Source organism: Melospiza melodia, chromosome Z (assembly GCF_035770615.1).
Source record: "Melospiza melodia melodia isolate bMelMel2 chromosome Z, bMelMel2.pri, whole genome shotgun sequence".
NCBI classification, from domain to species: domain Eukaryota; kingdom Metazoa; phylum Chordata; class Aves; order Passeriformes; family Passerellidae; genus Melospiza; species Melospiza melodia.
This window is the reverse complement of record NC_086226.1, coordinates 53,739,615-53,883,793: the sequence shown is the minus strand read 5'-3', so window position 1 is coordinate 53,883,793 and position 144,179 is coordinate 53,739,615. Positions and strand designations below refer to the sequence as shown.

The 144,179-nt window shown below is 38.8% G+C and overlaps 1 protein-coding gene across 4 annotated transcripts; it reads left to right on the top strand.

Annotated features, from left to right (window-relative positions):
* The first annotated feature begins 42,797 nt into the window (after nt 1-42,797).
* Nucleotides 42,798-124,174, top strand: LOC134432122 (transducin-like enhancer protein 1). Of its 4 annotated transcripts, none has more exons than XM_063180561.1 (20): nt 42,799-43,115; nt 43,700-43,800; nt 45,267-45,330; nt 45,425-45,469; nt 63,852-63,914; nt 64,724-64,828; nt 83,670-83,874; nt 84,620-84,636; nt 92,560-92,676; nt 95,716-95,769; nt 97,372-97,524; nt 98,405-98,549; nt 99,247-99,437; nt 100,868-100,944; nt 108,414-108,663; nt 110,327-110,574; nt 112,262-112,409; nt 112,817-112,967; nt 113,387-113,463; nt 113,631-124,174. In XM_063180561.1, exons 1-20 carry the CDS (start codon nt 43,092-43,094, stop codon nt 113,736-113,738), a joined length of 2,343 nt encoding a protein of 780 aa, XP_063036631.1. In that variant the 5' UTR covers nt 42,799-43,091; the 3' UTR covers nt 113,739-124,174. The 4 variants fall into 4 exon arrangements, with proteins under 4 accessions (XP_063036633.1, XP_063036631.1, XP_063036634.1 ...); XM_063180562.1 differs by having other exon boundaries at nt 42,801-43,115; nt 64,724-64,798; XM_063180563.1 differs by lacking the exon at nt 92,560-92,676 and having other exon boundaries at nt 42,798-43,115.
* The last annotated feature ends 20,005 nt before the right edge of the window (nt 124,175-144,179 follow it).

Sequence of the window (144,179 nt, the reverse complement as noted above, 5' to 3'; positions counted from 1 at the left end):
GCACTTTCATCAGCACAGTGGGGTGGTCTAGATCCATAGTAAATGGCCAGTTCAAGAAATTCTGCAGACTTTCTCTAACTTCCTAAACCAGGCTACTTAGCACTGGTGTATATCAATGAATCCATTGCTGGTAATGAATTTCCTGTTTCAAAAAATATTGGACTGCTGAAGCAAGCACGGTAAAAGCCTAAGTGACCGTCTTGCTGGGTTTTTTTCCCTGTGGTTTGCTTGGAAAACACATCTCCAATTGTTTTACCATAAGCCAAGTTGGTTGAATGAGTTGCCACTAGACAATTTTTAAATGGCTGAGAAGGTTTTAAGTCCCAGCTATTTCAAAATATTGCTTTGCAAAGTTGCAAAAAATTAACGTGAAGAAAAAAAGTTTGCTTGTATAGAAAAGGTATTTATTCAACATTATAAATGCTAAATGCTGAATCATTTTTTGATGCAGAATTAAAAATATATTTGGGGAAATTGCAGTCTTGGCAAAGTTACGTACATTCATTTGAAACAAAGGATCATTTAAAAGCAAAATAAAGGAATCTGTGGTGCACATAGTCATTGAGAGTCTTTGGCTGTAAATTCTCCTCCCTTTTCTCTGTGGAAGCACATGTCTTTGCCTGCTGTTCATCAGCCTTGATTTTGATGGGGTGATTTTTAGTCAGCTGTCTCTATCATTTTGGCACAGACAAAAATCCTTTAAAAAATGTTACACTTCATCAAAGTGTATCATGAGACTTCACGGTCATTATCTCAATGGTTGCTCTGATGTGCTACAATTGGCAGGGCCACAGACGGTGGGGGGTGTATTAGAAGAAAGCCAGTGTTTCATGTGGAAAGCTGGCAAGCCTCTCCAAGCTTCTGTCAACAACTCAGCGGTCTGATCCGATGCACTGAGTGCTGATTATGCTCTTGTTTCTGTAGGAAGTAAACAAGAAAATGAATTCCACAGCACAACACAGCCTCTTTGTATCTTTAAAATGGCGTGGCTGGAAACCAGCCAGCCTCGTTGAAAGTTTGGCCATTTGTGTCATCAGGGCCCTGGTACTGATGGAAGCTTTGATTACAGCTTGGATCCAGCACGGAGACCTTTCATGGACAACCACTCAGCAAATAAAAGCATTGATAGGTTGTTGGGTCAATTTAGCCATAAGGGCGTAGAGCAAAGTCCTTTTGAAAAGACTAATGGATTAGCTACACAACCAGTCCCACTGTAGGGCCTTATTTCTCAAGTAACTTCATGACTGCTTTCCAGCTTGGCAGGGACTCTCTTCCTCTAACGCTAGCTCCAGTGTGTTCTTGTTATCAATAGTGCAGCTCAAAGGATTAGACACAAAGAGCTTTACAATTTAATGAAAACAGCTGTTGAAACAACAATTAAGGCAAACAATAGTTTGCATGAAAAACTATTAATTATGCAAAGTTATGCAGAAAGTAGAATACTCTTTTATTCATAACCACCTAATGTGACTGGCAGAAAGTTAGACACCTTCTCCACTGTTGATTTAAATGTTTCTGCAAGTGGTGCTGTTTATAACAATATTCACCATTTTTTGCTTTGTTAGCATTTCAGCAGCTAATGGTTCAGAGCCTATGAATTCTCTGTGGTATGGCTGCAACAGGAACAAGTAAAACAGTAATCTAACAGCTAATATTTCATGTCGAAGCAGCACTGATCTCTGAAGTTTACAGCACTACTTTGCTAGGAACAGTGCCTCACAAAAGCAGTATGCCAAATTGCTATTTCCATGTATTTCTCCCTTTTCTACCCTGATCCCGTTTACACAGTCTCTTCCATCATGTGCCTTTGTAGTGATGCCTTAAAGGCAGGCACTTGGTCAGATCACTCACCACAGGTTGCTTCAGCAGTATCCACTTGACACCCCCTTCCCACCATCAATGAACTGCTAGTCCCCTGCCTCCTTGTCTTCCTTCTCACTGACTCTCAGAAATTCGTTGCTGCTCTATTTGCAGTCTCCATCCTTGACTAGTGGCGCTGAGAATTGACTTACAGTCTTTTGAATACAGTATGCTCCACATCTTGCCTCCTTCCAGCACCTTGAGCCACCGTACCAAGAAGTCCCATTTAAAATGTAATTAGCTTTGCAGATATAAAAACTGTCTTATGCCTCCAACTGCTGTTTATTTCAGCTGCCAGTTAATTGGCATGTTCTAACACCCTTATTAAGCCAACTTGAAAATATTGCTTCAGAATGCCTTGGGAATATAACTAATTTCATGCTAGAACCTAATAAGTAGGATCTAACACTCTTTCATATCTTCAGTAATCCATTAGGTGACTGCAACTTCTTTCAGTGACTGAAAGCTTTATTAGTCATAGGGTCTCTACTCCAAACACATCACTGGAATTTAGTACAGTATCAGCACTAAAATGCAATTTCTGACTTTCTGACTAAATAGACTTTCAGTGATGTCCCAGAATGTAGTTTCAGATATTCACTTTAAAAGCTTTCTGCTAGACAGGATTATAATTCTATTCAAACATTTATTTTTGTTTCCTTGAGCAGTTTTAATTTAACAACAAATAAGTAGCAGTGACATATAAAATAAAAAAATGAAATAAATGAAATAAATGAAATGAAATGAAATGAAATGAAATAAAATAAAATAAAATAAAATAAAATAAAATAAAATAAAATAAAATAAAATAAAATAAAATAAAATAAAATAAAATAAAATAAAATAAAATAAAATAAAAACTCCATACTGGATCAGCTCCTCAAATGATGCACAAAGAGTTGTGCCACATTATTTTAGAATCTCACACAGTATTTCAATCAATGTCTTGAAATGCTACTTCCTTCTAAAATCCAGAGCACTTGCTTCCCTCCTCCATCTGCTAAATATCTTCCTTTTTCCCTTTTTTCTTTCAGTTGCATAAAAAAAGGATTTTTTTACCCATACTGGCTGATGCTTAAAAGTGGGATCTTCTGTTATCAGTATGTCTCTAGCAGTCTGTGAAAGTTCATTAGCACATTTGCTGGCAATAATCCAGTTAATGTATATTTGTTCAAAATCTCAAAAATAATTTTATTATTAGGCAATGCAAGCTCATTTTACATTGTAAAGTTAGACAGAAAACAAATGTCCTATACAGCATGATGCAATTTGTATTTTTCACAAGAGACTTCTAAACAGCATCTGAAATTTGAAAACAATTACACCAGTTATCCAGACGTGATTTTTCAATCATTTTGGCTTTTTTTTTTTTTTTTAATTTTAAAAAATTTCTTCAGCAGCTCTTATTCAGTGGTACATCTCATAGCTGTCATGCTGGCACAGCATTCCCTTTTCTTCATTAGTCATTCAGCTCATGAAGCTTAATTGGACAAGGCTAGAGCGAATTTGACAAACATCACAGCAGCAGAAAAAGCAATCACTCTTTCAAGATGAAAATTTGTTTGATGTCTTACTGTGTAACTCATTTACTCTCCTTGGGCATCATGTGACCTGAATGTTAATCAGCCATTGATTGGCTTCTCTCCGTGGACAGTCACATGGCAGGAATATTAATGGACTGGGACTGGTGGCGGCACTGGTAGGCAACCTTTGGATTGGCTGCCAGGTTAAGATAGGGAGATAAGTGGGTGCTTGATGAACACTTGACAGAACTTCACAGAAAATTAAGGCCCTAAAATAGCATGAGAAAGTCTTGTCAAATCAAGCATGATTATCATTGAATGCTTAAGGAATTCATCATCTGCATGAAATTGATACACTTCAGTACCAGCAGGCCCTGCAGTCAGCAGGGACTCATCAGACTTTTATTTATATGTGTTCACCAAATCACATTAATTCTGAGAGCTAAAACATGCTAAGGATGAAGGTTATTTTCTGTTCAATCTAATTTATCTCTGACAATAATCATCACTAATAATATGTCAAATTAGATTGCAGTCATTTTATGCATGCATGCTGATTTGGAAAATAGTGTTAAACCATCCCATAGTAATTAACAATTGCTAAAGGTGTGCAGGGCCTAAAGTCATCAGCCTATCTAGATAGAAAATTACATTTTATACAAGGGATTTGTAGATATGTATCCTTATCTGACTCTGAATATAAATTACAACCTGTAAAAGTAGATGTAATTTTTTTATTAAGAAATTAGGGCTAATAATCTTTGAATGAAGTATGTCCCTGTCTCCAAACTATTTGGGGCCAAATTCTGCTACTCTAGAAATGGAAAGGAGTTATATCATTGCTTTATTAGAATGAATGATTCCTTGTTCTTCATATTTTGCTTTTTTTTTTTCCTCCTTTTTCCATGGGTTAACTTTCTAAACATTTACTAACAGCTTCTAGCTTTTAGTACAGATTTAGCCAGGTTTTGCAAGTAATTATACACAAGTCTATTCACTGTACAAGCGCTAATGGCAGCAGTTGTACTGTAATTACATGTATTATAACAATGCACATTCCACAACATCTGCCAGTGTTATTAATTTAATACATTCTGATCTTGATGTGATACTGGTGGGTGGGGGTTGTTGTTGGAGGTGTTCTTGGGTTTTGCTCCCATTTTTTTCTTTTAGATGAAAGCAAGATCAGAAATTGTGCATATTAACCCACCCAGAATCCCCTATTCTTAAGGAATCATTAAAACAAAAATTGCTTCTGCTGAAATGCTGTTAATGGTTCTTTTTTTCACAGTAGGTATTTCATGGTACTGATTGCTTTAATAGTACTTTTACAGTCTCTTGACTTATTAAGTATCAGTGTATTGAAAAATACTTCATTTAAAACTGTCTGCTTGGTAATGAAGTTTTAAGGAAGCACTTATATCCTTTTTGGCTGTTTTTTGCACACACACACAGAGAGACGGGCATAAAAGCATGCTTTGGCTTACAGAATCACATTTTAAAAATCAGAGGAAAATAATCTGTTGTTTCTTATTTTCCCTGCTCTAATCTCTCGTGATCCTGGTACTGCCTCTCTCTCTCTTTGGAGACCCTCTTTATTGATTAAATGAATCTGCTCGAAAGGCTGGTTCCCAGGCTCTTTGATCTAATCCGATCTGATCTTATCCGATCACTTCAGCAGGACATTGGGGAATTAACAATAAGCAGCTTTACCACAAGTGTTTAATAACTCAACACAATCTCCTTATGGCTCCGAGCTGCTCATGTTCTCATCCAGTCAACGGCTTGCGGTGTAACAGATTGGACATCCCTCTGAACCTGAGGAATTTTCATGCACTGTGAAACTAATCGCTTCAAGTTCCTTCATAAATCACACAAAGCAGATTTCAGCATCTTAACAAATTGAAAAAAAAAAAAAATAGGAAAAAAGGAATGGGGGGAGGAATTCATCCACTGAGCTAAGGACTTGGAAGGGGCACGAGGAGGGGAGGAGGTATAATCTAAATTCTGTCATCTTATTTAATGTGTTTCTCATCTGCTTAACTTTCACAAGCATAAAATAATTCAGGCAGACTAAAGCTTTACAACCCTTCAAGCCTACACTGACCTTATTTTTTTCCACTGTATGATGGAAAACATGTGGTTGCTGCAGCAGTTGCATTATTTTGTCCCTGTAAAAATCACTGAGTTTGCCGTTGGCATGAAATTAGGCAGGTAGCAACGTAGCACAGACTGGCACGGTATTTTAACCTCCCATTGCAGGTGGCTACTAACAGTGAATAGATGAGCAGATGGGATGCCTAGATGGTGGCAGGTTACTATTTTGAAATTCAAGAGCAGTAGCATATCCAAAATGGATCCAGTGTGAGATTTGTTTAGCCCTTATACCTTTTCATATCACAGTCCTCCAGACAAATAGAGTTTTATTTGTACTTTCCTTGTACCAGAAGGAGAATCACAGCCATTAACATTTGGGCTGTCTAACTCTGAAAAGAATCAGAGAATAAGCTGAGTCAGAAGGGACTCAGAAGAATCATTGACAGCAAGCAACAGCTCCTTGCCCTGCATAGCACCATCCTCAAGAGTCACACCATGCACCTGGGAGCACTGACCAAACTCTGACTCTGTCAGCCTGATGCTGTGACCACTTCCCTGGGAAGTCATTCCGTGCCCAAACAACCTCTGAGTGAAGAACCTTTTTCTAACACCCAGTCCAAACCTGCTTCAGTTCCTCCTTCAGGACTCCCCTTAGGTCCTGTCACTGGTCACCACAGAGGAGAGGTCAGTGCCTGCCCTTCCTCTTCCCCTCTTGAAGATGGAACCATGATGAGACTTCCTCTCAATCTCTTTTTCTCCAGGCTAAACAGATCAAGTGAGGCTTCTCCTGAAGAAGACGCTTTATGGTCTTGGTTGCACTCATTTGGATGCTCTCCAACAGTTCAATGTCTTTCTTACATTGTGGCCCCCAAACCAGCCCCAGCACGGGAGGTGAGGCCGCCCCAGCTCAGAGCAGAGCAGGACAATCCCCTCCCTTGCCCAGCTGTGATGCTGTGCCTGATGCACCCCAGGACAGGGTTGGCCCTCCTGGCTGTCAGGGCACTGCTGACCCATGTTCAACTTGCCAGGAGCCCCAGGTCCCTTTCCATGGCCCTGCTTACAGCACCTCATTCCCAGTCTGTCCATACATCCAGGGCTGCCCCATCCCAGGTGCAGAATCCAGCACTTTCCCCTGCTGAGCTTCTTATGGCTGGTGATTGCCCAGACCCCCAGTTTGTGGAGATCTCTCTGCAGGGCCTCTCCCTGCCCTGGAGGAGTCAACAGCTCCTCCCAGTTTTGTATGGTCTGTGGACTTGCTCACTATTTCTTCCAGTCCTGTTCTGATGGCTGTGACTGATGACTGTGTTGTCTCTTAGCATTTTCAGTATTTCAAAGAAAAATCTTCTCTAAAGAAGAATCCAAAGAAAAGCTAAAAAAAAAATCTAAAGAAAAAATCTAATGAAAAGCTTTACCGGGCACTGAAGTGAGACTGACTGGCCTGTCATTTCTGGGGCCCTCCTTTTTGCCCTTGAAAATTGGGACAGCATTCCCCAGCTTCCATTCAGCCGGGACCTCTCCAGTTTCCCAGGACTGTTCAAAAATTATTGAGAGGTTTTGTGATGACACCAGCAACCTCTTTGAGGATGCTTGCATGAATTCCATCATGCCCCACAGATGCGTAGGAATTCAGCTGAAGCAGTGAAAAGTTCACTAGTCAGAGATCAGAACCAGGCCTTTTAGACCCATGAAGAAGGCCTTCAAAAATCTGGCAGTATTGCAGTACAGCCTACTCATATTGCCAATGCCTTTGGGATTCCATTGAGCAAGTTTAGCACTTATCCAATATTTCAAAATTGAATTCATTAAGTCTTTTTACACAGTTGTGAAGAGTCCTCCCTAGTAAATAAAAAGTATTATCAACACAAACATAAATATCAAATTAGATTCACCTGAAACATATATAAACCTGATTTCAACAGTTTTATTACAGTTTTAAGGAGACACAGAAGGTGTTTGATAATTGAACTCAATTATTTCTGCCAACATATTTACTGGATAATATCAAAACCTGGCTCAGTAATACAGGTTCTAAATAGCACCAACAATAAATGTAGCCATTAATTTCATAGTTTCTCTGGAAAGCAGTAATTTACTGTCAGAAAGTTCCTTGCTGTATTTCTTAACACTTCAGGGTATTCTACAGTATGGCTATAAATGAGGATGGATGTCTAACCAGAGTATCTCATATTGCTCAGATCTTAGACCAATTAGAAATTCCAACATTACTGAGGATGCAGTTCATTTTCATCTAACATATTTGAAATTCAATTTTTAAATTCAAATATAGTTATGATCTTCAAATACAATTCAATTATTCTCTTACCTTATAAAGTACCTTACTTATAGAGAACACTCAAAGTATCTCCATAAAGGATTTAAGGTCAATTGCAAATTCTTTTATCTATGGTTCAATCGAGAAACACTGAGTAAGGCTTGAAGGCTACATATGTCCAGCTGAATTCATCGGAATCTTTAAAATTATGGCAATAAATGGAAAAATATTTGATAATAAAAATCTTTGATGTATCTTTCTCTGATACACATGAAATCACTTTCCCCCTATGAACAATGCTTCTTGTCTGGTTAATGCTGTGGGACTACCATGTAAGGGGCCTTTAATTTTTCTTTCTTGGTCAGTAGTAATCACCAGCCACCAGAGACTTCTTTACTCTGTATTTATTCAACTTTCATATTAAGCAGTGATGATGGCAAAGTCATGGACAATTTTGGTGAGAGTCATTATGTGTTGATCATTTCAAAACCAACCACAATAATTCAAAAACATTGTAAGCTTTTCATGGATGAATTCTGGAAACCAGTCCAAGGAAGAAATGAAATCCAATGTACCTTCTTAAATTAATTTAGATAGAAAACTTTTCCTAACAATTAAGCAATATTTCTAGAATTTATGTACTATGCAGGTGCTCCAATAGGGAGGTTAATTCTGTTGCTATTGTGCTTGAAGTTCACTGGGATTTAATGTTGACTTATACTATTTACTCCTAAAAATTTTCCAGAAATGTTGTTTCATTTGACAACTGCATGGCTCAAAATTCAGCAATTAACAGGGCTGACTTGTGTATGTGACCATATGAAAAATTATTTTCATTGTCCTTCTTCATCCAAATAACCACAAAAAGGCCACTAAATTTGGAAAATAATTCTGGAAAATATTGTTGCATGACTGTTGCATGCCAATTTGAGGCTTTCATGACACTGGCTTAACATTTTCCAACAAAAGTTTTTTCAGAAAAAAACTTGTTTGATTGAGGCATTATTGTGTCACGGGAAGCACAAAAGTTAATTTTTATGAACTTCTGATGTAATAGTCAGCATGCCTTTGCAAAGCTATTTCTTCACTTGCCACCACGGCCGTTGTGGTTCTTTAAAGCCTAAAGTCCAACAAGATTGGGTAGCATGCCTGTGGTACCATTTTCCCCTAAGGTGCTGGATTGTGGTTCTGTAGAGAGCTTGGTTTGTGAGCCTTGTAGTATAGTGAAACCAGAGCCTGGGAGCCTAAGAAAGGCCAGCAGCTCAGCAGGAACTGGAGACCTCAAGAATGGAAGCTTGAACTGTTGTTCACATGACTTTCGTGCTTCTTTGATGAAATGAACAACAAATCTCTTCTGCATTCACATTATCTACACAAAACATTTTGACTAATTCAGGAATAGTATAACTTCATAGGTTATTTTCCCATCTATGTTTTGGTTTTAGGGCTTTTTTTATTTTTTAAAAAATTAACCCATCTATTTTACATTCCAGAAATGGAACTCTGTGTAGCCGTTTTGGGGGTTTGCTTTTATTTTTCAAAAATTCCAGGGAGAGAGAGATGCTGATTTTCAACACTGTGTTTGTAGCTGTTTGATGCAGCATGACTCCATGGATATGTCACTTTAATGTCTTTCAGAATCATAGCAATCAGATCTTGTTTGGTATTCCCATGAAGGACAGTAATGGGAATGGATGCTTGCCTGTAGCTGGTTTCCCTCTTGGCTTACTACAAATGAGATGAAGGAAGATCCAGAATTTTGCCTTAGTGTGAAAGCCAAATGTTACTTGGAGCATTACACTCCAAAATTATACCAAGTTTAAAGACATCAGTCAATGGGTAAATCTGCGTACTTAGCTGCACAGGCTGACATAAAGATAAAAAACACACTGTACTCAAGCTGATTTATCAGAGAATGTGGAGAAAAGATAAATGTTTAGACCTTTATCATGTTCATTGCACACTCTCTCTGTACCTAAAAGAAATATGCCAGGATAAAGACCATGACTGACAGCCAGTACTCTGAAACAAAGTAACTTTAAAGCCTATTAGTCATTATAGAAATCCTCTTTGTACAAAGTAGTTTAAAAGTAAAAAAGAAAACTAAAGGTCTTCACAATTTTTATCGTTATCTGTTCCTACTTCCAAGACCAAGTGCTTTGATTGCACTAACAAAACAAACTTTATATGGCAATATTAAAAACAAACAGAACCCTAACAAAACTAAATACTGTATTTTTGATATGTAAGGCTAAGAGAAAACCACAGATAGCAGATATCAGTCATGGCTTTTTAATGATCTGTTGAAGTCAATTAAGTTACCTAAGAATGAAAAATTTAGGAGAAATAAGGGCAGAAGTGCTAGGTATTTATCCAGTTGTACTGTCTTTACCCAGAAATTTTCTGACCTTCACCTACGGCTGCACATCAGTGTATTGGGATGGATAGGGCAAATAATGAACTGCAAAGCATGAAGCAGTGACATAGAGCAATATCATATCTGGAACTGAATTGTTGCAGTGATGTCACTTCCTTGCAGCGCAGCTTGTCAATAAGCAGGTTATCTTGCAAGATACCACATTCTGTTGTGTTGGCACAATGCATCTTTGATGGCACATCTGCTCCTTGCATAGTTCACTATCTCTCCATATGAAAGTAATAGGGTATAAAACACAATATTTCATGTTCTATATCAATAAAAATATATTTTTTATAATGCAAAGTATCATGAAATCAGGCTTTCTTCAAAATAGAACTCCAGTCTTCTTTGTCAATTGCTTTAGTTTTAAAAATACAGCACTGGCATTGTAAGATATTTCCTCCTTTCAAGGTCACTAAATAGGCACTTGCAAAGAGCACACATTATAATTATGCAACGAGTACCTAAAACCTAAATTCAAAGAAGCAGGTCTGTTCATATAAGAAATGGTAGTGAATTGGACTTAGGACTTAGCACTGTATTTAAGAATAGTATTTGAGAATTCTATGAATTGTGCCACTACTTTTGAAATCTTTTTCTCTAGTCCAGGCTTGGACACCCAGAGTACTGTGTTATGTTTGTTTATACTTTCCTTTTTATTAACTTTATTCCACTGCAGACAGCAATGAGCTCCAATGTTCTCAACCGAGGCATTTATCTGGTCAGTAAGTCCAAACTTCTTTAGTCTTTATATGACAGACATTGGGTGTTAGTCTAATGCCTGTTATCTAAGAAAATTCTTTGGGAGTTGTAGGCCAGATCTTTTTAAAGGTGTCTAGATACCTAAAAATGTGATAGAAAGAATCATATCCTACAAGGAAATGTAGTGATGGAATTACTCTGTCCAACGGGTCTACAGATGTTAGCTTTCTATGCTTGCCATATAGACACAAAGGCAACTCAATGTTGTCATTCCTTTCACTATAAGGCTTTTTTTTTTGGCAATAATTCAGATGACTTATCTGTTAAAAGTTGCAACTTCACTCCATTGTCCCTTGGAGGTTCCCATATAAGACTCCAACATTTGCACCAAAAGCCATCGAGGGTGAACTGCCCTTGGTGCTTGCTTGCATCACTTGATGTAAAAGAAAATGTACAAATAGCTGTTTATGTATCCCACTGTGCTTACACATTCTCAAATTCTGAGTCTTCTCACACCGAGTACAAATTGTTGCTACTCTGCATCGTCCCAGGTTAGAGTACTCTCAAAGTTCAGAAATTATTACAACAGCATGTAAACATATTCTTGACATCAAATACTGCAAAAAAGCCTTCATTCCTAGCAGGCTGCTGCTATTCATATGTAAAATGAATATGTTATTCCTACTGTGTTATTTAAAAAAATCTTCCCAAATGAAAGCCACAAATTGGAAAAGAAGACTTTAAAATAAAAGTGGATACATTTTGTGTGTTTTTGAAATATCGCCAGACAAAATCATTAACTGTGGATCTGGTTGCACAAAGCCTGCAAAATTCAACCGCAAAGCCACCACACCAAGGCTGTTGTGCCAAACAAAACACAGCAAAATAGTTATGGTCAATAAAATCTCTAAATCAAATAAATGCTCTCCATGTTTAGAACACTTCCTGATTCCAGGGAAAATATATATGAGTTTTCAGAGAGGTGGGCAAGTATTATGGTGTCAATTTCTTAGTTAAAAAAAAAGTAAAAATTCAAGATTGAAAACCAGAAAGGTCAGGTAATTCTTTATCCATCTTTGTAGATTTTAGTGGGTAAAAATCAAGGTTTTTTACATCACTCAAGGTACTCATGGAATTACGGTTTACTCTTGTAGGCCCAGAATCTTCTTTTTTTCTGAGGAAACTTGGAGGCAAAGATATAGGAATTATAAGTAGCTTTACTAAATAATTTTTTATCCAAATACATACATTTGTGTGTGTAATGTTTAGGGAGAAGGCACCAGGCTCACACTTGAGAAAGGAATCAGGTAATCTTCATGTGCCATGACTTATAACAGAAGTACACGTTTTCAAAAGACAAGCATTTGCTGTTTCTCCAATAAAAACACGTCACTGAGAGTGCAAGAAAACTATTTTGCAGGTACAACTGTGTTGGGCTGACCCTGGCAAGTAGACAAGCACTCACACTTGCTCACTGCTCCCTGCCCAGCAGGCCAAGAGACAGTACAAAGACCAAAACCAAGAAAACTCATGGGTTGAAGAAGGAAAAACAGTTTAATAAATCAAGGAAAGACAAAAAAACAAGTGATGCAAAAGTAATCAATCACCACCTCCCACAAGCAGACTGATGCACAGCCACTGTCTGAGTATCAGGTATTCTAGAAAACATAAGACCCCCAAACAACACTTTCTTCTGCTACACCAGCTTTATTGCTGAGCAAGACAATATATGGTATGGAATGCCCCTTTGGTCAGTTTGGGTCAGCTGGTCTGACTGTCTGACTGTGAGCATTTCTAATATCTTGCTTGACCTCAGCCTACTCATTGTGGAGTTAGAGAAAGAAAAAAATAATTAGAAAGCCCTTACATTGTACAAGGACTACTTTGTAATAAACAAAAGAATGGTGTGTTTTCAACAGTGTTTTTGTCCTAGATCCAAAATACAGCATCATAATGCTTGTCAACATGAAAGTTGACTCCATCCCAGCCAGACCCATACAAACTGAAGCAGTTACGTGGCATACTGTGAATGCATTCAAATAATTTCTCTCTATAATCCAGTTGGATTACTTTTATCAGCAATTGTTACTACGTGTCATGCAATATGTCACACTCAAAAGGACTCAAGTTTTCTTCAGTGCAGTGATACTAGGAAAGAACTTCTTAGAAAAACTGCTTTGCAATAGATAAGCCTTTTAGCAGTTTGGTTCAAGGATTGCTGCCAGTACCCAAACTGTAATGATGAAAGGACTGTATTACATTAAACACTGCATCTGTCTTTCCTTGGTCAGATTCAGGAGGACAATCAGACTGTAACATATTCCTCATTGGAAAGGAAACTGATCTCACGATTCACCTCCTTGTAAAATTCCTGTTCCTGGCGGTCAGAATGTTGATCTTCCTACCTAAGGAAGACTTCAAAATGGTTAACAGATTTGTTGAAAGTGACTGGTAACAGAAAGTCTACAATTAAGATGATCTTCAGAAAGTTGTTTGCTATTCTACCCCAGTAATCAAGGTTGTCATGTAAAATCAAGTTCTTGATTATCCTTGTATAATGTTATGCATCATCACAGGTACAAAAACAAACTGATGATAAAAGGTTTTGTTAAGCAAAATTAATTTTATTGGATAATTTATGCCTCTGGCCCCACCTTCCTCCACAACCCTAACACACAAAATCTGCCTTTTTCTATACTGACTTAATAATTTAGAAAGCACAGATTTTGGGGGTGATTATATTTTCATCTTGGGAAAGAAAAATTAAAGACTAACTGTACTTTAAAAATTATTGTGCATGATTCTATAACCAGGCCTTTTAAATTTCTCCTCAAAGGAGCATTCTCAAAGGAGAACTAAATAAGCTTTCATAGGCAGGAATTTGAAGGACTGGACTTTACTAGGTGAATAGTTTTCACATGCGTGGTACAAAGATCTATTAGCATTTTTAAAAAATCTTCAAAGAGTTAGTGACCAAACCAGACTTTTACAAGCATCTATTAAATAAAGACTACTACCCTGTTTTAAGGATGAAACTGCTGACAAGCAGGGAGATCAAGCTCTTTTACTCAAGCTAAATTTAATCATACAGCAGTGATCCATTTACCATCTTCAGGTAGATTATTATGAAAAAGGCTGGTATAGCATTCTTGAGTATGAAAACCTGAAAAATTGTAATAGCCAATCTTAGAATATCTATCTTACTTTTCAAGGAAAGTGAAAATGCTTATGAAGAACAGTAAAATTTCTGTGTGGTGCTGGGAAGATAATTCCCACAAGAATTTTAAAGTTTTGACTTCTTTTTGCCTTCAACTTGGAATAAAACCCAGAAATTATATAAACATTTATGAACTGAAAATCTGAAGAAAAAAAAAAAGATGAGGATCTGATCTGCCAAAATATTCAAATTGGGCTCTATTCCTCTGATTATCCATCCGTATGCTATGTGTATTGTCTTTACAATGGTTTCTATTGAATAGCCATTTTGACCTGAAACAAGGACATTTTTGATGAAATCTGTGGTCAAGTTTCTATGAAAAATCTTCAGATTCAAAATGAAAATGACACAGTGAGGAGGAAGAAGCCTCTATTTTAGTGCCAATCCAATTTTATTAATCAGAGATTTGCAACGAACATTACATTAATGGCTCAATAAAGGCCACTATATTCAACCTGCACCTGCTTGCAAGAAACTATTTTGTGTGAGCACATATTATTTAAATTCTTCAGAGGCTAGAAAAATTCTTATAGTTTTAAGCATATCTTGAACCTGAAACCCCCCCCAAACAAAACCTGGTCTTTTCCAAGAATTTCTGTATCTATGAACTTAGTCCTACTCATAGTTTGCACCAGATACACAGAGCCTTTACACAACCTAGTGCAGCCTATTTTAAAAATAATTTCAAAAAAGCTTTGTTTTAAAATAGTTTTGTAAGCATATGATGTACAGTTAAGTGATGAAGTAAATGAGAGAACCTTTCAGGAAGATTCATTAGAAAAACTGAGGAGCTCAACTTTCTTGAACAACTGGTCCAAAACATTACAAATTGCAATCTTCTGTAACTAGCTACTAATTCTATAAACAACTCTATTTTAGATCATCCATGTCAAATGCTGATTTGCTATAATCTGCAGAACACCAAGCTAAGGATTTATTGTGCAGTTACCCTTCTGAGAAAAAAAAAATCAGAAAACAATGAGTACTAATGTTTTTCCTATAACCCTAAATACATATTCTGTCCCCTTAAGCTTGTACTTATGTCTATTGAAATTGTATCAGAGGGGAAAAACGTGCTTTGGAAAAGTTATTTCATTTGCTGCTTTGCAACAATCAGGAGAGGTACAAGAAATATTAGTAATTAATTTTTTCTCCACTATATTCATGCATTTAGTGGCTCAGAAACTTCTAGACAGTAGAACTGCAGCAGAAACTCCTGGATCTGTTGTATATCCCTTTTGTATGTGAAGGGAAATAATTGAAATTACTTTCAGCAGAAGGATTGCTTGCACATTTTTCTGCAAACTTCCACGACTCTGTATGAGATGGTATTGTGATCAAATTCATCATAACTTCAGCATCTCTTGGCACCATATTCTAAACTTTAAATGACTGCAATGTTTTTTTGATTCCTGAATGAAGGGAATTATGTGTAAATCAGCTCTCTAAGGAATCCATAGCTATTGCAGAAGTTCTTTTGTCCCATTATTCCAGTGCAATAACTTCCCTGCTGTTACTTTAAACATTGTAAATAATTTTTGTTCTTTTACAGTAATTGGAAACTTATGCAATTTTGTGGCTTAATATTGCATATGTAAATATAGGCTAATTGAAATTTCCAACTAATAAATGTTCCTAATATAATATTCATAAACCTAGGATATTTCATACAAATATTTGGCTGCATATGAGACATCTGAATTAAATTTTGCTTTGAATTTAAAAAAACCCCTCATTTTATTGAATTAGGCTTAAAATATCATACTAGACATTGGAAAAGTGAATGAATTCACACAGAAAGATTAAGACAACTATAATATCAGAAGATGCATAACCATTTAGCTATTCTTCAGTCTTATTAACAATTTATACCGTAAAATTTGCCTCTGGATAAGAAACTGCAATGATTGGTGGTGGCAAAACAGAATCATGTTTTTCATGTCAATGTTTCTAATTTTGTCTCTGTATCATGCCTATCTCTTGCATTCAAAGTTATATTCTCAGCTTGCTCATGGTATGTTGCTGCTGACAGCTTCCAAAAGGTAGCAGGTATGGCATGGGACCAGTAAATTCGCTAGTCAAAATCAGAATTATTTAAAATTAGGAACATAACCCCATGAAACTGTAAATCCACTGCACTTTTTTATATACTGGGTGCTTAGGAAGAAACACTGTTTAGTGGGAGCCATCAGGCAGCTTTACCAATAAGCAGAACAAGCCACTAACACTCCTAGCACGGATGTGTCCTGTTGCTTGAGACAGCCTTTCCACCACTGTGCACAGGCAGCCGTAACTGCAGGGGTCTTCCCCACACCGACAGCCCCAGGTGCAGAAACTCAGCCAGAGTTTCTGCAAAATTACCAGCTGAAATACCTGGGTCAATAAGACATTAACCAAATAACTGAAATGTTGAATGGGGTGGAGGAACTAAAATAAGTATAAAGTGGAGTAATATTTTTGTCAATAATGTTAACTCTAAAGCAAAATGACAACTGTGGCACAGCTTTATGGATGTTTCCCTATGGTTTCTCATGTCAAAGTAGCCTGCTAATGTGTTGACTGGTGATACAGATCCTACAATATTTATGTAATTATGAAAAATTTCTAGAGAGACCTGCTAGTGATCTTGAAAGCTCACTTGTGAACTAAGAGCATATGGTTTTATAAAATCTCTCTGTATTCTCTGAATGGGTCACAGTATTTGATGAGTAAGTAATTTAGTGAACCAGCCTTTGATATCTCACTGGGAGGTGCAACATAGCTGTCTGTAAGTTTTGCAATGGCACAATACTTCTGGTCATATACCCATTGGTGTTTCTTCCCCATAGCAATCAAAAAAGTGGTGAAGAATGATTTCTCTTTTCTCTGAGACACTTTCTATGACTGAATTATCTCAATTGGATGTGTTGCTGGCTCTCAGACCATAGAAAAAATTAGACTTACATTTGTACAGACATAAGGGTTGTGTCTGTGTACACAAACCTTTTTCACATCTTTCTTCCCAAATAGCTTGACATTTTTTTCCTCCTTAATGCACATGGCTTTGAGATGTCAGCTATCTGCCAAAAGCTGAAGACTTGCCCAAGCTGACTTTGGCTAGCAAATTAGTCAGCATGTGTTGCTACTATGTATGCTATTGGCTTAATTAGGTTTAATTAACAAGTGCTTATGTCTGTTGTAGGGGACTATGACTATCTAGTAAAGGCTTATTTATTGGCAACATATGGTATTTTGGTGAATGATTGTCAGAATAACTATAATGAAGCATTTAAAAGAACTTGTTTAGTTCAGACTTGGAACACTAAAAATGTTTTTCAGATGTCCACACCAATCTTATTTCTTTGAAAATGGGCCTGGTACTTCTTTCAGTGTGTTGTGACCTAAAGAGATGGGAGGTGGGATGAAACTGTCATAATATTAGATTACTTCAGCAAAATCTTGCATGTGAAACAATAGAGGTACTGGAAGCATAATAACATTATTGAAAAATTACATCATTTTTAAAACTTACTAAAATTCCTTCTTTGTATCCTAGCACAGTTATGTATGCCCTAGACTTTACAGTGATAACCAAAGAAACAGGACCTCCATTTCAAAAGACACAGAAATTTAGCATTAACTTTAAGTAACTTGTAAGGCAGCACACAATTAGAAATGTATACTCATGGACTCTATACAAGCACACACATTAAAAACAGTTAAAAATATTTGCCACAAAAATTTATCTAAGAGAAAAATAGACAAATCCAACATAATAAAAGATGCTGGTCTAAGCAAACATGGACTTTGCAATATCATGCTTTTTAATAGGATTGGCCAGTAAAAGCACAAATTCAGAACAATAGTTTGCCATTAAAGTTAATCTTTTGATCCAGGGTCAATGCTGACAGTATTTCTGTCTGGATTTTAGCTAGGAGCTCATTGGCAGTTTATCCACCTCTGAATAAAAATCTTTATTCTTTCATGGAATTATCTAGAATTTTGCTGGAAACAAAGCTCTTTCCTTTTATTACTTCTTTGAATTCTTGTTTTCAGGACTGTACTTGCAAACCAACAATAGAAAAAAGAGCCACACCAGTCTTGGCGCCGCTTTGGCATAAAGTGGCATGCAAACTGAATTTACAGGTTTCTGAGAGAAACCTGTAAAGGTTTACAGGTTTCTGAAGAAACCTGAGAGGTTGCCTTGCAAATGGAAATTTCCAAGACAAAATTTTCCTTCTGGATTAGTGTGCTCAGCATCAATTCCATCTCTTATGTTACTGAGGGAACTCTACACCATTCCCTTCCTCACCCCTCAGATAAAGAATGATAGATCTCTTGTTGGTAGGCAATTTTCATATCTCCTTTTCCCCTGGAGGAGTCAGGACCAGGAGGTTATTCTATACCACCTCATGTTATTGCCAGGGGTGGGGAAAAGGGAATCTCTTCCAGGCAGAAGGGTTCCTCTGGTAAAGTAAATGGGGCAAAGGGAGCACAGGAGGACCCCACTTCCAAGCAATCATTTTCAAATCCCTCCCGTGTCCTGTAGATTTCATTATTGATTGTGTACCTGTTACTGCTCCCTTTCTCATCTCATCGCTGTTTCCAGTAAATTAGTATTATCTCAAGCCATGATCTTTACCTTTTGTGTCACCAGTTCTCCTCTTCAGCATGCCACAGGGAGAAGGGGAAAAGGGGTGGGAGAGTGTCGCAGACATTTCTTCACAGAAATCCTTTCTTTCGGATTTCTGTGTCTTCTGGAGGCCAGAGGCCTCAGAAGACAAGGTAAACAATTATTATCAGCTGCTGTGGAATGTAACAGGGGTTTTCTTGATTGGCTCATTTTCTATGTTTATAATTAAGGGCCAATCACCAGTGCAAGCTAGGGGACTGAGTCCTTGGGCAAAACTTTGTTATGGATTCTTTCTATCTAATTCTTAGCCTAGCCTAGCTGCTCTGCAAACCTCTCTCCATATTCTATTTAGTATCGTCATAATGTATTATATATGATATATTAATAAATCAAGCCTTCTGATTCAAGAAACAAGATTCACTGTCTCTCTCTCACTCACCAGCGACCCACTCAGGGCACAGGAATAGGAGAGAGAGTGAAGGGGAGAAAGATTAAGGGGGAGAGAGATGTAGGAACATTAGTAAACCACTACAGAGACAAATAAGATGTACCAGTTGCATGGGACTGTGTAGTTCAGGGCTGTTGTAATACAACAAATACTGAGCCAATCTAAAGTTGAAGTGTGGAAAAAGACAGTCATGGGATCAGAAGTCCTTCATGATCACTTTTGTTGGAAGTGTTTTATCAGTATAAAATTTATAAAGGAATGTCACAAAACCTCTTAATCATTGATATTTAACAGAGACTGGTGAAACCAGGTGGCATTTCAGCTTCTTGTTCTGAGAAACATTATAAAATACTTAGAGTGTGTAAAAGCTCACAAAATTAAGTTTTATACTGCTGGAAATATGCTTTCAAGGGGAAAAAGGAGGAACAATTTTTGACTGATTGAAAAGCTATTGCTTAAATGCAGATCATAGGACAAAGCTGATTTAAAACCATCCACAGTCCTTCAGTACCTGAATGATTTACATGAAGTTTGCATACTAAGGGTAAATGCAGCCCTAGTACAACCCCACAGAAATTTGATTACAGGATATACTTCCTTGTTTTAACAACTGCTTGGCTCATACTGCAGTCATGAAAAATATAAACAAGCACAGTAAGAAAGCTGAACAATGTTTTTTTTTGGAGGAGAGTATTTCCACCATTGCCTTTGTTGTTGGACCTCCACATTTAGTGCTAGTGAAATCCTGGAAGATCTGAGGCACCAGTTTCTACCCAGAAAATGGTGACGTTACACAGGATTCCTCATCAAAGTTTTATGAGTATGCTTACAACAAAATGCATTCTCAAAAGTTTGCTAATAATATAGTAGACAGGTAGAGCTCACCAGCTCTGATACAACAGTTTATTTGTTGTCCAGAGTCTATGTGAATAAGAAAAGTCTTGTGAAATATATTCTTATTTGTGTAAGGGTAAGATGCATCTTCAAAGAAACACTGCCGTGGTTATGAAATAGTATTTCATCAGAAGATGCAGAAATACTTATAGAGTGTGAAATGTAGGTAGGATCTCTTTAAATCTGCCCCAAGAATGACAAGGTAGAATGAAACATATATAAGAATTATACTTGAAAGCAGCATTATAGCAACATTATAGTGGAAATTCTGTTTGTCCAAAAAAGTAAAGAAGCTCCAAGTCAAGCTTCTCACTGAAAGCCTGATGGTGTCCCTCATTGCTTCTGAAGTACATGACTGTCTTAATTATTTATAATTGCCTAATATACACACTGAGTGAAGTCTCATAACTTAATGACTGACAAGGAAAAAAGGTGTTCCTTCCTGCCCTACAACCTGCAAGCATAGTGTCATACAGACCTTTTGCATACGCTGAAGTAAAGAAGGGAAAAATAAAGTATCCTCACATGAGAACAGATTTGAAATTCTGATGGCTGGTGCTCAACTGAAACAGTGCTATGCTGGAAAAACAGGGAATGAAATTCTACTCTTTCCCTCTTTCCTCTATTCCTCTAATGCACTTAAGAGACTCTGGCTTTCCCAGCTGTCTAAAGAAAAGGCTAATGTCCTTAGCTGTGGATGTACATGCTCCTTGCAAGTGATACGGCCTCTCAATCCAAAAGCAAAGCAGTGGACTTAGACACAAATTAAGACATCAAACGATCCTGAAATTTCCCTACAACCAAGCTCAGGCTGCTCTGTTTTCTCTCTAGGGCTGTCCATAGGCATCACTCTTCACTTGTGTTGTACCCGTAGCTGGAATGCATAACACAAAACTGCAAATTCACCAAGTTTATGGTATAAGCCCAAGGGTTGTCAGAAGTCCCAAACCCCCATATGACCTGTGGCCTCAGCTCAGGGCCTGGCCACATCCCTAAACAATTTAACAAGGTATCACACTGCAGTATGAGTAAGGATTCAATTTCACTTGAAATGGTGGAAAATGTAGCTGAAAAACGTTGCAACAATTTTTAAAATCAGAAGGCCCTTTAAATTATCTTCTTTCCTACATTCTTCAAAATCCCTGTAACTGTGGCCTTCATCTTAGCACCAAGCATTACATTGCACAGAGCCAAGATTAGCCTTGTCATAGTGAAAAATAACCATCTGGCAGTCCTGGTGCAGTGTAACAGTGTTCTACTCAGAAAAGAAACAGTGCATTTTAACTATGGACAGCTAGTCTCATATCTAATACCATTACTGTGCTTAAAAGTAACTTTCATTGTTGTTATTTTCCCTAGGAGGATCAATGACATTTTTCCATGAGAAAGTTGGCGGTGACAAGATTGAAGAGGTGTGTGCAATGGCATTTAATTTTTGTCCCTCTATTCAAAAGACTCCTTGCCTGCAGAAAATAATTTAAAAATCTATATATTTTCTAGTATCCACCAGAAATTCATTCCCAGGTGTCAGCTTTCTGATTCAGAGCAGTATTTCCATTTGCCACTCCTCTTCTGAACAAGTCATACACTTAGAAAAGCACTGTTGCTGACATGACCCTGATAGGCTGACATACAAACAGAAATCAAAATTATGATGTTCAGTGTCCCACTCATTGCCAGAATGCCCTTATAATGACACTACTCAGACTGGGTGTTTACTATGGGAAGGAAACAAAAAGGTTTGCTCTGTATGTGAGAGTACCCTCACATTTTCCCTAGCATAAAGTGACTTCCAAAAGCTGTTTTAAACAGGACAAAAATTAGGAAACTACTTTCCTTCTATGCAGTATGACAAATCAAAATTACACAAGAGGAAAATCTCCTTAACATTCTTGAACTAGTTCTTGTAGGCCAAACAATGCAAAAGCATATGTGTGCAGATGAAAAGTAATTCTAGAAAGAGCAATGTATTAGATTATTCATCAGAGAGTATACTATTCATCAGATGTTTGACTGCATAGACCTTTAATTTCCCATACAGTGTCTGCTGCAGTAAAAGTTGGTGTTAAAAAGCAATGACATTTAGAACAGCAGAGCTTTAGGCTTCATGCAGTAGCTGACCAACTAATGTAAAACCACCAAAAGACAAAGTCAGAATAGACATAAGAATAACTCAGAATGTCTTTTTCTCTCCTACTTCTTTCCCATTTTAAATTAATTGCACTCCTCCATAAAGTCTAATAAAAATTATCTTGTAATTACATTGTAACTACACACTTTATGTTTTGCCAGTGGATTTCACAATAATGGTTGATCTGGATGTCAACAATGTTGTCAATTCAAGTAGAGCTTACCCAGCATTTCTTCATTATGTGCATTGCTGAATTGTCCATGACAGCAGGACGTGGAATTTTGGCATGCATTTGGTTTGTGCAGTTCATGGAAAGAACTTAGGGCAAGCCTACTGCTCCCTTTTCTTCCTCTACATTGCATCTTTAACACTGATCAGGTTTTATTTATTTGTCAAAAGAGAAAAAATATTCCAGGAAGGATGAATGTAAAGTCTAATTTCAGATTGTGAGTCTCTGTGAACCTTGGTTTTTCTTTGTGGTGTTGTGTTTACTGCAAAGGGATCCCAAACCTCACCTCAGTTCAGTACAAAAAGGAGACATTAATGACTTTCTGTGAAAAGCACACAGAAGCACAATCATGTGAGCATAGATTTTGCAGTATAAAACGGCAATCATCCATGTAAGAATGTATTATTTTTACAGCATTAAACAATTTCTATTTTTAGCAAACAAGAGAAGCCAATGGTGAAGAATGTTGTAATGCCTGCAAAATTTTCACAACCTCATTAATTAAATATGAAAATATAAATTAATATAAGCAATCTCAAACTCATGAAAAATTGGTTCCATGCAATAGAAATAGGCAAACAGGATGCGTTAGTAATTATTTCCAAATGGAATGAAAAACGGAAGGGTAATGTTTAAAAGAGAAGTATTTTAAAAGTTTTGATTAGGAAAAATATCTTAGGTAAATACAAGGTTCATAATGAAACTTTTAACTATTTTTTTTTTTTGGTTACAAATTGAATGATCTCCCAGTCTTTCTTTTCCTTTAAGTAAATTGAACTTTGTTTGAGTATCAATCAAAACTCTACTGTAATATAACATAACGAAATCCTAAGCTGTAAAAGTGATTCTCAGAACTTAAAGGTCCACATGGGCAGTTTATTTAACTATTAAATATGGAATTCTCAAGACAGACAATTTAATCTTATTATTCATGTAATGTTTTTTTCACTATGTGGCACATATGGAAGCAGGGTACTGACTCAGTGATCCAGGCAGTCCTTTTCTGTACTCATGTATAACCTTTTTCATTTCCCTGAGCACTATCAAAGTTTCTTATTCCTGCTCCTCTCCTCTCCTCTCCTCTCCTCTCCTCTCCTCTCCTCTCCTCTCCTCTCCTCTCCTCTCCTCTCCTCTCCTCTCCTCTCCTCTCCTCTCCTCTCCTCTCCTCTCCTCTCCTCTCCTCTCCTCTCCTCTCCTCTCCTCTCCTCTCCTCTCCTCTCCTCTCCTCTCCTCTCCTCTCCTCTCCTCTCCTCTCCTCTCCTCTCCTCTCCTCTCCTCTCCTCTCCTCTCCTCTCCTCTCCTCTCCTCTCCTCTCCTCTCCTCTCCTCTCCTCTCCTCTCCTCTCCTCTCTCTCTCCTCTCCTCTCCTCTCCTCTCCTCTCCTCTCCTCTCCTCTCCTCTCCTCTCCTCTCCTCTCCTCTCCTCTCCTCTCCTCTCCTCTCCTCTCCTCTCCTCTCCTCTCCTCTCCTCTCCTCTCCTCTCCTCTCCTCTCCTCTCCTCTCCTCTCCTCTCCTCTCCTCTCCTCTCCTCTCCTCTCCTCTCCTCTCCTCTCCTCTCCTCTCCTCTCCTCTCCTCTCCTCTCCTCTCCTCCCTTTGTCCTCTGGGATGGATCTTACAAAAAACAGAAACTGAGATATTATTACTAATAAAAAGCTTCGAGCAGTAAGGAAGTTAGTTCTTTTTGCATGAAGGCAGGTGTTTTTAAAAACAGTGTTTACTCATAGAAGCGGATTACTGGAAATGAGAGACAGGTAATTGTTTCTCTCAGTGGTAAACATGAATTACTACTTTGTTTCCAAAGGAGTTTCACACACCCTCTAAAATCTGAATGGCATGTAAGGTGAAATGCAAGATTGAAAAGATAGAAAAGCTCTTTGTTGATTTTAAGCTTAGTTGAGAAGACAAAGAGACAACAGAGCCATGGGTTGACATCAGATATGCATGATGCAGGAACATTAGTCATGTAAACAAGGCAACCTGAAAGGATTAATAAGATAAATTATATCCTAGTTATCACCATCTGAAAATCTGAAAGAAAATACTCTATTTAAACATCAAATCACACGTTCCACAAACAAAGGATAAAAGTTGACAATCTAGATAATAAACCATATTCTTATAGGTATGCTACTGGTTAAAAAGGAATGCAGTCCATTCTCCAGGTTTTCCAGTAGCAATCATTTGCCTGTTTGCCTACTTGTGGACATTTCTCTTTAATTGAGATATAATTATTTTCCTTGCACTAACAAACAGTTTGGGCCAGAATTTTCAGGTACATAACCTCCAAATAAGCAATTTTGCCTAGCCACAAGGCTTGTTCTCCAGACCCTTCACCAGCTCCACCGCCCTTTCACGGACGTGCTCCATCCACTCAATCAATGTCTCTTGTCATGAGGGGCCCAGAACTGAGCACTGGACTCAAGGTGTGCCTCACCAGTGCCACACACAGGGAGATGAACCCTTACCTAGTCCTGATGGCCGCACTAGGCTGGATGCAAGCTAGGAACCTCATATCATTGGCCTCAGTCCATAGATCTATTCTGGCCTAGACCTTTCCTTTCTCCAGCAGATCAACACTCTCTGCCTCACCTGGAGTCATCTGCAAACTGAATGAGAGGCCACTTCATCACCTTGGTCAGTAGTTGCAATCTGACAGATCTAGCATGAGAAACCTAGGCTGTTTCTCTGCCAGCTATGTGCCTGACTGTATACTGCTCCTAAATATTCTCCAGCACTCTGAGAAAAGTATGAACTATTTTTTATTTAGATGATGGATGTGACATTTTCCTGTTGTATTTCTACTTTTTGAGACCTGCCTACACAGTCTGCAGTTTCTTTTTAGAACTTACCTGCCTCTCTGCATAAACCCTTCTAACTCTTCCTAATAGGTGTTTCCACCTAACAGGCAAGGCCTACAGGAACATGGCTCACCTTGCCTATTCTGCTGCCAGCTATCTGTGGATTTTGGGAATGATTTTAATTTTTATAAGGCCCTATTTTTATGACCTTCTTTCTGGACAGCTGCTGCTTTGAAATTTTCAGAGATCTGTCCCCCAGGGGACTGGGATTGGGAGGCATGCTTGTGACCAAAGAGAAGAACTGGGCACTTGGCTTTGTTGGATGGCTCTGGCCCATCGATCCAGCCTGTGCAGATCCTCTGCAGAGCCTTCTGACCCTCTGACAGACCAACACTCTCCTTCCATTTGGTGTCATCTGCAAATTGACTGAGGGTGCCCTTGATCCCCTTGTTCAGGTCATCAGTAAAGATATTAAACAGAACTGGCTTCAGCCCTGAGCTCTGGGGAGCCCCACTAGCGACTGGCTGTCAGCTGGATGTAACTCCATTCACAACACTGGATGTAACTCCATGCACAACACTGGATGTGACTCCATCTACAACACTCTGGGCCCAGTGTGGGCCATCCCGTCGGTTTTCATCCAGCAAAGAGTGCGCTCATCCAAGACATGGGCTGCCTGTTCTCCAGCAGAATCCTCTGGATCACAGAATCGAAGGCTTTACTGAAGTCCAGGTAGACCACAGCTGCAGCCTTTCCCTCATTTATTAGGCAGGAATATGGTGTGCTACAAAAGAAGCATGGTGTGCTTTCTCAGAAATACCTTACTTGTTCTCTTGTTGCTTTTTAATACTTCCTTCTTCTCATAATAGAAGAAAATAAAAAAGAGAGAGAGAGACCTTTTTTTTTTTTCAAGTTTACAGCATGTGAATCTTTTCAACTGGAAACCTTGAACAATGGCATAAAAATCTTCAAGAATGTAAGGAAGACAGAGAAGTAACCTGTGTTTCTAATCACAGTATTTATTTCCAGAAGATTTAGCCCATGAAACGATGTAGATTTTTCAAAAGTTAATGTCCTTCTTGGGCTACTGCATAGCAGACATTGCAACTTTTCTGTGCTACTAAGTCATTCCCAGGTAGCTCCTCATATCAATGTGCATCAATGGTTCTCACATGCAATGATAACTCAAGGGAATATAAAAATTTCAGAGAAGTTAACCAGACCACTTTAATACAAAAAATATTGTCCTTTAGGAAAAGAGGTATTTTTAAAAACAATTTTTCAATTGTAAGTGCTTGCAATTTCAGATATGCACAAATGCATAATGTGCATATCTGCTGGTGGGTATCATGGGGGCAGGTTATTAAGAAGCAATGACATTACAAAGACGCAGAACTTCAATTTCTCTTTTCAATTTGGATGAACTTGCACTTCTTTGACAAACCTCTGTGTTGTGTTCTGGTGGGGTTTTATGTCTGGTTTTGGTTTGATTGGTTGGTTGAGGTTTTGTTCAGTTTTTTGTTTGAGTTTTTTCTTTATTTTTTTAAATAAAAACAGTGAAAGTAGTTGATTTCTGAAAGACAAGGAAGTAAATTAAGGTAGCAGCAATAATATAGCAGGAAACACAATCAAGATTGTTGAATACTGAAAGCTGTGACTATTTGTTGACCAATCTACTAATTCCAGTCAAGACTACTATGAAAAGTCTCAGTCCTAAGGAAATATCATGTGTGATTGACAGAGGGAGTTTTTTTTGCCCCTCAAAAAGAATCAGACTTTCTTGGGAGCAGACTAGGTTTTTGCTTTTCCTCAGTATACTACATTTCAGACATTAGAAGCTAGATGAAGAAGGACACCTGGTAGAGCTTCAAAAGAGTGTCTTGGTAGATATTGTCAAAGTGAAAGATAATTTAGTCTGACTTCTACCACATAACAGCAACTCACTTGGTTTTTTTTTTCCTTATTTAAGAAAGGCTTATTAATTCTCACTAAGATACATCACAGGTCTAAGAAAACTGAGTCAAGATTTATAAAATGGCTAATACGAAAAAAAATCACAGAAATTACTTTTGTAAATAATGTAGGACCTGAACTACAGCATAAAGAGAAGTATATTAAATGAGTTTTATTATTTCAAAAATACATATAAAAATATGGAAATGCCTGACTTTCTGCTTATGAGAAAGCTGAACATACATTTGATTTAAAATGTAAGTTGATTGATTTTTTCATACTTTCCACAGTTTTTATCACTTAAGTATAGATGAAACAGAGCTTTTTAGTATTACATAAACCAAACCACACAATCTGTATAGAAATGTCTGACTTCCAGCAAAAGATTGTTTTAAAGTTGTTTTTGGCCAAAGGTTAGGAGAAACTCTACCAGAAAGACATGCCTTATGACCACACATTATCAATGTAGCATGTGCTGGCTAGCATGAAATCCATCTCTCTGTGGATGTGGCTCCTTTCTTTTAGAGTTACTGCAGCTCTATTAGATTTAGATGTTTAAGAACACTAAGCTGTGATTTCTGTTGCTTAGAGTTCTTTCTTCTCATGTTGGCTTAGTTGCTAAATCTTTGGGTACTCCAGATGCCTCTTACTACTTTTTTCAGTTGCACCTCTTTTCTGTCATGAATTTTTAACTAAAACCTTAATATTTGACAAAAAAAGAAATAAAGTATCTTTGTGGTTACATCTGGCTACACACCCCAAATTTTTCATGAAGAAGATGAAATTGGGGCAGTACAGAGGAACCTGCACAGAACTGTTCCGTGTCAAAAGCACTGTTTTGCAGTTACAGGTGAAAGTATCTGATAATAGCATCCCCCTTGGCACAAGGAGAGGGGACCTACTTGCAGTGCTCCTTTACAAGGAATGTCAGCACCACTCTCTTCTGAAAAAGTAAGCTTCTCCTCTTGGTGTACCTATTTCCTATCCCTATATTTTGTGGAAAGCGAAGACAGTGTTCCCAATGGCTGGTGTTGGTCCTCTCTCATGCTGGCGCTTTATCTTGTTGTGTTAGTGCCATTTCAGCAGTTTGCATTGATCAATAAAGTATGGTTGCTATTCCTGTATTTCAGCACTTGTAAATGCCAAATAAAAAATTTTACTGCATGAAAAATTCAATGTTTTGACAGTTGCTTTTTTCCAGTGGAGGTCTGAGTGTGCTCTTTGAAAGTTATATTAATATATCATTAGCACCCAATTATATTTTTTCAGTTCTTCAAGGTTGTTTTGTGGTTATTACAGCAAGTTCCCCATTGCAATGGGTTGGACTACTTCACCCTTACTCCAGAAGGGAAGTCAGTGTACTGCAAAACTACAAGAAATTACAGAACATTTTTTCCTTGCAGAAGTGCTTCAAGGACCAGTTTCCACCAAAATACCCAGCACATGGTTGATAACAAACTCTAAATGAGATAGCATGGACACTGGAAGTGACCTAGCTGTGACCACTAATTGAAAAGCAGGTTTATGTATCTTTACTGTATTTTGGCATGCTTCCAGTCTCATCTTAAATCTTTTCCACAATCAATATGTGGGCATAGACCCACATACTTTGAAGAAGAATCTTAAATTGTGGAGAATAGTTTGGTCAAGTGAATGTTTGTTTCTGCCCCTTAAAAGCACATCTTTGATGACATGAAAGAAAAATATAAATATGTCCCAACAAAGATCACAAAACAATCAGGTAATTGAAGCTAAAACCTGGGCAATTAGCAAACTGCTCCAAAGCAATTATTTAAAAAGTACTTTTAAAGAAGTATTCAGGGTTTTTTAGCCAAAATTTTTATTGCATTCTAGTTAAAAGAGGTACAGCGCTAGAATAAAATTTTATGAGGTTCCTTTTAGGGGGAAAAAAAAAAGCAAAGGGGACAAACCCCAACCTTCTTATTGTAAGTGCTTCCCTCTGATAACCTTCAACACCTATGGAATCTTGATACTCAATTTGCAACCTGCAGACTTATTTTTGAACTAAAAGGAGAGGTCTTTTAGCAGGAAGCTGTAGCTGGATTTTTAAGTTGTTACTCAACTGGAAAGAATCACTAGATGCATAACCAGCCTGAGTGAAAGAACTCCCTACCATGTCCTTCAGATACCCGTGGATAAAATGTTGGGTTTACAAATAGCAGAGAAACACCTGAGCCCAACCTACCTGCAACAAAATAAAAACTCCACTTGACTAAGCCCTTTTTCTTGAAATACTTCTAACACATGAATATTCAGCTGATTTATGTAAAAGATTCGTTATAAGTGGCAACAAACAACAAACACTTTGATCCAGACTGATTAAAGCAAAATTTTGAATTTGAATATTTTTAATATAACAAAAAAATGTTATTTGACTAATTTATTATTTGCTTTACAGAAACATTCTGACTTCCCTTTAAAGTAAATGGGATAGACATCAAGCTAGACTTTTATTTTTTCCAATCTGGAATTACAAGACTGCATGAAACAGGGTTTCATATTTGTGGTTGTTTTCACCCTGAAACCTGAGGGTGTTACTTGGTATGTTAAAAAAAGAAGCCAACCAGTGATTATTTTGTGGGACCAAACCAACACCATTGTACACGCAAAGTGGTGTAGGAATGTCTGAATTTATTGGCTACAATGTTCTTTCATAAAACCTGAGGGCTACATCACAGCGGAAGTTTTTGGATTGCCCCAGTAAACCACTGACTCTTTCATTTTGCTGTATATCTGCTGAAGAGCAAGATGTAATTTCTGAGTGTGTCCTGACAGGATTTTCTGCATACTTGCATGACACATCTTTTCCCCCTCTCACCAGTAAGTAGGCAGCAGGGATAATTCAAATGGGAAAAGAGAGAATGGTGTGTGGAAAAGAATATAATATATTCTAAAAACAGTAATGGAGAGCTTTATTTTTATTTTATTAAAATATAAAATACAGACATATCGCAATTCTATATGAGCACCAACACTCCAAAAATCTTAGTCTGGTATATACAAAATCTTCACGGTACAAAAATCTCAGTCTGGTACTGAGTACAGCTTTTTTCTTGGTGACCAGACCCAGTGTAAACAAAGGAAGAGAAAAGGTGGAACAACAGAGTCTTATATTTAAAAACATGGGTGTCAAAACCCATCTGACTGAATCATATAGCCCCAGAAATGGACAGAGTGACTTGTAACAAAAAAATCCATAAAATGTCTAAAGCACAACTTTGAGTCAGTTAATATGGTGTCACTTTTACCACTGATTTTGCATTTAATAAAATCAAAATGTTTAATAAAAAGAAGCAATATATGTTGCCTTATTTTTGTATAAAACTTTGGAAAAAAAAAAGAAGCAAGAACTCAATATGCAAGAATATTCCACCATTTCCTTATGTTAAGTTAAGGTCTTTTGGACTCTTAATTACAGAACCATCTCCAGGAGCTTTTTTCCTCTCAAGGTACCAACAGATATATATGATTAATTTAAATTATTGTCCATGTATTATTTTGTCGTAAAAGCTATATTAATATGTCTGTTTTCCCACATAAACACGTTTTCAAACAGATGATCTAAATGAAGGTGATATGCCTTCCAGCAGGCTGTTTGCATTTATCAATGTCATGCCAATACTTTCAGTGCATTTTAACACTATTTTTCAGGTGCCAATTCTGTTTGCCATTTATACTAAGGAACAGAAGACCTAAAATGCTGAAAACAGAAGACAACAGGATTTCCTAGCATCTGATGCTCTTAAAAGAATCTTTTTAACCAGAATGTTAACATGCATTTTGAATAATCATTTGGAATGGGAAAAGAAAGGGGGGACAAAAAAGTGAGGTTACTTTGGTTTGACTTCATGGCATGAACTAAAAATTTAACACCTCTGGATCTGATCAGGTTTTCTTCCCAACCCTTCAGGTTCACTGAATGCCCTCCCTGGGAATTAAACAGATCAGTATTTCTTATCTCATGTATATGTCTATGTATACATGGATGTAATTACATGTATATATATATATATATATGTGCATATATATGTATGTAAATGTATATATATATACATATAAACATAAAAAACTTCCTTATTTACTGAAGAACAGTAAATTGTTTTTTCAAAACAATCAAGAAGCAAAATTACACCCTGTATCATATCATATTTTATGTCTTAGCCATAATTTTGTACATACCACACAGTGGCCTAAACAGTACCTGTGAGTTGACCTTCTTGCTCAGCTAATGCAAGATAAAGCTGGGAATAGTATTTAAACATTTTTCTATTATTTAATATGTTCAGGATATTTATAAAATATACTTTTCCAGAAAATTTGGGAAAGCATTAATATTCACTTTTTCATTCAAGTGATATATCTTATTCCTATGTGAGCAGCTAATTGTCACATACTAGATGGAAGATGGAGTTCAATCAGAGGCTTAGGGTAGTACATTCTGCCCTCTATAAAGCAAAAATCTTCCTGGATTGGCTCAGATGCTAGTAGCCCAGTTTCCTGTAATAATCTCTCACTCAGTGAGAAAATATCTAACTAGGCCCAAGACATCATGAAATAGTTTCTCAAATGTTTTCAATGGAAAAAAAATTCAACAAAGCAAATATCTAAAGCAGCATCTCAATTAAACTCTATTTTCCACTCTCTCATGCTTTTAAAATACTTGCTACGCCAATAAATCTTTGTTTTTACTGGAGATTTACTGTAGATATCTTGCAATGATATAAAAAGTTCAGGGCATTATCAATGTAATCAACTCATTGATTTGAATTGATTTCTATTTTTTAAAGTTCTGTTACATTCCTATTAGAAAGCTCTGTTAAATGAAAAATCCAAACAAATGATTGATAAACCAAACCAAACCAAAAAGCCCAAACCACCTGCCCAAAATCCTTCCAAAAACAACAAACCAAAACTCCCCCAAAAACTCCACCCAAACAAAAGCAAGTGACAAAAGGATACCTTGAGAAAGAACTCAAGAGCTGCTCATAAATATTTTTAGTACTGTATTCCAGATAAAGCATATTCTAGTACTCCTTTGTGCAAGTAAGTAAACTAACCCCAGATGTTCTTCATAGACAAAACAAGAAGATATTAATGCAGAGCAGCAAAAGCATGAAAGACCTTGAGATAAGAGTGGACAAAGAGAGACAAGTATTCCCTATGGTAAAATTCTGCACCCAGCAATACTTCTGCAATTGCCCAGGTTCCTTGAAAGGAAAGCTGTGCTGGACAATTACATCAACACAGGTAATTCTGGACAGTTGCTTTTTCCTCTGAGAGAAAGGAAAATTCTCAGTATATCTTAGGGCACTCAGTGTATTTTACTAAACATGTCAGACACCTAGGATGAAATCCTACTTCTCCTGAAGTGAATGGGACCTGTTAAATGCACAGAGCCCTGCAGTTAGCCTGTACCTCATTCATTGAAAGTCTTTCATGCTTTATGACTCAGGGATGGGGACACACATCAGCTTGACTTATGCTATTAAACAAGGTAGGGTAATGTGTGAGGCAGAGGTTAGGGCTAGGGTTAGGGTTGGGTTTAAGGTGATGAGGTTTATGGCTGTGCTGCAGCTGGCAGCCCACATTCAAGGGAAACCATTAGAAGACAACCATCCCGGTGCAATATTCCATAAATGACCTGTTGCACTCCTAGGACCTTCTGTGAAATGTCCGACACCCTGGGATAGAAATAAATTGGGACATGTAAACATGCTTCTCTCTAGCCCCTATTGTTTTCAAACACAAAATACACCAGACTTTGTTGAGCAATTTGCTTGTGGGGAGTTTCACTCAATTGAGAATTCAGAAGTTGTCTTGCGGTTTGGTTGACTAGTTCAAAGAGAAACAACCAATACTCAAAATTTATTTAAAGACATGTGGGACCTTGTCTGCACCATCTGACCAGTTCAGCAGGAGTCCTATGAGAACCACTTAAAGAAAAATCCTTTAGAGCACAGTCTCTTCATTTCCTATTGCATCTCAGACTAAGACTGACCCAAAGTTCAGCAATCTGTGATTTTTTTTCCTCCCTACATTTATTTGCTTTCTTTTTCCTCCCAGTGAAATTGATGGAGAGGAGAGGAGAGGAGAGGAGAGAGAGGAGAGGAGAGGAGAGGAGAGGAGAGGAGAGGAGAGGAGAGGAGAGGAGAGGAGAGGAGAAGGAGAGGAGAGGAGAGGAGAGGAGAGGAGAGGAGAGGAGAGGAGAGGAGAGGAGAGGAGAGGAGAGGAGAGGAGAGGAGAGGAGAGGAGAGGAGAGGAGAGGAGAGGAGAGGAGAGGAGAGGAGAGGAGAGGAGAGGAGAGGAGAGGATTTCACTTACAGATGTAAAAAGAATTGATAAAAGTTCTCCTGTATTGTCCCACCTTCAGAGGACTAATAATGTATCAAGTGAAACATCTTATTCAAAACCAGAATATGGACAATATAAAATACTTACTTCAGTGTATAATAATGCTAAATGCTGCATGTGCACCTCTATTCCTGTATCCCTTGTGCTGCTTACTCTCTGCTTTTTGGGCTTACATGGGTAAGATTTGCAAACTATTTTATTGCAAAATTAATGAAGATATAATGGTTTCATTTATGAGATTCAGTCTGTTCCCACAGTACAATCTCCTGCCAGTTTTAGGGCATAGACATTCTCCTGAGCTATGCTCATGTTGCATTGAGATTTTCTTCTTCATGGATGCTACTTAACTCGGACAGCTGAGCACCTGAGCATGCATAAGCACATTAACAGACAGTAAAACTACAGCAGAAAATGTGAGAGGCTGGGTAGAAAATGTCTTACTACCAACTACTGAATTTATAATAGTAAATTATGAATATGTGCATACTTTTCATTGCTTTTGAACTCAGGCGGATAGATGGAAAATCCTTCTTTTTCAAAAGACACACACACAAACCCATCCAAACAAACAAACAAACAAACAAGCCAACAGAGACCCGAAACAATGAAACACAACCCCTCCTTGCCCCACCATTCCCTCCACACCCAAGCAATGTTCAATACCTCACCTATACTGTACTCATCGCTCTCTTGTTTTCAAAAAGGTATCCTATCAGTGACTGGCTGCTCTCTCCGCAACAAGCAGTATTAACTCTTCATCATGCTTTCTTACTGATAAATATTCATATATTTGCACTGCTAACCATGATTATTCTACTGTCTGTGTAATCATGATGTGGTTTTCTGCAACAGAAGGCATATCAATATTTTACAGGCAGTCATTGTAAGTGGAATTTAATGGGATGTGTCTATTTTTCCTTACCTTCATACAAACTCCTTATTGGGTGATGCCAATGATTATGAGCATACCAGTGTATCAGAACAGATGAATAGTTGCAAGACATGCCTTTTTGATTGGATGCTTCATGTAGACATGCACTTGATGATATATATTAGTGACAATTCTATGTGTATGTCAAATGGTGGAATTTATCATTTTGCATTTTGGAAAATGGATATACTCTATTAATAATCACTGTTGTCATTACATGTTAGCCCCTCAGGATATAAACTGAGACTCCTGCACTGAATGTAGTGGAAGGGCAGTGTAAGTGGAAAAATTGAGAGGTGGATAGTGCTGAATGACTCAGACAGTTAATTATTTCCTTTTTATACTGTGAGCAACTGTTACAGTTCACAATTTTGCCTGAAGTTCAATGGCATTTTACTGAGGAAAACTTCCATATTTGTTAAGAACTACATCACGCTGGTACTGATATGTTCCCTCCTGATTTAATTCCTCTCCACAGTTCTCCTCCCTATCACTACCATCACAACCCTTGTGCAGCAAGGATACTTCTTTCACATAATTTCTCCACTTTTCATGGAGTCCTAAAAAATACTTTTGTTAATTCCATTCTGACAAGAATATGGGAGCCTAGAGCTTTTGAGGGATGGGAGAAGTTGGAAACAGACTTAATGCCTTTTTGCCACCAGTACTGGAAAAGCATTTCCACAGACATTGCAGCTGTAGCACGCCAGCCCATTACAGCATCTGCATTATGAAGAGACAGCAGGACAGGACAATCTGCTCTCATCTAGACTCTACCAGACTGAAATCTGAGGTCTGGACTAGAAGGTTGGTACAAGAGCAGCTCATACAGCATTTATAACCTCAGTGGGCAAGAACCTCTTCTGAAGGACATAGAGGCAGAGGTATAATAGGAAACAGCTGCCAAACTCCAGCCAGCTTTCAGGTGAATCTGCTTCCTATTGGCTGACAGAGACCCATGATTCCACACAATATTTCTGTACTACATCTGTTCTTAAAGATTCCTAAAGGCTGCTGTTTTTATAGGTGGAGAACAGACACTAGGGTAGTACTAGGTAGGAGGATAGTACCTTCATGTACCTTAGCAGTGGCAAGCTGGTTGCTGTTCCTAATCCTGAAATCCCAGGGCACTTGGAGCCATCTCCCCCTCTCAGACAATCCCTTTCTTGTACAATGGAAGTTCCATCAGCCATTTCCACAAATGTTTTGAAAGCATCATTTCCACAAGACTATTTGCCTCAACGCTATTTCCCCTGTGGTTTTAAGTCTAAGAGTCTTTGGTGATCTGTAGACTCTTACCAATGTTATTGACAGCTTAGGGGGGAAAACCTCCTATTAATCCTGTCAAAAGACTATGTATATGGAACCAAAACAGGATGGAAAAGTTTTAATAATTTGCCAGGCAAGGAAAAATAATAGAGCAAGGAAAAACTGAAGTGCAATGGTTAACTGTACTTCTGATGGCAACCTTCCCTTTTAGGTAGCTCCTGAAAAGGGTGATAAAACTTCCACACTTGCATGGCTCATTGGTAAAAACACATGTGTTTTGCATACGTACGTCACACCCAACCTACTATTCTGTATGCATGGCCATGATCTGGTGAAGTCTGACAAAAAGACGTCTTTATTCAAGCAGGTATTGTCATGGAGTTCAAAGGGACTACTTCCAGGAGTAAAACGTTGTCGTGTGTGTGATGACAGGATCAGGGAGCTGGTATGATCATGCACTCTCATTTACTGTACAAAATAGACACAAACTGCTCCTTCAGTTGTCACCTCCTGCAATGGAGGCCTCATTCTGCTACGGACTGAAGTGTGGTACGCTGGCAAGTGGTCTTTATTAGAAAGGTCATTGACACTGTCAAGCAGCCTTTGAAAGGTGGCATTGCACCTAGAAGGTTATCAGGCCAGAGTCATGAAGTCTACAACAATTTCTCTGTCAATATTGTAAACAGGTAATACATCTGACCTCTTTTCGTACTTAACAAAACACAGATGATTAAAGTTCTTTTGCTCCTCTTTCACCATTCTGTCATCCACGTATACACTTTCCCCAAGCTTTGTCTTGAAGTACCCTGCAGAAGTAGTGAAGTTGAGAAAGAGCTACTTTAATTATAAGTACCACAGTAATGAATTCAAGTACACTCATTTATCATAAAGGGCTTCCCCATCTGTCTCTAAAGTATACTCAAAAATGCTGTGTATTTGATAACATGAATGTTGAGAATTTAACACATTTTAGTTTTAAGCACTCCATTTTGGCTAGCTTTTTGTAAGATTGTACAACTGACTTTTGACTAAAGGAGCAGATTGGGGGTGGAGGGGGGAGTGTGTGTGCATGTGTGTGTGTGCGTGTGTGTGTGCGTGTGTGTGTATGTGTGCGTGTGTGTGTGCGTGTATGTGTGCGTGTGTGTGTGCATGTGTGTGTATGTGTGCGTGTGTGTGTGTATGTGTGCGTGTGTGTGTGCATGTGTGTGTGTGCGTGTGTGGTCTCTTCCTAATTTATTTGCACTTCAACCCACTGGGATCAAGCTGCAATCCCTGTAGGCAAAAGAAGATTAGGGAAAGCGACTGACTGTTTTTTCCCAGACACAGAAGGGAAAGCGACTTCTCAAGTACCGCAAGTTTTCTGGCCACTGTACAAATTGTTCCTTAGTATGGAGAGTTTCCAAAAGACCTAATTAGCAACTCGCTACAAACATTTCTTTGCATTAGCTAATGATCCGGCTACACTTGTAAGCAAACAGTACCAACATATCTAATCAATGCAGAAAACCAACAGAATGCCTATTAAACATCTGGATGTAATTTTCTAGTTAGACTTAGAACAAAATGAAAACATATGCAGGTTTCTTTGATCTATGCCTCAACAAAGAAACTGTCGATAAAAAAAAACACACTGGCCAGTCAATGTGTCATTTTCATAAAGCCCGGTCATTTCTTTTCAAATGTTCCCAGTTTAATTTTTTTGGTTTCCTGCAATCTCTAATTTTACCATATTGTGTGAAGCCAAAAGGGATTCTTTGGATCTGATTCTATTTGAGGTTTTACTGCTGCATGATCTGCTACTGACTTGGGTTTTTTTTAAATTCAGCTCAGGGATTTTTTATGGGTGAAGGAATGGGGGAAGTGAATACAGTCATAATGGTAAAGTGACCTAGTGCAACTTTTTGAACATTTTTGCCTACAAGGAAAGCTACTAATTAAAAAGAAATCAAATTACTAAGAGGGTATGCAATGGCTATTAGCCAAAAGACAGCAAATAATTAGAAATGTAATTGCTTTACCCTGTTCACATCATTTGCACTTCACAAATAAATGAATATTTAAAAAGCGATACTGTTTTTCATGTCCTTATAATAATTACTATTCTTTCAACTGTGTAGACAGTCACTACTGTACCACATGTACTGTATGATTCAGGGTTTTTTTCTATTTCACCTGCACCACATTAAAAAACAAACAAACCAAACCCTAAAACAAACAAACCAAACAGAACAACCCCCATCCACATTAATACATGCATGTTTCTCTTTCAGTTGAAAATCCAGTGATCTATCTAAAACTTTGAAAGCGTAAACTCTACTGAATTCTAGAATTGCTTCCTCTATTGGCTTGCTCTTCCAACATAGAGAGTAGAAGAGTGGGACAAATCACACTAAATTGTTTACTGCCCACCTGCAGCTAACACCTAGTGATTAACATCATCAACATCTTTGTTTTATGTGCCAGTTTGCACAAAGTTAAAAAATATTGCTCATAAAAAGTACTGTGAACACTGAGGAAAAAAAATAATACAGTGCATTAAACAGAACATTATGGTTTCACTAAAGTATGGATGCTACCTCTGAAAACCTTCCAGTACATTTAACCTACATTTTGGACCCAAGTGTGCTTTTTTTTCACCCAAAGCTCCAACTGCTTCAGTGTGAATTTTCAGTAGCCAGTTTAGGATTAGGCCCTTTGCTTTATGAGGTAGGAAGATGACACTAAAAGTTTTACAGTAAAAAACAACTGACTTCAAGCAACAGAGTAAAATGGGTGACTGGACAGGCTGGTTGGGAGGGTTAATACTGAAGGAGATATTTTTATTTTTGAAACATGAGACAGACATTTAAAACAAGTATTTTTAATCCAGTTGGACAATTGTGTAGAGTATATAACGCATTGTGGCAGAAGGATCTGGTATGAAATGCTACCTACTTGAATACAACATGCCTAGCTATATTTTGCTGTCTTTCTATGGTGTAAATAGTGAATATTGCTATGGAATGAGAATGTTCAGTTTCCTGGAATTCATCCAGATTTATGCCCATCCAACAAAAATAATATTTTTATGCATTAATGAGCCAGTGATGATGCATTATAATTAGTTAAACATCAGATCATGTTGGTTGTTATTCCTGCTATGTAACATCAGTAGCTCTCATTTGAAAAAACCCAGCACATTTGATTCTACTTCTGCTTGTACAGCTCTTCTATCTCAAATACAATGAGTAAGATTCAAAATGCCCTTAAGTGTCTGATTCCAGAATCAAAGTAGGTTAAAAGCGCTTACTAATAAGAACCAGGAAAACAGAGCTTTTCTCTCTCTGTTAAAACATGCCTTGGACGTTTTAATGTTGACAAATACAGGTAAGGAGACATTTCAAGTTTTCATGTAGGTGAGCAATTAAGAAAAAACCAAACCCTTTTGTTTATGTTCCAAAACACAGTGTTGTTTTAATGTCATATCTGTCAATATCTCATTAACAACTTGTGCCAGCAGGTTAAGCAAAGTACAACAAAAGTTAGGTAAGTGTTACATTATTATAGACTCCATAGCTACTAGGTACACACACAAAGTATATAATCATGGTTTGCATTTTTATGGCACCTTTCATCTGAAGATCTAAGTACTTTAATAAGCATTAAGTAATTAAGCTTTCCATTGCCATGAACAGAGCAGCGAGTTGGCTAGTCCAAGACAACAAGGGAAGAGCTGGGAACAGAATGCAAGATTTTAAGGTTTGCTTATGCAGGTGGAACACCAGACAAGTTTACATTCCCATCCTGGGAACCACGATCTATCAAAGCTCACTATCGAGGGTATTTTGTGCCATCTCTTAGAAACCAGTAAAAGCCCACGTTTATTTATATGTTCACCAGGATGCACGCACGTATGCACCATGAACATAAACAGAAACACACACGTGTTCCTATACACCTATATGTACCTATAGGTGTATATGTACACCTGCAGGTACAGACCCCATTACACGCAGACATATATAAACATATATACACACATACGGATGTGCACAGAGACACAGATGTATCATTGCTCATTGACAAAACTCTGCAGTCCGGGAATGAAGTCCAAACTTTTCACGGCAGAAGACTGAGGAGGTTTCACTCCCTTTTGTGTTGGATGTTTTAAAGTAAAAATACAGAATATTTTAGGAATAATAATGGGAAATTATCACTCTGAATGAGTAAAGCTTTGATATTCAAAAACATTAAATTTTCTATCAAATATAAAACAAAGACTGCTCTTTCTTTAGGATACAAGATGAAGCACAATACAATTCTAAGGAAGTAATTCGTATCTAGTAAAGACTAGTGGGCAATTATAAGAAAATGCAGACTGCAACAATACCCCTACCATGTTTAAATGATGCGGTTCAACGTTCTAAGACCTCTTTTTAGGCAGCACAGAAGTATTTACCAACAGCAAAATTGTGTGTTAAGACAGTGTTTTAAGTCCAAAGGTATTTCACATTTCATTGTGGAATTTTGCTATGAATAAGGTGCTTGCTAATAGAGGATATGTTTTGAAGTGTACTTCCCACTGCCAGCTATGTCACCATTTGTCATCTCTTCAGCAAGCACACACAGTCTGTGGAATTTGTTTGACCCTCATCTATCTCAAGTGGGCCTATAAACCAAAGTTATTGACAGCTTTCCTCTATCAAGCCCCTCTTAAAAAGAAGCCAGTTTTACCCAAAGGACAACTTCCGTCTTATCAGAGGGTCATTCCAACCAGCACAGCAATTGGCGTGCCCCGAGCCGCACAAGCACGTGGGAGGGCTTATCCCTCCGCACCTCGGCGTTTCCGCGGCGCGCTGTCAGCAGGTGCCACGGCCCCGCCGCCGTCGTCCGGCGGGCGAGGCGGGACCGTGCGCCCGACCCGCCCGCCGCGCTGTGAGCGCGCGTCGCCGTGCGGGGTGCCCTGTGCGGGGTGCCCTGTGCCCTGCGCAGTGTTCCCTGTGCCCTGTGCGGTGCGGTGTGCCCTGTGCGGTGTGAGGTGTGCGGTGTGGTGTGCGGTGCGGTGTGCCCTGTGCGGGGTGCGGTGTGCCCTGTGAGGTGTGCGGTGTGGTGTGCACGGTGCCCTGTGTGGTGCGCGGTACCCTGTGCGATGCGCGGTGTGGTGTGCGGTGTGCACGGTGCCCTGTGCGGTATGCGGTGCGGTGTGCGGTGCGGGGCCGCTGCCTGTGCCGGACGGGGCTGTGCGGTGTGCCCTGTGCGGTGTGCGGTGTGTGCGGTGCCGCTGCCTGTGCCGGACGGGGCTGTGCGGTGTGCGGTGTGTGCGGTGCGCGGTGTGTGAGGGGCCGCTGCCTGTGCCGGACGGGGCTGTGCGGTGTGCCCTGTGCGGTGTGCGGTGTGTGCGGTGCCGCTGCCTGTGCCGGACGGGGCTGTGCGGTGTGCCCTGTGCGGTGTGCGGTGTGTGCGGTGCCGCTGCCTGTGCCGGACGGGGCTGTGCGGTGTGCCCTGTGCGGTGTGCGGTGTGTGCGGTGCCGCTGCCTGTGCCGGACGGGGCTGTGCGGTGTGCGGTGTGTGCGGTGTGCGGTGTGTGCGGTGCCGCTGCCTGTGCCGGACGGGGCTGTGCGGTGTGCGGTGTGTGCGGTGCGCGGTGTGTGAGGGGCCGCTGCCGGACGGGGCCGCCCGGCGGCTCCGGCGGAGACAGAGAGGTCGCGCGCAGGCGCCCCGCGCGCCCGCCGCCGCAGCCCCGCCCGCCCGCCCGCGCGGACCCCACGTTACTTTGATTGACAGCTCGGCCTCCCGCTCTCCTTCCCGCCGACCTTCCCCGCCCCCCCGCGGCGCCGCGGGCTCCGCGCGCTCCCATTGGCCGACTGCGAGCGCTCGCGCCGCTCCGCCACACAAACGCTCCCCACCCAAAGGCGAGGGGCGGCGCGACTCCAGCGCGTGCCATTGGCTCGCGGGGCCGCGGCGCGTCACGGGCCCACGTTGGCGGCGGGGCCGGCGATTGGGCGGCGCCCCCCCCGCGCGGCGGCGTGGGCGGGGCCGCGCGGCTGGTTAGCCGGCGGAGTGTGAAACCGCGTGCTAATGTAAGCGGCGCGGGCGAGCGCGGCGTGTCCAGCTCGGCCGCAGCCGCGCTCAGGTCCCGCCGAGCGCCGCCCGCCAGGCCGCCGCCTCGGCTCCCCCTTGCCCTTGGCCGGTGCGGAGGGGACGGGGCAGAGGAAACCGGTGGTGTTCCCTTGCGCTCGGATTCGGATTTTTCAGCTGGGGGGAACTTTATATCCCGGGTCGACGAGGAGCGGCGGGCCACGGCGGAGGAGAGCGAGGATGAGGATGATGCTGCTGATGTCGCCGCGATGTATCGCGCTTGGAGGGCTCTGGTGAGACGCGCAGCTCCCAGATCCGCGCCCGCCTGTAAGAGGCTGTAGTGGTGCTGTTGCACGAAGGAGCTTCCCGTCTGATTTAAACCTCACACGGACGCTTTCATCTCTATTTTATTTTTTTAAAATCTTCCCCAACGGGGCTGGTTGCCTGGACGCTAAGGCCAGCGAGCATCTTGAGGGGTTTGCTTTCCTTTTGTCCTGGGGACTTCTCTGCAACTAACGGAAGAGTCTGTGCTGCGTGTGTGGTACCCTTTCCTCTGCCCTCCAGCGTTTCGTGCATGTGCTATTGGAGCTGCTCCGATCGGCGACGGCTGTGCAAGAGCCCCCGCCCGCCTCCTTCCTCCTCCTTCTGCCTTCCTCCCTTGTTCATCGCTCTGTGTCTTGCCGGTGGTTTGGCCCCTGCGCCGACGCCTGCGAGCAACGCGTCCCTGCTGGAGACTTTCTGTCGCCCCCCTCGGCTTGCGACGGTGCGGCCGCGGACACTGCGATCCGCTCCCTCCGGCTGGATTTTCCCCTTTTGACAAGGGGCAGAAGAGGAGAGAGGAGTCTCCTCCGCCTGGGATTTCCGGCCTTACAACCGCATCGACCACTTGCGAGTCCGTGAAGGGGATTATTCGCCGCCTCTGAGGGGCGGCTGTGGCCTCCCGGCTGCGCCCCGTCGGGTCCCGTCCCGCCGCGCCCGGGCCTTGCGGGCGCCGCCCGCCGGTCGAAGCGCAGCCGAAAGAGCGCGGGGCGCTGGTGACCGTCCCAAGCGCGGCCCGTACGCCTTTCCCGGCCACCTTCAGCCCTCCTTGGAACAACAGCAACAAAGGACGCCGCGGCTGGGGAATGTCCCCGCGGCGGGGGCACTGAGCCGCGCCTCGCCCCGCTGCTGCCCGCGGCGGCGGAGGGAAGGCGGTCGGCGGGTGTCGACGCTCCTGTCCCCTGGGCGCCCCGGGTGTGAAGCCGGCGCAGGGCGGGGAGTCAAGCCGCGAGAGCCGCGCTGCGAGGGAGACCCGCCGCGGCCGGAGCCATGTTCCCCCAGAGCCGGCACCCCGTAAGTACGGCTCGGGCCGCCGCTCCGCGGGCGCGGTGCGCGGGGCGAGGGCAGGGCGCTGCGGAGCGCACCTCCGCTCGCTTGCTCGGCTGGAGCTGGGGGGCAGGGGGGGAGGGAGAGGAAGGCGCCCTCACAAGTTAATTCTCTCCCGGATCGAGCGGCTCGTCCTGCCTGCCGGAGCGGCCCCCAGTACTTTTGTTGCGTGGGCAACTTACTCGCCTTGGGCAGGACGGCGGGGGGTCGCCGCCGGGCCGGGCAGCATCCGCCGAGCACAGAATGGGGCTGGCTGTGCCGCCGCGGCGGGGGTCGGCGGGAGGAGCCGGCACTTCCCTCTTTCGTGTAGACGGCGGCGGCAGGAGCGGGTGGGTCGGAGCCGGAGCGCGGTTAACCTCGGCCCCACCGCAGATGAGGGACGGGAAGGTGGGTAACAAGTGCGCAGCGCCCCGGGGCGGGAACGGGCCGGGCCGGGCGCTCTCTCCATCCCTCCGGCCCGGCCGCGATGGACAGCGTCCCCTCCTCTTGCCCGCGGCGCGGCCGCGCAGTGTCTGAACGTGCATCTTTCTCCCGTGCCGCCGCCGCGCCAGACCCCGCACCAGGCTGCGGGCCAGCCTTTCAAATTCACCATCCCGGAGTCGCTGGACCGCATCAAAGAAGAGTTCCAGTTCCTCCAGGCGCAGTACCACAGGTGAGCGCCGGCGGGCCGCCCCGGGAGCAGGCGCTGCGGGGCCCGGAGCAGGCGGGCGGGGGCTGCAGCGAACGGGCGCGCCCAGGCGGTGGCGTGCGGCTCGCGGAGAGCCCCGCCGAGGGACCGGGGGGAGCGCGGGCAGCCCCGGCGCGGCTTCCGGGTGCGCCAGCCCGGGGACGCAGGCCTGCCCCGGGCACCTGAACTGCCCGAACCGGAGCGTTCGGCGCCTCTGCGCGTTCGAACAAGTGCAGTGTGTCTTGGGAACCCACATGTATGTGTGTATGGGTCACTTCAGTGTGTCCCGGGAAAAACTGCGCCAGTTCTGTGGCACAGCCCGTTAAGGAGGTTACTTCTCATGTTTGCTCATTTGTGTGTGGTGTTAATGCAAAACTTAATAAAATTCCAGCGTCCTGTGGTTAAGAGCCAGGGAGGACGGTGAAAACACACAAGTACTCAGAGTAGTAACACAAAGTTTACCATAATCCATGGAAGTTGTGGGATGCACTCCTCGTTGCTGCTCTGCCCTTCAGAAGTTCTTTGTGGGTGTGTGCTTGCTGCTGAGGTCCTTTCAGAGATTTAGGGTACAAGTTCTTTTTGATTCTGGTCATCTGGTGTCGAGGATCATTAACCTTGACTGATTTTGTACTAATGTGCACCTGAAACATTTGGAGTGAAGTAAAAGCTTTACGGGTTTTCTAGTCAGAAATTGCTTGGTTCTAGTTATGCTTCCTCTTCCTTTACCTATGATACTGTAGTCTTAACTTGTTTAAGAAATACAATGTAAACTCTAAACATGTGGCTTTGTAGTTGTGAGTGAAAAGTACTGCTTGCACGCTAACTGTTCCATAGGATGCTTGCAAGTATCATTAAAAAAATCGGTTTGATAGAAAAGGAAACATTGAGGCTCAGTGAAAGTAATCAGAATTGTATCACAGTTTTTGATGAGACATGCAAATGCAACTTAACTTTTGTTTATGAAAAGAAACTTGCCAGTAAATGATAGTCAGAATTACCAGTTTTCAAGCACTGGGCAAGGTGACATTTGCTAGAATGTATTTAAGGTAAGAATTATACTCAAGTTATAATTGTAAATGTGAGTGGTGTAACTTGGCAGTCATTTACTAAATGCTGTATAGAAAGAAATGCCTCTATTTTTATCTTTTTACTCCTGAGAAGTACTTACGGGAAATTCAGACCCTATTCTAACTTGTAAGTTGCAGCTCTTTGTCAAAGTATGAAGAGTCGATATGTTTAGGTTCTGTAGACAGTTCAGGCCTCATACAGCACCCGTGAAATGTTCTTTAAATTTCTTCTTTGGCCTTTTTATTTCAAGTATGATTAAGTCTTTCTATGTTGAAAGTCAGTTTATGAGTTTTTTTTAATTTGCAGCTTCTGTCAAAATACAAATAGGGAGGGTAGATGCCAAAAAAATGATGTGTTATATTAAAACATGATCTGTTTTGTAGCCTTAAATTGGAATGTGAGAAACTGGCAAGTGAAAAGACGGAAATGCAGAGGCATTATGTGATGGTAAGTATATTTGTTTTTATCTCTGTTTCAGTAAATATCTCCTAATACAATGTAAGTCAGTTTAAGAAAATAATGTATGTTCATTTATTTGCAGTACTATGAAATGTCGTATGGATTAAACATTGAAATGCACAAACAGGTAAGACATTTTGTTTTCTAAGCTGCAAAATCTGCAATCTGTTTGGTGCATTTAAATGTAGCTGTGCTGTTGGTGCTCAGATGATGGTATGGTGTCTGAATCAATAGCCTGATTAGTAGACCTTTGCTTACCTCCTGTCAGATGAGGTGTAGATTAGGTTAAGCAGCAATACCTTTTTTGGTACTGGTTCTGAAAGACTTGGGCATAAATAGGAAAGATCTTGTATCTGTGGTTTTAAAAATGCAGTTCAGTAACTTATAAATTTGAGGATTTTTTGGGTTGGGTTTTTCTTTGTTTGTTTGTTTTGTTACTGGTAGAGGTGCCGACATGTAGAACTGGTCCCATGTCTGTGTAGCATATGTAGTCATAGTTACTCAAATCCCTGCCTTGTAAAGGTATGAAGAGATTAGTGACTTGGAAAGCTCTAGTTATGACTGAGTTTGCAAGTTCCCATAAAATTCACACTTATGGCCACTATAATGGTGAATAAAAAGAGTATTGAACTGGAACAAGACACTAAGGACCTCATAAGAGAAGAAAAGCTAAATGATTGCACAGCCCAGAGGACCCTCAATTGAGTAGTCATTGTCTGCCAAATAAAGCATTAATGGCAGGGTGTAAGTATTCTGTAGATATGCTGACATTCACTTTTTCATCAAGATGCTAGTACAATAAGTCTTTCAGAAATCGATGGCCTCTTAAAAAATTATCATTAGATGAAGTTGCACAGTTGGACACATTTCAAAGTGCAACAATACAATTCTTTCTTGATGTGTATGTGCTATTTCATCTAAAACTCTTGTTTCATTAAATTAAAGAGCATGGCTGACCGGCTAGGGCACAGCGAAGAAATTGATTAGTTCAGGCTTCAGATCTTCAGTATATTCAAAGACATTCATTAAGCAAGTGAATTACGGAGTTGAGTTTTGCTTTTGTAACTCTGAACTCTTTGATTTTTTTTTTGTTGTTTGTTTTGTTTTCCCCTGAAAATGCCATATTTGGTAGGGTGGCATTGTAATTCCATGATAGCTTTCTATCTCCAAATCTGGGTAGGTATTCTTTAGGGGTTTGGAGGGTTTTTGCTTGTTTCAATTCAAAATGCCATTAAAAGAAGTCATTATGACAACCTTTTTTTTTTAATAATGAACCAAATAACCAGATGGAACAGCAAGCTTAGTATTTGACTTGGTTCTGTACTGTAACCTAACAAATTTTCTTGTGTCTTGTGTTTTAGAAGAATGTCAGTTTTTCTGTGAGGTGATTTTTCATAGCTTTGTGATTTTGAGATTTTTTTTTCCTCGCATTTTTTTTCTTCAACAATTTCTTGGCATACTGTAACCCATGAGGATGCCAGTATCTGTATAGGAAGATCATTTGCTGCAAAATGAATGTTATTTTCAGGAGCTCTTTGAACAGAATGTGTGATTTCAGTTAGTGTACTAGGAATTAACTTTAGGTAAAATCAATTAAACCCACAGGATTAAAGTGGGTGAGAACTAAGGTTCCCACTTTGACCTTAACATATGTATAAAGGTTTAATGTCCTGTATGTGTGGCAATTAGAATTATGTACCCAGTAGGCGGTTATACTTCGGAAGCTTTTAAGATTTATGACAGAGCATTATATCTGTGTTAGTTGTAGCTGGGAAGAGTAGTGCACACTTGCTCTGTGCGTGCTGTTAAGAAAATAATAGGCTTTTGAAGGTGTAAATACATTTCTCTGGATGTGAGTCTCAGATACTATGCTTTTACATGTTAAGTAATTCTAATTTCTGGTAAAAGTAGCACCTTCATGTTAAAGGCTATTGATTTAGATTCCTGCAGTGAGGATTCCAAATGGTGTTGCAGTTCAGTATGTAGGTGGCCTTAGATTACAGGAAGAAAGAAACCAAAACAAGAGAAAAAAAAAAAAAACCAACACAAAAAACCCCCCAAAAAACTAACAATGACATTCTTCTGAATTTCCACTGCTAACGATAAGTTCTGAGGAGGCTTTTGACAGATAGTAATCATAATTCTTATTAACTGGTGACGTCTACCCCCAAGGGTGTAGCCAGGCTCAAATTGATGCTTTTTGCTGGCTGATCACCAGCATGGCCTAAGTGCTCATTATGTTGTAGAAAGGGCCTTTGGAGCTCTCATTACGTTTGACAGGAATTCTCTCTAGGGGGAAACTGGGCATTAGCTAGACTCCTGACAGGCTGAAATTATTCCTGCTTTATGGCTTATAACCAAATGCTAGAAAGGCATCATCAGGGGACACGAAAAATTGTCATTTCTGACAACATCTTTGTTACTGGAAAATGCAGTGATGGGGAAACTTTCCAGTGAACAAGCTTTAACATTTTTAAGGTCTCCCTCCTGTTTGGATGCTGTACTTGCTCTGTGTGAAACTCTTCAGATTGCTTGGGCTGCTGTTTGAAAAACAAAATTACACTGCAGCAGAGCTTATTTATGGAGTGTGGTGTGTACATCACTGTTAAGGTACAGTCACTTAGATAAAATGAAGTACTTGCAGTTAGCCTGCATGTAAATGAGTTTGAGTTCTTGTACTGATGGATATGTGTCAGCAGTTCCGTCTTAGTTTAATTTAATAATCTGTTATAATTTAACTAAAATAAAGTTAGTCAAGACTTGAATGTTGTTATAAACAGACTTAACTGAGGTGAACTTTGCATACACAAACAGCAGAGCTTTTCACTTGAATATGTTGTATTTAAGTCCAGGAATGGCCACAGAAGGGCTTCCCTCTCAAATCTAGCTTTGGCCCTTTGCAGTGCTTAACTGCATGATGTGTGCTTAAATCAAGGTGCTGCTGCGTTTCAACCTGGTGGCTGAAAAGTGGTCAGGAAATAATCTTTTTGCCATATTTGTATCTGGTTTAGATTTGGTTTTGTTTGTTTTCTTCTTTTTCTGCATAGGTTTTTAAACTTTAATTTAGGAATTCCAGAGATTTTTTTTTTTTTATTAAGAGCATGTTTTATGTACACACCTACACTGTGTTCGTAGAAATTATTTTAAGGTGAGTAGTTACTGACTGAGTTTTGCATATCTGAAACAGAAACAACCACCTGAGGATTTGTTTGGGTAGGATGTGGTTTGATTTAGATGTTGTTTTCATATGTGTCACGATAGAATGAATAAGAACATTGTGTGGTCTTCAGTTTCTTTTCTGCGTTATGCCGTCCAAGTGAGATTTTCCCCAATGTGACATCTGTGGCTGGCAAAGCAGATGAATCAGCTGCTATTGCCAAGATGAATAGTTGGTTGGGTGTTAAAAATCCTGCTGTACTTAGAGTTCCTGCCCTTGGCTCCTAGGGCACTCAGTCTTTAATTTTCACCATCTCTGCTTGTCATCTTCTGTCATAAGTCAGAAGATAAGGTTTCCTGTGCATTTAATGTCTGGATTGGCTAGGTGCAAGATTATCTTTTGTTCATTGGCAGGCAGCCACAGGAAAAAAAAAAAATTCAGCAGTGCTGAACCAAGTGCTAGACTTATAAACTACTGCAGTGTCTGGGTTTCTGCTCTCCCAACAGTTACAGCAAGCTTTCCTTCTCTTTGGGTGGGTCTTTTTGATCCCTTTGACCTGCCTGGAGGCAGACCTGTCATTCAGTAGCTTGCCGGTTGTAGAAAAGTATACAAACTCCAAAGCTGCATTGTGTTAACCAGTTGTACAGGAGTTGCATGTCTGTTTTATCCTGGACTGTTCTGTGGAATCATTTCTAATGCTTCATGGCAAAGGACAAAGTCTTCTAATGATATCTCATTAGAACATCAGTCTTCAGGAGAGGGTTAAACAGGAGGGAATTAAGGAGCTTAGTTAGCTCTCTGCAGCTCTTGAGTAGGATGGCTTTGCTGTTGAAAGGGATTTAAAGATAAATTAATTTTCCTCTTTTTTTCCTACATTTTAATTATTGGAATGAAAAACTCCTTAAGGTTTTGGTGGTGTGCAGTGAATGTTTCAAGAACATTTTACAGTTGGCACAGCCACAAAAGACATGCAAAAACTGTTTGATTTAAAAGAGAAAATGGTAGGCTTGATTGTGACAGTATTTTTCTCTGAAAAAATTGTACTTATTCTACAAATATTTCGTTTCTAAATGAGTACAGTTGTGTCAGCAGCCTAGCTATTTCAACCACAAATAGAGTTGCCAGTTTTAAAGAGGAGAAAAGACTCGAGTAATTACCTCAACTTTTGTGATTTTTGAACCATATTTCAAGCTTGAGGCCAACATTATTGTGAAGGAGTTATCTGACAGATTCAGGGCACTGTGAAGTACATCTCCATGTGGCTTTCATAAAACCATGTTGTCAGATACCATCTATTATGTCAGCTCCATATAGAACTTAATTCAAAAGCGTGTCAGAGTGTAAACACTGTACATATGTTAAATAGGGCCTGATCATCTCTCATTTTAGACTTAGTCTACCAGATTTCAGGTTCCTCGAGGAGCCAGAGTGAGGAACACTATTCCTACCCTCTACATTGTTACATTTCCCTTGCATTGCAGCGTCTGTTGCTGTAGTTTGTGTGTCTGTTCAGTTGGAGGGAAGGAAAAAAAAGTGCTGGTAACTTTCAGGGTTGGGGGAAGAGTAGGAGGGGAAATGCTTTCTAAATGTGCAATATCCTTTTGTCACAACAGACTATGTGGGGAAAGCTTAATGGTTTTCCTCCTTCTGCTGGTTGTTATACAAAATGAAGCTGAGCATCTGAATTGCCTTTTGTCCCTCTCTACTTGAGTGTTTGCAGCAAAGGGCTAAAAATGCAGCATCTCCTATGCAAAATGGAAAATTAGGATCCTTTAGACTTGATGGATCACCACTGGCATACAGTAAAAGCCTTTTAAACCAATTTTGGATCAACTGGCACTTATCGGAAGACTGCACAGTACCTACTTTAAACATGATGACAGCTTTGAATGGAACTAATGAAACTTTCAACTTGGGGTAAGATTTAGGGACATCTAATTGCAATTATGTCAAACACTACTATTGTCACTTTCAGCATCCCAATTAGTTGGATTCTTAAGTGTAGGTATTTGAACAATAGTTGCTTACATAGCTCCTCTCAGAAAGGGGAAAAATAAAGGCAGGGAGAATTCATAGTTTTGTCTGCATTTAATTGTCAAAACAACTAGTTTAACAGATTAGTCCTTATGGTTACTTGGAGGCTACGACTTTTGAAGTTCTTGCAAGTTGATCCCATAGTCAAGCTGAATTTGCAATCTGTGTTCTTGTAAGTGTCAAATTTCTACCTAAAACAGTTTTTTGGAGGTAATATTGCATGACATGTCAGGGCAACAGTTTCTAGTGTTTGACCTGCCCTTATTGTGAAGAATTTTGTCCTTCACCAACTGGGAGTTTACCTTTCCGCACTGGTAACCATTGTGTGCCTTTTGTTCTTCTATTGTGCACCCCTGAGAAGGAGCTGACGTAGTCCTCTCCATAATCACTTCTTTTTCAGCAATGAGGTCTTGTCTACCCATTAATCCCCTTCTTCCTGAAGCTGATCAAATATATTTCCTCCCTGGTATGATGTGTGTTCTGGTTGCCTGATCATCTTACTGGTGGCACTTTAAGACTTGCTCCAGTTTACGAGCATCTTCCTACTTGCCAAACAAGGGGAACAGAAAGGAGAATTGTTTCAGTCAGTTTGTAGCCAGTTGGTTACAGTCATTCTCCTGTGTCTTCACATGAGGCGTAGCCTCCATCAGCACATGAGTGTGGGGCTGAGGCATATTCAACTTGTTCTCCAGAGCCCTCCTCCGCAAAACTGCTTTCTAGTGTGTTTACACTATTGCTGAGATGTTGTGGGGAGAAAGTTGTTCCAGATTTAGGACAACCCCCCACCTTTGTTTGCTTTGTACCCAGTTTCCACTGTATTAGATGGTCACTGCTTCTCAGGACAGAAGCTGTTGATGCCTCGCTATGTTTTCACTGGAGCCAAAGTGGTGTATCTCTTGCAGCCCATCTGTGTTGACTCCTTTTAAGGTTGGGCAGTCTCTGCTTAAACAGTTGTGAAGCTTTCTTTGATCACTTTCTTTTTACTCAACCTTTTTGAGTTTTTAACTTAGACTTTTGAAAACGGGAACTAGAGCTGTATGCAGCTCTCAGGATCCTGGTGAATGAGAGATTTGTATTATCACCTTTTTCTGTTTTCTGAATGGTTTTTGTTTGGGTTTTACTTTAATTTTTATCTCTTTTTCAGTAAAATTTCCCAGTTTTTCCTTTTCACTGTCATGAAATGCTTAAGTGCAGGAGACTCGTTTCACATTTGAGTTCTTACCATGAATGATAATTGTAAGCTCAGGGACCATCATTTTACGTGGCTAGGGATGTCTACTCCTAGTGTATGTAAAACTTGTTTATGTACAATTGTTTCATTGCACATTTACTCTTGTAAGGTCTCTTTGCAATTCTTTAGCTGTTGCTTTTACTTTCTTATGGATAAAATAATGTATTTCTATTTCCTTGAAGCCTTTGTGTTTACTTTCTTTCTAATTCTTTTATGGAGCAATTCCTTTTATGGAGCAAGTTTTCATACTTGCCACTTGCTGTCTTTTCCAGGCTGTGCTGCTGATCATATTAGTAAAACAGATTGCAGCAAAGGCCCCTGTGAAACTCCACTAGTGAACTGTTTCTGGCTTAATGCTGGAGGTGATTGAAAAGTGGATTAGAGCTTGCTGAAATTGAGTTTAATCTTAACCGAACTCTAGTTAAATCAGGTTAGACTTAAAAATCAGTTATTTCCTGAGGCTGTCTCTTTTAAGAAAGAAGCCCTAGTGCTGCACAAACAAACAAAAACCTCCAACAAAACAAAAAATTTAAATGCTACAACCCTGTCAAATAATGCTGTAAGCCTTTTTTGATTCCAATTTCCCTTGAAAGTATTTTGATTATATTTTCAAGTTAGAGATTTTAATATTGTTTCCATAGGTTTATATGAATCTTGACAGCATCCAGGTGGGCTGTTCGGGTTTCTTTTGTTTTGAGTGTTGAGTCTTATTAGCAAGCTTATAAAATACACTTTCTTGTTGTAGAAGGAGACTAGGACACCAGATGGTTCATCGCAGGTCCAGTTTATTGAAGAAAGCATCAAACACTTATACAGCAAATAATAAGCTTATGAATATTCTGTAAGCCAAGCAATCTATTGGCTAAACTATACCATAAACTCTTCCTCATTCCTTAGGGGTTACATCTCTCTTTTCTCATGTCTCTTTCACTATTTGTTATTATACTACAGCTAGGCCCAAGGACACGCTATCTAGCAGGTGCAGAACTTGGAATTAGCCACGGCTTTGTAATTTTCCAGTCTCTAGCAGCTAAATTCCCAACACTTTCTAGTATGGGGAAATCAGTTCAGGAAATTGTGTTTGGTGAGTGTCCCTGAATTTTTTTATAATGATAATACTCAGTGTCTAATGAGAAATTGCAGAGTGTATTAGAAGTGTCTAGTCGCTAAGTGGAGATCGGCGAAGTTGCTCCTGCCTTTTCTTTTTGTTCTTCAGAACATTTGTTCTTTGTGAACCGATGATTAAATTACAGATTTAAGTTCTTTGAGGGGTGTTAGGTAAACTTTGTGTCAGGGCTGTCTATCTGAAAGTATTTTGTACTTCACACATGATCTGAACAGCTAACTACCCTTTTTAGCTATGTGATAATAAAACAGAAAACTGAGGTTAAATTGTGTTTTGGTTTAAGACTTCTTAGTTTGTTTAGGTTTTTGGATTTTTTTTTTGTCCCCCTCCCTCAGCAACATGGGTGTTCTCTTTTTGCTGTTTGGTCTTTTTTTTTTTCTTTGTCTTGAAGGTTTTTGATGTTTGTGTAAACAGTTGGTCCAAGTAACTTATTTGTAAGGTGACCAGTCACTGTATTGACACAAGAACAGACACAATAGAAAACTGCATTAGGAGGCAAGCCACTGGGATTTGAAGTAAATATATTACAGAACACAAGTGCATTGCCAATACTGCTTGTTTAGCAGTTTGCAAGGGCAGTGGTGGTATGGATTTTTGAATTAGAAGGGAAGGACTGATCTTTCTGTGTGCTGAAACATCTAGTTGATGGCTGAGGATAAAATTGATTTAGAGAACAAAATGCTGCCATCTCTACTTGTGCCATTTTAAAGTCTTCTATGGATTAGCAAGCAAAAACAAAAGATAGCTTTCATTTTGGAGAATGGGAACAGGAATGGGTATGCTTGCTGACCTGCATCTTGATAAAAGACATTAAGTCTATGAGAACCCGCTTTTGTTAGCTCAAGAAAAAGAAAGGACGTCTGAAACTGGGTGGGTTTTATGATCTGTGGAAATCTCCCTATTTATGAGTTTGTTTTTTAAGTGTTCTAAACCCCTTGAAATGCCATGCTCTCTGCTTCAAGACATGATTATCTCAACTTCAAGTATAGAAATTTGAATTAAGCTGGGAAGAAAGTGTAGGGTTTTCTTCCTTTCTTGGGAAAAATGGCTTACAAAAAGATCATTCTTTTGTACTTTTGCTCCAACAGTTCCTATTTACAACAAAGCTTTTTGTTTCACTTAAAAAAAAGGTAAAACATTCATCTTTCTTTAAGGTGCAAGGGTGTAAGGTCATTCTGAATTTCTATTGTTGTAAAATATTGGTGTAAAATTTCTATTGTTGTAAAATGGCTGGTTATAAGCTTTCCAGCCATTACTTTTCAGACAGTAAACTAGTCTAGCTGTCTGTGACCTCAGATGGTGACTATAAATTGTCAGTTAAACAAAAGCAAAATTTTCAACAAGACCTATGGAAACCTTTTAGGTTGTTTATTCAAACTGAAATATGAGCTCTAGAATCACGTCATTAGCAGGGACCTAGTGCCTCCCTGTGTCCTCCTAGCAGGATCAGCTATACCAATGTCATTACTGATAGGATGCTTGTTCTATCTGTTAGCAAAGACTTCAACAGCAGTGGCAACCCTCAAGCTCTTCAGGTAACAGATTGCTTTTATGTCCTTGCTGTTGAAGTGCTTCTTGAGTTACAGTTTCAGTCTTTTCTGTTGTAACTTCAGCTCTTTACTATGCATTTTCTTCTCCCTGGACAAGGAGAGCAAATCATTCCCCTGCCTTGCAGAACCATGCTGCATACCTCTGAAGTCGAGTGTTCATTCTCTGAATGGTGTTGCCCAGCTGAAGTACAGTACTCCAGGGGAGGAAATGCCTTGCTGAGTGGCACAGAAGGCTTGCTCAGAATACGGCTTACTGCGGTGGCAGCCTTTTCTGCAACAGCCTGCTATTGACTTATGTTCAACTTCTGATCCTCTGTGACCGAGAGTTTCATTCCTAAGGCCCATTATTTCCTTTTCTTTTATGTTCCTGTCTAGGCATGCTATGGGCCTTTATCCCTGTCCTTTTTACTTTTCAGTCCATTTTTCCATTCACTGTAAAGTGAGTTCTGAAGCTATTCTCTAGCATATTCTGTCTTTCTCAGCTTGAAACTCCTTGCAAATTGAGGATTAGGGTAAATGAAGAGATCCTTATGCTTGTTAGTGGGAAACACTAAAAAATACTGGACTTATCATGAATGTCATGAATGCAGGACTTCTTAGTTTCAAAAAAAACTCAAATGATTTTATCCCTACATGGTTTAATAATCAAGTGGTTTTGTCCTTTTTCCCATGAAATTTTTGATGTGCTGCTAGTGTTGTTCCTAATAATGCTATGACTGTCAGATTCTTGCTAAAAGATGTTATCATCTTTCTCTCTTATCTGTAATTACTTTACCTTTTTAGGACTTTGCATAAATCTGATGTTTTTTGCTGAAAAATATTTCGGACCTGTGTTTTTTTATGGCATTTTTGTCTATTAGAATGCAATTTAGATAGTCTTTTTACTATTGTTTCTATTCTGTAAGCAACAGAATATATATAAAAATAATAAAATGGGTAAGGAATTTAGTGTCATGTTCCCAAAGTTTTGCTGATATATTTCTGAACCTTTTTCCCTACGCAGTGAAAATATCCATTATGTACACCTTCCTTACAAATCCTATGTGGTGGGTAGTTCCACTAGTTACTATCAAAGGAGTTGTCAATCCTTTTAACTTGTTATTCATTAGTGAGTCACCTGATGGCACCTGAAGCATTGATATGAATAAGTGTTTAAATTGTTTTTCTGACTTGATAGATTTTTGAAACTGAGCTGTGACTATACTAAGTATTTTAAAATGGTGAAACTGCATTTAGAGTAGTACATGTGACTTAGTTGGTATGCTTACTTTGGTAGTTATTTCTAAAGTCTGATTGTTGCATAATGATTAGATTCCTCCCCCCCCCAATAGTTCAGACCCTTGTCTTAATATTTCTCTACTTATTGTTCTAGTAAATAAATTCTTGTCTTACTGTTGTTACAGTCTTACTTGAATGTTGATAAGAACAGAATCCTGACTGCAGCTTTGTTATTGACTTGCATACTGTAAATGTATGTGCTTGGTTTGAGGAACTTCATGCTCTGATTTGTGACAAACTGATTCCTGGTACTTCTCCAGCTCTGTAAGAGCTTTGACTTTCTACTGCTATCCCAATCAAACGGCTCAGTGTGACAAGTACTGAAAAGATATTTGCAGAAATAGGAAATAATTTTAAAATAGCATCCTAAACTAAATTAAGAGCTGCTGGTGCTCTTTCCTGGTAGGAGTCTAGCAGTTAGGGTTATACTTTTTATGTTCTTTTATCTTTCTGTGCTCTTTGTCTCCTCTTTGTTACTGTGTGGTGCAGTGTTGCTCAGTTGTCCAGAATAAATCAAGTTCTTAGTGACCTTAAAAATAATACTGCAAAGTGTGCTGGGTAATTTTGGAGACCATGCTGCTTATAGAGCACCATAACAACTCGTTAGATGAGAAGAGGGGAACTCATTGATAGCTTATGTTTCTCCCAAAAACCTCTTGGTTCTCCTGATACTTTGGGCTATTCTCCTACTGGATGGATGTCTCCTGTGAGTTTATTTAGCTGCCTGATATAGTGGTCTACCAAGCTGGTCCTTTCCCAGTTTGTATTATAGCAATGTTTTCTGCCTGATTAGTTGTTGAGATGTTTGGCAAGTCTCTAGATGTCTGCAGTATGGTTCAAAGAAATTGTGTCCCTGGAGGCAAAGGTGGCAAAGACCTCTTCTGGATTGGAGTCAGCCGTTGATTCTCTCAGCATCTCTTGTAATCTAAATAAAAGTGGGAACTCTGTGTCCTGGAAAACAGCTTGAAAGTAAAACAAAGCTGTGTGCTCACTTAAGAGATTTAAATACTTCTGTGTGTATTTAAGGTTAGCTTAGGCTTGGAAACCAAACAATGGAACTAAAATTTAGATAAACACACCTTTTGTAGTTGTGAGTGCTTAAGCAAGATGGGCTGAAGTTAGATTAAAGGAGAAATGTGGTAACTGCCCTCTTTAGCCAAGTTTAAGAAGAGTCTTGACATAGTGAAGATATGTGAAAGGAGCACTTCGACATCCTGACAACAGACTCTTTGTTGCCCGTTGGCTTTGTTTCAACAGGACTTACAGCTGTAAATGGGATGGGCAGTTGTGTACAGTGGTTCATTGAGTTACACACAGCCTCTCTCTATTTTTATAAAGCATTGAAATTAGACATCTGAAATATATCCAGTCACTTTACACTTGAATGGGATCCAAATCTGTAGTAGATATTTGGCAAGTGTAGCTGTTGTCTTATGCATCATACGTAGCTTATGTTTAAATTATTGTGACCTTTCTGTAATTTAAATGAACATCTAAGAGGATTCAGATAAAAGTAGTTTAGGTACTGAAGTAAAGCTCTCTAATTTCATTTTGGAAACTATGTAGCATTCAGTATCTTTACAATTTTGAATTTTTATTCTGTTAATATTTCTGCTACTTCTTTTCCCCACTCCTACTTGCAATAAAGTGATCTTTTGGTTTTTTTATTGCTAAAGATTTTTCATCCCAGTCTTCTGGGATTTTAATATCATTTTGTGGGTGACTGATCTCAAAATGAGTAGTACTAATGTGGGGCAGAAGGAAACTGTATTTATTAATTACATGTCATGCTAAACTGAAGTTTATGCCCAAAATTCAGAGATTATTTTTGTTGCTGAAATGAATGCTACCCATTGCTTCTTGTCAGATTGAATATCAAGTATCTGTTGAGAGTAAACCTTCTCACTCCTTCCTATTGGTGAGAGTACTAGTGATGAAAGTGTTTGTAATTTTAATTACAGTTGGAAGGCCGACTTCCACAATTTGTCACAGGTTGGTTAGTACAGCAGTAAAAGGGGAGATGGATGTGGCTACTTGTGCAAGTCTATTACTCAGGAGGCCTGTAAATTTGATTGGCTGCTGCAGTTCTTCCAGAATCATTGGATTTGAGAGCAATAGAAAGATAAGATATCCAATTACCCAAATGATTTGCAGGGTTAGCCAACGTTGTCATGGAAACGCAAGTTGGAACAAATTAAATTTTAAGCAATAAAATAACCTTAAAGCACGTCTGGGAACAAGAAAATTTGGCAGTGGCACTTACCTGAATTGAATCTTAGCTTGACACGCTGTTGTTTGACATTGATATAGTGTGGGGGCCTAAACTTTTAAATAGCATGTTGCCTTTATTTTTATTTTTTTTCTTTTGCAGCCATTGCCAAAATGGAATGTAGTGTATTAATTTTAAATAAAAGGGCATTCATAATATATGCATATCTCTGTGCTCAACCTGGATTCAATAACATGAACAGCAAAGTTCACAGAATGCTAGCCTTAATCATTTGAAGCTTTTGAGTGTTTAGGTTTTGAGATTTAATTATAATTCCAACATCCCCTCATCCCCTGAATTCTTAGCAACTAATTTTTGGAGATGCTGGAGTCTTGCTATATCAAGTACTAACAAAGCATGCAGAAAGCTAAGTACAGTGAAATACATTTTTTTCTGTAATTGCTCTCTGTTTTGTGTCTGTTTTCTCTTGTTTTTGAAGATTTTGATCACAAAAAGAATAAAGGCTTTGTCATTTAAGTGCATTGCTTGTTTCAGTGATTCTGTTGGAAAAAATAAAACACTAAATGGATATTAAACTTCAACACAAGACTAAAACATACAGTTTCTTACTGCATTTCACAAGTTTTGGGTATTTGAATGAGTTCTGCCTTGCAGCAGGAATTTAAAAAAATGGTCAAGCATGTCCCAGAAAGAGGGCTTTTATTCACATGCCTTATAGACCGATGGAGATGAAAACTCAGCTGAGGTCAAGCCATTCACAGCATTCTCATAGGCTTCGATTTTTCTTCTCATCCCCACCACAGATAATCTCAAATGATTCAGTAATGACCAAAAGTGCAACGTTGACCTTTCCTCCCCAGTGGATTACTGTGTTACATGCTGTAAATGGCAGGAAGTCCATTTTGTCCTTCCAGGAGGAGTTCAGTGTTGTACTTGGCTTTCTAATTCCTGAAAGTGTAAGCAGAGGCAGAATGCTTAAGAATTACCTTCTAAAGCTTTTGTGAATGTGTTTTAACAGTATATTCCTTTGTGTGCATTAAAGGCTGATTCTCTGATTCTTTTGCTTGAGGGGAATGATTTGGGACATGCTTCTTTGGTATTATCAGAACATTGGTGGTTTTTGCTTTATTTTTAGTCATGTTGTTCCTAAGCTGTATTTTTCTGAATTTATTACAAATTTTACTTGCAAAATTGGATCGAATAATAGCAAAAATAAAAATGTAAAAAGTAAGAATACTTCAGAACTGGTGATAGATCAGATCTGAAAGCACTGCTCTAACTTTGTAATACTGGAAGTTCAGTGCAGGAATGAATAACAAGCTCCTGACATAAAATGGACATTTTTAGCCAAGCATCACTTTGTAAAATAGAATCTGGACAGCTTGGATGAGCCTGGGCCATAATAATGGAGCAGCTGTTGCAGGGCAAGTGATTGCTAAAACTGAAGTGTTGTAAGATTTAATTTTTGTCTTAAATCACCACGGATCCTATAGCTGAAGTTAGTACTGGGATATGTATTGGTAGACACTGGTTGGAGAAAACCCAAAATTACTCCCCTTGAAACCTCTGAAACTGAAAGGGGATTAACTAATTCTCCTCAGAGAAAGTCTGTGTTCTTCACTCCGAAGTTAAACTGCTGGTTCCCATAAGTTAGGGCTTCTTACATAGAGCTAAAATACACATGGGTGTTTGTTATGCCGTGGAATACAACCTGAATACTTGTATTATACTTCCTTTTAATTTCATTGCAAAAATTTGTCCTTTTCAAGAAATTGTGGTGATTTAGGTATGATACCTTATGTGGAACTTTGGAAAGTACAGGCTATCAAAGTGCAAAATTATCTGGAGCAGACCACTCTAAAGGAAAACAGGTCAATACTTTTTTCTAACAATAAAGAAGGAAAACAGAATTCAATTCTACAAACAAGTTTAAGTCCATAGTAAAAAGCCTTATTTAAATGAGTGTTGTATTTAGTAACTAGTCTGGCTGCTTTGTTCTTTGTCATTATGTTAAGAATTCACTTTAACAAGTGTGCAAGACAAACTTAAGTACAAACACTTGAGTTTGGCAGTGGTTAGGTCAAAACATTTAAGTCCTTAACTAAATGGAACAGAAGCAAAAAAAATTACACAAGTGAAGAGAAAAAAGTCCATCTGCTGAACTTAATTTTACAAAATGCAGCTGAATTCCTTCATGTTAATTTTTAATGATACTTCAGAAAGGAGGGTAGCACTTCAGTCAGGGGTCTGACAAGCTAGTCATTTGCAAATAAATCAAAAGACAATCATTACAGCAGCAAGAACCAGTGAATGATGTAGTTTTGTTATTCTTTGATGGGCCTCACACTCAAGTTCTCTATTAAAAATGAATGTATTCAAGAGGCTCTGCATTAAGAACACAAACAATTAAGGGCACTTCAGATGCTTTGCTAAGAGCTGCCGTAGAGCTCAGAGGACTTTCACGAGAGATGCAGGCTTCTGTAGCCTGCTTTACCAAGGAGCCACAGAACATGAGCAATTAGTCATGTTTGTCTATGTTTGAGCAGCTTTCTGCAAAGTTTCCTTTGTTTATTCATCCTTAGGACCTCTTTATTTATATGTCTCAAAATGAGCAGTTAGGTAATAGTTATGTTATATTCGAAGGCCTCTAGAAACAGGAGATAAGTACCTTTATTTTAAGACTTTCAAATTTTGAGCCCCAGTCTGTGGGCTTACTCTAATGACACCAGTAACTGATGTCTAGTCTTGGTTAATGAAACTGTCCTTGACTCTTTCAGAAAGGGGTTTTGCTTTCCAGAGTGAATGCGTACACACTTACAGGCACGCGTGCACGCATACTCAAGGGTATTTCACCTTAAAAAGCAAACATGCATTGTCTATTGAACTGTTGCATTTACATTTAAAGTAACTAATGTTCATTATTTCTCAATTCTTAAGACAACCTCTTGCAACTCTTGATCAGCAAAATTACATAAATTGTGCATTAAAACTTAACTTTGATAAATTGCTAGACAACAAAAAATTTTTTTGACATGTTTGTGAATGGCTTTTTTTACTTTATATTAGAGTGCAGCAAACAGGAGCTGCATGAAATTCCATAGTAGATAAACAGTTCTAAGTACTTAAAACGTGTGTGAAAACTCTCTTAGACAAACTGCCTTTTAAAGGCAAGCAGACTTTTTATGGTTAATTGACTAGTCATTTCAATTTTCAGTGTAGGTGTCTCTTAACTGGCACTTGTAACAACAGCAAGAAATCTCAAAATAAACTTATTTTAGGCATGTACATTTAAGTTTCTCTAGCACTGTAGTTGAATTAAGATTGCTGTTCACATATGGTCTTCAATGATGCCCAGGTTTGGTAAAGACAAACTAAGAAGAATACACTTTTTTTTTTCTGTTCTGTTCTGGCACTGTTGGGCGTGATAATACTTTAACAGAAGATTGGTGTGGAAAGTGGGAAAGTTGATTATGCCTTAATTTTTAGAAAATAAATTAAATATCTAACTGACCTTCACTGGATGGCAATTATAACCTGATGCACATGATACTGCATTTTTGTCTTACTGTTTGATGTCATGTATGATATGTTATTACAGTGTAGGTCAGATGTTTGGAATTCAGAGCAGAAAAATACAATAATATGGACAACTTGCATGTTTTACAGACTCTACTAAAAATAGGATTGCATTTTCTTCCCTTATAGCAGCAATAAGAACATTTACCTTAGAATAGGGTAAATGTATAGGCCATTTGTGTGGCCCATACAGGCCAAATAACTTTGCAGTAGACACCAAGTGAGTTTCTTTACTTTATTCCTTCTCTATCCTCTCTTGTCACCTGCTGTGATTCATACTTGTTCCTGGCTGAAAAACAAAATTATTCCCATTGGTCTAGGGCAATTAAGTCTTGGATCCTAAACATCTTAGCTAAACATCAGCCAAACAGATTGCTATGCAACAGATTACCTTTCCACAGCTGATGTATCCTGCTTTCTGGAGAGATATGCTAGGTATGTGGAAAAATGCCCGTTAGTTCATGCGTTTGGTTTTTTTTTTCCTTTAACATAGAAATACCAACAGATTTGGTAATAGTTAAGTCTGATGACCAGTAATAGATAAGCTGGTAACTTCCAAGTGTTGACTTTGCTATTAGGTGTGTAGTATGAGTACTAAAGGCTACATATGGAATTATAGATGTTTTGTGGTTGTGGCCCAGACAGAACTCTGTGAAATGAGAGCTGTTTCTGTTGAGAATAGAGATATGTTCACCTTCTTGCAGGGGGCAAAGATTTCCTGTAAAGCAACTGTCACTTCATTGCCCTTAGTTAAGGGAAACCTTTTAATCCCAGGAAGAAGCCATCCCGGAACTTCTTTGGAAGCTTCTGCAAAACTGTATAGTTTTGGGTGTGTCAAATATCAGGCTTTGGTCAGGTGGAGTGCTTCATGTCAAGAGAGATGAGGTGTTTTACAGGTCTAGATGCCATCATGTATTTTCCCTGTGTCTGTCAGAGGTTTGGAAGGAGGTGTTAAAGTTGCTAATTATGCTTAGATCCCAAATCACCTGTCTCCTGAGACATAAAGCTAGAGGGTTGATTTTGTATTCCAATTAGGATGTGACTGATGTATGAAGATCAACATACCACAGCATCTTCTTGAAAAACCTCAGAATTATGGAAAGGTTCAGGAAAAGGCTTGGCAGAGAGTTAACAGTTTTAGTCTGACTTAAGTGAGTTTATCTTTGCTCAGCTTTAATACATGAGATTTCATAGAAGGCCTAATGATTCATAGTAGTGACTGCTTGTTTCTTCTGTCTTGAAACATTGAAAAAAGACCCCCAAATAACCAAGAAATGTCTTTATGGATTGATTATATGACAGGGATGGACAGGAGCTTTTCAGTGTCTCTTACATAAGCTGTGTTCTTGTCTAGGTGCTGATTTTGGTTTTGTGCAACTGTGCTACAGTGACTGAAATTGCTGTTTTTAAGGAAAACTGAGGGAATTGTACAGGTAGCTTGAGGGTTAATTATAATAGTGGCTCTGAATTATGGGCAGATGTATGGGTCTGAAAGGCTGTAAACACAGATAACACTGAGTAATGAGAGAAAAGGATCCCTTTACCCCACCAGGAATCCAGGGTTTAGGTTGACATGACAAAATGGGACATAGAGAAGTACAAGATATATGAGGTTGTTGAAAAGTGGGACTCAAATTCTTTGTCCTGCTGTAATCTCTGTTGATTTCCCTGAAGGATTGTTCTGTTCTTTTCTGGTTCCTAACCTTGTTCTCCTGCTGTTCATGATTTCACAAATGTGCTGTTCACAAGATCACATTTTCTGATCTATTTCTTTTTTCCTTGTTTGCATTATTTTAATTCTCTTTCAATATGGATTTTAGAAGTCTGCACTTTTTGTCTCCATTCTTACTCACTTCTGTTTTAGTATTTCTTTTGTATTCCCAATGGTGCATTTCTGTCGTTTTACCTTCTAATAGGCAGATAAAATTGATCAGGAAAGAAGCATTTTTCTTCTACTCCTGCTGCCTTCATATTATGCTGCTTGATAATTTGAGTAATAATAAATCTACCTTTTAAAAGGCTTTATCTTGGAGTTAATGGATTTCAAAAATGCTCTGCTTAATAATGAAGTATATACAAGGACAGATTTGTGCCTAAATGTGTGTACAGATTAGGTGCTTTAGACATGGCAGATGTCCTAGAGTAGCTAACAAAATCTCTTTCCATGTCTGGGCTTGTATGTTAAGTATTTATATTTGCAGTAGTGTGAAAAATGGGTAATATTTTGTTACTTTCTTCACTGTCTGAACTTAATATAATCCTGTATAATAGTTAATATGTCAAACCCCTAAAATGCAGTTTTTAATCAAAATACTTTTACTCTGTAGACAGAAATTGCGAAGAGATTGAATACAATTTGTGCACAAGTCATCCCATTTTTGTCTCAGGAAGTAAGTAAAACTGTTCAGCTGTTAAACTGCGATTATGTTGTTTTTCTGTTTGCAAATTAGCTAGTTTTAAGATGTTAATTTTATCACAATACACAAGTGTAAGGAACATCTGTTATAGCTGAAGTGTGCAAACCCCCTGCTAATTTGATCTAACAAATCTGAGTTCAAACTAGTGACAACGGCTCAGCCTCATTCAGTGCCTGAGGAGAGTGGGAGTCTGTAAAATAGTAGCAATACAAGAAAATGCTTTTGTTTCTAATCATGATGATTGTTTATTAGATATTCAGTTGTCAAGTGTAGGTCTAGTGAAATAAGCATGCTTATGTTCTCTACATAATTTATATCAAAAGTGAGTGTTTAGCTCCTATGCAAAACACTATTTAAGTTTTTAGACCTACATTTAGTCTGAATGACTGTGATTTTAGCATGTTGTGGGCAGCTTTTCCTTGTTTAAAATTTCAGTTGGTTTTGCTATGTAGGCACAGAGTCCATAAATGTTAAAATTGAAACTAATGTAAAGTTGACGTTGTCCTGTTGGCTCAATTAAAAATGATTATTCATCTGCCAGACAACAAATAATGAAGGGACTTGGGGGAAGAGATAAGCTGGCTGCCTTCAGGTCTCTTCTTTCCTTTTGAGCAGGTGAAAAATAGGGTATTGTTACCTTTTACCTGCATGAGATGTCTTGCAATGGGTACTGTGGGCTTCTGCAGACAAACTGGTTATTCAAGTATTTGTGATCCTGGTTTGATACGGTGTGGTAATACCTTAACACAAATTCCTCCTTATACCCCTTCTTCTTTCAACAGCATCAGCAACAAGTGGCCCAAGCTGTAGAACGTGCCAAACAAGTGACCATGGCTGAATTGAATGCCATCATCGGGGTACGTGGCCTTCCAGGTCTACCTCCTACAGTGTGTATAACTTGCTTTCATATCTTACTGCTTTGCTATTTTTTTAAAACAAACTTAATGTTTTGATTTCTGACATTGTTTTGATGCCCAGTGTTGATGAGGCGTTTTTGCTTCACACAGATTTTAGCAGAGGTAAAGGTAGTAATTTACTTTGTCAGAACATAATTTTGGCCAGCGGTGCTGCATGTAACAAAACTTTTCCTGCAAGAAATAGAGTTTTAGGAGAGTTGCTTGTTTATTTATGGGTATTGTATGTCAGTTGAGCTAGATACTTTTTCCTCATGCTTTTTGTGACACTTGAGTTCTTGGAGCTTATACAACTATTCATTCTTCTTTCTTTCCCTTTCTTGTGAATCTTTCATGAATTTTAAATTAGCAAGCTACTGAATAGAAACTTCACTTCCTTTTGAAGTAGTATTAATTGTCTGACACAGTGTTCTAATAGCCTTTCACCAAGAATGTGCTTTTAAATATGCTAAAAAAGTTAATACTACTTGCTTGTGACTGGTTGTCAATCACAAGTCATTTGCTTTGTATTAATGAACTTTTTGAACCATACATTCCTTCCACTGTATGAGTTCATTTCCCCTGCCACTAAGTCTGGAATATTTCTCATGTTTTCTGCCCTTCCGACTAAGTGAAAGAAGTAGCCGAAACAAGAACCTCTCCTTTCTGATTTTATTCATATGTGAGCGCCTTGAGCGGATTCAAATTACTCATTTATCAATTTATGTTAATTGCTTGTGAGAAGATGCCCTGCTGGTCTTTATAGTTCCCTCAGACACTTTGTAATGATAATTAGACATGCTGCTGTACGGATTAACAGTGCCATAGTCCAATGACGTCTACAGACAATGGAACCAGTTAATCCATCTGTGCTTAAAATTACATCCCAACTGGAGATGGAAAAAAAAAATAGGAGAGAGGGAGGATTAAAAGAATGAGCCTCAGCTTGAAAATGCTCCTTTCATCAGTTTCTCAATTGCAGATCTGCAGTCGGTTTGCCTGTGGTAAGCTATTGGCAGTCAATTAGGTGAAATAAACTGGGAGGGTGACCTTCATTTCCTTTTAATAGCTTTTCCTCCCTGAAATGGGGAGCTTCAGTGGATTTTCAGCTTAAATTTTATTCAAGCTGCTTTATTACACTTGACAGATTAGCTTTGCATAAACATACCCCCCCTTCAAATCTGTGCTGTTTTTCCTTCGTATCAAATTTTGACTGTTACTTAGTTGATTTGCTAATCACATCTTAGAAACCCACACAATTACATCTGTATTTGTCAGAATCTCCTCTATGCTTTGCTTGTGTAATGAATTAGTTTATGAATGCCTGATTTCATCTTTGAAATATGCCACATGTACATTTGTGGTATTCGATTAGCAAAGATTAGAGAACTGTTCTTTCTTACATTTTTTAAAACAAATAGCTTCTTAAGGATGAAAATGGAATGGAAAACTCTTCTTTATGAAATAGTTTTAAAGAAGAGTTTATGCAGTAAAAGGAAACATATTAAAACATACTTTTCAAGATTCTTTCTTGCCTTAAAATAGTGCTACTTAGACAAACCAAATTTTGCTATCTCAGGCATGTCAACTGCTTTTTTTAATGTCTGCATAAAGTCTTAAAAGCCATAGGATCTACAAGTACCACATGCAATTAAGAACTCTAGGGGTTTTGGGGAGAAGGGAGGGAAGCTCTTTGGAAGCAGAAATAATAGGGTCTAACATTTTGGTTTTATAATCATCTAAGATTTACCTGAAGAAATACTGTTCCTGTGTCTTCTGAAAGACTCCTGAATGATGCCATACAAATCCAAAACTGCGAGTGAGGAAATTAACATGCTGGGCACAAAACTTGTTTGACCACGTAGGTGCATGCATTTCCATAATGCCAAAATTAGATGTATGTCCCAGTGATCTTTTACAGTCTTATTAATCAATAGTTACCTTGTGCTCCACAATAAGTTTCATGCTCTGACATATGCTTGGTTTTGTTTGAAAGGGACGGTGTAGGTCCTGGAAAATCTGAATAGCATAAAATCAGGCTGACAATTCAGTGGACCTTTGCTCCCCCTCACTGAGCACTGAGGGTGTCAAGCCCTTTCCCCAGAGGGGAGGACACATCAGAGGCCTGTCTGTTCCTACAAGCGGCAGCTGCACCGAGGGTGAGCACGGCACAGTTTGACAGCAGCTGTCAGTATTGTCCAGGGGCCCGACTTAGAGTAAAGAACAATGGAAGGGCCATGCTGCTGAAGTGCAGTGTCTTTCAAGATAAGAAAAGATATAGTAATTTAACGGTTTAGACACCTATTATGGGCATGAAAGATCGTCAAACTTCTTTTCAGGGTGCGAATAGGCTGGACCAATCTGTAACAGTAGAAGATGCAATTGGTGTCACACTACCTAAAATACATGCATATGATAATTCTTGAGGATAGGGGGGAAGTTTATTTTGCTAGCTGGTACTAACTTGCCTGGTTTCTCTTTACTAAATAAAATTCTGCATTTCTGCTAGGATTTGCCTTTTTTCCCTCTCTTCCTTTATGTCCTTAAGGGCCATTGTTTCCTGACACCAGATGATTCAAGAGTTTCCCAGTTGGCTTTTTTCAGTTAGAGAAGTTCATGTTGGTCCTGTGCAGTGTATGAAATCTGGAAGGAAAAAAAGGCTTTTAAATTACTGGAAAAGTGTTTTGAAATACAAAATTATTTTGAACTACATTTATTTTATACTTTTTATTTCCAGTTGAAAGGAGGGAAGCCTATTAGCGGAGAGACTATGAGAATAGAGGCTTACAGTCTCACAGGACCAGGATTTTTCAGAGAATTTTACTACAAAATCAAAAGCTAGGCTTTGGAGTAGGTGTATATTAAGCACGTACGAAACAGAATGAATAAATTGACACATTTTTTAAAGAAAGTAATATAGTTGGACTCAGTGAGCTTGCAAGCAGTGCTAATCCTCTGTGTTGATTAAAAGTTCTTACTTCAGGAAAAAAACCCTGGATGATGTCTGGTTATTAACAGTCATACTCCTGGCCTTACACTCATCCTACATGTTCTTGAAGGCTTTTACTGTCAGCCATGGGTTAGCAGTGCGGCTAAACAATCTCCTTTCAATTTTTTTTAAAGATAGCACCATTTAATATTTATTATATTAGAGTAGAATGAAGTAGCAATTTTGCTAGATAAATAATGAACAAAGCAGAAACCCTAACTAAAAGGATAAGTGCCCCCATTAACTCCTTGGCCTTGCTGCAGCTGCCAGTGGCGTCCACTTTTGTAGTTAAGGAAGACTGTAGATCATGGTATGAAAGAATTAGGTAGACTATTATGGTGTAACTTGAAGGCTTGTTTTGGCTTTTTTGTGGATGGTTTGGGTTTTCTTGTGTTTTGTTTCAGTGTCTGCTTGGTTTTTGTGGGGTTGTTTTTGTGAGATATGTCTAGAAAATAACAGGTTCATGTTAGGGAGTATAAGTGATTTAATAAGTTAAATTGGTGTGTCTAGGTGTGAATAAATTGAAGATTAGATTTACTTTCCAATCAATAAACTAGTTTTATGAGTCAAATATGAAAATATCTGAATGAGAAATACAAGCAGCAAACAGGAAACTTTCTTCAGCACAGTATTTTTGATGCACGATTTCAGCATACCACTGAGAAGCCAGGTATGTCTTATTTTTCCTGTTGAGGTGTGTTGCTAATGATTTAGTGAAATATAGTATCATTTGGGCTGACAGTTCTCCTGAGACAGATTGAGTTGTTGGCCTCTGAGAGGCCTCTCCACTGTTGCATGAGGTGATTGGCTAAAGGATTAGCAAGATGTGGGATTATTTTTTCTCTCTTGGCTGTGGTTGCCAGCTATCTCTGGGATTGTAGTGTGTGAAGCTTAAGAGGATGAGGTTAACCTCTTGAGGGTTTATTCTTATGAGTGTGTAGTTAATCCTTAGAAAGCCTATAAATAACTAGGCTGTATGTTTCATTATAAAATAGAAATACAGACTAGAGCAGAAATGAATGCAGAATTTAGTGCAAGGCAAGAGCTAAGCAGCTGTAGCATTACTTTAGATCCTTCTCAGGCATGATCTGCATTATGTGCTGAGGGAGGGGAAATTGCCTAGTTCTTTTAAATTAAATAAAATGAGATCTAGTGAGCACAAGGCACTCTCCTCACTTTTAACATAAACTGCATAACCGCAAGTCTAAATTACTGAACTCTGGCAATAGGAGCTCTATTGTGTAGCAATATCCTGGGTTATTCTTCATATTTGAGAACACACAGAAACCCCAATTTAATCCTAGAATTCATGGTACTTTTAGTAACTACCCAACTTAGTTAACCAGTTTAAAGTAGAAAGCACAGGAGGAAGGTACCTGTCAGCAGGATGCTGAGTGTTCTCAAAATACCAGTCCCCAAACAATGGTCAGATTTTTACTGTTGGTGCCACTAAGCTTGGAGGAAAAATATGGAAGTGGTACTGGTATGTATCAGTAGCTTTTCCTACTCAAAATAAAAAATCTGGTAGAAGGTGTGTAAAATATGAAAGAATGGTATTAATCAAACTTGGTTTCCTCTTGATGCCTCACCCCCACACACCTACTCCCTGTGGACTGATGGGAAATGAAGAATCTTGGAGCAGCAATATAGAGGAAGGTAGTATCTAAACAAGACAATTTTCTGCAGAAGAAGATATTCTCAGTCATTCTGGAGAGAGCAAAATTGCATCCAAAAGTCAAATGGAATGGAGTTGCAGGCCAGACCTCCCTTGTCTTGTAAGGCTTCATGTGCGTTGGATGGAAAAAGCTTCACCTTGGTTCTTGCCCAAAAAGAAAAACAAAAGAACTTCAGGTGGCTCTCATAAGATCTAGTATCTAAACTGCAAGTCAAAGGTGAAACCAAGTATGCATTTGCAAATTTGTGGAGCCTAAGAGCTTTCAGGAAAAGAGTGAAAGTGTGACAGTTGAACAAAAATATTGTTAACTAAATAAAACCTGAAGATATGCAGCTGCAAATGAGAATGCTGAGAGAGGGCAGATTCTTATAACATAGAGGGTACCAAATTTGAGTTGGTGCCACTTGCTGGATTCCTTCCTATTGAGTGGGTGTTGTCTACACTTTGAATGCTGTAGATCTCTAAACTGGTCTGTTTCTCAGCAGAGGTGGAGTAATTTTGGTGGTAAAATGTGTGTGTGATGATCGTGAAAAAAAAGGCTAATTGGAACATGTGGTTTCAGGAAGGGTTAGATAGAAGGATTTGATATTGGAGAGTTGATTGATTCATTTTGTGTACTTGGCTCCAAATTATTCTGTTTAGACTGGTTTAGAAAGAATGGTTTTGGTGACATATAAGGGACAGAAGTTGGATGCAAATGCTGGAATAGTGCAGTTGAAAGAAAGAATTTGCAGAATGTGGTTGGAGCAGTACGCGTATATATTCATATATGAAATTGGCACAGAGGGCAAGTTATTTAATCCTAGAGGAAAGTATTACTTCCTCTAGAAAGTGATTTAACTCACCTCTCTTGATTCAAGTGTATAAGCAGAATAGCTTACGTGCTTTGAAAATAGTGTTAAAGTGGGTAATATTCATAAAAATGAAGCTTTTAAGTAAAAGGAGACAAAATGAAGAGATGCACATAATTTTTCTCTCTTAAAAATGTCTTCTTTGCTTTCATACTGAGATATGTGGGGGAATTGGAGTAGATAGAGTGTGTGGGCTGAGATAAAATATGATGTAACCTTCAGTACTTGTCTGGAAAGTGGTTAGAAATGTGGTGTGTTGGGAGGAGGAAGGAGTTGGGTGGGAGAGCTGAACTCTGGTTGGTGCAGACAAAAGAAGAATTCAGCTTGGACTGTGTATGAGGAGAAATGAAATGTAAAGAAGTTACATTTGAGTAAGGACAAAGGGTGGTTCTGTTCATGGAGCTGTCCCATCCCAGTGTGAGTAGGAGTAGAGAAAGTTGTTGGGACTTAGTATGTTGAACAGTGTAGAGCTGCAGGTTGACCTGCTTTGCAGTAGAAGTGGTGCAAAGAATGAAACATACAGATTTTGAGAAGAAAACACTGGTAAACTGAGGTGAACTAATTGCCACTGTGTGGATGGGAGTGATGTGGACTGCGCAGGCAAAATAGACCTCTGACTAGGTGTCAGTGTCAACAGTGGGGTCACTTGAGAGTAGGAAGGTGCAGACAAAGGTGCAGGTGGAGGAAGAATAGGGGGACACAAGTGCTGTTCATATTAAACATTGGAATTGTACAAGAAAATAGCAACCTGCTTGCTGTGTTTTTCATGGAAGAAGAGCAAGACAGACTTGAGATAGGGGCTGTGGGAGGACTAGACAAGAAGCTTGCTTTCCTTATTCTTGATTACAGAGAGGCTAGCATAGGCAGTTAGGACAACTTTAGGAGATAGTAAAGGCATGACAAAGATATGATTTTTCCACAGTAACTCTTCAATATGCATAAGAGTTTGTTTCAATTGCAGAATCTGTGCTGTCTAGTAACTGCCTTGTTTTGGAATTTTTCAGAGTACTTGCTGAACTACCAAGGTCATTATCTTGTATAACAGTTAATTGCCTGAAATTAATACTCAACTGTCTGAAACAGTATCTCATACTATTTATAAAGGTGCTGGCTAACTGGCTTTTCAGACTGAGTACTTACAAGCAGCAGTAGTTAGTAAGTTAAAGCAAGAATTAGCAAAAGTGCTTAAATGCCTGTTCAGAAGTAATTGTTTGGTGTGTCAAAGTTGTTGTGGAATGTAGAGAAAACATACAAGTTTCTGATCTTGGCTTGGAACATTAAGTAAAGTGCTGCTTTTCTTATGACTGTCATATTTTTAATTTGTTATTGTCTCTGAAATGTTTTTGTAGTTAGTAGTAGGTGGGACAAAAGGATAGTGAGTATAATTTCAAATCCTATATTTACCTTGTGGATTTTAATTTACAAAAAGCCTTGCTACTTAATAATTTCTGTCATGTTCAGGATGAGTTAAATTTCTGGAGACTAAAAGTGCCTGAAAGGAAAATAAATACTTTTTAAGATAATCATACGTCAGTAATAAAACCCTCTAGAGCAATATCTGTAAGTCATTTCCAAATTGGTGCATGCTTGAACTAGTTGTTTTTGGCAACTGTGCAGTAGGAGCATGCTTTTGAAGTGTTGTTGGATGGTGCTGGTATGCTAACAGTAGCTAAAAAGGCAAATACTAGATTTGAGGTTAGAAGGTGAGTAATAGCAGGAATTTATGATTGCCGCAGAAATGAAATGTGCTGGCAGTTTCTGCAGAGCAGAAGCAGTGGTGCTGACAGCTTCATTCTAGAGACTTCAGGCTTGCATCTGAGCCTTCAGAGAAGGCAACATGTACTTGTCTAAAATTAGAGAAGAGCTTTGTTCTTGAACTGACTTACACTGACAGTGATAGAGGAACATGAATGTTTTCAGAAAACCAGCCTTTGTCTTGTCTGGACCAGGAGATTTTAAGGTCATCTTCTGCCACTTTTAGACTGTGGTTCTGAATTTTTTACTTTCTCTTAGAGTCTGGGAAGTCCTTTGGTGGAGACATGTTTTCCCAAGCAAGGATCATTTTTTCTGTGGTGACTCTGACTCTCCCCTTCCTGTCCTGTGGCATCTGTTTTTTACAAAGGCTTGTCTGGCTCTTCCACTGTGGCAGTCCTTCTCTCCTGGTTGCCTTCGGCTTTGCTGTTTATCCCTTATTTCTTCAGAATTTAGCCTAAGAAATGAAAAAAAAAAAAACCAACAACAAGATTTTATCTAAATTAAAAGCAAGGTAAATAACATAATTAATACAAGGGCCCTTAAAAACATGGCTTTATGATTCAGTTCTGTTTGGTTTTTTGAGGTTTCTTTTGCTATGAAATATTTGAGACAGGTATTAATCTTAAAGGAGCTCTGCAATACACATTTTTTTATATGTTCAAACACACCGAAGAGCTACATTTTTACATAGAAGCATAAACACTCAATATGTAGGTAACATACACAGAACAGTACATGTAATATATAATAAAAGTTGTATGTAGCAATATATTAGTGACACATTGGGATGTAAAATATTGCATATATGTCATACAAAGTATGGTGTGTTTGTACATACATAAAAGGTTAGACGAGCAAAAGGCCTTCTTTGGTTTGTGGGCTGCAGGTTAGACGAGCAAAAGGCCTTCTTTGGTTTGTGGGCTGCTTGTTGTATTGCTCTACTCATGCTTCAGTGGGTCAGCACTGCACTGGTACAACCTACAGTTTTAGGTTGACTTGCATTGCCTAAAAGCACAGGGGAAGGCAGAAAACCCTTTTCTGTCAGCAAAAGCCTTTGTGTGGGTGCAGCCATGGTAGGGGAGCGTTAATGCACCTTGGGGAGATGTCACTGGGCTGGAAGAATTCCATCTGCTGGCCATGCCCTGCATCCTTGCTGCAGGGCTCTCCCTGTGTGCCGTGGGATGATGCACAGGGGCTGCCCCGCCTGGAGAGGCTGCTAGTGCAGACCTGCTCCGGTGAAAACGCCAGTCCTGCTGGCAGTGCTGTATGATTATTCCCTCTGTGATAATGGGAAATCCTGCCATTTAAGAATTATCACTAAAAATTTGTTAAATAGTTCACTGCTGGTCACTTTAGTGAAAAACAGCCGATGGGCTTATTCAGTGGGTGTGGTGGAGAATCATTTGGGTGAGGCCACCCACACCTGTCATTTACTGTTTACAAAAGTGATCTGAAGTGTATTATCTCTTATCTTTCTAATTCTGGTGCCTGGGCTTGCCCTCGAAGATGCCAGGAGAAAAGGCAGTGAAACCTAGCTGTTTACAGTAAGACAGGAAGGCCCAGAGATGATAAGAGTTGCGGCTCAGGTTTGTACAAAGGGAAAGATAAGAATCATTTCTCCCTTGCAATATATAGTGGAAATGTGGAAAAGAATCAATGATAAATAAATTACCCTTGAATATTAATTTTAAAATGCTTTTTGAATTACATTGGGAAGCACTGAGGACCTGTTTCTTAGTTCTGTAGGTGTAAAACTAGCTACATAATTAAAATTTGAGAGTGGGATCCTGTGATTCAGCAAAAGTACTGTGTATGTACTGGTAGTGGCCATGTAATTAAGAGCAGCCCAAGCCTTTCTGGTATTGGAAGAATTTTATTCTCTTCATGTTGAAAAAATTCAAAATTTCTCATAAAAGTAGAAAATATTTCAGAATGCAAGCCAAAGAATACATATATTCAGAATCAAAGAATGGGTAAGGTTGGAAGAGACCACAGGGGGACATCTGGTCCAGCCTCCCTACTCAAGCCATGTCATTCCTAGAGCACATGGCACAGTACTGTGTCCAGATGGTTCTTGAATAGCTCCCTTGAGGGAGACTCCAAAACCTTTCTTGGCAATCTGTGCCTGTGCTCAGTCACCTGCACAGTAAAGAAGTTCTTCCTTGTGTTCAAGTGGAGCTTCCTGTGCATCAGTTTGTGCCCACTGCCTTTTGTCCTATTGCTCAGCACCCCTGAGCAAAGCCTGGATCCATCCACTGACACCCTCCCGTGAGATACTGCCAGACACTGATAAGCACCCATCCGTCATTCTTCTTGAGGCCTCTCTCAGCCTTTCCTCATATGGGAAGTGTTCCATTTCCCTAATCACCTTAATAACTTCACCTGCTGAAGGCTTCACCAGGGCTGAGTAGAGGGGCAGGATCACCCCCCTCACCCTGCTGGCACTGCTCTTCCCAGTGCACCCCAGGACACCATTGCCCTTCCTGGCCACCAGGACACACTGCTGGCTCACGGACAGCTTGCTGTCCACCAGGAACCCCAGGCCCTTCTCCTCAGAGCTGCTTCCCAGCAGATCAGCTCCCAGCCTGTGCTGGTGCCTGGGGTTCTTCCTTCCCTGTGCAGAACCCTGCATTTGCCCTTGGTGAGTTTCAGAAGATTCCTCTCTGCCCGTGTCTCCACCCTTTTGAGGCCCTTCTGAAAGACTGCCTTCTGGGATATGGCCACTGCTCCAGCTCTGTGTCATCAGTGACACATTTGCTGAGGAGGCATCTATCTGTCCCTTTGCCCGAGTCACTGATAAGCAAGTTAAACAATAGTGGAGTCATTTTGAACCTTGGGGTACATGCTTCCAGTCAGGCTTCATGTTGTTTGGAAGTCGATTCATGGACTACTTTGAGCATTTTGCTGGACCTTCTGCATCTTTTTTTATTTTAATAGTTAAAGTGACAGAAGAGCTTACTGTACTTACAGTGGAGCACTGAAATACAGCTTCTCTGTCTTATTTCTTACCTTAGAACTGAAATTATTTGTGGGAAAAGGGCTGTTTGGGGAATGTATGTGCAAACTGCCTTTATCCCTGTATAGCATCATTTTCTGTTTTATGAAAGGCAATTTATGCAACCCTTTACTGCTTAAAAATGTTGTTGTGGAATTGATACTTATTAGTGTCGTTTGCATTGTCTGAACAAGCGAAAACAGGAAATAGGAAAAATTTTGAAGAGCTTTCTGTTCAGAAATTTAAAGACTTGAGTTAACTTACATCTTCTTTCTGACTTGGATATTTGCTTTCTGACATAAATTCTCTTCCCACTAAAGTTGTGGGTGTCATTTGGTTCTTTTGTGGCAGGGGAAAATCAGTGTGAAGACCCCAAGACACTAACTTGTACATTTCCTTTAATAAAGCATGAAAAATGAACAGGATTTCACCCATGAGACAGATGGGCCTTTAAGTAATCATGCCCCTGACACACAAATTCTATATGTGTGAAATATACGGTTTTGACTAGCTTTTGCCAATGTTGTCCTTTTATGGACTTAAATTTCTGTAGTACAGTGACATTTCATGTGGTTTATAGATGGAAAAGACTTACTGAAGACTCTATTCTTTGTTTCTGAAGGGACATTCTCTTCCCACATTAGGCACTGTGGCTTGTACACATAAGGATAGTTCTCAAACGACTTCTGCTAACCCACATTCTTGGTTCATTAGCTAGACATACAGTGGTGGGCACTTTAGAGTTTGTTTACTGTTGTAGAGTGTGGCTTTCTTCCTGTCAGAATAAAGGATTGAGAAGACAAGGAAGCAAGGAAACCAGATTGACCAAAATAAACAAATATTTCAAAGGAAGTATTTAGAAAATTAAGAAATTATAGCAGTAGGTGACTCACTTTAATAAAACTTGTTTAAACAGGGAGACAACAGTAAGCAGTGAGAATTGGCACATGGTCTAGTGGCAGGCCTGTCACTAGCAGGGGGCTACAAAGTTGATTAAGGAACTGAACCATCTCACTTATGAAGAAAGGCTTACAAACTTGGGCCTGTTCAGCCTTGGGAAGAGATGATTGAGATTATTGTGTTGTCCTTATCATAGTCGATCCGTATCTGGAGAGAGGGTGTCAGTGGATGGATCCAGGCTCTGCTCGGTGGTGCTGATCAATAGCACAAGACACCACTGTCACAAACTGATGCCATGGAAGCTCAATTTGAATATGAGGAAGAACTTTTTTACTTTGTGGGTGACATAGTGCTGAAACAGATTGTCCAGAGAGGTTTTGGAGTCTCCCTCACTGGAGATCTGCATGGAGTACATGGACACAATCCTTTGCCATGTGTTCTGGGATGACCTGGCTTGAGTAGAGAGGCTGTACCAGATGTCCCCCTGTGGTCCCTTGAAGCCTCAGGTGTTCTGTGATTCTGCAGTCTGCAAATCATAAAATTGGTAAAGTTGGAAGAGGCCACTGGAAGTCATCTGACCTACTTGCCCCTGCTCAAACAGGACCACCGAGGACCAGTTATGCAGGACCATGTCCATACAGCTTTTGAGTTCAAAAATGGAAACCCCAAAGCTCCCTGGGTAGCCTGTGCAAGGGCTCAGTCAAAAATGAGTGTGTTCTAATGTTCAAGAAGAGCCTCCCATGTGTTAGTCTGCGCCCATTGCCTCTTGCCTTTCGTCAGGCCATCATTGTTGATAGGCTATAAAGGTAAGGGACTGGGGAATGTCATATCAGGAGGGGCTGAGGGACCTGGGACTATTTATATTGTTGGATGCTCTCTGTTTTGTTCATATCTCATGTAAGGAGAAACTCAGAACAGGACATGGTAATCCAGCTGTAGTTTCCACAGTGAAAAGCAGAGATGGATCCTCTCTCTAGACCTGCTGCAATACTTTGTCTGATGCAGCCCAAGACTCACCTGCTTTTCCACAAGGGAACATTGCTGCTGACTCCTGCACAATTTGGTATGGAAGGAGCTTTTCTGCAAAGCTGCTTTCTAGCTGTGTGGATCCCAACATAAATGAATTTATGGTATTGTTCCTCCTGGTGTAGGATATTGTACTTGCCCTTGTTGAATGTTGTGAGATTCCTGTGAGTCCATTTTTCCAGCCTGTTGAGTTGTCTGTGAATGTGATCTCAGCTGTCTGGTGTATCAGCAGCTCTTCACAGTTGTGTACAGTCAGCAAAAGAAAGCAAACTCAGACCTTAGTTTTGTAAATTGCTGCAGTGGTACTGAAGATTAGGGCTGAAATAGGTCAGAAGGAAGTGTCTTGTGGGGACTATTAACACACTTTATCGGTGATATTATCAAGGAAAAATAAACATGTAGAAGCATGAAGAAGGAAACATGACAGCTGCTGCCAAAGCAAAATTGGGAAATGGAGCAGTAAGCAATGCATATTTGGTGTTTCATGAATAAATCTGTTTACCTATGATAGAAAGGTTTGGATTGGAAGAAACGTTCAAAGATCAAACCAAAACCCTCTGCCATGGGGACAGGAACACCTTTCATAAGACAGGTTGCTCAAAATACCATCCAAACTTGACTATGAGCACTTCCAGGGATGGGGCATCCAGTGGCTCACCACCCACCACATAAAAGTTTTGTCATTGTGTCCAATGTAAGCTTACCACCTTTCAGTGTAAAGCCACAGCCTCTTGTTCTGTAGCTACAGGCTCTGGAAAAAAGTCTCTTTCCATTTTCTTACAGACACACTTTGTATCTAAAGATCTCAGTAAGGTGTTCCTGGAGCCTTCAGGCTGAACAAGCCCAACTTTGTGATTTTCCTTAGGAAAGCGTTCCAGCTTCCTCAGATCATTTTTATGGGCCTTCTTTGAACCTGCTGTAGCCCGTTAATGTTTTTCTTGCACTATTGACCCCAGAGCAGGGCATGGTACTCCAGTAAGCATCTCATGATGTAGAGGGAAGAAAAGGAACAGAACCACTTCCTTTGACCTGCTGGCCAAATCCTTTTGATGCAGCCCAGGATACAGTTTGGTTTCTGGGCTGTAGATGCAGTAATCCAATGATTTATGTTCCAACCCCCCCCCCAGTCCTTTTCAGCAGGGCCATTCCCAAGCCCTTCACCCCCCCCTCCTCCCGTCTAGAAATTGTCACAGGTCAGTGCCAGACATTGCATTTGGCCTTGTGGAACCTCTTGAGAACCATATAAGATGGTCCCACTTCTTGGACCTGTCAAAGTCCATCTTGATGTCACCCCTTCCCTTAAGTGAATCAATTGCACTGCATGGCTTGGTGTCATCTGCAAACTTGCAGAAGGCACAGTTTTTTCAGTCCCATTTCCTGTGTCATTGATGAAGGTATTGAATAGTGTTGGTCACATTTTGGGCTCCTGAGGGACTCAGCTCATTCCTGTTTTCCACAGAGGTGTGAAGCCATTGACTCTGGGTTAAGTTTCATTGACTCTTCAGATGCAGTTCCTCATCCATGTAATAATCCATCCCTCAATGCACTATTTCTTTGAGTGGCAAGAATTTTGTGAGGGGCCGTATCAAAGACATGGCAAAAGCCTTAAGTAGGTGGTGTCTTTTACTCTTCCCATGTCCACTTTTGTAGAAGAATGTGAATATATTCTTCCAAGTGCTTGTTTGTTGTCCTGAAGCATGTTCTTCCCTATAGCTGAAATACTCTTTAGAAAGTACTTACAGAAATTTAAATGTAAGTATTAATTAACAGCTTAGAGTGTCTGTTGAGTTTCCTCCTGCCAAATTTGACTGTTCATACAGTAGACTGTACATACACAGCTTTTGGCTTTTTTTAGGATGAGGGAAAAATGGGATGTGAAAGGAGCATAGTCTGGAGTTACTTCCTTTTTTGAAAGGTTATATTTGAAATATTGGTTTTAAGAATATTTCTGAACAGTGATGGAAAAGGTTATTCCTTGATCAACTACCTGTATGTGCTCAGACAGTGTCCCTCTTGTGTTTAGTGGCTACAGATATTTGATGCAGGCACTCATTTCCTTAAGAAATTCAAGGAAGCGAATGAAAGACTGGAAGATGTTCCTTTGGAAAGGAAGTGAATGTGATAATGAAACTGAACACAGTAATGTTTTCCAGATACTTTTTCAGAACACCTCTATGGAACTTGGAGGCAATTGTTGATAGTATTGCTGATGCTAGTGCTGATAAGATTTTGGAAACATTTTTCTGTGTTTATTTTTCAAGTGTTTATTTAGAAAAAGCCCAAGAGAAGACAGCTCTTGTAGTCTGGGACAAAGCATAACCTTTTTTCCACCATTCATTTGCAGTAACATCTGAATTTTTAATTCAGTGCTTTTCAAGAGATACAGAAGAGTACATCATACATCTGTTTAAGAACAGAAGAATGCTCTAAGTACTTAATGATAAGGATTAAAAACCTTATATTTAAGTGAAAAAGGTGTCAAAGTAAAATCAGGTGTTTGCGACCTCACCAGAGCTGCTTTAAGGTGAGGAATAGGATTGTAAGAGCTTGTTCTCTGTCTTTATGAGCAAGGAGCCTATAGGAGACCTATCTCTGTTTAATTATAGGAGCTCTGTTTCACAAAGACATCCTAACTCTGTCTTTGGAAGTCTTTGTCGGAGATTGAAAATCTAATTCCGCATTTTAAGTCTTGATTAAAGATCTCTTCATAGCTGGACTTCGCCTAAAATGTGGGAGATAAAAAGCTGTACTACCTTTAAAATTGTTAGGAGGTGCTTGCTCAGGGACAGTAATGCTGTTTTTTATATGCCGAGTTTCGATCTTTACGGTTTAGTTATGGAGACACTGGGAAATAAAAAACTGAGGCAATAGAACCTACATCTAAACAGTACAGTAATAAGAGTTTGTAATTCCTTTTCTCCCTTTGCAAATATGAAGAACTTCTAGGTTTGTAACAAAATGTTGGGTGAACTACAGATATTTTTAAAATCACTGCTGTGGCTAATTATCTTAAGTGCAGTCACTTAAGTATGCATCATTGCACTCTTCTCTACCTTCCCACTTTCCTCTGAAAGTGGACACAGCCTTTGCTCTGCAAGTAATGATAATAATTGGTACTAAGACAGACCTGTTACTCATCCTTTTTTGAGCACATTTCTTATGGCAGATGTCTAGTTTTTAATTAACTGCTAATGAACATGCCTAGTAGACCATGATACTGCTGCCAGCCTACTCAGTTTTATATCTCACTGCTGCTAAGCTCTTAAAAGGTTACAGAGCAGGCATTAGTGTCTTTGAAGTGATGGGAAAGTGATTATATGCATAACATAATTATTTGTAGGATCTACTATGGCAAATGTTTAGTTACTAAATGCATCTGGTGAACATTGCTGTTATCCCTCTCCCTATTCTTTATTTTTTTCCTTTGTGTGCAGCACATATTCCTTTTATCCCTTCTACAAAGATAATACAATGTAATTTTAAAAATTAAGGTTTTTTAAATAAAAATAATATGAATTTCTGGAAAGGATCATCTTTATGAATGATCCTTCATCTCTTAGGGAGAACTTCAAACCTCTTATGAATAAATAACACATGAGCAATAAATCAGTGTATTGAAGCCCTGAACAACGATGAACATCAGATAATAAACATGAAATCATGATATAACATTGGTGGCTTAAAAGACCATGATCAGGATTTCAGTAATAAGTCAGTTTCATGTAGTGCCATATTTACAGATCTTTGTGTACCATGCCTGTAACTAAACATTTACAAAGCTACAAAAATGTGCAGGGCAGCTTTGCAAGGCACTTGCGGCTCTCACACCACACCTTGCCCATTGCTCCCCACTGTCTGTGTGCAGCACCACCAGAGAGCACAGGACCCAACCCTTCCACTCTCACCTTCAGAACCTCTTACAGAGCATTTATCTGTTCCTCGTTTCTCAGACTTTCATAATGTGTGGTATGTAGGCTACAAACCAGAGCCAGAGAAATGGTAGGTAAGGTGCCCCTGACATTTCTTAAAATGTTAACTTGTACTTCTTGAAATCAAGTGTGTTAACTTGTTTGCTGATTAAACCAAGCAGGATAGAGATGAATAAGGGTTATCCTCCTACGCTTCCCAAATAGTAGGAGCAAAAATGGAAACAATTTAACTCCTGTTCCAGGTTTCAACCTTCCCATGGTCACTCTGCAAAAGAAGTTAGTTTGGGCTTATTGCTGGAGAAGGGAGGAGCCTTTTTGCCATGAAACGAGTTAGGAAGGAATAAATCAGGTTTTATTTTTAGGCAGTTACACATAAAACTAGGTAATGTGGGGTGATAGTGCAGCTGGGGACAAGTAAGACTGATGCCCACAATGCTGCACAGTACTGCTCATTGAAGTTGCCTCAGAGCTAGAGTGCAGATGACTGACCTGGCTGAAGCGGTCCGTGCGGAAGGAGGTGACTAAGTTACCAGCTCTGAGAGACACAGCCAAAATATCAGGTTATCACCTGTTTTGAGGAAATGTGCTGGAAACTACTGTAGTCTTATTAAAGTCAGTGTGGAGAGGGATGTCATATTGCTCTTTAGAGGCTGGATTCAAAAAACAGGCAAAACCCGCAAACCAAACCTCTGCAGACCTGTCAGACCTTATAGTGCTCCTTACTGACAGTTCTTCATTTAAGTGAAGCTTTACTAGCAAAAACTGGTTGATATTGTAGAAAGTGGTCTACTGTGTTAACTACTTTAAAATCAAAATGATTCCTAATGCTTCCTTCAAAATGTTGCCTTTTGTAAACTCATTAAATTAGAAGAAGAATAATAAGTTCTCTTTTACCTTGTTTTCCAAACAAACTAAAAAGGGTGATGATCAGATGTATGCTTTGAAGTGTATACTAGCATGGCTTTTTATACAGCATTCAAAAATAAATTCCTGATATGTGTGTGAGAAAGATTTGATAAATATGTGGCTTTACAGAACTGACTAAATGGATTGTGGTAAATTTAAAGATTGAAATTTAGAGATTAAAATCTTTATTGTAATTTAGAGATTACAAGACAATTAAAGATTGTCTTGTAATTTAAAATAAGTAAATGCATGACAGTTAGGACAGCAGAAAAGTGAAAAATTAGCAAGTGCAGTGTAGAGTTCTTGAATGTCAGCCCCTGTGTCTGCATAATTTTATAAACAGCTCAAGGCATGTCTTGAGATGGGGTTATGAGAAGTAAAAGTGTAGGAGTTCAGTAGTAGTATATATAAATAGTGATAAATAAATTCACTCATATGCCGGTAGATGTTATACAGGTATTGTTGACTGGTTGTCTTGAAAAGACTTCACACGTAAAGAAACAGATTAAATATTGCTGCATTATTTTGAGTTGAGGTTTTTTTGGTGTGATGCGTGAGATATTGTAAACTGCAGTCCAGGAATTATTTCAGTAGCTACCAGCAGTACATGTAAAAATTTTACATGCTGCTGCAGGACCACTAGCATTCACCTGGTCAGACTTGAGTTCATCCTGTTCAGACATACATTTATTTGTCTCCTTTTTGATCCCGTGAATTGGATGGCACTCTAGCTTTTTCCTGGTGCCTGCCTTGAGCAGAGGGAGAGTGATCAAGGTGGAGAGGATTGTTCTGTCTTCTATTCACATGTCCAGACACAAGGAAGCAGGAGAGAGAGGCAGAATACCTGTTAACCTGGAGCAGATTATGGGAGCTATGACTAAGCTAAAGGTGTTTTTGAAGCTTCATTTTCTAAAAAAAAAAAAAAAACAACAAAACTGCTAAGCATTTTAGGCAAATTAAATGGATAGCTGAACTTGGTGAACATTAATAAAACCATGGAAGCTTTAACTAGAAAATACTTAAGCTATGGGGAAGACATTCTAACGTAAAAACTCTGTTTCTAAAGTTACGGATTATTTTAGCAGATTGGTTACAGGGTTGTGTGTCCACTCATTATGATTTTGATCTTGCAAACTCCTTTTAAAAGAGGTGGATGTATTCATTAATACCATGCTTCTTGTGTTGAGAATTCCATGCTATCTAAAATACCTGGATTTTCAGCTCAAAGCTGGCTCCTCAACAGAGCATTAAGTCATGAATAATTTCCCCTCTTTCCCTTAAAAACCTTGGCTAGAATAAAATACAAATGAAACTTTACTAAATATGGAGTTCATTGTATCTTTTACATTCTTTAATATTTAGGATAGAAAGGTACTTTCTGCTTCCAAACTGGGGAAAGAGAGGGATGTGAGTTTAAACCAATCTTGCTGCTGGAACTTTTTTTTTTCAGAGCAGTGATACAGCTTTCTCTGGAAAGGGAAAGGTGTTTGATTCTTCTGCTGCTGTTCTGTGTTGTCAGAGATGCTGTGGCAGGCAGTAGCTGCCCAAAACAACCTATAATTGCTGAACTTATGCGTCAGGCTGCAAAATAAGTTTCTCTGGGATGTGAGCAGAGTTGTCCTCAGACAGCATGATACAATGCACTTATATAGTGTGGTGGGTTAAAGGGGAGGGGCTAGATTAAGAGGAAACAAATAAATGTCAAAATTCACTATAGAGTCTCAATAATTAACCAAACTTCTGCCTTATCCTTCCCAATCTGTCTGCTGTACGTTGTTCTTCTGGGGATGATGATACCACTGGGAACAGCAGCAGCAGTTGCAGGCTCAGCATCTCTCCCATGGCCACGGACCTCCAGTGCCTCTAACACCGCATCCATCAGGACTTCAGCCTCCAGGAATTCCTCCACTTGGAAGCAGTGCTGGCCTTCTTGCCCTCTCCAGTGCTTTGGGTGGGCAGTCTCACTTGGCAATAAAAGATGACAAGAAGCATCACGATGCAGACCACCACAGAGGTGAGAGGCATGGCAGGCCTGATTAGGACATTGCCAAATTTGCGCATTGCTGCAAATTATATGCATCTCTAAAGAATTCAAGTTATATAGAACGAAAAAAAAACTGTTGGCAAACTTTAAAATGTCTGCATATAAACCACTGAAGAAAAATTCAACTTGGAATTTTTCAGTATTTTAAAGGGGATCACTAGGTGTCACCTGCTCTATACTTTGCAGGGCCTTTTGACATCCTGGTAAATGCTTAGTTGTAATAGCAGTGGCCTGCACCATATTGTGGAAGATTGTTAAACTGCATAATGGTGATTTTTTTCAAACAAAGTAATGTTGTTAAATGGGTGGGTGGGAAAGTAGGGGAACAAGAAGTTAAATTTTGAAGTGAATGTGTTTCAAGCAAAGGATTTAGATAATTGCATCTGTTACTTTAGTTTCATAAGCTTAAATTCTAGTACTCAGTTAAATATTGGGCAAAATTGCACTTGACTAATTTTTGAAAAGAAAATAATTTATTCTGTCATGAAATAAAACTAGGCTTTGTGTATGGTTAAACTGTAAATCATGTTTACAAAATACTGTAATTTTCAGGAAATCACTGTATTAGGAATGTGCAATGACTTATATAAATAAAAGCCATTTTAAAACTGTTTGTGGCTTGTGTTCTAATTTTTTTTCCCCCCTTTTTATTTCTGTTCTTGCCTCTGTGTCTGAACGGGCATGTCTGTCCATTTCTTGGTTACTGCGGGAGCAGACAGAGAGCCAGGCACAGTAAGTACCAACATTCCTGCTAATGTTTCCATTTCCAATAATGTGATAATCGGATGATGTGCTGTTTGTCTGTTTTGTCTTCCTTTTAGTTATTTTCATGATACAAGGTGTGTGTGTTTTCTGTTAAGATATATCTTAGTTTATGCGGGACCCCAGATCATCAGTTTGATGGACTGTATGAAGGAGTCTTGTTTCTGAGCAGAATGCTTTTAGGTAAACTTGAACTTTAGTTTGCTTGTTGAAGGCAGAAAGGGGGCACAAAGCTGCAAATCAAAAAGGACGTTGCAAATACAGCATTTTTAGTCCAGAGTTGAGATTTTCAATCTCTAGGATTTTCAGGAATCAGAGTTGGAGAACAGGTGAGAAATTTAATTGTGAGAATTTTAAATGTGTCATGATGGTGTTTGGCCCTAGGAGGTTTTATTAACTGCATATGTTGAAGCCATACTAATGTCACTGCTGCTTAATTTATGCTTCAGGTGTAACTCCTACAGTGATACTTTTTTCCCTGTAGACAGAAGCTGTAATAGATTTGGCCTTCTCTGAAAATCCCTCTAAAGAACTGTTTGCTGCTTTTCATGCTGTTTTGTTTTAAGTGATATTGCTGTATTAATCTGTTAGAGATGGTCATGTGCAACTTAATTCAAGTAACAAAGCTCATTCTGTTTGTTTACATCAGAGGTGAATTTGGGCTCTTTTCTCAATTACAATTTTGTTCCTTTTCTCAATTACAAAAGACAAGAACTAGGAAAAATTGACAGATAGTTGTACAGTGCTAAATTTCTGACTTTTATTGCTGCTTATTTAATATATATAAAAATTATTTCCAGCAAATAATTGCTTGACAATTATTTACTGGAAACTATCTGCATATCTTTTGCAGCAGTCTTTTAGTTTTAGATTACTAAGCAAGAAGCATTCATTTCAGCTTGCTTAATGTTATTAATGACAGTGTGTCTGCAGAAATAATTTTAAGTTGGGTTTTTTATTAAGTCTCTGACTTATTCAGGGCTTTTTGCTCAGTGTGGGACATACTTCTTTGAGTGCTGTTAGTTGACTGCAGGAATCCCCAGCTAGTGGTGGCTCTGTGTTTTGATTTGATATGTTTCATGTCCTTTCCCTGGTCCCAGCTTCCTGCCCTGTTCATCATGCAATTTGGTTTAATTAATTTTTATTTTAAGTAATCTTGATCGAGGGTTTGAATTTAAAGTCAGGTTCTTAGCATTGTAAAATTTGGACTCTGACTTAATCTTGTAGCTGAGAGTAGTTTTTGCCTATGGAAGGAAAAGTATCAAAAATTAAACCTCACTTTTGGGTTGTGGGAGAGTTGCAGGATCACTTGCTTAGTTTACTATAGATGTAAATTTTACTTAAACTGTGTAAAATTGTTGCTGCAGTTGCTTCTGTATCCATATGTCTAACTGATGATTGCTTGCTTATTACCCGAAGCAGAGTGTTTTTATGTTGGTTTATCAGTAATTAACTTTTAAATAATCTGAGTCTTTATGTCATAAAGGAATTTTGCCATGTGGATACACTGAGTTTTGGATACTACACTATGGTCATTCTAGTTTCTTTTTGGCCTCAGTGCAGGATAATACTGCATAGCTAACTTAAACTTTAGTAGCTGAATACAGGTGAACTTGAACTTAAAATTGCTTAAATACATTGTTACATCAAAATCTTAGCAGTAAAGGACACCTTCAATGAAAGAATAACTCAAGAGATAGTTAAGTTCAACTCTATGACTAAAATGATCAGCTGGGAATTATGGGCTCTTCAAGCTTCTCTAATTATCTTACATTTTTAATGGAATTTTCTTTTAATGTAAAATACAGTTTTAAGGATAATACAATATGGGTCCCAAGTACACAAGGGATAGCAACAGGTTTGTTTGGTTGTTTTGTGTGGTTGAAATCCCTTTATAACATTTGGGTCATCAAGATAAAATCAATTTGATTTTCAGAACAGCATTTTAAAAGTAATGGTGCTGCTAAAAATCCTGACAGGGATGCTTTCATCATCCAAGCCACCAAACCCCAGGCAGTTTGTAAGTTACCTATATCCACCATGATGTTTGCTGTTACTGTGCAGTTCTACAGTATGATTTCCATCAAATATGTCTAGCATGACCTTCAAGCCCTATCAGTAAAAGCTAAAAGCTGGAAATGTCAGCTCAAAAAGTTAAAATTTAGCGCCTGTCTATGGGATTTTAAATTGAGGTTTTTGTGACATAACTTTGGGTTAAAGTGCACTGTGACAGATTGGAGCATATTAATTTTTAAATTAGATGTGGATTTATTTTTTTAAAGTCTCCTAAGATAAGCAGTAATGAGCTTTTATGTATTGTATATGTAGAAATACACAAAAACGAGTGACATTCTTGTATTTATAAATTAATATACAGACATGGTTTCATTATTTTTTATTTTGGCCAGTTTAACTACTTTTGTTATATCTAAATTAGCATGGCGTTTTTCTTGTATATATTAGCTCAAGTTCCAGAAAGTAAAATGAAGAAAATTTTTTTGGTAAATCTCACTCATTTGTCTAATGAGTAACATATAAGTTAGTAATAATAGTATACTTCCTACATGAATGCTAAAACTGTGTTGTCAGGTTTAAATTACATGCCTAGGTGGTAATGGCTGGTGGGTTTTGACTGATTTATCTCTTAACTGTCCCAAACTGGGTCGTGTTATTGTGCAAATGCAGGCATCCCTTCTAATGTGGCAAATTCTGGCTGCAGGTAGTGAGGCCAGACAAAGGAAGCAAGTTTTGCAACTGAATCTGAAAGCTTTGGGAGATACCAATATAAAAGAACTTTGATATCCACATTTTTTTCTTTAGGAAATGTGCTTGCAGCAGTTTTCAAACTCGTTGTACATTTTCATTTATCACTTGTCTTCCCACTAGTCTAGTATCCTGTTTGGACAGCACAGAAATGCAAATGTTTTGATGCACTCTGTTGTAACAGTAGTAATTTTCAGACAGTGAAATCTTACTTCATTGTGTGCTTAGGATTTACATTAGTTGGTATTTTTCTTTTGTCCTCATGAAAAATACTGAGCTTATTTTCTAAGGCCTAGGAAGTATTCATAAATTTTCCCAGATATTTTTTGCCTTCATTGTTAAGTGTAAATATTGCTATTGTTTTGTAAAGCAAATGCTCTTTTCCTACAGTTGAAAAATATTCTATGCCCTGAGCTCTGTATCCTGTTCTTTATCTCCCAGTCTTGGAGAAGTTGGGCATGAACAACTGAGTGCTACTTCATTGAAGATATTATGTGCAAGCTGGTTTTGTTTTGTGTTTTAATTCTTTCAATGGGGGAAAGAAATTAATAAAAGTTGTTATATGGAAGTCTATGGTACTGATCAGCATACCACAAGTATGTTTCTTGGACTTTTTGAAGAAAGAATGGCTCCAGGGATTGCTGATATATAAGAGCTCTGGGTTGCTAGAGCAGTTGCAGATTAGTTTGTAGCTGATAGAAGGCAGCATAAGGTTGATGACAAAGGGCAATGGGTTTGAGATATTTTGAGATGGTCTGGTAAAAGTTTTTATGGATACCTTGATTTTGACAAACAATAGCTCGAAAATACTGAAATCAACTTATTCTTTGTTAATGTCTTCTGATTGTGAACTCAAAATAAATTAAAGTGGTACTTGAAAAAAAAGGGAGGTCAAGTAGCTTTCCATCAGGAGTAATTTGACACAAAACTTACTGACTTCCTAAGTCAGCTTTTGCGTTTTTGACATGCGTGTTTCCAGTAAGCATATTGAACAAATTGAAGTTGGTAATTCTGGAACAGAATAGCTTTGAGTGCAATCTTCTTTTGCCTGTCTGGGGGATATTAAAGTCCATCTTCCAGCATCTACTCTATTCCTGTCAGTGAGTCCTAACAAGGACCAACTGGTGTTTTGGGTGTAGTTGTTAGACTTGATCCTGTTTTGCCTACTCAGCAAGGAATTGTACCTGTTCCTGTCCATTTGTGCATATCTGTAGATAGCGCTGGTGTGTGGTGCAGTGGCAGGGCAGCGGTCCCGTGCATGGTTAAATAAAATAACCACAGAGGCTCTACTGAGCACAGCAGGCAAGCCCAGGTCGTTAGCTGTGGTAACTGGCTGAGATGGCTGAGGGATGCACAGCGAGTCAGGGAATGGCCAAGCACACAGCGAGCCATCACACATCTTTGGGGAAAAGGGAGCGAGAGGACTGAGGAGCCCAGCACTAGAGAACATCTTAGTTGGGGCCAGGTGCAGTTGAACCATCTGCACAGATGTAATGTAAACACTGTTATTTAATTGATGTAATGATCAGCATAAAGTCAGTTGTCAGTTCTGCATGTGCTATTCTGTATGAATTGTCTGTGCTGTATTATAAGTGGGGTAATGGGATAAATGAGGTGCTCTCAGCCTGCCCCTCTGGCCCAGTTGAGGTTGGGAAGTGGTTCCTGTGGGGAGCAGTGTGGCATTTGAATAAAGGGCATTATATTCCTAGTAGGGAGCTTACATTCTTACTGTGCATCAGGACCAGGTTTTTGTTTCACATTTGCCTTCTGGTGGTTTCAGTATTTAACTTTTGCTGGCAGCAGAGTTGCTTCCAGATCACAAGTTGCCTGTTGTACAGCATTTATACAGTCTGGTAATTCTGATGGGAAAACGCATGAAACTGATTTTGACCACTTCCTCTGACCTGAGTTTCATGATTTGTAAATGTAGCATTGGTAATCCTTAATGAACTGAACTCTTAAGTATGAAAGGAGTATCCTCAGTCATGTATCTAATCTGTTGAAATTAAGACAAAATAAAATTTGATGCTATGCAGTTTCTCTGTAGGATATAAACTGCATGTGTGTGTATATATATATATAAGTATATGTTTATACATTATTGCCCTTTTTGCTGAATCATTATTGAAGAGCTATCCCAGCTGAAAATTTCTGTAAAGTTATTTTAAAAAAATTACAACCAAATTAAGAATTCTTGTCCCGTTTTTGAAAATAAGTCAGTTGTTAGTAGACCTAGTTAGGAGAACTGAACAGATCACTCTTCAAAAGAGAAAATAAGGAAACTCTAATGTTGTGAGGCTGTTGCTGCTGCCTTCTGGCCGGCCCTGTTTGACAGTGGGCATACAGCAAGTATAAACTCTACCAGAGATAAAATGAGGAAAGGTGGCTTTTAGTATGTTCTCACTGTTCTCTGAACCTTATCATTACAAAGGTAAGAGATATTAATAGCCCAAGGCACCTATGATCATCTCTTTACCAGTTCTTGTATTTTCATTTATTTAATTTGTTCTTCAGTGTTATCAATTTACTATTTGCACTATTGGAAAATATTCATATTTTCACATTGTTGAATGAAATCTTACCTATTTGCTAGTTTAAATTATGGTAGTACTTTACAGTAGGAAGCTGTTTTTTCTTTACCTGGTTTTAGTCAAAGTTGTTAGAACTTTCTTGAACTTCTGTGGGAAACAAAGCAGGAACTTTTTAATTTTTGAGTTTACTCATAGATTTTGCCATAAAAAGAGCAGATTCTTATTTGCAATTTCTGATGTAGCTGCTGGGAAATGAGCTGCTCTACAACAGCTTCCTAGCATGGATGCTCTGATCACAGAGAACAGTGGTTTAAATTAATGTGGTAAGTTATAGAAAAGTGGTGTGGGTATGACCATAGAGGATATGTTTTGCAGAATAAGCTTGTGATGTAATTATATGTTAGTGTGAGAAACCAGTCTTTTGGAGAAAAAACAAATCTAATAATCTTTGTTTGGTGTTTAGGACCCAGTGGGAACTGGCATTTCCTATGTTATATTTCACAGTTTTGAAATTCGACAAGACAAACAGTATAAAATATTGTCAGCATTGTTTAGGTAGAGTAGATTTAAAAAGAAAAAAAAAATCAGCTATAGTAGTTATGCCTATAGGTTGTCACATTTTGCAAGCTGTAACTCCAAATAGCAAGCTTGCTAAATTTTTTCCAAGTGTTGCCTCTTTGCCACCTTTCTGCTATTCATACATTTTTTTTAAACTAAAGTGAGGAGCTGACTTTTTTCTCTTTACTGCATTTGCTTTAATTATTTTAATCTCAATTCTTCAGTAGAAAAATAGAAATTTTTATTTATTTTTATTAAGGAAAGTATCTCTTAACCAAAAGACTTTCTTCCTTAAGAGGAAGATACCTTCTGGTCAAGATTTAACTGACATCTTACTTCTTAAGGTGTTTATGCTGCTTCTTGAGATGCTTCTACTGCCACAAGCATGATGGATTTAACATTAAAATGTTGAAAATTAGTTTTAATGGTTTTCAGACTAGTGAATCCCTGAGTTTGTGTGCATCTGGGAGGAGATAAGGGGTTAAATTCCAAATGTATTTGTCAAGGCAATTAGTTCAATGATCCAACAAGCCCACCTTTTAGCCACAAAACATTTCGGTAAAGACATTATTTTGAGCTTCTTTATACTGAATTTCAATAGACCCTCCTATATGCTTTATGTAAGCCCTTTGGCATTTGTTTAGCTTGAATAGTCATGAATAAAAGAGCTTAGAGTTGGCTTTAAAGTGCAGCTTCTGAATTAGGAAAAAGAGGATTCAGATTGCCTTATGTACCCTGTTTCCTTGTCCTTCTCCTTGGGGCTAAACATTTGTGTCTGAGCAAAACTATCTTCATGTCTTCAGGTTTTGAAGGGGAAGCTATTCAGTGCACAGTTCACTGGCTATTTGTTTAAATTTATGATATATTAAAGTAAATATCTGTCTCTTGGGTAGATCTAAATATGTCCTTTGAGGGCTTACACCGAAGTTCATGTTGGTATTGGACTTCTCTCTTGAGAGAGATGTGTCTGGATGTAAACGCCTGTTTACTTATATATTTATGTGAGCCTATATTTATTTATCTAAGCATGTACTTGGCTTTTAGGATCTAGGCTTACCAGGTCTTTGTGAAAGGAGATTTTTTTTCTCAACCCATTCAGTATTGTTCACAGCATTAACACATCAGTGAACAAATTGCCCTCTTGCATATGCTAATCCTGCACTTAAAAGAACTCATTGTAACACATTTTAATGCTTTAGCTGGAACTGAGATGGAGATGGGAATCGGGAATCACAGGCATATCAAATTGTCATGTGACTGAAAAATGTCTAAAATGCTCTTTGGGTCAACAGTTTGTACTTAGCATAACTTAGCATGAATGAAAGCAGTCCGTGTAGTTTGAGGAAAAGATTAGTCTTTGCTTTTGTCTTTTGTGTGCCTGTGTTGGCCTAGGTTTTTCAGATCAAGTCTGATTAAGCAACACTTTAGCCTTAATTTCACACTAGTAGTGAATGTTATGTTGGAAGTAAAAATATTTGATCTTTGTTTGCAATCCATTTGTTGAAAGAATCAAATTGGAGTTAACTCCAGCTAACAATTGATTACTGCATAACCGTATTCAGCACATACTTGTTATTTTAGGCATTAAAGGCAAGATGCTGTTTATCTGTCCATACCTGCAGGTGTAGGTACCAAAGCCTCGAAAAGTGACTGATCAGTCGGATTGTGTAGTAAATCCCTTTTATTATATGTAATCTGAACATGAAAAAAATAATTAAGTTGTTGTTACTTGTTCATGAATAAACTGCAAGCCTTCTTCTTCTCCTAAACAATAAATTCAGTTGAATTAATTAGTTAAATAGATGGTGACTGACAAGTGAACTAAACTTTTGATAAGTTGAACAGTGAAAAGCCAAGCTTCTTAGAATGTGTGGAGCTGTATATGTTTGCCTGGAGGACTTTGTTTTGAATGAAATTGAATTAAAAGACTTAAGTACGTATCACGTTTCTAAAACATCTATCACATGAATTTGAGTTTTTAGGAATATATGGAGGAATCCTAAAAGGAATCTTTGATTGACCTTGGTTTTTGTCTTTACAGAGTAATTCTCTGTTGGTCCCCGACAGTCTACGAAGCACAGATAAACGCAGGAATGGCCCTGAATATGCCAATGACATCAAAAAGAGAAAGGTGGATGATAAGGATTCCAGCCACTATGTAAGCAAATCTGTGTCTAGGAAATGATTAATTTATTTGCACATACTGTGCTTGTATGAGGAGTAAAAGAGCTGTGAAGACCAAGGCAACATTCCTATAGATGAAGTAGTACATGAATATATGTGCCAGAGAGGCACAGATTCAAATCTTAGGAAGAGTTGTGATTCAGTAGTTTATATATTGTGAAGTAATAGTCCTCAATAGGAGTAGCTGTTTGGGATTCACTGTGGTCTGGGGCATTTTTCAGAGTTTGACATTCTTTCTGGACTCCTCTAGAAACTGCAGGTTTGTTAGAAATGGATAGAGAATTTTGTTATTGAAAGGAGTTGGTAAATTGTAATGATAAGTAGTTATTACCATGCTGAGTTATAATTACCATTACAAATTGCATATGCTGTCAAGCTGTACCAACTTACTGAATTTTACTTCTGGCTGATAAGGCAATTGCAGCAGAAAGTAAATTGAAATGTTGAAAGTTCAGAGTTTTGTGTTCTGCATTTTTAACTAGCTCGCTTGTTGCTTGGTTTTAAAGAGACACTTCAGTGCAACAATGTGAGTGAGCATCAGAAGGTTCACATAGGCTTTTGACTTCAAGTCTAAATTCTCAGCCAAAACACAGGATGGTACTTAAACCGGCCTAAGAAATTAGGACTGGTGTGAGAGAGTACTGAAATGCAAAATTCAAATCTAGAACATACTGCACTTTAATACAGCAATAATGTGGCAAATTATCTGGTTTATGTGATTCGGATCACTAATTAGTTCTTGGTTACTGAAACACAAGACAAAATTAGGTGCCATTTTATTTTCTCAGTATTTGGTAGGGTAATTTTAATTTCTCTCCACTTGGATAATGTCTTTGAGCCCCTATTAGATATTTTAGTGCTGTTAATGGCTTTACAAGTTGTATTTCCACCACTTTCTAATAATAATGTTTTGATTACAGAAGGGTTTGGCAAACTTCCCCATCTTACTCCCTCAACTTTAAGGGTTTGATACTCTATTGGCATTTTTCATTTTTAATATTTGGAGATTAAGCATTCTTAAGGTATGCTTGATATAATAAAAAGGAAGGAAAAGCTTAACTTATTGTTTTTCTTGTGTTTCTACCATAAGGAAATGTAAAGGATGCTATTGCACAGTAGAAGCAGTTTTTAATCCACATTTTAAATGTTTTGCCCTCTGTTTGTTTGACATGGATTTTACAGCTAAAGGCAGCATCAAGTTAAAAAATTTCCAAGGATATTGGAAAGTTCCAGATTTATTCTAATCTTGAAGATTAGTGTTTTTGGAAGGCCCACCAATAAAGCAAATACAGATCTGCTGATTTTGAGCTCATTTTAGATTAATCCCTTGTAGCAACAAGGAAATACTGCTTTTGTCAAAAGGCACATAAATGAGTTGTAGGACCTGTAGCTTTGGAATAATAATAAAAAGTGAATTCATTTCCCCTTTTTAATTATTGGCTAATTTTCATATTAGTACCAATATAGTTTCACTGCATGAATTTATTAGTGAGGAGACTTCTGATATTGGTAGAAGTTACTGGAGATGCCTTTGATAGTCCCAGGAAGTTTCTGTTTATTAAGATGACCGAGTTGCTAGGGTTCACTTAAACATGGCTTTGCAACTATTTTTGTCCTCCTCCAGAGGGGCATTTCTGGCAAACCACTGCCCCTTCTCCCACATTCTCCCACCTGTTCTAGCATTCTGGGTGCTTCATGCTTCTCAGGAGATGGCAGATAAATGAAACTAAAGCTTCCAAGTCTTTTGTTATCACCTGTTGATTGGATAGGTTCCTGAGTTGCAAATAGAATGACCATTGGCACTCTTGGATCCCTAATATCCCTATTATGTTATTTCTTGGAGCGAGATTCAGCTGTTAACAGAAGGGAAGGGTTGAAACTACCTGTTGATATGGGAGCATTTTTCAGTTCAGTTTTGGTGGGTGTTTCTTTTGGTTGGTTGGTTGGTTTTGGGTTTTTTGTTTGGTTGGTTTTGGGTGGCTTGGTTTTGTTTTTTTAAAGCATTGTGGCCTGAAGTGAGAGAAAGTATTTAGTTTTATTTGTGAAAGCTCAAACACTTTAAAAGCAAGAGATGGAGGACAGTTGAGCAATCTTGTATGTCTGGTTTGTTTGTGTAGAAGCTTTTTAACTACAAGTACTTTTATTGGAAATGTCAAACTTCTTCCCACAAAAATTTAAAGTTTTGACATTCACTTCATTTCTTTGTTTGATTTTGAGTCAGGACTTGCCTTCTGATTGAAACACTCTGGGGTGCTGTGGAAATCACTAGACCTCTGTATCTGGATGTGTCTACTGGGGCATCCTGGCCCCTGTTGGAGCAAGGGACCAGGAGCACTACAGTGACAGCAGTCATTAGTAGACCAGCTCAGGTGAACATCAGTCTAAGTGAAACAGTCAAAATGCAGTTTGACAAGCTGCAGCAGAACATTTCTGTTTAGGAACATCCAAGTATTTTGCTTTTCTTGGGCAGAAATGTTGAAATTCCTTGGCATTTCTGAAGTTTTTTCTTCCCAGAACTTTTGATTCCAAAACTTGCCTTTCTGTAAAAGGGGGAAAATGGTACTATCACTTTAAGAAAGATGATTCATCAAACATGGCAAAAAGCTCTATTTTCCTGACATCTGTTTTTTGGTGTTTTTCCAGATATGCACAAACAGTACTTTCTCCAAATTAACACAAGTTTAGTGTATGAGCAGAGTACCTTTCTCTTTTAGGGGAAGTGATAACACTGCTTATGGTGGTATTGAAGGGTGGGTTTTGGACCTTCTTGCTGACTGATGATGAGATCCCCATTCTTCAACTAGTTCTACCTTACTTGGGTTTTACTATTATAGCAGAAATAAGGTGTTGTGTTTCTTTTTTAATTATTGTCCCTGCTGCTAATAACTGAATGAAAGTCTGTTTGTTTTTTGTTTAGGAAAAACAAAAAATGTCTGAGTAGATGCGTAATTATTCTGTCTGGGCTCTTATTGTACTAATTGAAATGAACACTATATTTATTTATTTTTAATAGGACAGTGATGGGGACAAGAGTGACGATAACTTGGTTGTAGATGTATCCAATGAGGTAACTTTTTTCATTTTTGTAGTCTTGACGTTTGCCCAAAGGTGAAAGGAAAAGTACATTTAGTTGTTAGAAGAAAAATAATCCTCTGTGGATATGTTAAAATATTCACAACTTCTCCTTTTTATTAGTACTATGTCTTCCTCTGAGATTTATCTGGTTGCCTTCTCAGTTTTTTCTTCTGCTGCTTTGTCCAGGTCTTCTCTCTTCGCAGTTAACATTCTGACACTTCACAGCTGCCCTGTAGTGTAGAGGGTTGTGGTGAACTGCATGTGAAAGGCTGAGATTTTCAAACTCCTGTCTTTGAATGAAAAAGGAAGGAAGACATTATCTAATGTTCTATTTCATAGTAGGGTTGTTATTTAAAAAATTACCTTAAAAATTGCTTGTATTTTAATCTCCTATGTTAAAGACATTTTCCATAAATGCTGTTTTTCTAGAATGAAGTTATTTTACAAGATTGTAGACACTTTTACAAGATTATAGACACTTTTTTTTTCTCCAGGGCTGAGATTTGGTAATGGCATCAAGGTAAAGGGATGGGTGCCCCCTTTTCTTCATCTTTTCTTTCCTATAGCACACAGATTTAGGAAGCCTGAATATGGTAGTGAGGTTCTTCAGGTCTGTGAAACGGAGAGAAGTGCCCTCAGCAGCCCAAGGTGCCCAAACAATGTCAGCCAAGTAGAAAAATGGGTGTCCAACTAGTGATTTTAATAATCCTTTCAGAAGGTCGGCTTACAATGAAACTGCTTAATAATCAGTCAGTAGACTTATAGCCCTTTTGTGAGGTGTGATTTCTCCCTGGTGCTATTCTTATGAGCCAGAGGAGCGTGGAGAACCTGCAGAGCTCTGATAGCATTGTAACTCATGGGGCTGGCTATTTCAAGTTAAAGTAAATGCAGAGAGTGCCTCTGGAACAGAGAAAAAATAATCACCTGAGAGGTGATTTCAGTTTTTCTGTAGATGTAAGTGGCAAGGCAATTACAGATGGTGTTTAGCAAAAATGTGGCAGCTATTATGGCATATAAAGATCCCTGTATGAGCCATACCACTTAAGAGCTGGACTCAATGATCCTTGTGGGTCTCTTCCAACTGAAAATACTCTGTGAAATCTGTGAAAGCATGAGTCTGCCTCTTCTTCTGAAGGTAGAGATAAGCAAGGTTTTTATCACCTGTAAGAGATTTTTGAAATGTTTATTGCAACTAGCAGAGCATGGAGAACATACATGATAAAAACTGTGTCAAGTTACTGCAGTTTCTGTTGGTCTTCCTTCTCTTACCACATTTGCTGCACTTTCTTTAGTTTGTACTTAGGTATGCTTTGCAAGCTCTGTGCTTGAAAACAATTTATGATTACATGTAGTGTACAATAAAAACAGATTCCTTATTATATGACTTCATGTACTTCTCTAGGTTGATGAAGGGATTTCAAGTTTTTTTCTACAAAGATAACAAAACATCTTGTCATTTGCACTTACTGTTTAAATTCTTCTAGTTCGGTGGGGTATTTTTGTGGTTTTTTTCCTCCCATAGACTCCTTAGTGGTGTTTGTGTACCAGTTTATGACACAGTTCTATGCTGTTCTTCCCTTGCCATTGTTTCTAGGATCCCTCTTCCCCAAGGGCAAGTCCCACTCATTCACCCCGTGAAAACGGTATTGATAAAGCCCGCCTACTGAAGAAGGATGCCTCCAGCAGCCCAGCCTCTACAGCTTCTTCAGGAAGTTCCACTTCCCTCAAATCCAAGGAAATGGGTCTGGTAGGTAGCAGTCAGTGGTCCAGCTAGTCTTCTTTCTTGTAAAATCCGACTCTCCACTTTTCTGCAACTACTTGTGGCACAAATTACCCCTCATTAAACATTTGAGGCTGCAATTGCCTACTGTTTTCCCAGATCTTTAAAGTATTATTGAGCTTTCTTCCTCAGCAGTATTTTCTGCCTTGTTTTGATTTCTTCTATTTCCTACATTTCTGTCAAATGCATTGCAAATTTATTACAAGGAGCAAGAGTTGCTTAAGCATTGGCTTGGTGGTTTTTTTGGAAGCAATAACTTATGGTTTTACATGGCATGTAAAACCACCATGGCATGTGGTAAAAACCACCATTTTTACCATGGCATGTAAAAATCACTAAGAAGTTCTTCAGACTTTTTTGTTAAACTCTTCTAAATAGGCTGTTATTCCTTGGAGACTTTTTCTTGTAGTATCCCTAATAATTTGATCTGATTCTCTCTGTCATGTTTTTTTTTTATGCTCTCAACTATATTTTGGTGGTATTTTGGTTTTTGCAGTTGGATTTTCTGTGTCAAATAATAATTGAGATATTAATGATTTCAAACTAAAGTGGTTTGGTAATGCATACTGCATTTTCCTGAAGAAAAAAATTAGCTCAGGCATTCCTTTTTATATGTCAGTAGAAGAGGGAAAATAACTTTCTACATTTCTTATTTTAATTTTGGCAGCAATCAAAAAGGTCAACATTTCTCTCTCACGAGTTAATGTTGTCAGCATTGTGTGGATTTATGAAAATTGGCTGAGGGACTAGGTAGTAGGTGCCCAGCATCCCAGCTGCTGTTGTGATAAATTGTATAATATGGCCTGGATTAAAAATAATACTCATTTAATTTGTTTAATGATACCAGCATGAAAAAGCCAGCACGCCTGTTCTGAAATCCAGCACACCAACTCCTCGAGGTGATGTGCCAACCCCAGGCACTAGTGCAACTCCAGGACTCCGTCCAGGCCTTGGCAAACCTCCAACAATGGACCCTCTGGTTAACCAAGCTGGTAAATGCATTACCTCATGGTTTTTTATGGTTCCAGAATTAATCTTTTTTTTACACATGTGACTGCTAACTAAATATATTGCTTTGTTCTTGATATCAAGAGAGGGCTTGATGAGAAGCAGATGTTTGGATTATCAGGAGTTTGAATATCTTTCTGTCTCTTAGTCTTCTTTGTTTACTTTTGTCTTTATCTTTTTTTGCAAATAATCCAGAGACTGAATGCAATATAAAAAGACTTCTCAGAAGTTTCTGGTACATACTCTGCATGCAGTCTCTTCTACGGTCTTTGTCTGAATCTACTAATATTTGCTGCAGTGCACAGCTTGACAAATGCCGGGGGAAGTTTACTTTTGCTATTCAGGCTGGTACACACAGTTGCTTCAGACATGAGCTGTGTAAACCATGTCTGTCAGCTTTACTGCTTAATTTGGCAAAGAAGAGATTAATGTAAACAGGGGAATATTACAGAAATGGAAATAGGTAATGCTAGAAGAGATTGCTAGAAGTAATCAGCAAGTTCAGACTTCAGTAGATCTTATTTACACTGAAAAGAGCTGGTGGTACTGACAAATTATGGCAATGTTTCTTGACAGCGTGTGAGGGGGGAAGGCGAGGTGTTTTAGGAGAGGAAAAAAAGGGGCTTCTTTCCTGTATGTAGGAATACATAAATAAACCCACTTAATTTCATGATTCTGTAGCTGCAGGTTTGCGGACCCCGTTGGCAGTACCAGGACCATACCCTGCTCCGTTTGGAATGGTACCTCACGCTGGCATGAATGGAGAGTTAACCAGTCCAGGGGCAGCCTATGCCAGTCTGCACAATATGTCACCCCAGATGAGTGCTGCTGCTGCTGCAGCTGCCGTGGTCGCCTATGGAAGATCTCCTATGGTAGGCCATACGTTGCATGCAATCTCAGCCCTGTGAGTTGCGGTTCACTGAGAAAAGCCGCATGCTTCATTTACCACTGCAGAATTCCCAACTCATAACAGTGCCAGAGGCTTGGCAGCTTCACTGCGTGCTTCACTGCATGCTTCGCTTTGCTGTGTGGCTGAAGAAACAAATTTGCACCTTGAAAGCAAAGAATTTCAGTGTATTAGTGTATGTTTTCTTTGTCCTTCACCTTCATCAGGGTTTTAACTGATGAATAAAGGCCAAAACATTATTTTGTGCTGCTGTAATTGAAAAAATAGTTTTGGTACACACAAAGTATTTCATCTGCTTTTTGGTTGCTGAACCACATTTGTATTCCATATAGACATAGCAAATTAATCTTGAAGCATGTAAAAGATTTTTTTTTTTTTTATCTGGGTCTCTGTACCTGTTTTTTTGGGGTTTTTTGTGGAAATCAACCTGAGAAATTGGTCAGTACCTATTTTGGAGCTCTGAGATCAGGTGTGTTAAGAATAGTTGCAGTTGTGGGTGTAGTAAGTAAATGGAACCTGGTAGTTATAGTGGCTGTCACACAGAATAACCTAGGGTCCTGACTCTCTAAACATGAGCTTTGTCTATGCAGAAAGCTGCTATAAACTTACCTACTTGTAAATTTGCAAAGTTGGATTTATGCTTGTCAACTTCTCATTACTGTTTCTACGACCACTTTTTTCAAACTGGTAAACAGGGCTTTTGTGTGAAAATGTTCAAATTTTAAATAGCTTACACCCTCCTTTTAAAGTAATAACAATGTTTATTTGATTATAACGTTCAGAAGAAAAACTAAGACTTTTTGGTCAACTTTTTCTGCTTGGATTATTTGATAAACATACTCAAGATATAAAAATTCAGTGAAATTGCAGTATGTAAAGAGAATGTTGGTTTTTTTTAAGCTGTGGATGAGCTTGTTTGCACCCCACAATGTGTCTGAGAGATCTCTCAGCTGCTGTGCCCACACAGAATGCTGTGGAGGCATTGAGATCCTAGCTGGGGCCCAGAGCTGCTTTCCAGCACCTCACTGTGCCAGCCTGAGTACGTGCTAGGTCTCCCAGGAGTGAAAAGCACTGGCATAGCTTGTTGCTGACATGGACTCTGATTCCAGGGCCAACACAGGACTCTCCCTGCTAACCTGGACTGCTGGGTAATGCTCAGTGTGTGAGTGCATGATAAATTATTTTCTGCTTTCGTATGAGTGCTTCTATCAAAAGAATGCTCAGGGAAAAGGTCTGGGTTTTGCCCCCCAGTGGAGGGTCAGTGGAGTTTCTGATACTGTGGGTAAAAGCCACCTTTTGGTTGAATGCAGAGTATCTTGGGAGTGGAGAAAAGAGACTTGCTGAGAAATGGATGAGAAATTCCAAGTGTAAGATTAATTCACTTTTTGTTGTCAGGTTGGGTTTGATCCTCCTCCTCACATGAGAGTACCTGGAATCCCTCCAAATCTAGCAGGGATTCCTGGGGGAAAACCGTAAGTAACTTTTAACATTTTGGTAACTGCTGCAATATTTAGAGGGAATGAAGTTATATTTGTCAGTGAACAGGGATTCCAAAGCAGGGGGTGGTGTTTGGTTGTTTTTAGAGGGTGTTTTAGACTTCTCTAGGTAAAACCTGCAGCATAAAAGTTCTCAAATGGTAGTTGTCATATCCCAAAACAGGTATGTATTTCCTAACAACCTATTTCCAAGTCGTTGAAGGTAAATGTTAAGGCTTTTTTTATTTCATTCTTTCTGGGGAAAGTTAAGGGGATGACAAACTAAACAGTAAATAGTGGTAAAATGTGTTAGATAAAAATATGTTGAAACTAAAATTTGCACTACGTCAGGATAAATGTGTATTGCAAACTTGCAGACTCCTTGTCTGGCACTTGTTTTATCAGGCATGGGAGTCTGCAACTGATGACAGGACGTATCTGGAGCAGTTACTTTAGCAACAGATTACACACACTTTGCATAATGGAGCAAGCTATTTACAACTTTTGTGTGAGTGCAGCTGGAGAGCAAAAGGATGATGAAGCAGTTGTGGAGCAGGTGGTGCATAGATGTAGAAGAGGTTCCACAATAAGTATTTTTATTTAAAAGTTTTGGTTATTGGTGAAGCAGTTATTAAATAAAATGGTTCTGTGATGCTGTGACTTATTAGTGTCTCAATAAAATAAGTTCAGCAGCATACATGAAATGTTTCAGTAATTTGGCTTTGGTAGACCATTGACCCTGAACTTCACCAGTGCAGTAGACTCATGAGCACGTATGACCTCTGAAAATACACAATTAATGTTTACGTATTTCTGGACGGGTAGTCTATGTGGGTACTAACAGAGCAAATTTAATTCAGCTGTTTTTCTGGAGAGAATGAGGCAGAGAGCACTCCTAACAGGTTTTTCAACACTCTGTTAGAACCTGTTCTTTGTTCACACTTGACAGTCAGTCCTGACTTCTCATTCAACAGGAGCTTGCAATTAGAGTAGTTTTTCTCTAACTAGCTGCTTACATAATTTTGAAACTTATTTAACACATTGGACTTTCTGTGCAGGATGTTAATGTTTCATAATGCCTATTTACCAATCTATATTTAATTTTTCCTTTTGCAGTTTCAGGAAACATTTAGAAACTATTACTTTTAGGATGCCAAGTTGTCTGACAGGCTGTGGTGAAAACTATATACTCATGCATTTCTGTTTGCTTTGATTTTGGACTAGTGATACCTTCTAATGTCATTCTTGCAAACATCCTTGAAAGAATACCAGATTACAGGCCAAAAAAAAAGTATGTTTTCTTCTGATTTTTTCCTATAACAATAGGGAAGCAGCAGACTTGGTTTGGAAAGCCATCCTGAATGTGTTTTTGTGGTTATCCACCATGCTTCTGGGAACAGGCTTAGCTATCTGTTCAGTGAGAAACCTGAACAGTGTGAGAAACCTGTTAAATCTTGGTTGTACTTAGAGCTGGTGGTGTGTTCACAAGATTAGTGAAGTGAGGGCTCAATGAGTTGGTGTTGTGTATCAAATGTGGTGTATTTAAATTTAGTGCAGTAAGGATCAGGCTTTGTACTCAAAACTCAGACATAGTCTTGCTGACTGTCATACAATTTGGCATACTTAAATTAAATGCTTTTGAAAATCATATAATAAAGTGGCTCTATGTTTTTACTTCTAAACAAGTGTGTTCATAAGCTTTCAGTAACATTTCATTGCCTTGCAATATTTTATATTGTAATCTAGTGAAACCTATTTTTGTTCAGAAATTTTGTTCACAGAAGTTTTCTGTGGCTGAGTTCTAGCTGTTACACTGTTCAAGGACAGCATATGTATACTGCTCTACTTTGTATCCTGGTAATTTAGCTGAATTAATCAGGAGTGGGGGGAAACTGTGGGAGTTGCTTGGGTTTTTTAAATGTTTTTACCACTTCATTCACACTGCTTCATATGTTGCCTGCTTCGATACATACGCCCTAGTCACCACTTCATTTAATGTGTTCTGCAGTGTTTTGGGGGTTTTTGTGGTCATGTTACTTGTACATTTCTTCTAAAATTACTTCTTTGCTTATCTTAGTGAAGCAAGTCTAAAATTTTTATAAACTTGTGGAACTGTCTTTCCATTGACAGCTATAAAACAATCTCATGTTCTGGTCTTGATTGGCTAGATGCTGTCTGCTACCTGCAGCATTTGCAAGTATCTCACCTACTTCAGGTTTTTCTCCTGTAGTTTCTGTAGAGAGCAGATATAATCACGCAAACTGGTGAAGTATGCTTTGTTTATTTTCAAAGTCGGGCTTTTTCTTGATTGCCGATACGCTGACGCATTGAATTTGTTTTATTAGATGTGAAGTTTTAGTAAGTCTTGTTGCAAGTGCTACAGAGAATTTTTGAATTGAACTATTGAATCCCCATTCATATGTGTATGCTTTAGGCTGCACATTTTTAATCAATGGTTATGATTATACTGGTTTTTGACCCAAGAGAAAATTATGCTCCCTTCTTTCTAAAGAAAGACGCTTCTGATAGCAGCCAGGTTTTTGTAAGCCTTGTATATTCTGAGGTCTGTTATTGATCTTCTTGTTAGAAAAATGTGTAGCCTGTTAAAAACCCACTTGGACATGAACATGTGGTGTCTGAGTCCTGAATGCTTTTGTTCTGATGCTTTTAAATATGCCCTGGACTGTAAGTTTTTGGTGTGTTGCTCTAATTTTTTTTTTCTTTGCATAGTCTTTCTAACAAGTACATAGCTTTTAGTGTTCTATAGCTGCTGAAATAACATTCTTATGGATTTCTGGTTTATGTGAACCATGCCTTTTAATAGCTAGATTTTGGACTAAATACAGAGTTTCAAGATTAGTGGTAAGATTTATGTCCACAGTACTGCTTCCTTGGTGTATAAAATTCTGAATTAATGTTAGTATTGAGAACAAATGTATTTCTCAGCGTGTTTTCCTGGGCAGTGAAAGCAGCTGAAAATATATGTTTCTAATTCTAGTAGGAAAAGGAAAACTTTATGTGGTAAATGTTAAATCTTCCTGCTTCTACTTGTAAGTTGTCTTTTCACTGTGTTTGTGGAGAGGTACACTATACTCTTTTGGAATACTCTTTTGGAATTGCTTGATTTCAGTTCTGTTCTGTTCTTCAGATCTTCATACTTTTACAGTGAATGTACTGTGAGAGATATTGTAAAGGACAGCTAATTTTACTGTATTATAGGAGATTAAGGGCTATGTGCATCCCTGCCATTTATCTCTAAATAGAATCATTTGGTGACATGTTTGAAGATGAAAATTAAGTCATTTCTGTACAAACATAACAATAATTGTTTCTTGGCATTTTGTTCTATATGATGAAACAACACACTCAGATATTAATGTTTTTTTGTGATAACTACAATTAAAAATGAGCTGGAGTGCAAAGAAAAGCTGAAAGCAAAATGCAGTTGTGAATGGAAGGAACTTTTTGCTTTCTTATTTTGCTGTGGGTGGTACTGTTCTGCTAGTTAAAGAAGTCTGCTTGAATTGAAGGGATGAAGTGGAAGTTTTTGAGGGATTTTTTTTTAAGACCTCACTTTAGTAGGCAGGAATTGTGTGCATTTGTACATCAATCTGAATACTTAAAGTAGCTGGCAGGTAGTTTAGTTAATTTCCTATATTCTTGGGTAGTGAATTAATTATCCTGAACTCTCCTCAGCATGTCAGATGGTACTTACTTATTTGGAAATTTGAGAAATAAGCTGAGAAACTGGTTTGTATTAGTATCACTTAACCATGTTGCTGGGCATAGGAATTCTGAATACTGCTTTGACACACATGAGAGAAGTCCCTGGATGCAGTAATCCAGAAGATTATTTCCATTATTCAGAAATAATATAAGTATACTATTTCTCAGAACTCTTCGAAGCAAAATGCACAGACATTTGTCTTATAATTGTTCTTGTCGTAATATTCTGTTAATATGTATTACTTGATATGTACTTACCTTATTTTTATATTGAATGTTTTAATTGCATTTTTAGAAGATAATTTTCTTTGTTTGTTGTTAGCCCAACACAAGGAAGGCTCTCCTTTGACCAAAGAGGGATAATCATGGAATCAATGATAGGATAGCCATCTTTCATACAGGCAGAATGTTCTGAGTGAGACAGAAAACTGTGCTAGTCTTGAGACTAAACAGCAGTTTCTGGCATACATGATCAGTTCTAAAAGAAAAATGGGTGGTCGAGTGGTGCTTGTTAAGTCCTGACCTTTAGGGAACTCAAGAATTTGCTGGATTTTGCTAGTTGTTGACTCCTATGAGGTTAGATAATGAAAATTCTTGCACTTTTTGAGAATTGAGGCCTGTGAATATGTCTAGCGCACTAAAAATTGAATCTTCTGTAGGTGTGGACCTGTATGTACAGTCCTCCCCAGAAGTAGCAGGATCTCTTTCATGATGAAGAGGAAGCCAAAGACTGCAGCGTTTGAGCTGCAAATAATCCTTTGCACTCCTGCTGTCTCCGGTCCTGTGTTCTTCTGGAGACAGACACTTTTCCTTGTCCAAGAGTGTCTGGAGTGTCAGTCTGGCAAGCCATGCAAGCCTTTTCAAGGTTAAAAGGTATCATGTAACAAAAGTTATACCATAATACCTAGCAGAGACGAGTCGCTAGACTACCATACCGTAAGTATGCTGGCAGTGGTGATGTCAGCATTACATGTGACATATCTCAAAGCAAACAGGAACATTTACTGTTTTGTGTGCTTGTCTTGGCAGAGGGATTTGGCAAAGTGTAGCCATTTCTTTCTACAGTGGATTGCAAATAAGTTGCACTGTAGAAAAAGCTGTCTTGTCTTGTAAGAAACTGGTCTGGTTGTTAGGCCATCAAACTAAACAAATGCTAAAAAAGAGGGACTGCTTCTACGATTAGTATAGCCTCTCTTTAAACGTAGACATAGTGGTAAAATTCTACATGATTTAAAAATACAGTAGGTAGGCCTCTGATGTTTCAAAGCATAAGAGTCACTACAGTTCTACAGTAAACAGGAAGTACTTGAAAAATGTTTCTATTGTCTTCCTCACATCCCATCTCAGCAAGAACTGAGGAGCTCTGTGTATGCACCTAAGCATTTCAAAACACGAATTATTTAGGTAGTTTGAATTGAACAGAACATTTAAGCTGTAACCTTCAAATTAAAAAAAAATAATGGACAAGTAGATTATTAATCTTGGAGATGCTGGAAAAAATTGCCTAATACGTGCTTAATTGTTTTGCTTCAGTCCATGATAAAAGCAAGGGTGGGCTGAAACTTCAAAGTTATATGGTTCTGTGTACTCTTACTGCTAACAATTACTCTGCAACTGACTTTGATCTGGAGCCCAGGATGGGGCAAAGCTTTTCAGTGTTTTAATGCTGTGACTCTTTTGTTGGATTCTGTAGATGAACCTGCGCAGTTCAGCCTCAAGCAGCCTTGTTGCCACTCCTGTTCTGCTTTCTCTCCTGCCCCGTGTCTGATCTGTTTAGTGAATACCTACTTTGGGATTCAAAGGCGGGATTTGTAGGACCTACAATCTTGTGTCTCTTCTTCTTCGCAGAAAGGAATGGGTTTCTAGTTAAGCCTTTATCATTACTGTAATTCTTCAAAAAAAAGACAAAAAGGTTCCCACGGGACAAAATACATTTGATATACTGTGTGCTTTGTGTACATGTAAGGGAGTGCACTTCCTTCCTTACCTTACATTTCCTATTCCTGTCATTTCTGTGCCAAAAAAGATGTCATCTTTTGCACTTGCTCGTTCTCTATTTCTGTGTACTCTCTGAGTAAGCTTTCTGCTTATACGCCCAACCATGAAACATGAATGAGTACAGGAATTGCATGCATATGTACTATTCGTTTCTCCTCTTTTTAAGAGCAGTTACTGTTAACCATTTTTTGCCCTTCACTTAAGAAAAGACTTGGGATATTGCATAGATTGACTGTTTCCAGTCTTAGTTTCTGTATGGAAGAGCTATGGAGTTCTTTCATCTCTCCTCATGGTTTTTCAAAGGAATATCTTATGCCCAGAAGCAGAGCAGATTCAGTTGCTTTGTGATGTCTGTTCCAGAACCAGGCCTCTTCCTTGTTCCTTCATTTCAAACTATGTGATACTTGGGAACATGTAAAAAAATGCCTTGAAAATACTAGCTTATTATTCAGGACTGAAGATTTAATAGAAATAGCTATTGTTGGGTTCTTGGAAGATGGATGGAGTACTAATAGTTGAACTACAGTGATTGAAGATTTCCGAGGAAGAAAGTAGATTTGGAAAATAAAAGGAAGTTCTGAACAGAGAATATATTAGAAAAATAAATGTTTCAGTAGGGTGATGGCATCTTATTAGTGGAAAAACCAAAAAAAGAATACTTATCTCTCAGTGTTTTTTATCCACTTCAGCCTCTTGAAGGATGTTGTTGATGTAACAACAGCATCAAAAGCATGATGGATGCACTTACAACAAAAGTAACAGAAAAGGAGCTCACTAGTATAGCAAAAGCCAGCATTTTACAGTAGCATTTTCATTAGTAGTTAAAATAAACAAACAAAGAACCCCCCCCGCCCCCCCGCACCTGAAACCTTTATTAGTTGGGATTTGTGCCCTTGCCCTTGAGCAGAGCTGACTTACTTTTCAGTGACCATGAAAAAATAATTTCATGTACTTTCCCTGAAGAGTGTTTTTATTCAGTGCTAGAACGTCACTTCCTCAACCTTCAGTTTCCACAAACTGGAAATCATGCAATGAATACAGATAAAAGGTATTTCTGAAGTGCCAAAAGTACCTGGAAAACTGAGCCTTTCAGGTTTTTCAATTTACGTATTCAAGAAAACATAATTTTGAGAAGATGATATCAGCTTTCTGATGAAATCTGTGTGCAGCCACTCTGTGTTTCTATTTTCTGTGTTTCTGTTTCCTAAAGCACTACTTACCAGCTGGAAAGAGGGGTATATGAGCACAGGCAGTGGTGATGTTACAAATGAGGTGCAGGAATCAAGCAAAACTTTGTTTTGTGGTGCCACAAGGCAACAGGTGCAAGCCTCATGGAAGGATGAGTAGTGCCTGGTGAGGCACTGCTGCTGTAGTATTTGTGTTGATGAGACTTGCAACTGCTAGCTGGAAACCGGGGGCTGAAAGGTCTTGCGATTATCCAAGTGGCTGAGGGATAGCAGCCATGACCTTGGTCTGTAGAGTTAAGAGTGGAATTTAACCTGCTTTCCCATGACACAAATATTTCAGCTGAGTCAAACTGAAAATTTCTATTGTGACTCTTTGTCTCCATATGAGGTTTCATCTGCCTGCGTTACTTGGCACTGTAGCGCTTTGCTACAGTAGATTTTTGCGAGATGATTGGCAAAGAATTAAAATTAAAAATACTGTTTTTCTTGCATTGTAGTTCTGTAATGACTGATTTTTTAAATTGTTTTGTCTTCTCTCTTTCCCTTCCCCAATAGAGCCTACTCCTTTCACGTTACTGCAGATGGTCAGATGCAGCCAGTTCCTTTCCCTCCTGATGCCCTCATCGGTCCAGGAATCCCTCGCCACGCCCGTCAGATCAACACCCTGAACCACGGGGAAGTTGTGTGTGCAGTTACCATCAGCAACCCCACGAGACACGTGTACACGGGTGGGAAGGGGTGTGTCAAGGTTTGGGACATCAGCCAGCCTGGCAACAAGAGCCCCGTCTCTCAGCTGGACTGCCTGGTGGGTGAACAGGAATTTACGCACAAGGGTAGCCTCTCCTCAGAGACTCAAAAAAAAGTCCTTGTTTGGATTTTGTTCATATTAGAAGGAAATAGCAGATCTGTTTCCTGGTGTCCTTTTCTCTTTTTTCAATACATAACAGTGTCATGGAAAACGGTGCTGGTTTGTTTAGTGATAATTATCACTAAGGGTCAAATAACAGATTAGCTTAGATTTCTGAATAGAATGTGTATGTCATATTTTGAATAGAACACAGTATTTTTTCCCTTTCTAGTTATACTGATGATTTTTGTGCATGAGTTTAAAAGGAATATAGCTTGTCTTATGCAGGGCTGCAGAGAACCTTCCTAGGTCTTTCACGAACACAAGGAGCAAAAACCTCATTTCTGTAAGATGATAGCAGCCACATACTGGAATAATGAGACACAGTACCAAAGGTCACTTAAAGTTTTGCTATGATTTTTGTTCACGATCCACTAGTTATACATATAGGCTGGTTATTTTCACATGTACAGGGTACAAAAGGGACTGGATGCAATAGTATATAGGTAGCTGAAAAGTTAACTCAAAAAAAGTAATGGCTCAATAAGAGATGCTTCTCACTAGAGGCAGCGTAAAGGTCTGTGCAGTGTTAACTGAGAAGACAATGCTGTCAAGCACAGCAATATGTATTGTGAATGAAAATTCTAGCTTCAGTGTAGATCTAATTAAATGTGGTGGGTTTTTTACCTTTTATCCTTTCTTTACTGCTATAATTTTGTAATTGCTGAGTAGTAATAGTGAAATTGAATAGGTATTCCGTTCTGTGGCATGTATATCTGTCTGGATGAAGAGCCTTCATTTAAGTCGGGTAGCATTAATGACTGATTAAGTCAACATTTTCACTGCCCTACTTCCTGCTCCTTTGCTGCAAATTACAAAAATATATCATAGTAGGAATACTGTTAACTAATTCTTGCAGTGGTTTTTTCTGTCTTAAGTTACAGATCTTTATCATCAATTTGTAAAAAAACTGTTGCCAATCAAGCAAGGCTGTAATAAGGGAAGGTAGAAATGTCTTCTGTCACTAACTCCCCCACAGTACCTCTCAAATCAACAATAACATCATGAAGGAGAGATCAATATGTACAATAAGAATAATGTTGAACAACAAAGGACCAACATAAATACAGGACCAATACAGGAATCCTTAATCTTTCAACTTTAATATTGTGAATGAAAAATAGTATTTGAAAGAAAAATTCAAAAACCTGAAGCGCATGAGACTAGAACGACATTTTCATATAGGGCTGTTAAATGCCAAATGAAAGGTCATTTGCTTTAATATTTCTATTGTTGGTGACCTTCACTGATGGAGTACATTTGCAGAAAAGCAAGCTTACTTTGGCTCTATTTTTGTGTAATGAGATAGAAAACTTGCCATTTGTCACGTTTGAAACAGAGTAGACTGTGGCAACAGGAGTCTGCAGTTTTAATTTCTGCAGCTGCAGTTTCTAATTAGTGATGAGAAGTAGGTGTTTCCAACCTTTTAAGATCTGCTGGCTCCTCTTCAGTACTTTGGTAATGGGAAAAGTACCACACTGCTTGAAACTTTGATGCAGTCAGAATTATGTTAGTGGTCATTACTGGCAGGCACATAACTGAGGTGATTTGTGTTGTACAGAACAGAGATAACTACATCCGCTCCTGTAAATTGCTGCCCGATGGATGCACCCTCATCGTTGGCGGGGAAGCCAGCACATTATCCATATGGGACCTGGCAGCTCCAACTCCTCGCATCAAAGCAGAGCTGACATCCTCAGCACCTGCCTGCTATGCTCTGGCTATCAGCCCTGACTCCAAGGTGTGCTTTTCCTGCTGCAGTGATGGGAACATTGCAGTGTGGGATCTTCATAACCAGACATTGGTCAGGTGAGTTGTTGTTTACAGAAAATTTTAATAGAAGTTACTCTTTGGACAGCTAAATATTTATCTCCCTGAATAGGGTTTATAACAGCAAAGTAAATAGTGTCTCTTATTCAGGGGAGTGGTTTACACCCAAGTCAGGCAGAAATTAGTTTTGGTAGTTTCGGCCTAGTCTTGGAAGATGTTTTTTAGGATTTGTCCATAACCTGCTGTAGTCAATGTGAAAACTCCTGCAGGTCTCTATTATTTGGGATTGGTCTGCAGGTTTCTACAAGCAGCGTTCTTGCTGGTTTGTTACTGGTATGGACTGAACATGCCTTCTAGGGAAGGTTTGAGATTTGCTCTTTTCCTTTGTCTTAGGCCTTGTTAAGTAGAATAAGACTATTTTCAATTCCTATTTAGCAAGGATAAGTAGTAAAATTAATCTTACAATTAATCTTACTATATTTCCTAAAGAACTGATCCTCTCAGTTCTTTAGGAAAGCAGAGGGGCTTACTATAAGATAAATTTAGTTTAGGCTTATCAAAGCAGTGATGGCTTACAATATTTTGAGAAGAGTTCTGAACACAAAAACTAAAGAATATGCTTAGTCCGCTGTGTTTCAGTTAAACTTCCTGTATATCCACAATTAGCTGAAAATTACATACAGAGAGTCATGTTAATGTGCATGCAATTTTTTTCTTTCTGTTGAACTTTAGGTCAATAAATACAATTTTAGTTACATAAAGTTTTCACTTTATCATGTGCATGCTTAGCCCCTGTAAGGTTGCACTGTGCAACATCTATACACATCTGTGAATGTCTTGCCTTTTAAATGTTTGCTGTATGTGTTCCCACCACTTGCATGCTGATCTTGCTGGTTGATAGCACATGGAATTTTGAGACCAGAGCTACTAAACAAAACATGCCGTGTGACCTTTCTGTGGCAGCTCTTGGTGATTCATACCCTTCCTTCACAAGCTGGTTGTCTTTTCCCCACCCGCCCTCCGCCTTTCGCACTGAGGCACAGGACTTTGCTAAAGCTAATTGCTGATGAAAAAGGCAGAAGCTCCAGAATGCTCTTGCCAAAGGATTAAGAAAAAGTTGAGATGACCTTCTGGTTGCTGAAAGCTGAGATTTGCTAATGAGAAGGTTATAAAACTGCTCCGTTTAGATTTTTCTAATCTCCTGCCACAGAGAATGCAACTTTGTGACTCAGCAATGCTTGTGTTTAACTATCTGGATCTCTATCTGGATCCCTTTCTATTAGTATATCTGCTTGTTATTTATCTTCTTGACCTGCAGCCAAAGAAAAATGCAGAAGCTGTTTTCTGAAATTGGAGGTTTTATTCTCTGACCGCTTCAATTTTATCTGAGTTATCCTTAGTGGTTTTTAACTCTAGTTACTGGGCTTTAATATTCTCACAAGTGGGTATAGGCTTTTTGGGGGGGTTTGTTGTTTTGTTTTCTTTTTTCAAAACCTGATAGGAAATAGTTTACTTTATTCAGCTAGCCATGATGTAGATCACTTCTCTAGCACCTGGAAAATGTTTTTTTTTAATACTGGTATTTAATGCTCAGTGAGAGGCTGATTTTTGCTCATCGTCAGACACAGAACAGATGACACATGTTCAGAGTCCAAAACTAACACCACAAAGTGTTTACCTTGAGCTCTGGCAGGAAATCATTATTCAATCTGGTTTGTTTTATCAGGCAATTCCAGGGCCACACAGATGGAGCCAGCTGTATTGACATTTCTAATGATGGTACCAAGCTCTGGACAGGAGGTTTGGATAACACTGTCAGATCCTGGGACTTGAGAGAAGGGAGACAGCTACAACAGCATGACTTCACATCACAGGTAACTGGATTTTCCTACAGCTTGTGGCAATATGTGGGGTGGGAAGGAAACCCATAGGATCAAAGGTAAGACTGAGCGCAGCAGAAGTAGCAGATTGTTCCCTCGCTTCCTTTTGGCTGCTCTCAACACAATATTTTGAAGCTTATTTATGTGCTTAGATTACAGAAGAAAATGATAGCCTGACACTACTCTTTTTCTAAGTTAATGTGTAAAAACAGGGGTTATTTAGTTACTCAAATTTTGAACTGCAGTTTTGCTATTGAACTTATGTAAATTTGCCCTTCTCTCTCTCTCTCTCTCTCTCTCTCTCTCTCTCTTTCCTCCCCCCCCGTCCCACATAATTTTAACTGCAGAAAAATTATCTATAGGAAAATAATTAAAAGGTGTAAATATGATATAATTTTCAGATATTTTCCCTTGGTTATTGTCCTACTGGTGAATGGCTAGCTGTGGGAATGGAGAGCAGCAATGTCGAAGTGCTACATGTAAATAAACCAGACAAGTATCAACTGCATCTTCATGAGAGCTGTGTATTGTCACTCAAATTTGCTTACTGTGGTAAGTTGCCCTGAACATAGAACTGGAGGTCAGGGCTCTTAATTCATGTTTTGCTGATTATTTATTTCATAGTCATTAGTTATTACATCTCAGTTTCTCAAGTAATGCATAAATATCTCTGCTTTATGAATTCAAATGCACTTATCTACAAACAGCCATCTGTTTGTCTAGAGGCTGCTGTGAGGATTGATTCATGTGTAAAAAGCTATTTCTGTTTGAAGTTTAGGGATTTCCTAGTATGTAACACACTGCAAACGTGCTGAGCATCCACGTTGATTGTAAGCAAAAGTACTGTGTTGATTTGTAGTAAGAGCTTTTATAAGGGCAATTAGTTAACAGATTTCATTGATGTGAATTGAAAATTGAAAAATTGAAATGTCTCTTTCACATTGCTGTAATCCTTCTGGTTTATATTCTAGGTAAATGGTTTGTGAGTACTGGGAAAGATAACCTTCTTAATGCATGGAGAACTCCATATGGAGCCAGTATCTTCCAGGTGAGGATAATGTTGCTTTTCATGAAGAAAAAAAAAATACAAAAAAGCAGAGTTCCAGGAGTGGATTCAGATATCTTCACATATGTGATCTACCTAAAATGAGATGATGGAATGATGGTAAACAGACTTTTTTTAAATTATGTAATATATTTCTATTTTTCTTCTAGTCCAAAGAATCTTCATCAGTGCTTAGCTGTGACATCTCTGTGGATGATAAGTACATTGTCACTGGCTCTGGAGACAAAAAAGCTACAGTCTATGAAGTTATCTACTGAAAAATATGATGGGGATATTCTTTTAGAGGTTGAACTGGGCCAAAATTGTTTGTAGAAGTAGAAAGGTTTTGAATTTTTGAAAGGAACAAAAGTGTTGAGGTTCCAGACCTTGCCATGAAACTACTCCGATTTTTCAAAATAGAACGCAACGTCCTGCAACTAAGTATTGGCTACGTGGACCAGACGGAACACAGAGGCAAGATGGACAAATGTAGCCTAGGTTTTTGACATAATTTTTAAAAGCCAAGTCTACTGAAGAATGTCGGAGCCTTTTATTTTTTTCTTTTTGTGACCTCATGCAATTTTTTCTCATTGCCTGAATATGGGGGATAAATACCTTTCTGTTCCTTGCAGTTCAAGTTACATTCTGTCCTGGGTAGAGCAGCAGTGTCTCAGATGAACTTGTTTCCTGGTTTTGCATCTTGTGATATGTTTTTGTATTTTTGTTGAAGGTCAAACATTTGTATAAATTGTAAATATATTTAGTTTACTACAGTAAAGGCTTTAGTACCAACAACCAGTCTTCCCCCTTGCCCCCTCCCTGCTTGCCCTGCTTATTTAAAATTAAAAACCTTTTGGGGATATAAGTACCTTTTTAGAAGCAAGAGCAAACACTATGTATAGTTTGAAAATGGTGTCTTATTCTTTATAACTGTTCTTAGATTCCTTTATCATACTTCAAAGTAGTTGATTTGACATACTAGGATATCAAGTCCAGTAGATATTGTCTTGTTCTACAGAAAACTTAAAGGCAGTTTTGTACTAATTATAGTGTAAATATAAAAATTGAACATTTCATAAAGCTGTGCAGTTTATTTTGATGTCCCATGTATATGTTCTTTGGCAGATGCAGTAATATGTGCCTGATCATAACACATTTGGTCATTTCTCTAGGAGAGGAGGTGTCTTCCCTGTCCTTTTTCCCCCCCAGCTGAACAGAATTCATGTGAAACTACATTTCAACTAAGTACATCAGAGCCTTTATTTGTTATATGAGGATGTCTGTGATTAGAGAAGTTGCATCCTTCATGTGTTACAGAGAAGTGGTAGTTAATGGCCATTTCCTTTTTAAAATCTTGTCTATACTTAGATATTCAGGTAAATTTAACTAAATTACCAAAAGTGTGAGTTTACAGGGGATTTCCTAAAGATGTTTTAATACTTGCAGGGTAGCAAGTGAAGTGAGTTAACCTAAACTAAGTTAAAATCACTTCTTAATTTCTTGTGAGAATAATGACAAAGGAATATTTTGATTTTTAACTAATCCACCCTACAAATTAATTAGAATTAATTTTCCTGAGTGTCCTATGTTATGCAGGCCTGTAGGCTCTATGTATTCATGCTGAGCAATCTGTGAGTCTTTTCCATTGTTGCATCACTGTGTGACATCTGTGAAGAGCCATGATAAGCAGCCAGCTACCAAAGCTATGCATCTTCAAGTTTTCTTGGTGTACTCAAGAGCAATGGGTGAGGAGAGAATGTGTTCACTTTATTTAACTATTATTTTTTCAGGCTAATGTGTTCTACCACTGTGTGCTAGACAACAGACTTTGCTGTTGCACTGGTGGGAGCTGTACATTTCCTACATTTTGTAATTTGGTTATAATTTCTGTTGCTAACGGAGAGCACAGATGAACAGAAGGATATCTTTGAACAATTAATTTAGATTACGCAAACTGGCAGACAGAAGAAGAGCTGCTTTCTCATTTTCCTAGCATTTGACGGTGGCCTATATCCTGCTCTTTCAAAGACACGTAGGTAGGAAGAAACAAGCTTGACTGACAGATGTGTTGATTGGATAAAGAATTTTTCATGTGGGGGCAAATTTTATCTAAGATTCTAGTCTGAAGGGACATAGGTTTTCGTTTTGATTTACATGACCGTTCTACTGAAACCAAATTATAGCGTCTAAAACTGTAATAGCCTTAACGTACTAACATTCCATCCAGAATGTAAAATATTACCCATTCAGGATAATCTGGTCTCCTAGAATTTTAAAAATAACATTGTATCAATATGTATCCATATATTTCTTTGTTGATTTTTAGTTGTTAATTTGTATCTGTATGAAAATGACAGACAAGTTTAGATGTTGGGCATGTTGCTTTCAGACATAGTGGGGCAGAAAGCAGTATCATGAGGCTTTTCAGAGAATTAACTGTATTTGCTACACTGAAATACTGGGAAGTGCTGTGCCATTTTTACAAGGGAAAGTTTTAAAACAAGAGTATTTACAAGATTACTTGATTTTTACACTTTTCATATTGAAATTTCTCTGAACATCTAGTTCTGGCAGTGATCATTGACTTTAGCAGCACTTGCAAATTTGCTTTAATTAGGATCTTTTGGATTTTTGCCAAACTGCTATCACCTTGACTTTTACTTTATAGGTATCCTTTTGCTGTTCTCTGAAGTCACAGGAGCCAAGAATGCAAATATTCTTACACATCCATATCAATTTTAAAAGACCCAACAAGTGTAATTGGTCTGCTGTATGTTGTGGCAAAGGGCTTGCCAGCAAGGTCACACTTGTCAATCCGGAGGTTCAAAATCATAGTGTCAGGAGAATCATAAAATACCTTGTTTTCTTGACTTCTAGAATGTACAATGAGTCAGAGCAATTATGGAATCAGAAATTTATGTGCATGAATTTAATCATATTTGTACCATATATTTCTTGATTGTCATTAAGAAATTAATTCCTTTTTTCCCCCCTATTATAAGCCTTGGGTCTGAAAATTAGTGGATACATCTGAAAGCTTCTGGATGCATCATCCATACTTGTGGATGAGTAGTTCTCTCCATCTGTTGTTTCGGATTTCACTTAATGTTTATAAAATCGTGAGTCTTTTGATTTGTCAAGAGAGTAAAGCATATTCTACTTGCAGATGTAATTTTTAATGAAAAGAGAGGTTTGCTGAACTTCTAGCATGTCTGTCTACACAATCACCTAAAAGATGTAAAACTTGTGAAGCTTAAAACTTCTGTAAGATCTTTTAGCCCTGTTTAAAGTGGTGGGTGGAAATAATTGCTCACTGAATGAAGAAACAGACTAACCAAGGTCAGCAGTAACAGAAAAGGCACTGGGGAAACCATGTGGAGAAGAGAAGTGCAGCAGTAGCTATTGTATAGGTAATTCTGTTTTTTGTGGGAGGTCAACCTAAATACAGTCCTAAAAGATTCCTTTGGTTAGCGCCTTTTGGGACAGTCTTTGTGTGCTAGGTGGCCTTCAGTACTCAGAGATGTCTCAATGGCACTCTGGTAAATGCCAGTTCTGGATAGAAGCAGGGAGTCCTTACAAAAGACATTTTGGATGTCAATGCAAACCATAACTGATGAAGAGGGGATTTGTGGTGATACCAATTCAACTGAACAACATCCTTTGTCAGCTTTAATATGTATATTTTGTATATGTGCACTTGGTATAACCCTTCATAAATCAGTGGTGCAGAAAGTCACGATATCATTCCACACAATGTATTTGTCAGTGTGTCAGATGTTCTTTTCAATTATAATTCCAAGCAATGGCAGTTCCCCATGTTAGCCTACAAGCTACTGGTGTCTTGAGAGAGAATTTTCATCTACGTTAGTTCTTTCTAATTCATTTGGCATTTCAAAGGCTTTTGTTCTTTTAAAGGAAAGAGAGACCACTAAATGAACATCATTTTCACAGACTGTTATAACAAGCGTTATTTTTTAATATAAACATCAATGTAGAATCTATGTATGAATGATTGACCATAATTTTTGGGTCACATTTTTGCATTGGTGTGATATAAGTAGAATTTCAGAAGCTTCTAAGTTACTCAAGTAGCTTTAACTCAGATTGACAAACTGATTTTTTGTTTGGTGTTTAATTCCTGATAAAGTTTTTTGTTTGTTTGTAGTTTTGTGGAATGGCTGGCCCACTTAGGATCCCAAGGGATTATGTAGTCTAGGTTAAATAGTCTTTCATATTTTCTATTTTATTGGTGCAATTTTGAGTTCATGGGGAAATTCCACCATTCTATTAATTAAGAAAGGTGGATTTTAAAGTTTTTTGGCTAAGGAGGAGTACAGACTTCTGATTTCGCACTACTGATAAAGTGTTTACCCCTTAAATCACTTCACTGGATAATCTGGACTGACTCCAACTCTGCTGTCTCTTTGAAGGATTTTGGGTTTTTTCTCCTACCACAAGCGTACAGAAAGAATTTGAGAATGTAGGTTTATGTAAGACTTCAGCCAATTCATTCGGTCCTGCCAGACAGACATAATTCATTACATAATGGGAAAGGTGGAGTAACTCAGAGCTGAACCTGATAAACACCAGAATGCAGGTGAGTTATGGCACAGAAATTCATGGACAGAACCACTTGAGTTAAAAAAGCCCTCCAAGATGATCTAGTCCAATCTCTGACTGAATATTACGTGTAAACTAAACCATAGCATTATGTGCTGCATCCAGTCATTTCTTGAACACCTGTGGGATGGATGACTCTACCACCTCCCTGGGCAGCCTGCTCCAATGCTTGACAACTTCATCCATGAGAAAATTCTTCCTGAGGTCCAACCTGAACCTCCCCTGGCTTAGCTTGAAGCCGTGTCCTCTTGTCCTGTGGCCGAGAGGAGAGACCAAGAGACACCCAGCTTGCTACAACCTCATTTCAGGGAGTTGTAGAGTGGGCCTCTTCTCCAGTCTAAACAATCCCAGCTCCCTCAGCCACTCCTTAAAAGACTTGTGCTCCAGACCCTTCACCAGCTTCTTTGCCCTTCTCTGAACACACCTCAATGTCCTTCTCATGAGTGGCCTAAAACAGAACACAGGATTTGAGGTGCAGCCTTTCCAGTAACAGGGGCAGGGAAAATCCCAGCCCCAGTCCTGCTAGCCACACTATTGCTGACACAAACAAGGACACTATCAGTCACCTTGGACACCTGGTCACACTGCAGGACAAGAGGAAATGAGAACTAGAAACACATACATTTTAGGTGTAATCTAACACGCAATCTACGCAATTCACCTAGAATGAGATTTCAGTCAGAGAGTTTACTGACATCTGTTTCTGTATAAAGTTGTTCAAATGTTTCTGCAGTTATTCAAGGACCCTTGAGTTGTGTGTTTGAACTAGAAGTGGACATTTCTTTGATATCCATAAACATCTAGTCATCTCATGCTAAGAGGGAAAAGGAGTTAACTCACAGCCAGTTCTCTACATTTACCATTACCTTTTATTTCTGTAGCTCAAGATCTGCTTCCAAGCACTTGATAATCCCATTTTCAGCAACATGCTCCCAAATGGCCCACTGCAGTTTACGCGCTTAGTGCTGTGTGGTAGGTTTTGCTAGGGAAATCAGACATGTAAGAACTGGGTGCTTGAAAAATCTGTCCTATGGGTCTATCTTACTGACATTTCTGAGAAATTTACCCAGGATTTCTGCTTAGCTATATAGGAGAGCTCAAACACTCACTGAAACATTTTCTAAATCAGCAAAAAGTGTGTTTTAAACATATTTTAAGCACATGGGTAGGCTTGGGGGTTTTTTGGTTTGGTTTGTGGTTTTTCACTATTTTCTGTTGATTGATTTTTTTTTTTTTCTTCTGACATTACTTTAAAAGTATGAATTGAATATAACAAGAAAACATGAAGGGAAATCAGAAGAATGAATAATAGTCTTCAGAGGGCAGAATGTTGTTGAAGATGCAAAGAACCTACTGCTTCTGTGATACATTAATTCTTGAGAGAGCTGGATTTCTATTTCCTTGAGGCTAAAAGTGCTGCTCAGAAAACTGAATACCAAAAATGTCTGTTGTGGGGACAAATGTTAGTTATCATTTTCAAATCTGAGCAGGGTTTTTTGTGGGGTTTAGGTTGTTTGGGGTTTGCCCTCCCCATATTTCTTAGATCTGGGTCTCACAGTTCACTCTGAGAAGCTGAACAACAGTCCATGTTCTTTCTGGCTCTATGCTCTACTATACATTAGTAAGAATTTAGTTGCCTGTTAATGATATGCAGTATACAGGAAAATCTGATTGAATATTTCAGTGGATAGCTGCATAATTATATTGGGCAGTGTCTGGTGTAATGATTTCCCTTACTAATGCAAGCCCTCAGATATAGGATAGTTGCATTATTCTATACTCATATTTTCATTGTTTATGAATCCCTGGTTTGGCATAGTTGACTCTTCATAGAAAAAATTATGTGATGGTTTCTTTGGTAAAACATAAAATTATGAGATTTTTCCTGTCCTATAATTTCACATGTGATTTTGTCCATATTTTTAAGATTATGTTGATTCATAGAAGAGATGCTGCAAGCAACTCAACATTTATATTGTGTACAGCTTGGCAAGGGTTGCCTTTGCTATGTTCACAGCACAAAGGTATCTCTCAAACCCTGTTTCAAAACCCTGTTTTCTGCCAAAAATTAGTTTGAGGTGAAGATAACACATAGTCTGGAGACTAAGCAATCAAACATACTGTTATCATTATCCCTTTTGTATACTCTGTCATTAACATAGAAAATGGAGATGATAGCCTGTAACTGCAAACAATAAATGCTGTTTTTCCTTTGAGCACTGATTTTAATGGCAGTTTAAAAAAGTTAACAAGCAGAATGAAGGGGTCATAAATGAAAGTTAACCCACAGCAGTTGGAAACTGAGAAATCCTTGTTACTTTTGTGGTAGTGAGCCTAATTTGTTTAAAATAAAATCCATCTGCTCATTTCACAGTCTTTGTCACACTTCCTTCAGTGATCCACAGTGGATTACCCCCTTACTTTAAAACCTGTCTGAAATTATAATAAGCTAATAACTCTTATTTTGTGGTTTACTGTAGCATAAAGTTTTGAAGTCCAGTGAAGATGCCCTTTATTCTTAAAAAATAATCAGCTATTGGGGTTTTTCTGCAGTTGGAAATGATTTTTGTAAAATTGGATTTCAAATAAATATACAATCTGATGGTTTTGCAAATTCAAAGTATTTTCTAATTGTTGATGAATCAGACAAACACTGCTGTTAAGTATGTAAATGTTCTTAATGTCAGCCTGGTTTTTGCTTAGCATGCCATGCAGGCAACAAAACTTTGGAGTGATTCAACTTTTGTGGCCACATTAAATTTACTTACTGGAATAAGTTTCCTTTTTCATACAGAAATCAGTTTACTACCGTGCTCCTTTATGTTTCCTCCTGGATATACATTAGATCTCTAGAGATGTTTTAATGAGTTATACATACATAATGGTTCTAATTTTTCTTTGTCCTTCTGATTGTTAGATATGTGAGATGTGTATTTCTGACAGCAGTTGAGTGAATATTCACAAATATATGATATAATTGAATTTTTGAATGTGTATTTCAAGAAGTATATAGACTTGTATAGATAAATCATTGATTTTCATTTGTCAAATTCAAGATTTTCAAGTCCTGATACTCTTGTATTTTTATCAGTGAATCTGTTAAAGGAAATACTTCTGGATTTTGAATGGTTTTCATTGCTTTTTAAATTTGTTTATGTAGATACTCTTCTTTGTTGAGTACAAGTTATTGACCTGGTATTCTATTTATAATTCTTCCTGGTTCTTCAGTATTTTATCTAGCTGTAACTTATTAAAAACCACAAATATGAAATGGGGATATTAATGACAAGTGGTTTAAATGTGAGAGTTTCAAATGCATGTTAGAATATTTCAACACTTTGTTCACTGTAATTTTACATTTTTTCATTACTTAAGTAATTAAAAAAAATCCTTAGGGTTGAATTATAGTAAAATTTTATACATCTCAGTACTAATTTTGTCTCCCAGTGGACAGCAATAATTTAGATGGGATTGTTTTTACTCTACCTAATTTATTCCTGGGCAGGGGGGAAGGGGAAAAATATTAACCTTGCAAATTTTGCTAATTATAATAATTTCATTGCTATTGTTAATTGTTTTTAATAACCTCCATGCCTTCAGAAATTTGTTCTTCTATATTTTGAAGAAAACATCCAGATATACAGGGTTCTGTAATAGAATATGTTTACAGTATTTATCCCCTGGGTTAGCTATAACAGTAAGGGGAAGTACAGTGACAGATACCACTTGCAATAGTTGCTAGTGCAATGTGCCTTTGAACCATTTTCTTTAGTTATTAAATTTTCTTATAATCTTAGGTGAGGTGAGCAGTTTTAAATCAGTTTCATTTCTATCAAAGTGGATATGACAACACATTCTTAGAGCTTTACTAGTCTTACTAAATTTAAATCTGCATGGTAAATGGTTACATGGATAGTTTTGAACTGATTTGACTGTTGAGGTTAACTTCTTAGGTTTCAAAACCTGCTAGAGTAGAGGGAGAAATTGCCAGTTATATTTGGGGGTTTTTTATTGCTTTCATTTTGTACTATATAGATCAGTGGGACTTTCATACCACTGTAGATGTGCTCAGTTTTAATGTTGCCATAGTTTGCTCCATCTGTTTCCCTTGAATTTAGCTTAAAAATTAATCCCTTTCCATAGGTGTCTGCTTTGAACCTTAACAAATATAAAAATAATCAAAAAATCACAATTTGATAGAGACACTGTTTATTTCTCTGTTTCTGATGTGGATATTGTTTAGCAGGGCCTATCTAGTTAAAAGGCAGTTAAAATAGTAATCACACATGATCTGTGTCTAACTGTCATTCGTAGAAAAAGTGCTACAAAGTGATATATGGTGGTAACAACTCGGAAGGAAAAGAATATGAAATTCAGATAGCAGCTTGAACAATTTACTGTTAGCATGGGGCCCAATAACACTACAAAGCTATAAACTCTGTCTTTCTAGATTGCCCAGTTAGGTGGCAGAGATGCAATTTGTCTTTTCTGAAGCCGCCTGCTGCTAGCTAGCTCCATCTCCTGTCACAGCCTATTAGCTCCCCAAGAAAATTGGTGGGAAATTGCCTGCAGATTGTAGGAAATTGCATCTGCAGACCCAGGAAAAAATGTAGGATAGCACAACACTGATCCTCCCAGAGCAGCTATTAATACAGCAAAAGCTGACCTTTGGCATGGCGTGAAACGACTTTGCTGAATAAAGACTGTATTATGTGTGGTTGAAGGAGGGAAGGAATTATTATCCTAGCTACGCTTGTAGTCAGCCTGTTCCAGGAAGCTTAAGTATGAGCAGCAGGTTCTGCTGCCCCTCATTCCCACTGGAAGGTGGAAGAGGACATTTTGCAGCCTTATACACAAATTTCATTGTACAGATGGGCAAAAAACCCATTATGCATTTAAATTATGTTAGTGCATATAAAATTCAAAGGTTTAGTGACAAAGTTGAAAGGTAATTTATGAAGCTAATTGCAAAAAAATTAATAGGTATCTCTGCTCAGGTGAGTCTTGGTCAGACTAGCAACAACTTTTTGGCTATTTAATTCTATTTGTATATACATATTATACATTTGATTTTGGAGCAGTTACAATGAAAAGGAGCTGATTTGTTCTGTAACTGTGAACTGTAAAAAGTCATGGAATACACATTACTTATCACAGATTTTAGCATTAAATTCCTTGCTGCTAGGAAGCTCACTTCTGCTATGTTTAAACTAATTCCCATATGTTCTTTATGGTGTAATATACAATGAGTTTCATCCTCTGTCATTTCTACTACAGCTACCTTTCTAATTTTGTACTTTACCTCAGTTTTATAGGGCCTTTCAATAAAAGACTCAACTTTTCTGTGATTTCTGAGAGAGGGGGTATGTATAGTAGGTTTTGTTGCAACATAAAAATAAATGTCAGTATTTTCTTTGAGCTTGCAATTGTACTTAGTTGATTCAAAGCCTCCCGAGGAAGATGTGATTGTGAATCAGAATGGTGTATTGATCAGAAGTGAGTGTGAGGAGGGGGGCAGCAGCAGGGAAAAAATCATTTTGCAATCAAGAGCATTGCTGTTTTCAAACTCAGACGAGATCTTTTGGTAACTGGCAGCTGCCCAGGGATCTAAGTGAAACCAGTGGGTTCATTTCCTGTTGTATTAGTGTCCACTGTTGTAAATGAGCTAGCAGGGCTTACGAACACTCACACCGCTGATTAGAGAAAATTAGTGGCCTGCCTTATGGAGCTGAGGCAGAGGCAGCAGGGTAAAAAAGGTATTGCAGATAGTTCAAAGCACAGCTGAAGGGGATCAAGAAACCTTCATGTCATGGGGCTCTCTGGACTGCTGTTTTGAATTCTTATGATCATGAATGCACACATATGTCAGTCTGAAATGCTAATTCGTTGAGGCATTGATTTTCTAATTTAGTTATAGCACCTTTTATGGAAGTTATGCAGTTTAGTGCTGTGTGTCTTTTCTTGTAAAACAAATACAGGAACAGAAGAGCTGTGGTGCTTGAGCCTTTATTCTGTATTTACAATAGCTGTTCATCTTCCAAGCTATTACCTATTAATTGCATTCTCAAAATAAACCTTGCCATTTAGTAACAAACTGGGTTTTTGTATAGTTCAATACATATATTGGATGAGCAAAGAACATTTCAAGGACACAGAAAATCTTCCCTGGCTAATCACTGAATTTGACTTTTCTTGTAACAAACAGACAAAATAAATTGGGTGATACAGTATTCAGGATTTCATTTCCTCTGGCTCATGGCACTGTGTGCACTGTTACATGCATGCATACTCTGAGGCCAAGCCTGTTATTCTACATAGAGCAAAGAGAGCTAATCATTCTGTATGAAAGGCAGACGCTTTCTTTCCATAAATTCAAAGCTGCAAGCTCTTACTTTCCTGTGGAAAGAACCAAATTTAGACTGGGCTGTGAGGAATTTGGAGTGCACCAAAAGCTGCTCTGGACAGTTGGTTGGTATAAAAGAGGACTGGCAGGGGAGAAAAACCAGCTCCTGACAAACCAGTTCTTGGCCAACACTTAATGACTGGAAAAGATGTGCAAACCATAAATAGCACCCTTTATCCTGTAACAGTTGATGAGCTCCAGCAAAAGACAGCACACTAAACTTAGTTCAAAGAGAGTTTGTTGTCAGTCTATGTTCTGATCAGTCCAACTTTGGTCAGATCGTGTTTTTCATAATGCATTATTACAACCAATAACACATCAGAAAAACAAAATCCAAGTTCTTTAATTAGTCTGATTTTACTTTTTTAATTGTGCCTTCCTACGTAATGCTTCTCACTTGCCACAGTATGGAAATGTAGCTTTTTCTTAAGCATCTCTGTTCAAATTTCCAATATTCCAAGTGCAGGACCATGAAATGGTCCTAATTTTCTGCAGTATGATGATGAACATTTGTCTTTTTTGCTAGTGTTATTTTTTCTAGCCTCAGCAGAAATTTTTACCTATTTTTTTTCAACTTTTCGTTGTACCAAGACATCATATTCATGGTTATTCATTGAAACAATTCAGATTTTTTTTCAAGTTCTTTATCAATGGCATTTATTGGGTGTTTAATTTTTATTAAAAAATTGTATCTGAGTATTCCTGAACTCTGTGATAGTATCCTTTCTCCTGCACCATAACTTTCTGATACTCTAGCTGAGAGTAAACCAAGTCCCCACCATTTTCTCTGAAGAATCTTGACACTGTGAAAAAAAATCCAAAATTGCTTGGTTCATTTAGCAAAAAAGCCTTTATTTCTTTGAACTTTCCCAACAGTTTTATTTTATATTCCATCAAAGATTAAATTTTCTGCTATAAAAAGGCACTAAGAAAGCATATAGCATAACAACAGCCCTTCCAAAGGCTTTTCATGCTGGGATGGTGTGGCGGTAGTTGAAATAGGGTGGAGGGAATGAGGATGAAGAGCAAACCCTCCATTTAGAATTGGACCATAAGCTGGGAGATACCAGTGGCCTCCAAGACAGAGCCAGCAAAGGTTTGGAGGAGCAGAGGTGCCATGTTCTGGTGGACCCCTCATAAAGCTGGTCACAGAGAAATGCAGTGTGCATGCAGGGTGGTATCTTTATTTTGGCCTCAGTTTTGCCCAGGCAGCCCCAGTGCTGTTAGAGATAGGGCTGGGGCTGAAATGCTGGGCAAGAAGCTGAGGAATGGGGAGGTGCAGGAGAGGAACCAATGTTTGAGGACGGCTGGGAGAAGGGCTGCTGGGAGAAAAAAGGGAGGAGAATGTCAACAGGGGGAAATTGGGATAAAAAGACTGTGCATAAATCTCTTGGATGAGGATAAGCCCCAAAATTTCTAAATAAATAATTTACAGCCCCATCATCAAGTGTTTTGGGGGATCTGGGCTTGTCCAAGATGATCCAGGGACAAGTGAAGAAAAAACTCAGGAGTGAAGGGGTTTGTGCAGTGACACCGTCTTTGGCTGGTCATGGCCACTTCCACCTGGGGCGTGTCCACCAATTTCATAGTGAACTTCTCATCTCCCTCACCTCCCTACAGCAAGCTGCTGGGCAGTAGATTCAAAGCACCTGAGGGGAAGCAATCGCACACCCTGGCTCTGCTGCATTTCTCCAGCCAGGGCAAAGGCCTTTATCTGGGGCTTGTTTACTGGAAAAGAAGGTAACTGTGGACTGGATTGGAAAAGAACATTGTTTTTCTGCCAGCAGGGAAGACTTCCATTAACAGAAGAAATGGAGATACATTAGAAATAGCACACTTGAGCCGCAATGAAGATGAAACATCAAAAAGGTAAGCCAAGACTTTTTACTTGATTAAAGATATTCAGGTGGAATATTACATTTGCATTTAACGAAATACAGGAAAGCTGGAACACATTATTGGTTGTTCTGAGTTTTTCTTAGTACCCTCAGGAAAGAAGGCAGTGGAAGAGCAAATAACCAAGCAAATGTTTATCTGTGTGTTTGATAAGTTCCTGAGAAATGGTCTTATCCAACCAGGTAATGGCTACCAACCGGGTTAAAGTATAATGTGCTTTTGGCAGAGATTTCAGCATTCTTGGTTGAGACAGCTTGCTTTCAATTGTTCTAATTAAAACAAGCTGTATGTAAGTACCATCAGAGGTCCTCTCTGTTCCCAGGAAAGTATCTTACTTGTAAGGAATTTCACCTTCCTGTTCAGGAGTACAATATCCAAAAAAGACTGAAAACACCCAGCACAAGTATGTTGATTATTAACTCTTGATCAGTCAAGCTGGAGACTTTGAAACCTGGATATACACAGTGAGAAATAGATCAGGTATTTGCCCAGATGAAGGCTCTGCCTTTTTTAGCATTACACAACTACAGTATGACGTTACAAGATCCTGTTTTGATGTAATACAGGCCCATGTCACTAAGTGCTTAACATTGTATGCCATTTACCTCCAAGAATAAAAAAAAAAAATTCTTTGGTAATCTTACTGAAAATTTTTTACTCTTTAATTTTTTGAAATCTGGCAAATAATACAGAAAACCACAGGTATTGTTCAAAATTATTGTAGCTTTTCTAGATCTGCTACCATAGAAATCCTTGAAAGTGGGTTTTACATTTACGTGAGTTTTTACACTCGTGTGTAGTGACAGAATACTGTTCGGCCATGTTGCTTTGAAACATTTCACATAGCAGTGTCTTCCCCATTACACTGCATTTAAAAGTCAAAGACTTATAATAGCAATTTCCCATGCTTTCATCCAAAGCCTGAAAATATGCCTTGAGCAAGACATTAAATCAAAAGGAAAACATTGCTAGCTATTTGACTGTCTGTCCAGCTCCTTGGGAGGTAGTTTGCTGCTACGCCAATGTGAAGAAATTCATATTACAAAAGCAAAAAGAAAGAAAACAGAAATTAAACAATAAGAGCAGTTTCAGCTCTGAGCAATTGTCTGAGTATTCCACAGCAAGCAACTTTTCCCTTCTAGAAGAACAGCTTTAATTTGATCTTACTTTCACTGATTTATTTTCTCCTTCAGTTTTGAGCTTTTAAAAGGAAGTGTTTCCTTTTTCCAGTGTCTCTAATTGGAGATTTGAAGGACCTCTCTAACATCTGTAACTCTTCTACTCTTGTTTTTCTCCTTGATGTTTGTTTGTCTTGGAGTTGCACATAAGCAAAACATCCAGTTCTGAGGAATCCATGTGGTGAGTGTGTTGGGTTGGGCTGCTGGACTATTCTGCATGAATGGGTAAATTAGGACTAACTTCTTTAGATTAAACTAGTTAAAAATGGTTTTAAATCTCAATCTGCTGGATGTTGGCAACTCAGGAGGCAACAGTGGGTAGTATCTGCTTGTATGGGCAGAAGGAGCTTTCTTGTCATTTCTGCTAGCTTTGCAATGAATGTCATTTTGCGCAATCAATATGTGCTTGATTTCCTGCTGTGGGTGGAGGGAGGGTGTCTCATAACTAACAATTCAGGCATCCAGCAGGAAATTTGTTGGGAAAAAACTACAACAAAACTACCACAACCAAACCAAACAACTGACTGAAAAAAAGCCTTTCTCCCTAGACCTACTTGCTCCACCAAGGGGAGGATGACACATTTCACAGCCACTGTAGGTCCTCCTCTATTATACATCAATGCCAGTCTTCGCTAAAATGTAGTTAATTTTCAGCCAATTCTCTTGTAATTTTCCCATAAAACAACCCCATTTACTTAGTGTAGGCCCCTATCTCCATATAGTGTTCTTGGTCCCTAGTGTCTATTCATTACTTCAATAAAACCAAGGAGGAAATATAATTCTTATGCTGATGTTTATCTTAAAGGCTTCTCACCTTCTGCCAGCTCTTTTTCAAAGCTGAGATGCTTAAGACTGGTCCAGTTGGATTTTGCTTAATTCTGAGAACAGAGATACCAAATGTTTTCTGGACAACATTTCAGTGCCTACATATTCACATTATGGTTTCTCTGCTTTTTGCAGAGGATTTTTTGCTTGGGGTTTTTGGGATTTTTTCAAAATGCTATTGGGAGTAAGGACCGCTGCCTCTTTTCCATTTGCTGTGCAGATCAAAGAGATGTGCCTTATTCTGTCTGGCAGAAATAGCTTGGTGGGAAAAAAGATTTGTGGACCATTCTTTCTCTTGAGTAGGGGAAAAAATGGTAATTTTAACTCCTCCATGGTTATGATTCAGTCTTGAGTGGGCTGTAAAATCATGCCATGTTTTTTTCCCCTTTCGTTATATGAAGAAGGAATTTTTATCTTAAAAATGCCATTATGGTTTCCATCCTTGAGAACTGTTAAAACTCTTCAGTTTCTAAATCTCTCCCTCCCATGAAGCAGCTGAGATGACTCTACCTTAACTTCAAATGCAGCCCTTGCATATGGCATTGACTTTATGGAGAAAGACTTATTCTTTTGCAGGTGAACTGCAAAAGCACTAGAAAGCTCTTACTGTGCTCAAGTTGTCAGAAAAGGTCTTTGTATAACTTGAACAGTCATAGGAACATTAAAATTAACTTGGAACACTGGAATGAGCTTGGCTAGTGATAATAATGCAAACTGTAGATTCAAAAGGACCATAGTCTTTTTGTGCTCATCTTCCTCTGGGCATGCTTAATGGAGAAGGGCTGCGAGTACTCAGCACTCCTGTTGGTGCTGTAAGATATGCACCTGTATCCAGGACACAGTATGATGGACCAGAGGAGATCCTAAGAGATCTTCTTTTCTGTTCCTTATTCAGCTATTTGTAGCTTCAGCTTTTCTACAGTCCATTGTGTTCTTGTCTACTTAGACACTATGTACTCTACAATGGCATTGAGCTGTACAGATTATGTTTGCTAGTTGCCAAATGTAAGTTAAAGTTCTTGTGATGCAGAAATACTGTTTTCCCAGTGTAATAAGCATAGAACAGAAACGGTGTGAGGATATTGGTGCTAATGCAAAATGTGCCCTACGAGATGAAACACAGTGAATAATGTAGCTTGCAGACAGAGGTGAAAAAATTGCTCCAGGAGATTCAAGGTTCACTGCAGTGCAAACAGAAATCAGGGGCGACCTGTTATGTGTTCTCAAGACATAGTAAATACATCCTTCTTGCCACTGCTTACCTTTTGCTGGGTCAGGTATTTTAATACACCATGGGATTTTTCTCTTTGAGAAAAAACTCCAAGGCTCAACTTCCTGTCTTTCAAACAGGATTTCATTTTGTTATCCTTGCAAATTTTAATTTAAGTGTGTTTGAAACTTCAATCTTTGTTTAAGAAAATGGTTGTCAAATTCTTGGTTTTAACAGGCGGCAAATTCATCTCCAGGGCAGAAAGTTTAAAAGTTTTTAGAGATGAGCATGACCTGGGTATCAGTTGTATATAATTTTGTTGTGCTTTGTGAAGGGCAAGTATATTGTGCTGAATGGAGAACCGGCCTACTTCAGCAGATGTAGAATACTTTCCCCTAGTTCAGGATTTTGTATGTGCTGTCTGTGTACTTTATTTGTTGGCTTCTGCATTGTTGTTTGCTAACCCTAATATAAAAAGTATAGCTTGTCTGTTCCTCCTTTCAGGTGAGTAAGGAGAAAAAGTGGAACATCCATCTATCTTGAGGAGAATAGAGAAAGAGTGATAAATTTAAAGAAGTTATTCTGAACTACACACATTTTGCACTCTCCTAGGAGCTCACAAATAACATATATCTTATGGGCAGGTGCTAATCTTTTGTGTTTGTGTTCGTGTGTGTGCAAAATATACATTTCATTTTAGACACTAATGGACTCATGCATTGACTTGGGTGTCTGTAGATAGTACTTGCTGAAAAGGAAGAGCAATAATAGTGGCTGTCTGAAGGAAAAGAAGCTACCAAATAAGGTTTTCCTTATTTGTCATTTGTCATGATGATTCCCAGTCAATTACATAATTTTGGAGCAGGTACCAGCAGGCTTTCAAAAGAGCCATGGAGCCTATCACAGATTACTGCTGTGCCAAATATGATGTTGCTAGTCGTATACGTGGGACTGGAGGAAGAAAAATACTCAGCAATCTGCCATAACTTAATCCAGATGGTCAAGTTTATGTTTTCTTTAAAATGCAAACTGTCTCCAGTGAATTCATTAGAACCATATTGTAGCTTTCTTTTCTAGTATAATTTTAGCAGCTAGGTTAAAAAGCCTTGGTCTGCCAAACTAATCTCAAGTGCCCAATTATTTTATTTTTGAAGGATTTAAACTATTCAACGAATCTTTTTCTTCCCCCCCCCACCCCTTTTTTCTCGTCTAGTTTTTCTTTCCCTTTTCTATTTCTTTTTTAAGTACACCAGGGTACAACACTGAATTATTGGCTTAGGGTATCTAGAGATAACTTATACATTGTGTTTTTTCTGGGATTAATGTAGATGTTTGAACACTGTGGAGCGGTAATTGTAATGCATTTAGCTGATGCTTCTGCCTTGTTCCTACCTATGGCTGGATCAGTTTATTGAATAAGAATCATTGGTCCTAAATAAGATAGATTTCTTTACCCATGCTTCCAGACTCTTCTTCCTATAATTTTTTGTTATTTTGGATTTCCTTCTTAACTTATTTCAAAGATTTGCCCAAAATACCCAAAATTTGGGACAGAGGCTCTTATTTAATAATTCAATTTAAATTTAATCCTATTTAATCTTGTTTAATTAAAGAAGGCTAAAGCTGAAGTAATTCTGAGAAACTAAATAAAATGTCTTTATGTGAATCGATTCTGGTAGAATTAAATCTTTAAAGACACTCTAACACCTGCTACTACTGGAGGAAAAAATTCCATCTGAATAAAAGACCCCAAGAAAATACCAAACTACTAGCACCGATGAATGAGTATGCCTGGGGTTTTCATCATATGTATTAAGCAATTTTCAAGTGAAGCATTTTCTGTTTTCTAAGATGCTTCCATCCCTGCAGTGAACTTTAATATTCAGAGACCAGTGCTTGCACATGAGCCAGTGAGATGCAATCAACCATAGTAATGTTTGGACAGTGTTTGCTGTACCTGGAACAATGGGCTTACATATTTTGCTGAAATGCTGCTTTCAGTATTGAAGTAGTGTCCAGTAGAAATCAGCATTTCATTAGGCTCCACTCGTTGAAACAAGCAAACCAAAAAGGCATTTTGCGCTAAAGACTGTAGGGTCTGCTTTAGAGTAAATTAAACAAACAGGCAGAAAAGTGGAGTGCTAGACCAGGTTAAGCACTGTAAGGTTTTGGGGTTTTTTACTGGAAAACAAAAGAAATAAATGGAAGGGGTAGCTTTTTTATAACACAAGAGAAACAAGCACTGCTGCTTGCAAGGTGTTTTTATTTGTGAAGTAGCAAAACATTCAATGGAACATGCCAGTGTTGGTCCAAGACAGTACTGCACAACAAGGTGCCGTGCAATGATATTCACATCCAGCCTGGCAAATTTTGTCTTGTGCGAGAATGCAGAAAGAGATAGAGGTGGAATCAAGATGCTTAGAAAGTTGCCATCTGTCCCAAAATCTTTACAAATGCATTTCAGGTATCATGGGAGGATGTGATAGAGGATTCTGAGATGCTACGAGGAGACCTAGGACCACAAGACAGACACCTGGTACAAGTTACTGGAATTATTACAGTAAGACATATTTCCAGAAGCATGTGAGATTCAAACTTTGGGCTCACAATGGAAAGATGGAGGAGTTTTTGGGTAAGCTTTTGAAAACATACATTCATTCAAGCTTGTAGAAATGCTGTCATTGCAGTGAATCTGGAATTTTATCACATTTTTCAGTGCCACGTTTCTAAAAGCCTGGTCTGCCTGACAAAACATCTAAATCTATTTTATTTTCAGTATTTCTTCAGGGGTTCATTGAAGACCTAGTGGAAATATTCATAATTGCATTTCTGAGTGGTATGAAAACACATGAGAAACTTCCTTCTTTTGTTGGATTTCTTTTTTGTTTGTTTGTTTTTCAAAAAGTTAATGCTTTGTGATGATGAATTACCTTGAGGTGGTTTATGCCTGTTGGAGCTCTTGTTAGCTCATCCACCTAAACTTTCAGTAGCCCTTTTACTGGGGATGCCAGTATTTCCTGGGATACCTGAATCATAAAACAAGCTTATTTCCCTCTAGGCACTACTTCTAATCTCAACAAATCATGATTTAAATGCAGTTTTTGGACACATTTTCCAAAAATCAGTATGTCTTTTGGTGAAGGATTTTTCTGACAAAACCCAACACGTCTTCCCCTAGGAAAGCTGCTTCTTTTAGAGGAACTGTCACCAAAAAGAAGCTGAGTAAATACTAGGTTTAGTGCATGGCAGGGGATGGCTCTAGGCAGCATGAGTGCTTTTCCTCAGTTAACGATCTTCAATTTTCTGCAATTCTGTTGTGAAACAACAGTATAACAAAGACCATGACAGCACTTTTAACTTACAGCTGTACACCATATAACTTCATCCTTCTGCTTTTTTTTCTCTTCTGCCAAGAAAATAAAAACCTGAATAGCCAGAATTAGTGCTCCTTTAGTACCAGTTTATTGCTTGCCTAGCAATTTTATTCAAAAACCAGACGATTTGGTATGTGAAAGAGGGCTGGTAGGGACCTCTCTGTGAGGTTCTTGGAAGGGTAATCTCATTCCAAAAATCTAGGTGGCTGGAATTCCCTCCCCCTCTCCTTTAATACAAATCCTTAAGTGTCAAGTCAGGCAGAAAATTAGTCTAGTCCACATTTATTTTACTGAATGGCAGTCAACTCCCGCCTAATCTTTCAACATATATTTGTTCAATGGATCAACAGATTGTGTAAGCAGCATGACGGATGCGTTTAGAAATGTGTCTGCTTATGTTTGGTTTTCACTGAACCACTGACCATTTTGTGTGTGAATTCATCATAAATTACATCTCCAGGTTACCCAGTACGGGTGAGGAGGGAAAATCCTTGTTCTCAGTGCTGAAAGGCATCTTACACAGCTGTCAGCTTCCAGAAGGGAAGCTGAATCACATCAGTACAACTTTAGCTCTGTTTTTCCAAAGCTGAATGGGTATGGCTCTGCTTTCACAAGATTTTGCTAATTGCAACTCTGCTGCTCTTTGAAGATAACATAAGGCAAAAGGCAAGAACTGTTATTGTGAATTAAATGTGTGATAATTAGGGAACAAGGATGTGATAGGGATTGTGTATGTTATTTTAGGTGCATTTGACAAAACCAAGACTATACAACACCAGAAATACATAAGCTTTTTAAATAATGAAAATACATATTAAAATTTCATTGGTACAACAATGAAGAAGTGATCTGATGGGTTGTATTTAATAATATGTGAAAGCCAGCTAGGAGGGTGCCACATCAACAGGAGTGTGGACTTTGATTAACTCTTGATTAACTTTGATTAACTCTTCCTAATCTGAAAATTGTTTTTAATATACTCGATATGTAATTACTGCTACAGTGGGAGATGAAAGAACAGGAGGGAGTTCCCAGATCTAGAAAGTGCTCTTCTGCAAACAGGAAAATGGGACATTTCCGTGTCCCCTTCTCCTTGCCTGAAAATGACCAAGGAGTAGGGGACATGGAAATTACCAAAGTCCTGCCAAGCCCCCTTCCCAGAGGCCAGGAAACCAAAATACAGTGTCTTCTACCTTTGGTGATTGCATTGGTTTTGAGCCACTGCCTACACAGAGAACATAGACATGTGGAAAATGCCACAATGCTTCCTTACCCATATGCATCCTTTCCCAAGGTTGGGTAAAGGCTTAGAAAGGGAGAAAATATGAATAAAGGGTCACCCCTATTGTTGCCACCCATCCTCACTTCCATCTAAAAGTTACGGTATTGAAAATAATTTTGAAGATGAAAGAGGGTTGCCTTATTCTATCTATATTTCTGGAGGCAGTAAGCCCCTGATGTGACTCCCTGCAGCCTGCCCCAAGCTTTGGTTAAACAGGTTGAACTAGAACTGAATGGCATTGGACAAGAAAGACTATGGGAAGAGAGCCAGAGAAGAAAAAAGACACGAGGCAGAGCGTTAGGTTTCTTTATGTAGGCGGTGGGGAGAAACTGAAGGAGAGTGATGTTGGTCACTTTGCTCTTGTAGATGGTTATGTTCTCATGAAGGCAGGTTTTTGATTCATGTGGGGTTTTTGGTGGGATTTGTGTTATCCTCTTTTTTTAGTCTTTTGTGCATTGAAACATTTAGTCTCTTGTGCATTGAGAATTTTTAGGATTGCTAGAAAATTTTTGAATTTTTTGAAAGGCTAGACTTCAATGGAAAGCATGCACTATTTTTTTTTAAAGAAAGCAGAGGAAAAAAGCACATTGTGTCAACCAAAGTGCATATAATTATGTTTTAATTTAATTCCTTTAATTTTGTGTTGAAGAGTAGATTTGTCATTTCTCTATGGAATAATGTTTCCAACTTTCAGTTCAGCAGAAAAATAATTTCTTTCTGATGATCTCTAATAAGATCTGAAGAACATGATAAGGAAAAGAAAATTGAGAAGGAGGAAAGCAGCTTAGACATTACAAAGAAAAAAGTAGGAATGAGAAATTGAGCATATCTATAGAACAAGATTTAGGCCACAGAAACAAAAATGGAGCTTGTAACAGAGAGTAGCATGAATGCTACCCTGTGAGCTTGAATCCACTTTTTCTTACCCATCATCCTCTAAGACAAAAAAATCTTACATCTATTCAGTATAGTAATCCCTGGGATATCATTTTAGTAATTTTACTTACTGTATTTTTTTTATATAGGTCATAATACTGACTGAAATTTCCTCACCCTCTTTTGTCTTGCTGAGATGCAGGGGGCTTTAGAAACTGCTTCTAGAATACAGTATTTTCCAAATATTGGCTCAGGGAATAAGATGGCTATGAATGCCCATGTTTGCTGAAATAAATAATCCTACACTGTCCTTGTGAATACTTCTGTTGTTTTTTCCATTCCCTTTAAAAAAAAAATAAAGTTGAGTGGGATGGTTTGAGTACCCCCTTAAGTACCATTAAAGGTTTCAAATATCACATTCTTGCTTTTATCTTTAGGTTTTTTTCAGCTCTTCCTCTAAACAATACAGAGTTCCTTTCTTAACCAGAAACTATAGTATTATTGCCAGTTCCTTCACTTTGAAGAAAATAAAAAAAAATTTGAAAAAAATAAATTACATTATTAATTCAAAACAAAAATCCCTTCACCCAGGAACAAATGAATAAACTTACCAATACACAGATAGAAATATGAATAGATATCTTTACTATTTTTACAGCTACTGCTTAATATAATACGCTTTCTACAAATGTAAGTGTTGTTTAGTGAATGACTCCATTTCATCCATGCCCTTGTGTGTATATACACTAAATATCAAGGTTGTGACAGAATTGCTTGAATTAAAATTCATCATTTTCTCTCAGTGTGAAGTATTTGTGAGGCCAGCAAATTCAAAATTGTAGTACAAGAAAAATATTAATCAGCTCATTTGAGAAGTAATTCCTTTAGAAGTGTGTATTATTTCTATATCAGTATCTAATGAGAATTTATTTGTTGTTGTAATGATTAACTACAGAAATTCAGTTAAAATATCTGCAGCCCCTCTACCAATAAAAAGGGAGTTGCTGTTTGTAGCGAAGGCTAATTGAAAATCTGATTTGTTTTCAAGAATCAAGTTATCTTTTCCATAGAAAATCTATTTTTGTTGTTGAAAATATAATTCCTTCTGTTGTCAGATGCTGCAGTCTTCTTTGTCCTCAGGTTCCTCTTTCTCCTAGTGCTTAAAGTTTCTGACTGGGTTTCATTGTGGGAATTCTGGAGGAAATACAACCACTCTGAATACAACTAATGCATCTCAAGAAAACATGGGTTAACCGGGCAGATTTATCTACAAGAAGAATATGGACATGAAATCTTCAAATTAGAAGCTTCATGTACTATGATTATAAAACATATTTTTAAAACTTTGCTTTTGCCCCTTGAAAATCTATCTCCATCTTGCCCCTTTCTTCATAATACTTTGAATAATTTCAAATGGGAAACATAAGTCCTCTTTTGGAGCTTGAAGTTGCCATGCAAGTCCAACAATTCAAAAGTAGGTCTCAAAGTGCTTTTCATTCTGTTTTGAGTCCTGCACTCAAGGTACACAAATTACAATTTATTCTCATTCCGGTTGCTTTTAAACCATATAATATAGCTAAAGTAGCATGAATCCACTCTTCAAAGTGTTGAAAAATATCCACAAAGAGAGGATAAACAGCAGAAAACTTATGGTGTGTCACACCGATCCGTTTGCCAACACTGGCAAATGTTTAGGTGTCACTGAGACAGAGGATGCGGTGCTGAGGCACATACAGGTGTAAACAGTGTTAGTGCCGCAATCCTCTCTGAGATGTCTTCTGATAGTCTTAAAAGATGTCAGACATAAAGAGGATCAGAGACTCTTAAGCACGGTCCTCTATGCATGTTACACATCTGCTCCCTTCTGCAAGTAACCAAGAAATTCAGCATTGGATGTCGAGCTCTGCTTCACAGATTTCTCTTTCTTGAACCATGTAGTTGGAATTTTGTTTATTCAAGCCAAAGATTTCTCTCATGGATGTTTTAAATAAATATTTTAAAAACTTTTGTCTTTTAAAAACTAGGAGTTTTCTATTTTTGCCACTTGGTTTCTAAACTGGCATAAACTACCTTTGTTTTATTCCATCAAAAGGGTGCTTCAATGTGTTTTTTTCTTTTTTCTGTCTGCTGCTTAACTTGCTTTTTATTAATGTTAGAGATTAGTAAAAAAAGCTTCAGTGTTCTTTAGTGAAGGAAGATACAGTACAGCACAGTAGAGTAGAGTAGAGTGGCTGGCTAAGAGCCAGCTTGTTTTTAATCATCTGCTAAAGAAATACATTGCAGTTTTAGATGATTACTGACATTTTCATATGGAAGAATGTTTTGATTAGTGTCTTTCTTTGCTTTTCACTTATAAATTGGGAAGGTTTCAAGTGGTTTCAGCAGTAGGATCTGGTTTGAATAGAGTCTGAAAATATGGCACTGGAGCATGCTAGAACAGAGAAAGCACTCCTGGTGAAAAAGCAACAGAGAATACATTTTAGGGGAAGGCCAGCCTGTGGAAGTGAAGTCTTGCAAGGTGCCTTGTGCCTTGTCCTTATTCTTTTGCAGCATTAAGGGTTCAAGATCCATAGCATGGCATGGAAGCCTTACTCTTTGAACCCCTATCTCCAAGTTGTTTCTGAAGTTTTTCTGGCAGGCAGGGAGAGATCATTCTGGCTCAGAATGTTACTGACCCCGTGTAAATTGTCAGGAATTGCTTTTCTGAGCAGCTTCTTGGAGGCTTTTTAACCACACTGTCTCTCACTCTTATTTGTCTGCTTAATGACAGAAACATTGCTTACCATCTTCTGTATTGTGCTTGAGATTCACATCTAAAATGCCATGTAAAAGCTAGGCAGTGCTAATCTATAGTGGCAGCTTGTTAAAATGTCATGGTGATGCATTTGTAACAACTCTAACATAAGATAAATGTGACAAGTGCTAATTCCAGACACCCACAATCCTGAAACTGAGAACAGCTTAGTAAAGCACTTTGAATTTCCTAAGGACATCTGAGGTCTATGGTTACAACATCTCAGTCTGCTTTCACCTGAGCATCTCAGGCAGCTTTTACCTGAAAAATTAAAATGTTACATTAATTATTCAAGGTTAAATGATGAATGCTTGTTTTAAAAGAGGTTAGGGCAAAAATGTTATGCATATGTTTGAAATCTGCAAACATTTCTTATTCTCCAGACAAAGAGCAGGAAACTGTGTGGTAAGAATAGATGGATTACCCCATGGGAAAATAAATAAGGTAATACCCAAACACCTAGACCTATGCATTAGTACAACTTCATTTGTGAGTGTCCCTCTTAATGAGATTTTCCTGACAAGTCTGTGTCATGGGCACAAAAGATCCTGATGTGAAGAGGAAGCCAGTCTGGAGGAGGAAGATATAACTGTTCTTCAGATGACATGTTATTAGAATGATGTCCTTTTTTGGTTTGAGTGGGAGGTTCTGTACACAATAGTGCTGAAAGGTGGCCCTATCAGTATACAGTGAAAGCAATAACAATTGCAGGGATTTGGAAATCTTCATTTCAAAAGGAGAGAGACAGAGAAAGTGAAACCACATTATCTTCAAAATACTTTTATCTATGGGATTTCCATGTGGAAGGTGTTAAAATAATGAAAAGCCCCATGTCAAATTAGAAGAAAGTGCGAGATATCAACCATGTCCTGAGGAATCACTGAGCAAACAAGCACCTTGCTAGTGCTAGTGACTTCAAGAAAGTGAAAGGCCTTTGTATGACAGTAAAAGGTGCTGGGGTGGTGGTAATATCGTGCAGCTGCAGAACAAGGACAGGATGGTGGGCAAAAAAAAAGACAAGAGGTGTGTGAGCAGTCTGCAAACCACGAGGCAGGGACTCAGCTATACTATGTTGGGTTTGGAGGTTAAAACATAGTTTGTACATAACTGCTAGGAAAGAGTACAGAGAAAGCTCTTTCATACAGCAAAAGAATGACGCTTATAATGGGGATATGTATCTTTTACTATGTGGGGCTCATTTGGAACAGTGGGACTATGCAGAAAGAGGGATTCCTTTCCCATCATAAATCTCATACACTGATACTTTTCATCTCCCAGCAAGAGCAATATAAGAAGCTTCACTAAAAGAACAATAATTATGGTATCTTTTCCAATATTCTTTCAGGTTGTTCTATTGTGAAATAATTTTCCAGAAACTACTGTTCTCTGTAGATATTTAGGCACAGGAAAAGGTTTCTGGGTTCTCAATCACAAACAATTAAAAGCTGTGTGTGTAGAGAAAAGCTACAAAGAAGCAGGGAGAGAGATAATTAATCTTTATCCTACTTGCTAAAAATTTCACTTAGCCTTGAAATAGATGATGTATCTCTATCCCATTTCTTTTTATCTATCTTTTTATATTTTTTTCCCCTCTAGCTCTTAACCCCTGAAAATATCCTGAAAATGGTAGGTTTTCTAATAGAGGAAAGTATTTTTTCTTTGATTTTTTTTTCCTCTGAAGCACATGATGCAGTTATTCTGCATACTTACAGCATTTTCCCTGACACTCCACTACATCTTCCTTTGGTTTTTGTTCCTTTGTGTGAGATGTGGTTGCTTTATTGAAGTTATAATGATCTTATCTTCATGAATCACTAGAGATCAGCCAGGCTAAACTCTCTGCATTAAAGTTCACCTAACACTATTCACTGTAACCCAATGTTTAAATAAAATATCTCCTTATTATACAAACCAAGTGCAATAGTAAGTATGTAAAAATGACAGATCTACCAGTATAATTTACTTATTTTTATCATAGAATATCTTAGTTTGGAAGAGACCTTAAAGATCATCTAGTTGCAACCCCCCCTGTTATGGGTACAGACACCTTCCACCAGACCAGGTTGTTCAAAGCTCCATCCAGCCTGGCTTCAAATATTTCCAGGGGTGAGACATCCATAGCTCCTTTGGGCAACCTGTTCCACTGCCTCACCAGCCTTACAGTAAATTTTTTTTTCCTAATATCTGATCTAAACCTATTTACTTTCAGTGTGGAGCCACTCCTCCTTATCCTTATCACCATATACTCTTGCAAAAAGTCCCTGTCCAGCTTCCTTGGCACTGGAAGGCCACAATTAATTCACAGTAAAGTCTTCTTTTCTCCAGGCTGAACAATCTCCATTGTCTCAGCCTTTCCTCATAGGAGAGATGCTCCATCTCTCCAATCATCTTGGTGGCCTCCTCTGGACTCAATCCAATGTCATTCCTTTGCTGGGGACCCCAGAGCTGATGCAGCACTTCAGGTGGGATCTCACCAGAGTAGAGGGGCAGGAAGAATTTATAAATGGTCAAAAGACTATTTTTCTATCAGGTAGCTATGTAACAATTAAAAATGTTGCAAACTCTTAATAATATTCCAAAGCACTTGTTACATTGAAACAAAGCAGAAGTTCAGTCCCTTAAAAATAAAAGGAAAATTATTTGGATTTTAAAAAATCTGCATGCAGCATAAGGCAGAAAAAGAGCATTGAAACTCTTTTTCTTACCTTACACTTACATTTGAAATTGTGTAACTCATGTGTAGCTCCTTCTCATTTCACATAATTTCTAATTATAAACTGAACAGGAGGAACTGTTTTTCCTTTGATGTGGTATAACAGCAGAAGTCTTCAAGTTAGGTGCTGTATATCTGGAAAAGAAACTTTCTGGCTTAATTTTTATACCTTTCTCTTCAGGAAATACCTTCTTCAGGGCTAAGATTCTGTTTGGAAGCTAGACATCTTAGTACCTAAATTAGCTCTTTTAAGAGGGAAGTTAGGCAGTGAGTTGGCATCTTGTTCTTCTGATCTGGGAAATGTCTTATAGAACTACATGTACTGTCAAAGGCAGGAGTGAAAGGTGGGGGAATTTAAAACATTGGTAATACAGGTGCTTTTAAAGGCTAGAGGAGCATGAAGACTCCCCCTAGGAGGCTCTGTCCAGTGTGACCAAAATCTCTCATTAAGATTTCCAGTAGAAACTTCTAAATAAATGTATTTGTAGTTCTTTGACCATAGTTGTAGTTTTGAAGTATTTTTTGAAGTATTTTTTCTTCATACTAGGCTGTTTTCCTTTCTGCTTTAATGTATATAATGTGGTGTCTTTGCATAATCTCCTAAGGTTTTATTGTGCAATTAATCTGCATGTTGTTCTTAAGCTTAAAGATAAACCTGTTCTATAATGTCTTCCTTCTCTTATTCCATTATTTGCAAATCTGGGAAATGGTCACTGAGTTCAGAAGGCAGTGGGACATGACCGTCCATGGAAACTCTCATGTACCATTAGAGTAATCAAGGAGACAGATGATGAGTGATTCTGTACTTTTCAAGTTGTGGGATTTTAAGTTTTATGACTTTGGCTGTGGAATCTGCTGCTGACTGTGAGCAAACAGCCTAATCACTCTGTGTCTCTATAAAATGGTTATAATAATTCCTTGTTGCATCAATGTTATGATGAAAATGAAGCAATGTTTCTAAGTGGTGGGTAGTGTGGCTGTAAGGTCAGGCAGTGAAAGCTAATCCGATTACCTTTGCTGACAAAGGTTATTAAACAGTAGTCCTTGAATTTCTATGCACAATATGCCTGTCTGTGTGCAGGGAAAGTGATATAGCTGTAAATCCATTGCCAACATGGTTTATAAATGAGGGAGAGGGAGGGAAGTTCTGGGGGATCTCCTCAGGCTGCCTGGAGCGAGGACTACTGATGAGTCATGCTTAGGCAAGGATGAAATGTGTGCATCTCCCTCCTCAAACATGGATCTATTTTTATTGTTTAGGGCTCTGAAATAATCTTGATCTCTCTCCTTTTGGCATAGCTTGTACCTCTGAGTAATGCCCATCACAGACATATGATCATAAAAGCCAAAATTATCTTATGACTGAATCTAGTTAGCCCTGAATCTTCTCATCTCCCCACTCATGTCCACCACTGGATGTAAATCAGCTTAGTGCCAGTTGGCAGCTGTCTTTCCCCTCTTGGATGCACAATGGACAAGCAACAGTGGAGCAGCATAATGCTTTCCTTTTCCAGAAAATAAACTGGGACCAGAGTCTGTAACTGGGTGTCTCTGCCATGGTGACCCCATGCTGCCAAAAACACCCATGTTTTTCCCCCATGCTGCCAAAAACACCTGTTCTCAAGGTTAGTGTATTGATTTAATTGGATTTTTGTGAGCAGCTGTGGAAAGCCTTGAGGAAGGGTGCTTGCTCTCTTTTTGCCAAGGGGGAATCAATAGTACAGCCAGATAAGCTAGATATTTCCTTCTTCTGAGATCTGAGCTGTGCAAATCTTCTGCAGGTATCCCCTGGTCATGATGGTGCTGGCTGCCTGAGCTGCAGCTGGTGCTGCTGCTGGCCTTGCTTGAGCCAACTTGCCTGGGCAAAACCTGCCTCTGCATTTGCACTCAGGGTGACAGGCCAACAGGTCCTAGTTGTCCTTTGTATCATGTGCCTACTCACATCTTAGCTGCCTTCACCATTCAGGCAGCCTTTAGAAGGGTCTAACACGATCTTAAAATTCTAATGGTAAGGACACCAAATGGGCACATGGGAGACTACAGGACAGTGAAGTTCACAGAAAATACTCTTCCCTGGTGTTAATTTTCTTATGATAATGATTTGTCTACTTGAGACATAAGGTGGTAAAGCTGGTCCAAAAGTCACAATTCTAGCTTTCTGAAACAAGCAGAAATTCCAAACTTTCCTACAGAAAGGAAAAGTAAATATCTTTGTGTTGGGGGTTAAGCTTTTTCTTTTTTTTCTTTCTCTCAGGGAATTTTTCTTCCCATGTTGTTGCCCTGGAGATGATGAACAGAGAGTATTAAGAGACAAAAACATGGTTGGGCATCTTCAAATTCCACTGAGATGGTCCTGGGGGAGGAGGGGGGAAGGGGTATGGTTGCAGCAGTCTCTTAGCTGGGGAGTGAGCTCTCTGCTTGAGGGGTTTCTCTTGGGAAGCGATATCATGATATTCCAGGGTCTAACCAAGACTTGTCTGGGAGTCAGGGGCTGGGCTCAGTCCTTTCTCTTCTCTGCATTCAGAGGGGAGAGCGGCCATTTGTGGTGTGGGGAGCAGGTGCCTGTCCTTCCCTTGACAGGGCTGAGCTGTGGTTTGATCCTGGGGTCTGTCTATTCTTTTTTTTCCGTTTTTACCGGCTGCTGACATCAATTGCTTCTCACTTGGGCCTGCCCGCCTTCACCATAGTTGCCAGTGAGTGATGCCAAGGTCCAGTGCTGCCCAATTGGACCTGCTTGCCCCTGCTGTTTCCTGCCACTACTCTGGGGTTGTTTGCTACCCCACCTCTGGCCTCCACGGTTTCCTCCGGCTGCACTGAGGTTTTTGCTGCATTTCAGTTCCACCCCTGCCCCCCAGGGTCTATGCCGCTGCTGTTACTGCGACTGAGCCGGGGTTGATTTGCTGCCCTTGGATCTGTTCGCCTCTGCTGTTCCAGCCCAGTGCTCCAAGGTTTCTGCTACAGTCCCAGTTATGATCCAGAGTAGCACTGAGACTGGCGGCTCCCCATGAGTTTCACAAGAGAAGCCATCTCCCCTCGCCTGAGCTGCCATGACGGCGCGAGGGAGCCCTGGCCGGGCCGCGCACAGCGCCCCCTGCAGGCGCGGGGGAATCACCGCACCCGCCCGGCCCGCCGGGAGCCAGCAGCGCCCCCTGCCGGCCGCCACCGGAACCGCACCAAAGCGCTCAGAGAGCGGGAAGAGACTTGCCTGGGATTTCTGCTCTCGCTGGCTGTGCCAGCAGCGCCGCTGTGCGCTTGCCTGGTTATACAGACACACACTGCTACACACAATACTGCGCACACACTAGCAAAGAACCGGTATTTCTTTTCCCATATCTTTGCCTGAATGCCCCTTCATTTCAAAGTTTTAATAATTTGGAGGGAAGAGGGTCACATTTTTCCATTCCAGGAAGTAAGTTTTTGGTCAGGACATTCAATGAGAATTCAGATGTAAAGATATAATGTTGGGAGCTCCATTTTCTAATCCTTTGGCTGGATATTGAGAAGTGTTCAGAAATGGCCATCAGTTTTAATAAGTGACAAGAAAACTT

Coding starts and splice junctions, on each gene's coding strand:
- LOC134432122 (XM_063180561.1), top strand. CDS start 43,092: ATGTTCCCCCAGAGCCGGCACCCC. Junction 45,331..45,424: donor TGCAGAGGCATTATGTGATG/GTAAGTATATTT, acceptor ATTTATTTGCAG/TACTATGAAATGTCGTATGG. Junction 100,945..108,413: donor GGGATTCCTGGGGGAAAACC/GTAAGTAACTTT, acceptor CTTCCCCAATAG/AGCCTACTCCTTTCACGTTA.